Source organism: Anastrepha obliqua, chromosome 3 (genome assembly GCF_027943255.1).
Source record: "Anastrepha obliqua isolate idAnaObli1 chromosome 3, idAnaObli1_1.0, whole genome shotgun sequence".
NCBI classification, from domain to species: Eukaryota; Metazoa; Arthropoda; class Insecta; order Diptera; family Tephritidae; genus Anastrepha; species Anastrepha obliqua.
In genome coordinates, this window is record NC_072894.1 from 19,341,507 (window position 1) to 19,485,068 (window position 143,562).

At 37.1% G+C, this 143,562-nt stretch overlaps 9 protein-coding genes and 2 pseudogenes across 11 annotated transcripts; 8 read left to right on the plus strand and 3 right to left on the minus strand.

The window, feature by feature from the left end:
• Nucleotides 1-752: 752 nt before the first annotated feature.
• Nucleotides 753-8,610, plus strand: LOC129240137 (uncharacterized). The gene is made up of 3 exons (XM_054875679.1): nt 753-1,551; nt 8,001-8,197; nt 8,254-8,610. The coding sequence occupies exons 1-3, from the start codon at nt 1,012-1,014 to the stop codon at nt 8,600-8,602; spliced, it is 1,086 nt and encodes a 361-aa protein (XP_054731654.1). The 5' UTR covers nt 753-1,011; the 3' UTR covers nt 8,603-8,610.
• LOC129240138 (uncharacterized) lies at nt 6,127-6,877 on the minus strand. The gene is made up of 2 exons (XM_054875680.1): nt 6,694-6,877; nt 6,127-6,600 (listed from the first exon to the last, which is right to left on the minus strand). Exons 1-2 carry the CDS (start codon nt 6,705-6,707, stop codon nt 6,282-6,284), a joined length of 333 nt encoding a protein of 110 aa, XP_054731655.1. The 5' UTR covers nt 6,708-6,877; the 3' UTR covers nt 6,127-6,281.
• A 62-nt stretch (nt 8,611-8,672) lies between the features above and the next one.
• Nucleotides 8,673-63,725, minus strand: LOC129240135 (UTP--glucose-1-phosphate uridylyltransferase). 2 transcript variants are annotated; one of them, XM_054875676.1, is made up of 9 exons: nt 63,270-63,725; nt 17,130-17,316; nt 16,951-17,042; nt 13,645-13,785; nt 13,371-13,576; nt 13,076-13,301; nt 12,875-13,013; nt 9,504-9,913; nt 8,673-9,430 (listed from the first exon to the last, which is right to left on the minus strand). In XM_054875676.1, exons 1-9 carry the CDS (start codon nt 63,294-63,296, stop codon nt 9,323-9,325), a joined length of 1,536 nt encoding a protein of 511 aa, XP_054731651.1. In that variant the 5' UTR covers nt 63,297-63,725; the 3' UTR covers nt 8,673-9,322. The 2 variants fall into 2 exon arrangements, with proteins under 2 accessions (XP_054731651.1, XP_054731650.1); XM_054875675.1 differs by lacking the exon at nt 63,270-63,725 and adding an exon at nt 52,680-53,103.
• Nucleotides 21,602-23,064, plus strand: LOC129240136 (uncharacterized). The gene is made up of 3 exons (XM_054875678.1): nt 21,602-21,808; nt 21,869-22,224; nt 22,313-23,064. The coding sequence occupies exons 1-3, from the start codon at nt 21,652-21,654 to the stop codon at nt 22,901-22,903; spliced, it is 1,104 nt and encodes a 367-aa protein (XP_054731653.1). The 5' UTR covers nt 21,602-21,651; the 3' UTR covers nt 22,904-23,064.
• Nucleotides 63,726-65,832: 2,107 nt separating the features above from the next.
• LOC129243226 (U2 spliceosomal RNA) lies at nt 65,833-66,016 on the plus strand (annotated as a pseudogene).
• Nucleotides 66,017-66,603: 587 nt separating this feature from the next.
• On the plus strand, nt 66,604-66,789 carry LOC129243237 (U2 spliceosomal RNA; annotated as a pseudogene).
• A 3,247-nt stretch (nt 66,790-70,036) lies between these two features.
• On the plus strand, nt 70,037-71,172 carry LOC129241193 (small VCP/p97-interacting protein). Its single transcript, XM_054877407.1, has 3 exons — nt 70,037-70,244; nt 70,320-70,490; nt 70,557-71,172. The coding sequence occupies exons 1-3, from the start codon at nt 70,179-70,181 to the stop codon at nt 70,569-70,571; spliced, it is 252 nt and encodes an 83-aa protein (XP_054733382.1). The 5' UTR covers nt 70,037-70,178; the 3' UTR covers nt 70,572-71,172.
• A 614-nt stretch (nt 71,173-71,786) lies between these two features.
• Nucleotides 71,787-73,094, plus strand: LOC129240877 (uncharacterized). The gene is made up of 2 exons (XM_054876928.1): nt 71,787-72,187; nt 72,260-73,094. The coding sequence occupies exons 1-2, from the start codon at nt 71,918-71,920 to the stop codon at nt 72,881-72,883; spliced, it is 894 nt and encodes a 297-aa protein (XP_054732903.1). The 5' UTR covers nt 71,787-71,917; the 3' UTR covers nt 72,884-73,094.
• Nucleotides 73,095-77,081: 3,987 nt separating this feature from the next.
• LOC129242679 (zinc finger protein ZFP2-like) lies at nt 77,082-79,316 on the plus strand. 2 transcript variants are annotated; one of them, XM_054879464.1, is made up of 6 exons: nt 77,082-77,351; nt 77,403-78,471; nt 78,541-78,624; nt 78,703-78,903; nt 78,977-79,123; nt 79,181-79,316. In XM_054879464.1, exons 1-6 carry the CDS (start codon nt 77,127-77,129, stop codon nt 79,246-79,248), a joined length of 1,794 nt encoding a protein of 597 aa, XP_054735439.1. In that variant the 5' UTR covers nt 77,082-77,126; the 3' UTR covers nt 79,249-79,316. The 2 variants fall into 2 exon arrangements, with proteins under 2 accessions (XP_054735439.1, XP_054735440.1); XM_054879465.1 differs by having other exon boundaries at nt 78,703-78,849.
• Nucleotides 79,317-83,468: 4,152 nt separating this feature from the next.
• LOC129241159 (adenosylhomocysteinase-like 1) lies at nt 83,469-90,197 on the plus strand. Its single transcript, XM_054877349.1, has 2 exons — nt 83,469-84,541; nt 88,025-90,197. Exons 1-2 carry the CDS (start codon nt 84,056-84,058, stop codon nt 89,066-89,068), a joined length of 1,530 nt encoding a protein of 509 aa, XP_054733324.1. The 5' UTR covers nt 83,469-84,055; the 3' UTR covers nt 89,069-90,197.
• Nucleotides 90,198-96,101: 5,904 nt separating this feature from the next.
• Nucleotides 96,102-97,547, minus strand: LOC129242121 (uncharacterized). The gene has a single exon (XM_054878679.1). The coding sequence runs from the start codon at nt 97,397-97,399 to the stop codon at nt 96,713-96,715; it is 687 nt and encodes a 228-aa protein (XP_054734654.1). The 5' UTR covers nt 97,400-97,547; the 3' UTR covers nt 96,102-96,712.
• Nucleotides 97,548-143,562: the final 46,015 nt, after the last annotated feature.

The window sequence follows — 143,562 nt, forward strand, 5'->3', positions numbered from 1 at the left end:
TTTTCGTCGTTCACATTTTCTCAGCCTTCTGAAAACATTTTGTACCACCGATAAACGTTGCTTTGGTCCAAAGTAGCTTCTCCGTATGACACAGGCAACATTCGGAATGTATCCGCGCACTTAATTTCGTTTTTCACACAAAATTTGATACAGGTTCTTTGATCCATCTTTTTGAATAGGTAAAATTCGAAGACGAGCCGAAACACATGCAAGCAAAGCAGCTGTCAACAATTAACTGAACATTCAAAATTTCCAAATCGTCGGCATGAGTGAGGGACATGAGTGTATAATTGGCGCGTACACCCTTTTTGGGTGTTTGGCCGAGCTCCTCCTCCTATTTGTGGTTGTTCCACAAATAGAGGGGTCTACAATTTCAAGCCGACTCCGAACGGAAGATATTTTTATGAGGAGCTTTTTCATGACAGAAATACACCCGAAGGTTTGCCATTGCCTGTCGAGGGGCAGCTGCTACTAGAAAAATGTTTTTATTAGTTTTGATTTCACCGAGATTCGAACCAACGTTGTCTCTGTGAATTCCGAATGGTAATCACGCACCAACCCATTCGGCTACGGCGGCCGCCAACATATCGCCAAAAAAAAATTAAAAAATTCGAATATACGTAACCTGCGAAAATTCAAAATTCGCGATACTTTTTGAACTCACCTCGTATGTACTATTATTCTCGTATATTACTTGAAGCACATAAGCATTCCCTACATTTTCGTTTACGTTTCAAAATTGACATCTGAAATATGCATTTATAAATTTTAAAAACGAATTCGCTTCAAAATTGATGAGCCTCCACTTCTTCTATTTTTTAATTAATAACTTTCGAATTGAAATTTTCGTGTGTGTTTGTTTTACTGTTTGTATTTGTATATACGAGTATATGTATTTAAATGCGAGTGTGGCTAAGCATATCGAGAATCCCGTTCTTCGCATGCAACAACAAATCCAAATAAGCACAAAATTATTTCATTAAAACAATTCTTTTCTGTCACCACTTTGGTATGCCAAAATTCAAGTGCACATCCGGCAGCAATAAAGGCGATGAACCGAACGTAAAGATACCTCGTCGTAGTTTAAAAGTGCGGCATCGGGAGGAAAACTGGAATCCGCCGCTCAATCTTTGTGATCTACCAATCGAGCTGCTCGAGAAGATCATTGGTTATATAAACATATGGCATCATAATCGCATTCGCGGCACTTCGAAGCGCTTGCGCGACGTCAACGATGCCTTCGTAATGCACGAATACAAGAAAGCATTGCATAAATCTATGCTTGTCAATCCGAAAAGCTACGAGTGCGCTGCATTACAGACCATCGAGCTGGCGACGGAGGTCTACGTGAAGTCTGGCTATGAATCCACCTTCTGCGGTTGCATATTACCAATGTTACGTAGCTCGTACAAAGATCCGTTCTGTCCGCAGATTTTGCAAATCAATACATTTCTGCTGCATTTCTACGATATGGTCGATGAGTTGATTGGTGATCGACGATCGCAACACGCAAGGTTGCTGTACAATTTGACATTGATGCGATTCTTTAAGGTAAATAAAAGCTGAGCGTTATTTTGAAAGTTTTTTAGTACGTTGAAAAACCGCTTTGGCACAGAAATGTGACTTTTGGGAGTTTAACGCAAATACTCAGTTAGTTAGTTAGTTATTATAGCACTTCTCAAGATAATTGGAGTTCTGAGTTCTGAGGGGCAGTGTGTTATAGAAGATTTTCCATGCACAGATATCATAGCTAGAACCAAGGCATTGTCAGACCCAAGGTTAGACTAGGTTTTTGTGCCAGTCGGCTTAGAGTAGCCAAACTCACTTGTGGTACCACTGCGTAACACTGGAACTTTACTGTTAGTTTTCATGGAACCAGTTAGATTTTCCTATGAAGCGAAGAATATATTTTATCCCAAGACCGAATAGTTCCGTAAGAAAGTCAAAATGGTATTTTCCCAACAAGCTTGCTCTACTCCTAGCTAAGGCTGGACAACTACAAAGAAAGTGTTCTTCCTCTTCCTCGTCTCTACAACTTCTGCAGTATTCATACGAAAATGTTCCTAGCCTAGAACAGTGCCTACCTAACAGCCAATGACCGGTGACACAAGCCACGACCTTCGAGATATTCTCTCTTGAGAGGTTAAGCAATTCTCCTGATCTTCTCTTATCCATAGGGCCCGCCATCTATCGTTACGGATTTGAACTAGGTATTATTTGAAGAATGGTAACACTTAGCTGTCATCTGATTTGACAGAAAATTAGTTTTATTCTTCCGCTGAACAAAAATGGTTGTGTATACGCTCAAAGAACGCTGGGAAATATTGGGGCATTACTTTGAAAATCATGGTAATGTTTCAGAATGCGTACGGCAATGGGAAAAAGAAAAGCACCGAATGAAGCGTATGTGCGTTACTTTGCGAAACAAGTAAGAGAAACTGGGTTGCTTATTGACAAACCAACGCGTGACCGGCCAAAAACCGTGCGTACACCCGAAAATATTGCTGCTGTGGCCGAGAGTGTTCGTGAATTACCAGGAATTACCAACCGCATACAATCGAAAATGTGTTGAAAAATTGGACCGATCGTATGGGATGGTGCATGGCTAGCCGAGGCAGCCACATTAATGAAGTTGTGTTCCATCATTAGCCGAAAGGATTGTACTTCAAAATAAAAAAAAAACAGTTTGGAAAAATATTGAGTAGTTTCTTTTTCAAGAAGTGGCTAGCTCATCGGCCCTGCAATTTCCTTCAATATCTCTATGTCCCCGAACCCATATAAGGCTGACCTTGAAGACCGTGCTAATATCATTTAGAGCTGCCAGGTATTCCTGAGCAACCTTTGATCTTAGTACAAGTATAACTGCCTCCATTGATTTGATGGCCGCTGGCTGTCCGAGAAGATATTTATCGTAGTTCTTGTTACGGCGTGTGAGTTAAGGTACACAGTTACCTCCTTTATGGCTAAGACTTCTGCCTGATATACGCTACAGTCATCCGGAAGTCGGACCGTTAATTCTAATTCTAATTCTTTTGAAAAACTCCATAGCCTACTTTATTTTCTAGCTTAGATCCATCCGTGTAGAAATTTATTTCCTTTCTTCTCAATGGTCTTTGAGTTTGCCACTCTCTTCTTGACGGGATGTTAGTCTTGAAGAGCCTGTCGAAGGTGGGTTTCGAGAAAGAGTAGTCAATTTCTCGCTTATAACTACTCCTAGTATGAATTCAGACCCAAATGAAGGCTAAATGGCGGCGGAATCCGAATCATACATCCAATCATAGGATCAGCTACACAAAATATTCATATAGATCCAGCTAAACTCGAGTATTCGGATAAAATATGTTGGCCGCTGATGTATAGTATGAACAATTTTAAGTCGGTCCCACTCAACTGGTTTACAATATTTCGCAGTCGCCGGCTACCCAAAACAGTATTACTATTCTTCGTTACCAGAATTTGAAGACTGTTATAAAATCCCCATACTAACTATAATGAGAAAATCTGGATAAATTCTTCATAGCCGCAGGGCTAATGGGAGTGTCCATTTTCGCATGCTCAGCGATTTAACCCTGAAGGGCACGAGCTTTCTCTACCATGCGGATCGGAGTTGGGCTAGGTTTGACCTTACATTTTCAGTGAGTGACGGCAGTAAAAGATGGCGATGGTCACAGGAGTCACAGAGTCCTGGGCTCGTGGAAGAAGACTTACAAAAGTTACCTCCTAAGGAGCTGGTTCGATTCCTCGCAATACTAAATAATTAAGCACTTAGGGGCGCATAATAGATCAATCTGGTCGCAGTGCATAAAGGCCTTAGCCTAGTTCGTACAGCCATTACCATTTCGAAGAGATGGGTGGTCTCTAGTGCGGCCATTCTTTACATAATTGACTGGACAGGCTGTATTCCGAATGAGTAAAAATTTAACCTGATACTCGTAAAATATTCAGCTCGAGCTCTTCGTTTGTGATGGGTGGTGTTTGGTCTCCGTTTACGGCGTTCACCCATCGTTCAATTGTTCTACAATGAATATCTTTTAGATCATCGGGTGCCGAGGTTCTCAAATATTTTCCAGAAGTTCGTCATTCTAATAGGTCTAACAGGCAATGTGTGGCTTTCAGTAGATGGTACCTCGCCAACCATGTAGTAGTAGTATCCCAAAAGAAACTGCTTACAGAGCATTCATTATATTACAAACGCTGCTTAACGGCGAGTATAAAGTCCTTGTTACGTAGTTAGCTCGGACGACATCAGAGACCATGGCATGGATGTCCTTCGTGCAAGATTTTAACAGGTCAGTAGCTTCATTCACTGTTTTCTATTAGTACTCGAAGACCAAATTGGAGCCGTTCTCTTGACAGTCGGTTCTATGTTAACAGAGCGGTCCAGATTTACTTTATGCGGCCAAGGGCTCTCACTTTAGAATAATTCCCTGAATTTTATTCTGTTACAACAACAACAAATATGCAGAGCTGAGAAGTAGTAGAGGTAGCTCTTAATTTTTAAAAATACGCCGTCAAGGCGGCCACCGTAGCCGAATGGGTTGGCGCGTGACTACCATCGGGGCCATTCGGGTGTGTGTCGGTTCAAGTCTCCGTGCATGAAACAGCACAGTATAGGAAAAGTTTTTTCGAATAGCAGTTGCCCCTCGGCAGACAATGGAAACACTTCGGAGGGCATTTCTGCAGTGAAAAACTTCCTCATAAAAACCTTTTGGCGTTCGGAGTCAGCTTAAACCTGCAGATCCCCCCATTTTTGAAACAACATCAAAAAAACGCACACCACAAATAGGAGGAGGAGGTCGTCCAAACACCTAACAGAAGTGTACGCGCCAGTTATTCATTTATTTTTAAGTCGTCAATACTTTTTCTGGACTTCATTATCGAACAGTCTTCAACATACGAGATCGGATACTCTCCTTCGCGGCGCAGTCCTGCGATAAGTTCTGTTACAAGTTAGGTCAGCTATAGATATGAAATTGTAGTACTTTCTTAATAAAATTAGTTTTATGTAATCAAGTAAATACTAAGCAAAAAAAAGAGGTTGTCTGTAAAGTCGGTTTACTGACGATAGTTTAACGTGATAACGTCATAAGAAAATACTGATTGAATGGTTGCATTTTTCAAAAGAAAATTTTAATTTTATTTGTTTGATAGATATTTTGTATGGATATAGAGAATGAGTTAGCATTAACATAACATAATATACTTTAACATAACATAACATAACATAACATAACATAACATAACACAACATAACATAACATAACAAATTACCCCGTATTAAAGCACTTATCAACAGCTTTCATTTGATACCCATATTGTACATACACAACCAAAGGTTACCCGTGTCCACGTTTTGACCTATATCTCGAGACCCCAGTCACGGAGCGGCATGAAAAATACTCTGTACTAAAGCATTCACCAACAGCTTCAATTTGATGTCCATATTGTACATACACATCCGAAGGTTACCCGGGTCCACGTTTTGACCTATATCTCGAGCCCTATTTCCAAAATAAAATATAATCCATGTTACTCGTGGATGATGTAGCTTTCGAATGGTGAAAGAATTTTTAAAATCGGTCCAATAGTTTTGAGCCTATTCATTACAAACAAACAAGGTTTTCCTCTTTATTTAGTATAGACAACATATCTTATAAGGTATATGGTAAATATTACCATACATCTTTTCCTTCATATATAATAAAAAAATTAATAATAATAACATTAAAAAAACAGGTATTATTAACAAACTTGGTTTTATTTTAAATTCTTCAAGTGAATCAAATTAATAATAATCAATAAGAAGGCATATGCAAATACAAATACGTGAATTTATATATGTACATATGCGCATATACATACATATATAGGCTGTGTTCGTAAATGCAACATGACTTGCAGCATAAGCATCAGTGGCAACACTGCAAGTATGACATTTGATACTTCTTATACAATTTTTGACATTTGCAAATACGTTTGTTTGCATTTTTGAACGCGTATAATACTAAAATGGAAATTTTGCTGAATCTAACACTAAACGAAATTTGTGAGCAAAGAAAAGATAGATTTTCTTTAAATTTAAGAAAAAGAAGGCTATTGAAGTCAAATGTTTAGTACAAATGTTTGTCTTTAAAAAGAAAAATACCTAAAAACAAATCGTTTATTAAAACAATAAAGTCGTTTCCCGAGGACATTTTCTATTCCCATTTCCGAATGAATTGGGCCACTTTTAAAGTAAGGTTTTATAAGTTTTATGAAAATTAATAATTTATAGTTTCACTTTAATAATTTGCTGTTGGAGGAGTCATTGAGTGCCTTGTACCATAAACTTCGCCGAAGTCCTCAAAATACCTCCAGGATGTAGCTTCTCTACCGGAAGAATTATTTCTTTTCTTAATGCGCTTGTACGTTACCAAGAGATTTAAGCATTTTCTCTGCGCTGTGGTACTGTCCAGTCTTATATTGGGATTTACATTTTTAACTTCGGTCACAACTTTCTTCCACAATACATTTTTTTTCCTTCTACCCGATTTAAACTCGTCCTCCATATTCAACCGTACTCTCAGCAATAACTGTGTCTCCGCATTACTGAGATTTTCACTAAAAATGTAAAAATAGTAATTTATACAATTATTATTAACATAATTTAACTAAATTTCAATACAAAAATTAAAATAAAACAGTTTTGCTTACTTTTCATCAGACATCGTAGTTAAATGCAGTAAATGCAGTAAACAATTTTTTGATAGAAATTATGTGTGACAACTGATAGAATTGTTGTCTTTTTGAACGCTTGATTATTGCAGTGCTGCGATATTGGCATTTCTGAACGTTCTGTTTGTTATGCAATTGTAGTTTGCGCGTCATGTTGCATTTACGAACACAGCCATACGCTCACTTAAGTAGGAGAGAGCAAGATGTCGAACGTTGCCGTTCGTTTGCTTTGTTTGTTTTGTCGTTCGTTCCGCGCTTTCGCTTGCAGTTCATTCAATGCAATGAGCAAGGTAACGACATATTTTTTTGTGCGTGCAGCCTGTTAAATCGAATTATAAGACGTTATCACGTCAAAATTTAATTTTCATTCGAAATGGTCACCATTTGCTTTTACACAAGCCTTCAAACGATTAGTCCATTCAGCTATTGCAGCACGCACGGTTTCCATTGATATTGATGTCGCTGCTGCTCGAACCAAAGATTGTTTAAGACTCTCCAAATTTCTGTGAGGTCTTCGGCAGGCAATATTCTCCAATTCTTACCACTAACTGTAGTCCAATGGATTTAGATCTGAACTTCCAGACGGACAATGTTCTGCGGTCATGAATCCAGGAATATTGTTTTTTTAGCCACTGCTGGGTGGGTCTTGCTTTATGGGCTGGAGCGGACTCTTGCTGGAACATCCAATGCTATCGATTGAAGAGAGTACTGCTCAACTGCTTCACCACGCCTTCTAAGACATCCTCCTGGTACATTTTTACCCGGGTCTTAACTACTTTTTCACAGAAATGAAGAGATTTAACGCCTTTAAAAGGCCGCGCTTAACCCTTGGAATAACAATTTTTGGGTGTTTAGAAGTTTTAGCATAGATTTTGCCGTTTTGCTTATTAAAAACTTTTTCAAATGTCAAAATTTTCTCATCTGTGAAAATAATATTTTCATGCCCGTTAACCGCGTGCCACCGAAGAAGCTGCTTGCATCTGTCGAGTCTAATTTTCTTCAAGCGCGTTGTCGAAAGACGACCAGTTGAGCGACGGAATACTTACATGTGGAGATCATAATTAGTCTTGACATGGATCTGGTCGATATATTCATTTCCCTGGACATGATTTTCTGTTTTCTAAGAGGGAATTGCGGAACTTTGTTCTGCGAATTTGTTCACGCCATATGTATTGTAAAATTTGTCACAGTATTTATGGCAGCACTAGGTGTACTTGTCTTTGTACTTCTGCGCTAGTCTTAATTACCTTAACACTCCCTTATGGTATTATTTTTTTAATTTACAGAAATTCGGCAAGTCTACCCATATCTCTTCGACCGCAATGCCACTTCATTGTCGCATTGTCGTTGAGCTGAAAGGTCCTTGGCTGGGCATGCTGTGGACATCGAAAACGCGTTCGCGCGATCAACCAGAGAAACGTGGCAACTTACTGGTTATACTTTCCGAAATGTTAATGGCCAGCATTACGGGCAAAGCTTTTAAGTGAGTTTAATGAGAAGTCTTGAGTTAAATGAGAAATTACTTATTTTACGCCTTAGACGGGTGTGGGAGTGCCTCAACGAGATTTATGTGTTCGGCAACGATACGAGCAATAGTAAACGCGTACCCAAAACACTTTTCACATTTACCGTGCATGGTTCAAAGAAGATTTGTTCACTATTTCGTACTTGCCTCGAGGAAGAACCCAGTGATTTTGTTTGGCTATCGAAATGGCCACGCGATCAATTCACCGTCAATTTGGATATCACTTGCAAGGAAGCAATGAAATGGGGTTGCTCCAAGTCGCAGCACATGGAGTTCGGCCCGTTCGCAGAACCACTATTCAGCGAAGAGGAAGAGTTTATGGATGACTGTAGTTCGGGTAAAACTTTATTGGATGTGGAATGATTAAATGCTTTTTGGATTTTCAGTAGCCAAAACTATGATTAAAATTACTAAAATTATAAAAGTATGTACATTCAATTTTTGTATATTTATTTTATTTTAAAAATTGCTCAACAATCTTATTTTAGGCATGCATACATAATATACATATAATGTACGTATATTATGTTCCCTCGATTATTTTGGATTTTATCACGCTAAACCTACGCGAGTAAAACAATTTTAATTACAAAAAATTACACTTTGGGTTTACAAAATAAAATTTGGCAAAATAACTCCTATAAATGGCTACAATTGGAAAAACTTAAATCACACAAATCGGGAGTGGCAAAGCCGCCTTTCGAAAACGGCAAGATAGATAATGAAATAAATTCGTATGGTTATTTTGTATACATATAAACCATTTGAAACTCTTAATTGCACTAAAAAATAAAATTTCCACATTTTCTCCTCTAATCACTACATGTAACGATTTAACATTTTCAAACAACTAATGGGCTTCTTGCGCACATAATGGGCATGGCTTGCAAAATTACTTTATAAAATTCTTTCTGCTAGATATTTTAGTTATTTTTCTTTTTGTTTTGTTTTGTTTTATCCCGAATTTTTTGTCTTATAAAAATATGCAACTGACTACTACTCTACGTATTAATTCCTGATATTTTTCATATAGAAGTCTTTGCGTTTTTTGGACAGCATCGGCAATCGTGCAACGCAACGTTTTTAATGATCCAATATACGCATATTGCCGGACACAATTTTATTGTCTAGGATGGCACCAGCTGGTATATCAATACGATCGCCATGGTTAGCAATAATAATAACAGTACCCTGCAAAAGAAAATTGTGTGGAAATGTTAAAATAATGAACTACGAAACGAATGAAAAGAACGTCAAAGCCTACCCTAAGCGAGACGCCACGTCCAAATGTCACATCACCGGATACCGTCAAGTGATCAAGCTCAATGATATCGGGTATGTTGGCGAAACGACCGAGGAACTCTTTCACCTTGGAGAAGTGATTTTCACCCAATTTTACAAGCGGTGTGGTGGGGAACATGCGCTGTGGTGACATCGCCAGACTGCCATTTTTCAAGTGATACAGATTCGACATGACTAACAACAAATCAGAAGTCTTTTTTACAGGTAAGAAACGTGAACGTGGCACATTGATGCCGATCGCCCCATCAAAACATTTCATAGCAGCACCAACGGCTGTTTCCAGTTGCACAACGCGCACACCATTCTCCATTGTTTTGTTGTTTACAATAATTTCCATGTTAAGTGTGCGTTCGCGCAGCACACGATCGATAGCTGTAGCGAAATGAAGGGAGAAAGAGAGAGAGAGTAAGCAAATATTAAATTAACACATTTGTAAAAGTGTTGCAGCATTTTAGGCGCATTTTGATTGTTTTACTAATTTCACCCATTGAAAAAAATTGTGGTTGGGGAAAACTGAAATCCATTATTTTTGCGTAAAAGTTTTGCGCAAACGGTTTAAAGCTATTTTATGGTTGATCTTTAGCTCCTGGGTGATGCTACGACTACTAACATGCCGGTCAACTGCGATTATTTCTGTGATTTTATCGACATTTTCTTTAATATAAAAGATGATTGAACGGAATTGACGAAACCAAAATTGCAATTAATTAAAATCGGCACCATAAACACAAATCACAATTTCAGCGGCGTGGCGCATTTTCGCATTTATCACAAAAAAAAAAAAAAAAAAAAAAAAAAAAAAAAAAAAAAAAAAAAATATTAAAAGTACAGAGTTTCCTCTTTGTTGACTTGCATTGTTAACACTCGGTAACTCACAACTGAATCGAATAAAACGAAAAACAGCAAACAATTTTTTTTAGTGTGAAATAACACTAACAACGAGAATAAACTTTAAATTGATCGATCGATTGATCAATACTTTACGAGATAACGATCACTAAAGCCAATATAATGGATTCCTCTTTCCCCAAACTAATATATATAAATTAGGGCGGGTCGATTAAAAAATCGCTCAGTGCTCTGTGAAAATCGTATTCTAGGGATCAAAATAAGAAACTTTGCCGAAATAACCATACCTCTAAAACGAATTCTGATGTCCCCCAATTTGGGTCGAACGAAAAATCCCACTTTGACCCATTTAGAGTGCTCCAATCGAGTCCAAATGTATGACCGACCCAACTAACTTTGGATGGCCGATCCACCCATGCCAGTGGCACACCCCTGGAACTCCCCCGGGGGGTACCCCATACAATCATTTCAAAATATCACCATTTTTGGCCTTTACATGAGAAAAGAAACTAAAAAGTTTGACCCAAATTGGGGGACATCAGAATTCGTTTTAGAGGTATGGTTCCTTCGGCAAAGTTTCTTATTTTGATCCCTAGAATATGATTTTCACAGAGCAATGGGCGATTTTTTTGCCTCCCCACAAAAGACACTAAAAGTTCGTCCTAATTGGGGGACATCAGAATTCGTTTTAGAAGTATTGTTCCTTCGGCAAAGTTTCTTATTTTGATCTCTAGAATATGTGTTTCACATCCTCGAAGCAGTTCTGGTATGCACTTTTTGGTATGTCCTTCGGTTTTCATCTCCTCATTCGTCACTAAACGCCGTCCTTTCATGGGTTTCTACAATCTTGGGAACAGGAAAAAGTCGCAAGGGGGCCTAATCTGGTGAATTCAGTGGCTGAGGCATGATGACGGTGTTGTTTTTGGCCAAATAATCGCTCACAAGCCAAGATGAGAAAGTAGGTGAATTATCATTATGCAAAAACGATGAATTTTTTGGTAATCGAAGAAAACAGTGAGCAAAACCTTGATATTTGATCCAACTTGACATGATTTTTTTTGGTCCTCATTCTCCTGGTCTCTTCCATTGGGACGATTGGGCTTTGGTTTCGATATCATAACCATGAGCCCATCATTCGTCACCAGTTATGACCCTTTTAAGCAAATCTGGGCCATCGTTGATATGCAGACATCCTCAGCAACTTCTCTAATTGTGATTCGACGATTCTCCATAACGATTTTCGTCACTTTCTCAACATTTTCATCGGTTGTTGATGTGCCTGGGCGTCCAGACTGAGCATCGTCATTCACATCTTCTCGACCTTCTGTGAAAGGCTTGTACCACTTGCAAACATTATTTTGACTCAGAGTACTCTCACCGTATACCACTGTCAACATTTCTAGTGTTTTTGAACACTTAATTCCATTTTTTACACAAAATTTGATGCAACTTCTTTGATCCATTTTTTATATAGGTATAGCAGAAAATAGCCGAACACACAAAACTCTTGTCTTATTTATGCCTCTGACAAACAAACTAAAGACGCTGTATTGCTAAAACCTTGAACATATCTTCGAGACGAGGGTACCAAGTACGTAGCCTGCGAAGGAAAGATGTTCGGTTGATGGTCGGTATCATTACAGGACACAACTCATGGGGTCAGATATGACCACCATTGGAATCATTGAGGACCCAATGTGCCTGTCGTGCTTGGAGGAGGCGGATAGCACTGAGCACTTTCTCTGTGAGTGTCCTGCCTTTGCTAGAGCACGGCTACGAGTTTTGGGTTCCGATGTCATGAGAATGAGTAATATTCGTTCTCTAAAACTGGAAGATATTTACAGATTTGTCAAAGAATCTGGAAAATTCTCACAGGACTAGCTATCTCTATCTCTGTCTATATTCTTTCCTATCTCTTTCTCTGATACTTTTCTCCTTTTCTCCTTGACTATCTACCCCCTTTCCAGAGTTTTAAATACAATGGGCTTTTTAGTCTGAGTGTTTTAGGAGCCACCAAATCTCCTGGTGCTCCTTGGCTCGACCTTTTCAAATTTCAATTTCACGTAGCCTGCGGAATTTGAAAATTCACCTTATTTTTTTAACACACCTCGTATATATAATATATACAATTGGCGCTTACACCCGTTATTGGGTGTTCGGCCGAGTTTCTCCTCTTATTTGTGATGTGCGTATTTATCATAGCCATAACCGTAAACGTAGCAATTAGCTGTTCTGAATAAAGGATAGGCATCACTGTAAACGATTATAGGTGCCGCACCACAATGCCGTAACCAGAACCGTATCCGTAGTTTTTCTATTATAGCATTTGATCTTTCTTGCCCGGAGTTTCGAACCCGGTACAATTCCGAATGGTAATCACGCACGAACCCATTCAAAGCTACGATGGCCTGTCAATACATTACTTTCCATTCAATTAAAAAAAAAAATATTCTAAACTAAAAGCTTTCAATCACTAATTTTTACCATCTAATTTCGCCCAAATGTTGTTGGTGTTGAAAAATTTGAAGGTTTTCACCGATTTGAAGTCATCGACATGCTCTTTCGGTACTTGTGCGATTTCGAGCAAACGTAGTTTGTTTTCAAAGTTAATAAGGGTACCACCCTAAGGATGAGAATACAGAAGAGTTGATAAGCAAATTTTAGGTTTCATATTTACAAGGCTACCTTAACGTCAGCACGTGTTTTATCAGTAACTTCCATCACAAATTCGACAGGTTGAGCGGAACGTTCCTCCCCCACCAATTTATTCAGTATGGCCAAATCCACAGTAGCGCCCAAATTATCAATATTAGATAGGAAACAATATTCACGGCCCTCATCGATGAATTTCTTTAGCAGCCCGGAATTGCGGAAAGTATCATAAAAGTCACCGTGACCAGGTGGATACCAGCTATAACGAAACAAATTAACCATTTGCAAGAATATATACATTTTCGATTTTCTTAAAAAATAAACATACGCATCAATATCTTTATCCACATCGAAGTCTTTGGCAACAGGCAAAAAGGATTCACGGCTTATGCGCGGAAAACAGCTCTGATTGAATGTGTGAATTTGAACACGAAAACCGGTGTATTTGCGTATGATTTTCTGGGTATCTTCATCGGTGTTGAATGAATTCATAAGCACCAGCGGCACATTGGCATCGTAGGTTTTATTCAAATGCTATGCAGAATAAAGATCATCAAATGAGATGGAGTTGAAATGCATTTTGTACAATGTTCGACGTATACCTCAATTTGCTGCACTGTTAAATCAAGAAACGTTAAATCCGAGCGCACGGGAATAACACTTTTGGGACCATGGCAACCCATTGAAGTGCCCAGACCGCCATTCAATTTAACGACAACCAATTTGTCCAACATCGAGCGAATCTGTGTCAAAGATATGGAGAGCACTTGAATACCTTGAATGGGCAAAATATTTTACATACTAATGAACTAAGAAACAGTTACCAAAAATACAGTACGAGAAATAAGCAAATATTAAATTTAAAGGCAGTTCAAAATTAAATGCAAATAACCGGGCATTTCGGCATTCTGCAAAATACCACACTATGGCAACACGGCAACTTTATGGCCATTTTTGACATAAGGAATTGTAAATGCCTGCTGCCAGGTCAATTGCACTTGATTGTAGACTGCGCAAACATACGAAAAGAAAAAGAAAATCAAGGCGAATCTATTAAAGGTGATATTGGTAAATCAGCTGATTTATTTTTTTTCTTTCGCCGTGTCCCTGTGGCTGTCAGCCCAGAGTGAAACAAGGCGAATTCATTATTTGTTTTCTACTTTGCCTGTACATATAATACTTTTCTTTGACAATCAGACGTACAAAATACTGTTGTTGGTCTAGTGCCACCACCTTTAATGAATGTGCCTTGAAGCAAATCACATACACATTGAAAAAATATGTCTAGTGCAATATTTTGAATACAAAAATATGAAATTTTTTAATGTCAAAATTGAATTTTTAAATATATACATAAATAAATATCAAAATTTATGTTATAATAATTTGTTTGCGCTCATTTGGCGACCATTTTTAAGTTTTATTTCTTATTTTCGAATGCCAATTGTTTATCCAGTTTCTAACTAGAATCCTAATAAAAATGAAATTTCATTAAAAATGGGTAATGTCTTTGAAACATAAATAACTGGCGTGTTTATGTTGAGTAAACCAAGAATTTAAAATTAGAATTTAAGAATTTGTACACATATAGCATTTTCAGTTTGACTTAAGCCATTTTGAAAGTAAACGGAACCATAAACCAAACTCATTTCAACTATTCCATTTTTTAAATTAATGAATCATCTATTGTTTCATTAATTACAATAGATAAAATTGTAAGTGACCAAGAGTTACATAAACTCATAAATCCCAAAGGACACAAAATATGGTGAGCAATAGTGGATGCACATTAAAATATTAAAATTTGTACCAGCTTACTCCGCCAGCGGCCGCCGTAATAGAATGGGTTGGTGTGCAACTACCATTACGGAGTGCATAGGTTCGAGTCTTCGGGCTTCAAACAGCAAAATTAACAAGTTTTTTTCTAATAGCGGTCGCTGCTTGACAGGCAATGACAAACCGTCGAGTGTATTTCTGCCATGACAAAGCTTCTCATAAAACCCCATTTGCTGTTTGGAGTCAGCTCAAAAATATATTATAGGTCCCTCCATTTGTGGAACAACATTAAGACGCACACCACTAATAGGAGAAGGAGCTCGGCCAAATACCTAACAGAAATGTACGCGCCAATTATTTATTTGTACAAAAATTTTACTTAAAAAAAAAAATGGATTTCTTTTTCCCCAAACCAACATAATTAAGTGGCGTAAGGGTGTATATGGCTCTTTGGCTGGTGCTTTGTTGGTTTGCTTGCTGGAAATTTTTCTACAAATGGCAGACCTAACAGTTTTAAGACGACTCCGAAATGCTGATGATTTTTTGTGAGCAGCTTTTTCATGACCTGAAATACACTCCGATGTTTGTCTATTAGAAAAAAAAACTTTTTTCTATCAAATGGTGCTTCGTACACGAAAATTGGAATCCCGGTATACCTCCGCTTGGAAAACACTACAGTGGTCCGGGAGCCTAAATTTAAGTTTGATGGGAGGCTCCTTACAGAATACTCCCCCACCAACCCTTCCGTCCAACTTCGAGCCATCCGTGAACATGTTTGCCATGCCTTGCCGCCGAATGTTGCACCCCGCCCACTCATCCCTTGAGGGAATGTGGGTAGAAAAAGGTCCGCTCGGACCTAGCGTGGGTGTACAGTGGTCCAGCACCCTAGGGATGAACTCAAAGTTTTTAAGAATGCTAGAGTGTCCGTAACTTAAGTCTAGCCTATGGCCCGAACACCTTAATCTGATTGCGGCGCGTGCAGCGGTAGTTTTTCCTACAATGTCCACGGGCGCCACATTCAGCATAGCGTTAAGCGCTAGAGTAGGAGTGGTACGGAGAGCCCCACTGATTCCAATGAGGGCAGACCTTTGTACCTTCTCCAGCTTCTTAACTGATACCATCCTTTCTAGCGAGTTCCACCAGACAAGGACTCCGTATAGCAAGATTGGTTTTATAATCGTGTTATAAAGCCAAAAAGTGACTTTAGGCGAGAGGCCCCATCTTTTGCCGATAGCGCCCCTGCAACTATACAAGGCGACTGTTGTCTTTCTGATTCTCTCCTCAATGTTTGGCTTCCATGTAAGACCTCTGTCAAGGATGAGTCCCAGGTACTTCACCTTGTCAGAGAGCACCAACTGTAGCGCCCGCCTTTTTTTTTAATTTCAAGAAAATTTTTGTATATTCAATTAAGCATGAATAATTTATTTTAAGATAATAAATACTCCCACTTTTTCTCAAAAAAAAAAATTAATATTCAAAAACTCGTTGTCTGGAAGAGCTGCCAACCTTAATTTGAACTGAAAATGCTATACTTTTTAACTCCATTGATTCTTAAGTTACATCAATAAAATTATGTTTTATTTTTTAATTTTATGTCTTCCAACATAAAACGCCATATATCTCATAAGTGAGGGTTAGATAAATAGAATAATAAACTTACAACCATAAACCAGCGCTGGCAGAAAGTGTTCGAAAGAAGCAGTTAGTATTTAGAATAGTAAAAGCGGAAAGTTAATTTCTTAAAAAGATATATGTACGAGTATAATAGTAAATCGTAAATTCAGAAGTGCCCAAAATGCATTACCGTTATATCGAGAGAGTAAAGAGTGTGTTTTCATTAGATTACATTGCAGAAGCGATAAGAAATTACAATAAAAGCATTTATAGAAAGTACAATATTTAAATATTTGGCTTGGCAACAATGTATATAACTGTTTATATCTCACACATTATCTTCTTTTCTGTTACCTCGTTCTATTAAACACCAGAATCAAAATGGTTCACCAATTCACATACAAAAAATGAGAGTTGTAATAGAAACAGGCAAATATTATATACGAGTATATGGAAATAATACAAGAATATGAAATTAAAAAGTATACACACAAACAAAAGTACAGTTGGTTTGTTACCTGCTCGTTTTTGGGCGAACTCAGATTTGAATACTCCATGACGGCATTCGCTGGTAGTTTTTGAATTTTATTCCAGTCAAGAGAAGGACCCTCTGTTTTTAGGCAAAATAAAAAGGAAAAGAAATGACGCATTTGTAATTTATTTGTTTAATTACAAACACACACACACACGCACTTACCTTCTTGCAGAAAGCGACCAAACAAATCGATAAATCGCGCCATTTCCTTCTGCGACTCAGAGCGCTTCTCTGCTGATGCAGTACGCAGCAGACGATCCAAATCATTTTCGAGCGATTTCAGCGCGTCACGCTTGGTTACCTCGTGGAATTCTTTCGAGTCTGATGGCGCTCTTTGGTGGCCACGGACCTGAAAAAAAAATTATTATTATTATATTAAAAGATAAAAATAGTAAAAAATTAAAAATATTTAATTAACTCCATTGAATTGATTTCGAATTCGTTATCAAGTAATGTAATGCACAAGAGCAAACTGAATTGCCAAATTTGAATAAAAATAGAATTAATCTGAAGAAATTTATTAATGTAAAAACAATTGGGAGAGTCGACGTTATCAAATAATTGCTCAGCTCAGCGCAGCGTACCCTAATAACCTCGAGTAAAGAAACACAGTTTCATAATTTTCTCGCACATACAGTCATGGACAATGAAATGGTCAGCGATATTTTGCCCAGTTTTAGCTATTTTACTTTCGTTTATTTATTTTTAATTTTGTATATTACGCTTTTTATAAAAGTTGCAGGGATTATACAACAAAACCTATACGAAAAATTTTTTTTCTAACTTTTCGCAAATATTATGAAAATTCTGCAAATTTTCACCAAAAGTCCACAACTTTTTAAACAGAGTTTTTAGCATTATTTGTGGTATGCAGTGTTATAGACCATACAATTTTAGTATCATAAGGTGCATGTTGCATGTTACGAGGGGGGTTCAATAAGTACCCGTACACCATTTTTTTAAACAATTTTTTTTATTTTTCAACATAGTCCCTTTTTGGAAAGATACTTTTCTCCCAATGATCCGGCCATATTTTTAACCCCTCCAAAAATTGGGTTTGACGAACTCTCCAAAATACGCCTCCGTCTCGACGATGACTTCCTCGTCTGAACTAAACTCTTTCCCGCGAGCCATTTCTCCATGCAACAAGAAAAAGTCGCTGGCACCAATTCATAACGCAATTCATGCTGTTTTGGCGGCGACAACTCCGGATGAATGTGCTGGCGCGTTATCGTGGTTAAACAGCACCTTCTTTTTTGTCAAATGCGGCAGTGCCTCCTTCAATTATTTGTGAAGGCGGTCCAATAACTCACTGTAGTATTGTCCAGTGATCGTTCATCATTTTCTAAAAAATCCATGACGATGACGCCGTTCGCATCCCAAAAAATCGTCACCATGACCTTTCCAGCCGATGGGACTGTCTTTGCCTTCTTTGGAGCAGATTAACCGGGAGAAATCCATTGTTTTGATTGTTGTTTAGTTTCTGGTGTGTAATGATGAATCCAGGTTTCATCAACGGTGACAACTCGACGCAAAAATTCCTTCCGATCTCACTTAAATTACTCCAAACACTGCTTCAAAGTTATCAGCCGCATCCGCTTGTTGTCCACCGTGAGCAAGGACAAATTATGTGTTACAGCCGGCATGAAGTTGGAGCAAGCAGCATAGGACGATAGCGCGCACGGAACGGCTTTTCATCATTTCATTTTATGCTGACATTCGGATGTTCACGGCGAAAAAAAAAGAAAAAAAGCAAATCAGCCCTGTTCCTAGTAGAATTTGTTTTTTGCAGCAGACTGAAATAGTTTTTTCTTTTTTTTGAAAGGCTCATGCGTGCCATATGCCGCTATCCATCGAATTCACTCAGAAGGTAGGGCCAACATCAGACACTTAACCGGCTATCAGTGAATTTGAAGGATTCATCAGCTGATTTGTTGACGTAGCTCCACTGCTGTCAGTCAACGGCTTGCTTACGGCAAAACTGAGGTTGGGTTGGTGATATAAGAAAAAATCAACGTCTGTGAAATCAGCGGGCTGCCGAATCCTCGGTGAAGTGGCGGCAATTTTTCTGGGGATGACCAAACCTTTTAATGTATCATCCTTGGTTCGAGCGTACGCCGCAGCTTCACACGGCGACACGAATTCAAGAAGTCCAATTCTCAATTACTCTATAATGAATTTTAATAATGGTCGGGGTTTAGTTTGACTTTGAGGTCATCGGTGCGGGTTATTAGCATAGACGTCCGACTTCAGAAAACCTACAGAAAAATGTTTACCCGAGCCAAACGCACGATCTTTACGAAATCTTAAAAAGGCAACTGTTAAAATTGCATGATATTCTATTCATTAGTTCGTGAGTTGAACAACGGAACAAAAAGAATTTCGTGTTTTAATTTTACGCTACTTCTTGATGTGAAAAAATACCGATAAAGCAAAGCAATGGCTTGCAAAGTGTTAATGGGACTCCGCTCCATTAGAAAAAACAACAACAGATGGTTTGCTGACTTCAACTAGTCGTCCACGTCTACTGTGGACGTCCATATGAGGCGGTAACACCAGAAAATATCAAAAGAATCCACAAAATCGTTTTGAATGATCAAAAAGTAAAGTTGCGTGAGTTAGCTAACATCGTAAAGACATAAAAGAACGTGTTGGCTGTTTATTACATGAGAGAGCTCTGTTTTTAAAGTGGGTAGGTGCCGCCTTTGCTCACTGATTCTGAGCAGTGTTTGGCCCATGTTAAAACGTCACTTCATTCCGGAATCAAAACGATCGTCATCTGAGTGGATAGCGACTGGTGAACCACGTCCAAAGCAGCCCAAAGCACAACAATCGGCTGGAAAGATTATGGCCTCAGTATTTTAGAATGCCCGTGGTATAATATTTATCGACTATCTTGAAGAAATACCATCAACATTGAATACTACGAGTTATATATAGCGTTATTGGTGTTTGAAAGCCGAAATTGCAAAGAAACCCGCAAAAGGGAAAGGAAAAATTTTATTTGACAACACACCGAGTGTCAAGTCAATCAAAACTACATGAGTTGAGCTTCGAATTGCTCCAACATGCTGCGTATTCCCCACATTTGGCTTCCAGCGACGCAGGCTATACCCAGACCTAAAAAAATGCTCGCTGATAAGAAATGTCGCTCGAATGAAGAGGTTATCGCTGAAAGTGAGGCCTATTTTGAGGCAAAAGATAAAACGTTCTAAAAAAGTGGTATTGAGATGTTAGAGCGGCGCTGGAATAATTGGGTTGTTCTTGCTGGAAATTACGTTGCTGAATAAAGCTAATTTTGAACAAAAACAAAAACGTGTTTTCTTTGCAAGGGCCGGGACTTTTCACCCATGTGTGCGATGTTAACACCGTCCCTACTAGAAAACCCTATATCGTAAAGTGTCAAAAAAGAGCGATTTCGAAAAGCTAAAAACTATTCTACAATTAATTTAAAAAGATGATTTTAAAATCAGAAAACGTTCAACAATTAAAACTTAGCTTAGCAGAAAAACTTTGTTGTGGAAAACAGATGGAGAGGCAGATCTACAAGTGTCTGTAGCGACAGCCATGCTGTGCTCATGGCGTTAGACAGTCCGCCAACCACTTCAAGGGTAGTCAAGTCCTGTAAATCCAGGCTGAATTTTGTCGGTAGACATAATAGCCTAATGCTAACATGAGTCCCGGAACACGTGAGTAACGCGGGTAACGAGATCTCTGACTCTTTAGCCAAAATGGGCTCTGACGCCAAGCCCGTTCTACTACTCCCTTCTGCAGCTATCAAAGCCACGGTTAGCAAACGGGTTACTTTAACCCACAAGCGAGCTTGGCAGGCTTAGAGAGGCTGCAGATGGACAAAACTGATGTTAGCTGTCATGTCCGACCGACTGTCGCAGTTCCTCCTAACACTAAGCAGAGAGGAGCACTTTCTATGGGCAAAGCACATGTAAAAGGTAGGCATCTCAGATAGTTCACTCTGCCCAGCATATGGAGAGGAGGGTGAGACAGCTAATCACTTTCATCAGTGCGTCTGCCCCGCCTTCTCTCGAACCAGGCTTAAGAACTTTGGCACTGATGTGTTAAGAAGCAACCACCTTGGCTCCTTGGCACCACAAGATCAGATTTCTTCGAGGGCCGAGTAGATTTAAAGAAAATTAAAAAGATAATCCGAAAAATAAAAAGCAGAAAAACACTCCAAGTGTTATAAAGGCATCGTGCCATTTATGATGACTTTTGTTTGGTGGGTTTCATTATAAAAACATTACATAAATTATGTTCAAACGTATAAAAAATCTGTTGAGCCACCGCGACGTCTCGACGCTATGAAAAAGCAGCAAAGCACTCAAAATTTGTGCCGAAACAACCTTATGAAGACACAATAAAAAAAAAGAAAATACAACGGAACGCACTCATGTGACAAGTCACCTACAACAACAACATAATACACCTTGTAAACTCATGCGTTTAAAAAAGATAAATTAGTAAGGGAACAGCAACAGAATTGCAACAAAAGCAATCATAATTTTAGCATTAGTGAGTGTGCCTTTGCGTGGCGAAAGTAATTTTCTAGACTAACTGCAATTCGCTTACCAAAACGGCAATAAGAAATTTAGTCTTGCATGCAGAGCGAGTACGGCTAGATTGTGAATTTGTGTTTTCTTGTAGAAACTGTAGAAGAAAATTCGCGATGCATTATACAAAAATTGGATGCTTGCAAATTTTGCAAATCCTTGCGTTTTTGCTCCTTGTCAATGCAAATGAGCGAAGCCAACCGAGACAGGTTAAAAAACGCGGTGTTGTGGAAAATGTTGGCCAAAGTTTAAAGTTTGCGGGTCAAATGTTTGGTAAATAAATTCAAAAAACAACATACGAGAGTAATTTTCTTCAAAGTTTATGGTACACAGGTATCAACACAGCTGCTGACGTGGCAAATCTAGTAGCGATGGCATTTGCCACGAAGAAGCCCGACTTTATGTCAATGCTCAAACAACAACAACAAACAAACGATAATGACAGTGAGACAGATGCATCGCAACAGGACACTGAGTCGCAGGAGCAGCAGACGTCGAGTGGGAAAAACGAACAACACCACAAACAGCAGCAAGAAAAAGACGAAAGTGACGAGCAGCCAAAGCAGCCGCCCAATAATTTAGATTTCAGCACCAGTCGGTTCGTAAGAGGAGTTTTGCGCATGATTGGTTTCGATGCCACTAAATTGGGTGCACTGGCCATAAATGCGTTAATTATGATTGCGCAGGCGGTAAGTATCACGCGCTTACACAGGGACTTGCATGAATAGCTTCAGAATGTGTATATGTATGCTCCTCTATGTATCTTAACGAATTTAGATTGGCAATGCTTTTACGCCCGCAACACGTACCAATGATGGCTACTCGCCCCCTTCAACGCCCTATGACAACGCGGACGAAGGCGTACCAGAAGCAATGCGCAATAGTGAGCAGGAGGCCCATCAGCCACGCGCTTTACGTGAAGGTACACCAATCGATTGGTATTTGGAGAATCCGAATGCGGAGATGCGTCGTATGTTGGACAATGCATTGAATTCGCAGCTCACAGACCGCATTGCGGAAATGATTGAACGTGTAGAGGAGCAAGAAGGCGGACAGGCTGGTTGTATTAAGTTGCTGATGTGTAAGAGTTCGCCCATTATTTGGGGCATGCAAAGGTCGGTGAGTGAGCGTGTAACGGGAAATGTGGTAAACACAACGGATGAAAGTGCGACGACAAGAGAGAAGGCGAAACCAAAAAAACCATTTTCTACAGAAGTTCTATTTGCGCATTTTCCCACCATTGAGGAGTTTCGCGAACATGGCGCTATTTGTGACGAACGGTTTGGCAAGCAATGCAACATAGATAAGGATGATGATGATGATGATGACAGCGATACGAAACAGGCAAATGAGTCGAAGAAGCAATAGCATGGGGAGTTGCAATTAAGTTAAGGAAAGTTGGCAGTAAGAGTAGTACATCCGCCGCAAATAACTACTTTTAATAGTATTCAGCTGTACTCAGCAAAACTTGCATACTCGTATTATTATTGTGTTTTACTAATTTTTTAAGTGACTTAATCCCTTAGGTATCAACACATTTTTTGCTCTTTCAGTTTTGGTGTTTTTTTCAAAATGTAAGAAAAATCCAAATTGTTTCCTTTTAGTTACATAAGAATAAATGAAATTTGCAGCTTAATAAAAATAACTAGAGTAGAAAGAATCTTTTCAGTGATATTTTGCTATAATTTTTGGTTGTCGCTGCAGAAGCCAAGCTCACTTGAACCATTCATTAATTTTAATCCGTCCATTTAAGTACCAAACAACGAAAAGACGAAAAGCAAGGGAAGGGTAATCGAGATTTTTAAACAATTAAAAATTAAGGATGATAAAACGGAGTCCTTTACCACTGTGTGTTGCTAATAAGTTATCCGTAGCTGTATGCCCATTAAGGTTGACCGATAATGTATGGATTTTTTTTTTACATTTCTATATATTTTTTGTAATGACGTAGCAATTAAATACTGCCTTTATAAGAATTAATAAAATCGCCATATATTTAATAACTTCTTGCGCAGAGCTAGGCATCAGGCAGACATTTAAACTCTCTAACTACTGAAGTATCTTTCAAGCTATAGAAAAGGCTGCGGAAATAGCATTCGCAAAGACAACAAGCAACTCCAGAATAAATATGTGTATACGTTGACAATCAAGCGGCGATAAAAGCTATAAACTCATACGAAATTTCATGTAAAAATGTACTAAAAATCAGAGAAACCATAGAGAGACTAACCGCAGACAGACGGTTACACATCTATTGCGTATCCGGATATAAGGGCATTGTAGGAAACGAGATTGTATAAGTAGATGTGATTGCCAAAAGCGCTGTTTACATACCATTTCAACAAGAAAACCACATACTGAAACCTCTAAATACGATAAACAATGTCATCGTTGCGGACATAAAAATACGCATAGACAAGAGGTGGAAAAATCTTGGCAGTTACAAAACCCCTAAAATCCTGTACCCCAGAAAGCAGAACTATCGTAGGTTTACTGACAGGTCACAATTTGCTAGCGGCACATGCATACAAGATAGGAATTACAAACAACGTCCATGTTCTTGCCCTGCGTTAGCTAGAACTAAATTGAAATGCTAGGAGTTCTGCAATATGAGAAATTATAATGCCTCTTGGGGTTAGAGCTTCATAGTTTACTTAGAAAGAAACGTAAAGGTCTAGATCCGTCTGGTAACACTAAGGACCAGCAAGGTCTACTTAACCTATTACCTTCTTAGGATAACGGTTTGAAGTGTCCCCTGCCTAATCAATTAAAAAAAAAAAACGAAATTTTACACCGCAGTTAATAAATTTCATAGGCTAAAGATTTAAAATTTTATCTTTTTATTGTAACTTGTTTTTGTTTGTCGTACTAAAGTAAAATTATAATAATTTTCTTAATAACAATAATGCAAATAATAAATAATAAAAAAACGACGTTCATCTGCCGCGAAATATTTGAAGAAGTCGAATGCGTTCACAAATAAGTGGATGCAACGGCATAACGAAGTTAAAAACGTTGACGAATTCCCCGGACGAGGCCCAAGAAAATACATCTCCGAAACAAGATCAGAAAATCATTGGTTTGCTTGTGACGAAGTCGAACTTATCGTTGTGTGGAACTGAAGCAGTTTTAAGGAAACGGGTTAATGTATCCAAAGACACGATTCGAGAACGTTTACCTACAAAAGACCTCAAGTTCTGGAGCAGATTAAAAACCACCACTACTCTCATTATCACACTTTGATAAAATACTTGCATACTCCATGGCTAGGGCAAATAGCTTGGGCGAGTAGTTGCTACGTCGGTCCTGGTTTGCTGTTGATAATCGACAACCTCCACAAACTGATAAGCATAAGGTTAAGTTTCATGTTTGGGGCTGCTTTTCCGAAAGAGGGTTTGCCGTTTATTTGTGTTTACGGCCAACTTGAACGCAGTTTTGATTATAAAAATTTCCCAAAAAACATTATTACCATCAGCTACGAAATGTTTAGAAGAACTAACCAGTCCAGGTTTTTACGAAGAAGGCAACGATTCCAAGCATCGAAGCAGAAGGTGCGTAGAGTGGAAACAGCAAAAAGATACTGAAATTTTGAATTGATCTTCAGTCGCCTGATGACAACCCTATTGAAAATGTTCGGGGAAAAAGTTAAGCAAAAACTCAAAGGAAAACTAATATGAACAGTTATCAAGGCGAATTCAACTGATTTGGAGCCAATTATCTCCAGCCAATTACTAGCGCAGAAATTGACACAAATTATGATTCATCAGATTTTGCTACCGCTACCCTAGACTTTAGAATAGAGTTTAAGGTAAAGTTCCCACGTGAAATGAATGCGATTTGAATTCAGTGGTCAAAGAAATACCTCGAAACTTCCAAGCCTTTTCGCCTGAGGAATTGGAATATCAGAAGTTCTCGGTATAAGGGAAACTTGCAGGATAATTAAAAACCATCCACAACAAATATCACATAGTCAAGCAGCCATCTTAGGTTTAAAGAATGAAGAACTTAATGATTTAGCGCGCATGACAGGCAATACTCTCATCTGGGTACCTGGCCATAGGAACATAGAAGCAAATCAGAAAGCTTATGAACTGGAAAGACAGGGGACATCCTATTATGAATCCGAAGAAATAGGATGTCTCCAAGGCCTGCGCTAAAGGGAGACTTTCTCGCTATTCCAGAAGCAAGCCGTTAATAGATGGACTAACACATACCTGCGAAATAACTAAACAAGGGAGACCAAGTTTCAACAAATCCAGAAGTGACAAATTGTTAAGAAAGTCACGAGCAGACACTTTCAGAATTATGTCAACAATAACCGGTCACTGACATTTGGGAGAGCATGCCCGGAAGCCAGGAAGATGAGGTGGCCGCACAACGATAGATGCGGAAGCTGCAATCAAGAAGAATCAATATCTGTGTGAGTTCCCAAGGTTGGGTGCTCTATGACATATTTAGAATGCTGGGGAAATTCTCGATGATTAACTTGAAAGACACTGCAAAAAAAAGAAAATAGACAACATAGGCAACTTCATAGTTAAATCCAGATGGTTCGATTAATAAAAAGCAGTGGTTCTACAAGTGGTCGACTTAGATGTTATCCTTGATCCCAAACCCAGCTGGAGACCCAATGTACAATACAGGGTGAAGAAAGCTAATATGGCACTTTACACGAGTAAGAGAATGTTGGGTAAGAAATTGGGTCTTCAACCAAAGTTATCCTATTGATCCTACACACCCGAGTCTGGTGGCTCGATATGGAAAAGAAATACAACCAAACCAAGCTAAACAAGATACAAAAATCAGCATGTATCTTAAGCACAGGAGCACTTAGCACCAGTTCTACTGAAGCGCTTAACGTGCTAATACATCCGTTACCATTAAACTAAAAACAATCGCAACATACAACGCGGTGAGACTCAGAGATATAGTAAGCTAGACAACATGATTGTACGGTTACAGCAAGATCCTTCTACATGGACCCTCAACTGCTACAACAACAACAACAACAGGGATCTCACTGCTCAAAAACAAAGCAGACTTCACAATGACCGACCTCAAGAAAGACTTTACGGTACGTTTTCCACCAGGAACCGAATGGAGGAAAGGGAAAGTGATTGGTAGATTCAATGTCGAAATCTACACTGGCGGTTCTAAGATGAACTGTGGTATGGAAGCTGGTCTCTATTCGGAATCGCTCAACTTATCCAAATCAATTTGACTTCCTGACTATGCCATCGTGTTCCAGGCAGAACTATTAGCAATCAGGGATGCTTGCAAATCACTGAAACACTACAAAGAAATTGGTGCAAGAGACAAGCATCCAGACAGTCAAGCAGCTATTAAGGCCTTAGATTCCAATTCCATTTCAACCAAACTAGTTTCACCGTGTAGAGAGGAACTAAAATTGCTTGGCCATTTGCTTTAAATTACTCTGATGTGAGTTCCCGGACACAGAAAATATAGAGGGTAATGGGAAAGCAGACGAGCTAGCAAGAAAAGGTTCGGCACTAGACATAACAGTCCATTCAATAAAATAAAAACATCCATTCCGTCACACTACTAAGCTTTATCCGAAAGAAGGTGGCGGCAATTAACTACAATTACAACAAGAAAAACATGACCGTCGTGCAACATCCAAAAGACGAACTAGCTGTTAGGATACTCTCGCATAAACATTTCACGTTTTACTGCAACCCTTACAAGTAATTGAAAGGTAGGGGATCATGCAGCCAGACTTTCCTTATGAATATGCTCGCGCAAAAAGTTCCACCGGGCAATCCTAATTTGGCACCCAATAATATCTTCCTATTGACGCTGTTGAATAATGAAATACAAGAACAACGTTTTTCGACGCCTGAAGAAATGATTGATGCTTTCATATCAAATGTTTTGGAATTACCTTAATGAGAGTCAAGCGCAAATAGAAGCTTATTTTATTTTATTTTTATTTGTTTAACTTAAGTAGTAACCGTCACATAATTCATATTCAAATAATTACCCAACTCTGACCTCTAACTTCATCTATCCGCTCGTGGAAGTACTTAAACAAAGGGCAAAAGAAAATATTGTAGTAGATATTATAAATACTTGCCACTCACGGGTAAATAGGGTAAATATGCGTAAGTTATTGTTTTAATAGTAATTACATTGCCTAAGGCAAATAATTACATGGATTTGTTTTTTTTTTTTTGCACTTCATAAAGTAGATAAAGTAGTCAAAGCTTTTAAGTACTCGACAAATAAGGATACTTTTTCAAAGCTTTGGAGATTCAAATATTGACTTCGAAGAGAAAAGATGGGGAAAACATAAATTAGTTTCGTTAAACAACATTTTTGTTTTTTACTTCTGGCAGACGCCGTAAATGTGTAAAGTGTGCTGGTGCTTCACCTATAGACCTTTAGTCGACAGATTGTGAGTACGATAACAACTTCTCGGACAGTACAAAAATATAAAACATTTCCGTCAAACGATCTGCCATATTACAAATAAAAATCAATTTACAAGCTGACTTAACATTGGTTTACAAGAACAAAAAACAGTAAAAAAACTATGTATTATGTACTTTTATTGCAACGTATACCACACAAGAAGATAAGAAAAGTCAGCTTAATCTATTTGATTCTGTGTTTACTGATTACTTATTCGTATTTCAGTATTTACTTATTATTTTGTTATTACAGTAGTTTACAGACTAGTACAAAATATAATATTTGACATTGACTTTTCCAAAGCTCAATATAAAGGGTGGTAATATCAATTTTTTTGTTTTTCTTTTGACAGCTGAAATAACATCCGCTATGTCTTAGAAATTTAGTTCGATTTCGAATGGACTAAAGAACCGTTGAAGATTGAAGATTCAGAAAATTGTTGAAAATTCAGAAAAATCATCTGTCCAGAAGGAGCCTACGTTCACTTTGGTGGCCATGTTAACAAAGGGATTTATTGCATTTGGAAATACGGACGCATTCACAAGCAGGGGCTGTTAGGTGCGCATTTTCGTCGGGCGGCAACACTGGACGATTATCACTATTATTTTAATTTTTTTTTTTTTTTTGGAAATATGAAAGGGGTGTCTTTATTACATTTAATAATGAGCGTTAAAGCGCCCTATTAATCGATTTTTTTTACTTTCCCTAATTGAAGAGGAAGCAATATTTGGTTTCAACAGAACACCGTTACGTGCCACAAGCCAACCTTATTTAGAAGCCGCGATTTCACTCATTAGCAGGGTTGGGCATAATGCACTACAAAATAAATGCAATAAGCGTTTCACTACTTCTTCAGTGGTAGTTAAAACACGAATTTCATTATGATTATTCTTTATCACTGAAAATCTTTAGTGGTACTTAAAATTTTTAAGTAAAACAACACTGCTTCTTGAAGAATAAAAGTAGGATTATATGAGCTGAAGCAGTATAAAGAAATTATAATTTTGAGTAGAAGCTTCGAAGTAATTAGACCGCACCAAAGCGGTGCAAACCATCATCTATCAACGTTCAAGTACAAAATTACTTCGGTTGCTATAGGCCCCCCATGGGAGTCTATAAGTATACGAGGTGAAGTCCAAAATAAACAACACTGAGCTAAAATAGAAACGACAGTAGATTTGTTCTGAAAGTTTCGAGTTTATTTATACAAAATAGTCCCCTCTGGTCTCGATACACTGTTTTGCGCCATTTAAAAGCTTTTCGAAAGAATGTTTCAGGTCATTGACTGCAATATCCTTCAGGATGTCGGTACAAGGCTTCTGGGTGGCCTCTACGGATGTGAAACGTTTTCCTTTCATGGTCAAATGCAATTTTTTGAATAAGTAGAAGTCACAGGGAGCCATATCAAGCAAATACGGTGAGTGTTTGATGGTTAAAATGCGATTTCTAGTCAAAAAATCAGTCACAAAAGTGGATCGATGACATGGTGCATTATCATGCAATAAGCGCCAGCTTCCTCCTTCGTGGTATTCAAGGCGAATTCGACGAATGCGATACAACAAACGCTTCAAAACGCCAAGAAAATTGCGTTGAGGGTTTAGCTCATTGGCACGAACTCCTTATGAACAATTCCCTTGGAACGGTAAAAACAAATGAGCATCGACTTAATATTTGACTTCTCCAAACGCGATTTTTTGGGTGCGAACTCGTTGAAACACCACTTTTCATCACCGGTTACAATATTGTGAAGGAAGTTCTCGTCTTTTTTCGCCTCTTTAATAAGGTCTATTGAATGTTGAATTTTGAGCAATTTTTGGTATACAGTTAACTTGAATGGAATGAAACGTGCACAGACCTTTCGTAAGCCCAAATGATCAGTTAAAATGCGATAAATCGGTAAACGATAAACGATTTGGTAAACCGATTTTAAAATAAAATTTGATATTAGCTCTTTGTTTGAATCTCATTTTTGTACCGATGACACCAACATCCCAACCCTTTAGACGCAATAACTTCGCTTCCACTGAACCGAATGTCACCAAGTTTTTAGTAGAGTGAATGTTTTACCTTTCAAGGTTGAGCTTGTAAACTCAAGTAGAAATTAATTTTTTGTTTTATTCAGATACGTAATAAATAAATACATTTAGAAAATACCCTTTTCTATTTTTTTATACTTTCATTAGAAGAAAAGTTATAACACTGAGAACTTTGATTTTGCGAGTGTGCCTATTCTTTTTTGACTCACTGTAACTTGCAACGCACGAGTTAAAAAGATGGCCCCATCAAAAAAATTTTTATGACGTCAGTCTTGTTTTTTTTTAGACTTCATCTTGTATAATAATTTTCATCCAAAAAAAAAGAAGTTATTTATAAAAATTTCGCAGGTGGATTTATTTTAATCTCCTCATCAAACTCGAGAAATGATGTATTAGCACTTACGGAAGGCCGCAACTACTTTCTTTTCCTAGCGGTTGTCTTTTAAACTTTAGGGGGTTTGCTTTAACTTTATCTTGGACATCATCTAGAGTATATGTATGAGTCATCACTTTCCAGCAAGACTTAGCAAAATTTTAATTTGATAACGGGAATGATGCAAGAATTGCATCTCTGGAGTCAGAGTAAAAGCTTTGCAGCAACATATTTTGTGCTCTTCGAAAGAAGTCGAGAGCTTCCGCGATAGATTCACATTTTTTTTTTTCAAATATTCAATTTCTTCATCATTAAAGGTATATGCATAGTTCACTTAGCCTGTTTTTGACTTCTAGAATTTCGAGAGTGCCAAATAAATAGTTCTGCTGTTGACACCAAGACGTCGTGATTTATTTCGCTACATTGACTTAAGGGGTTAGGGTAGTCAGAATTTTCAAAAAATTGAATTAATTTTTCTTGCATTTTGTTAAAGTATATTATCTTAAAAATATTGTGTGAAAATTTGAAATGAATCCGACAAATACTTTTCGAGTTATTCAACGATTACCAAAGGGCGCTCGGACGCTCCGGAGCGTAGCTAGCAGCAGCAAAAATCGAAGGATTTTTTTCCAAAAATTTCGATTTTTTTAACAATTAATTGCCGGTTTTTTTCGAAAATCTGAAAAATATTTCCTGAGGGCGCCATATTATTAATTTTGAAAAAAATCTTCGATCAAGCACAAGATTATCTATTAATAAAAGTCGAAACAGAGCAAAAAAAATTATTGAAAATCAACATTTTTCGGGCCTCTGACTACCCCTAACCCCTTAATGACATCGTTTAATTACAGTGCCTTTACACCAAGAAGCATTTTTTGTCGACAAACTGTCACTTTAATAACAAATATCGGGCATAAAATATAAATTAAAATGTATTTAGTTCAAAATCATGATTCCCTAAAAATGTAGTGGTGTGAAAAAAAAAAATTAACTATCACTAAAGGTTTAGTTATAATGCAATTTTTTTCACTATCACTAAAAGTTTATCGATAGTAAATTTTTTTTCCACTATCACTAAATTTTCAGTGATAATGGATTTTACATTTTAACTACCACTGAATAAACTGTGATAGTGCAATTTAGGGGTAGTACGAAAATGCCCAACCCTGCTCATAAGTCTATTATTTGTGAAACGCAATTAAGAATAAATGTTACGCCAGCCACATGAATTCGAAGTGGCCATTGGAGAGATAAGAGACGAACCTCGTGATAATGTACTGAAAAATCGGATAGGCAGAATGGGCTGTGGGATTTCCGTGCAGTCAAAGACAACGGCGAGTGGCGTATAAGATGGAACCATGAACTGGACCACTTTATAATAGCGAAAAATTTTGTGCGGTTCTTCAAAGCTCGAAGACTACGATGGCTAGGCCATACCATGAGAATGAACGCCACGAGAGCTCAACGAAAAGTAATTGACGCTGAAACATTTGCAACGAAAGCAAGAGGGAGACCAAGATCAAGATGGATTGACGAACTAGAAGACGATATGAGGAAACTCAAGGTCACCGATTGGAAGGGAAACAACCAAGGATCAGGTCAAATGGAGACATTTTGTGCAGCAGGCCAAAACTCACATAGAGCTGTAGCAGCAAATGATGATGATGATGATTGGCAAGGTTTACCCTTTCAATTAGAAGAAAAAAATCATTGAAAAATATTCATGCGTCTTTTATTTACGCCCGAATTAGATTCCGAACAAATGGACCACCCTAAAGGGCCCGCTCTGTAAAGTATGCTTATGCAACTAAGAATTTGTACTAATTACTAAAATGTATTATAAACGCAAAAATGTGCAGTCACCTATCTGGCGGCACAAAGCCTAAACACTGATAAGCGCACCAAATCGAAGAGCGCGAATCGAAATGGGGATAAGGAATGTTTAGTTTCGTTTTATATGTACGAGTATAATTTTTCATGCAACCAGTTTTCATACTCAACGTACAATACGCTCAATTACTGTAGATGCACAGTTTGTCCATTAGTTGTTTGCGAAAAGAAAAAGAATCCTATTAACTCATTTTTAATCTTATATTTTAGCAGCTAAATCTTCTTTCCTGAACTTTTATGATATTTAAGGCCAAAAAATTGTTAAATTCTCAATATACCAGTAAACACATAAACATCCAAAAAGCAGTAAATGCTGTGCAAGTTGTTTTACATTTTTTCAGTTAGGACGCGACACCCATGGTGTTGTTGTTGTTGTAGCAGGGCTGAAGGGTAGTCCGCTAATTATCTGAATGGTCAACACTCGTCAGTGATTTTTCGAAACCAAATATCTAAACAGAAAAGGATAAAGCAGGGTTTTCCGCAGGATGATGTCTTTTCTCTCTTGTTTTTCAAATTCCACATATCGAAGCTACCCCAGCTACCATAGGGAGTCTCTCTGGTCTCCTACGCTCACGATTGCACGATAATGGCGACGGACAATAACATTGATGGCCTGTGCGCCCAAATTAACAATTACCTCACCAAACTTTCTCGCTTTTTCGCTGCAAGGAATCTACAAAGTCCACGGCGATCCTCTTTAAAACCTGGGCAAAGAGGTGAAACTGTAACTCAATGTCAAAGTCGACGCCATACCATTCCGACTGTTAACAACCTTGGGAGTAACCTTCAACAGTTTGCTCTCCTTTTCTGCACACACAACCGCAATTGTCACTAGAGTTCAAAATCGCTACAAGGTCTTCAAATCGCTTGCCGCTAGCACTTGGGTCAAAGACAAAGAAATGTTGCAATCGATGTTCAAGGCAATTGGCCGGCCAGTTCTAAACTACGCTGCGTCTTTCTGGTCGCCTGCAACTAGTGTCACGAAGTGGATAAAGCTTCAGACTTGCCAAAACACTGCTATTCGGACAACGACGTGTTACCTCTTTATGTCTCTTTTACAACACCTACACGACGAGGCACAAATGCTACCTATAAAGGAGTACAACAAACTGCTCAGCAAACAGTTTCTGCTAGGGTGCTACCGTAAGTTTCACTCAGGTAGACACCTGCTTGAGCCTGAGGCGCCTCCCAGGTACGTCAGGAGGCACCTCATTAATTACTCCGACGAGATCCAGGACAAAATTAAGCGACAACAACTCGACCGGACAGCGATTAGACAGACAATAAACGACATTCATCGGGAGACCCTTACCACCATCTTAAGCTCCCGACCCGCGAATGCCTTTAGCGGAGTCCAACCACCACCTATAACAGACGAAGAGCTCCAGTGTCCAGAATTGACCCCGACATATCAAACATATGTCCAGCACGTGAAGGCACCCCGCACGATACTAACCACTTTTTCACATGCTCCATCAAACCCACTCATCTAATACCCGTCTCCCTCTGGACCCAACCAGTCAAAACAGCAAGTTTGCTGGGCCTACCGTTAGATGAGTTAGACGAAGACGACCGGTGATTTACATTGCACTGGCAGAGTTTAGTATTGCTGCTACAACAGCAACAACGCGACACCCTTCAAGCTAATGGCTTTATCATACCCAAACATTCGCAAAAGATTTTATTGAAACATTCCATAGATACTCCTTAATTTCGGTCTTGTAGAACGATCTTTTGCACTTTTTTGATTGCCCTCAGAAGGACGGCCACTGCACTTACTTAGCATCTTCAATACTGCTTCGACCACGTTTGAAGTTCGCAGCCTAGCAATTGACGGTTAAATCGAAAATGCAGACGTAGAATAGCATTTATTCACTACCAATTTTTGGTCCCTACAGGAAAAAATTTTTAATCAATGAAGCGAAACTCGTATATTTTTATATTTCGTAAATATATAGCTCAAACTTCTCTAACAAAATCAAGTGGAATTCGTATACCTTTTTTCCTTATTCACTCCGCTCGGCAGTATATGGGGCCCCACAAGACTATTATATCGTACACGGTTCTAGGCTGTTGTTTTTCTGCCGTTCCATGTAATGCGGGGCCCACCCTAGTGCCATTCTCGTGATGCTATCTGGTGGTTTCCTAAGAAGCGTTTAACCTATACATCGCCACTTTCTGCGTTTGATTCGCCATAGGATGGGTTCCTCATTCGTAGACCCTCACAGCGTGTCGTTGCTGATGGTGTTCGGCCAGAATATTCTACAGATGATGTGTAGGCTTTTGTTAACGAAAGATTGTAGTCTCTGTGTGGTGGTGTTAGAGATCCCAACCATGTTTGACTTCCTTACAACAATACCAGCTGAGGATTTGCGAGCTCGTCCATACTGCATGCATTCACCCGAACGCCGCTTGTTATATTTAGCCTGCAGTTGACATCTTAATCTGTTCCACCGTCTGCCGTCATAGTACAGCCGAGGTAGTAGAAGCTTTCGACAAATTCCATCGAACACCCGTCAACCATTATATGTTTGATTTATTGTGGTTGATTAGATAGCCTCCGGCGTTGTTGACCTTCAGCCCGACAGTGCGTGTCAGCGTGACTATTCTGTCCGCCTTCGCTTGCATGTCACTGAGTTTTTGAGAGACGAAATAAATGTCAGCGACGAAGTCCATGTCCTCAAGATGTCTGGCAAAACTCCATATGATGCCTTTTTTGTGCAGAGTCAATTGGCTGATACGTCGTCTAGGACGATGGCGAAGAGAAGGGGTGATAGGGGACAATTTACGCTGGTCTTACGCCTGCATTGGTGGTGAAAGAGTCGCTGATGTTACCGTTGTGAAGCACTGCCAGTTCGGATTTCTCTGATGAGGCGGATTATCTTAGCGGGACCTCCCTTTCTACTTAACGCCAACCATATACTAATTTAAATATAATAAATTTAAAATGTATGCTAAAATTAAATTTTAGCTTCTCCAGGTGTAGAATTATTAATTTCCTGCGGCATAGAAAAGTATGTATGGTTGGGTATAAGCGTAAGCTGGTAATAAAAATGAATTGGTACAAAATAGTTAGCGATTGTCTGACTTTGGTAAAGGTGGTTCTTCCGGTTAGTAATCTGTAATCTTTTTAATCAGTTAAGCAACTGTACATATTATTTATAGTCATATTGTAGGCGTAATAAATAACTAGAACTAAAATGACTGGCAAACAGTGTTGACATTTCTCTTTAGTAAGGTTTGGCAAGTCATCATGAATCGCTTAACGCCTTAACAACGCTACCAAACTGTGGAAATTTACTTTAAAAAAAAAATTTTGTTCTCATAGAGCGAAATGTCGATTCATCGTTGTTCGCAACTTGTTGATCTTTGTACTTCGACTACATAGAGAATTTTTATATGCCTATAAAATACAGCTCGTGCAAGAATTGAAGCCAAAAGACATGGATTTACCTATCTACCAGATTATATTGGAAGGTTGAATTAGTTTTGAAGGTTTTTTTCGAAGATTTGGGGCTTTATTGTGAAAAAACGGTACAAAATATTTTATTCGAAGTATTGGCCATCGCTAGCTACAACTTTCGCCCATCTTTCGGGCAATTTCCGGATGCCGTTTCTCCAAAATTCTGGCCGCTGCTTGGCTATCCATGACTCAAGCCATATTTTGGCATATATGCCGGAACAAATGATAATCGGAGGGAGCTATGTCTGGACTATACGGCGGGTGGGGTAACACTTCGCAGCCAAGCGTTCCAAGGTATTTTTTGACAGGTTGAGCAACATGCGGCCGAGCGTTGTCATGTTGCGAAATAACCTTGTCGTGCCTTTTTACCGTTTCCGGCCGTTTTTCTTTCAATGCCCGGCTTAAACGCATTAATTGCAGTCGGTAACGATCCCCCGTGATTGTTTCGCCCGGTTGGAGCAGCTCAAAATATACGACGCCGACCTGATCCCACCAAATGCAGAGCATGATTTTCTTGCCGTGAATATTCTGCTTGGCCGTCGACGTTGATGCGTGGCCGGGCAAACCCCATGATTTTTTGCGTTTTGGTTTATCGTAGTGGATCCATTTTTCGTCGCCAGTCACCACCCGATGCAAAAAACCCTTCCGATTTTGTCGCTCGATCAGCAATTCGCACGTAAAAAATCGCCGTTCGACGTCGCGCAGCTTCAACTCGTACGGGACCCAATGTCCTTGCTTTTGGATCATTCCCATCGCTTTTAGACGCTTGCAAACGGTTGATTTATCAACGCCCAATGATTCAGCAAGCTCTTCTTGGATTTGGCACGAGTCCTGGTTTACCAATTCCCCCAATTCCGCGTCCTCGAACTTTTTGGACTGGCCAAGACGCTCCTTGTCTTCGGTGTGAAAATCACCACTTTTGAATCGTCGAAACCAGTACTCACATGTTGAAATCGACGGAGTATGGTCTGGGTAGGCCTCCTGCAGCAATTCACGGGCTTGGGCTGTATTTTTTTTCAAATTGAAGCAGAAAAGCAAAGCTTCCCGCAAATTGCGTTTCGACGGCATGAAAGTTGACATACTCGGAGCACGAAAACACTGCGTTGTTTATACTTCAGCGAAATGAAAGATACTGATAAACAAAGCCTAGGGATGAGGCTTTGTCATGAATATATATTCAGTATTGCCAACGCGATAAAGTGATAAATAGCGCCATCTGTGTGTCACCTTTAAAACTAATTCAACCTCCCAATAATAAAAAAGAAAATGCAGAAACAAAATGCAAAACTACGCACTACAGAAATGCAAATTTTACGATCCGTCGCAAGAAAAATTCGTAAGAAATGAGTCAATAAGGGAGGAAACAAAAGTTACTGACGTTGTTAAACTTATAAGGACTAGAAGACAAGCTTGGAATGAACATATAACAAGGGCACCCAGTGATCGAATAATAAGGATTGCTAGAGATGTGCACCGGGAAGATCTCCAAAACGATGGAAGGAGAGCTGGATATCTACGTCAACTGAGGACACGTAAAATTATTTTTATTTTTATTTTATTATAATATATTATATTAGAACTGTAATTTTAATGAATTTTATGTTTACTCGTGTAATGAAATGTAATTTATGCGTGAAAAGAAAACAGACAGATACCTATAACAAAAGACAAAGAAGAAGAAGAAGAAGTAGTATTTATCTAAATATCAGCTGCTTATTGTTATGACACCATTAATCGATGAGAATAAATATCGCTATAGTTAAGACTGCGGCTATGGTTATTTCGTTATGGTTTAGCACACATCTAATTTAACCTTTAAGTATTTATTTATATTTACCTTCATCTAATTTTTGTTTTTTCTTTGTATTGATCCTTTTCTTCATCTACATATTCGCTCTATCTTAATCATTGTATTAAACTTAATCTAAATTTTATTCATAAAGCGCTGCTTGACACGTCACTTTCGTTGAGTATCTATATTGAAGCATACATTTAGGAGTTATATATACCAGTTTTTGGCATTTGTATCATTTTTTAATTGATTTTTTCGCTTTATATTAAACTACAATTCAGTTTACCTTGAAAATATAATTTAAGCTAGCCACTTATGCACGTCCAACAAATGCGTCTGATTTAGCGGTGCGCGTCGTGCTTTCTCACATTAGCGGCGTGATTCGCGAACATACCCGACGTTAGTGGAGAAATGTCATATCGTAGGTTAGTGGCTAACGTTAGCTGTAAAAGGGATGTAAAGCGAACATGTTCGCCCATTCCGATGTATGTATGTACATATGTATGCAAATTGCATAAAATCTGACCACAGCACATTGTACCTTTACAAACATTCGCTAATAAAAAAAACTTAAATACAAATAAAAATAGAAAACAATAGCAAAATGCGTGCTGAAGCAATATTACGTGAGTTCGTAGTACGTTTGGTTACGTACATATGTATATACATACATAGTACATATGCATACATTGTGCATAAACATATTGTTTATACGACATTTATTCGCAAATGAAAAGAAGCAAAAAAATGTATAAACTTAACTGCTTTGTTATTGTATTTCTAGCGTCTGGATGCGCTTTGGCAATTGCATTATGCAATTCATGTGGGCAGAATTAATTAATTATTATTATATTGAACGAGTGCTGCGCTGCATAAAAACAGTGACGAATTTTCGTAATAAACTGTTGTGCGTGTTATTTGACTAATTAATCGAAGGAAACTCGACGATAATATCGAAAAATATTAAAATATGCGGGTATTAAGAGAAAAGAATAGGGAAAGAAAGTTTAAAAAATATTTTAAAATAATTAGAGTTGTGGTTTTCCGGATTTAATTGCCCACAAGGGCCGTTTACACCATTCCTCTAAATGAAATACGTTAGACGCATCTGCTTTGGTACCCGATTCGACACGTACATGAAACATCTTATAATAAACCGGTGAGTGCATTTTTACCCACACTTATTCGCTTCGCAACTTTTCTAGTTTATAAAAAATAGATCTGAATTGTCCGTTTATTTTCCTAGGTGGAAAAATTTGTCAAATTTGACAGATGTACAATTTTATACGATAGAACAAGTTAAAGTTTACTTGCTTGGCTTCGATAACAATACTAAAATATATGAAATGAGATCAAATGGCAGCTTTGCTTGAAGCTCTTGAAGTACGGCGAAGCTTCAAATAGCGCTTTTGACATTAGCAATTGAACACCCCTGCCGTATTTTATGTATTTTAATTAGCTTTAGCTTCGTTTGTGAATTTTAGGCAGATTAGAAAGTTTATTTATTTACGCTTGTTTTTCAAAAATGTTTGAAGAAAATTTAATAAATGCTATCGGAAAACAAAGATTTATATATCATTCTTGAATTGTTCTTCGTCTCTTACAAGCCTGCGCAAAGCTAACATAAAAGTGCCCATGTTCTTGTCGATCTAAATACTCGTATACATAATTCGCGCATCCAACGCTTTCACCGTTGGCGTGTTTGGTATCTTATCTTGTGGATTTTTACCGTTAACAGAAAAATTTTAATATATTTTTTCGCAGCTTCTAATTAACATCATGATTCAAAAATGTATTATTGAATGTGGTTAACATCTATGTTTCCTTTTTTTCCACCAATCATCTGATTTTTATGACAACGTCCAAAGCGCCCAATTCGTCTTAAAAGTTTTCCAAACCAATCAGAGCAACAACAGCAAGCAAAGCTAGTCTGCATTGGGCCAGCATCTTTAAAATTATTGAAACTTATTTTGATGGATATAATCATCCAATTGAGTCGACAATTCAAAGGTTGATGAAAAAATTTGAAATCGACTGGTTCTGTCTGTTCTGTTTGGCAGATTTTATGTGTAGACGTCATCATGACAGGCATTTTTCACATGTTATTGTTGCTCCTAACAAATTATTGTTGACTCTGAAATAATCTAAATTTGCACATGTTTTTTTATTTTAAAACAACATCTAAAAATAGTTAGATTTAAAAACGAAAAACACAATTATTTGACAAAAAGAAAAAAACAATAAAAACTATGCCTAACTCTTACTGAAGCCATTGTAACGTTGAGAGTGCATGGATTGTTTGTTTACAGTACTAAATATAGTACTAAAACCAATATATAAAATATAAATATGAATTATATGTAAAGTAAGTGGCTTTGGTTACCTCACTTACAAAAACATAAACAGGTTAATGTACACAGATGTTATGGAATAGGCGTGCGTCAAATAATTATGCCACTTTGAGGTAGTCTGCAGGTAGCCTATGTAAACAATATATTTTTGTCAAAAGCTTGCTCTGAAATATTTATTTTAATTTTATTTTTATTTTTTTTTTTATTTATTCGTTAATGTCTAACAAAATTCAGAACAGATATTTAAGATACTAATTCAAAACTGAAGTACAAGTGTTTTAGAACATTTAAGATATATTGTCCTGCTGAAGCCAACGCGAATGATTTTAAAATGACGAAAATTTCTGTAAGGAATATTAAACTGTGTTCTTTCTAGAAAAGCCGGGCAGTCAATTTCGCCATTAACGAGATCAAAGATAAATGACGCTGCCTGAAGAGTACCTATTTTACTTAATTGGAAAAGTGTCATCAATCAACAGCGAGATTCGTAAGACGGTTTCGGATCTGAAAAATTGAGTGAATGTAGTGTGAATGCACAAAAAAATTTTGAACCTTCTCCAATTGATTTATATGGACTGCATAATAAGGTATAGGTAAAATCGGTCGGTATGGCTGTGAGACCCGGCTCATGACAGACTTGCTCGCAAATAAGCTGCAAGTTTTGTCTACAAATATTTAAGAAGTTTATTACGGATTTGTTGACATAGAAGCATCAACAACAGAGAGCTTTGGGCGAATTGTAAGCAGTTATACATCCTGACTGATATAAAGCAAAGAAAGTTGAGGTGGATTGGCCATACTCTTCGAAACGATCCTACAGAAATATGCAGGTAAGAACGCGACTGGAACCAGCAAGGCAGTAGAAAAAAGGACGCCCTAGGAGCACTTGGAAGAGAACTCTTGGAAAAGAACTTAAGACCGCAGGGAAATCTCTCAAAGAAGTCAAAGCCATCGCGAAGGATGGTGGCCGTTGGAAGCATTTTGTAGAGGTCTTATGTTCCATCAGGGAGAACAGAAATTAAGAGGGCGAGAGAAAGAGATGATAAAGTCTCCAAACAAAAGCAACATAATCTATTATAATTTGGACCAAGCAAACGCAGAGTATCTTACACCATGAGAGTGAATAGGTCAGTGAAGTGCGATGAGAAGAGAAAACTCCTAAATCTGTAATGGGAGGTATCAAGAGGGTTTCGAAGCTTAGAAAATGGGATTTCACAAAATCGAAATTTTTTTCTTCACTCATCTTATAGTAAATCATTTCAAGAATGTTGTGTTCAATTTTTAAGTGGATCGGAGCAGAACTCTCAAAGTTATAGCCTTTGTAGGCACTCTACCTCGAATGCGGAGCATCGATAATTTTTCAGAGTCATTTTTTCAAACGCGTTTTTCCCGAAACGACTTCTTAAAATGGTAACTTGTCTGTGGCCATACATTCAAAAAGTTTAGAGACAGCAGATAATTGGGAAATTTGTCCGCAATTTGCAATCTTCGGCTCTTATTGCGGCTTTTGTAAATTGGGGTGACTGAAGTCAGTTTCCAATCATCAATAAATATGCTAAGCTATGGAAAAGCTAAGGATTTATTAAAAATTGGTTTAAAGAGGTTGGACCATAGAGCGACAATTTTTAAGCAATGTTACAGAAAGACCGTCAACATCCGATTGACAAGAATTTTTAGTCTTTAACAATAACTCAAAATGACATCATCACCTGATAGAGCAAGTGAACCCAAGTCAAATGTAGCAGTAGCAGACAATTTCCTTGAGAAATTTTGGTGAATGGCTGCCAAATTTTCTTCCTAAATATATACATCAGACACGAAGTTAGATGTATCACTGACAGAGGCAACAGTAACTTTCTTATAAAAAAACAGTCTTAGAAACACAAGATTTAACTGATTTAACATATCGCCAAAAATTCTTGTGGCCTCAAATTTGTAAATGCATTCTTTATGTAAAAACTTATTTAAATTATGAAACTTATTCCTGTGGAATATTTATATTTTCTTTTGTATTGTTGAAATACTTTTATTATGAAATTGAAAGTGCAAATATCAATGCAAAATATCGAAGTTTAAACGAATATTTTTTAGTTTTCCGACAAACACATCGCGAATATAGGAACTTTTCGTCACTCAGAAAGCAATAAGTTCATAGGCCCATTTTTAAAAACTTTATAAAAATGGACGAACAAACATGACCGAACATATGTATGTATGTACCTACCAAAGAATATTACGCTCGCCGTATAGGCGAGATGAGACCCAACTGAGGCAATTATATGCATCTTAATGGTAGATGTAAATCGTCTTCGAAATTGAAAGAGTAGCTCGTAACTATAATAAAAGAAGCCTCTCAACACTCAATAGCGAATCCTATTGGGCACAAGAATTATAGAGAAACGAACTCAATTCGCCTTGTGTTGAGCACAAAAAACCCTTGCTAATGCGAAAATGCGCTCTAAAAGACTAGAATGGTGTGAAAATATGACAAATTGGTTTGAAGCATGCATTCTTGCACACAAGCGGCAGTGCAATTGGCTTAAATCTGATGTATAATCCTTCAGCTATTTGAAGAAAAAATCATGCAAAGGAGCTAAAACAGATGAAAGAACTAAACAAAACTTGAGAGAAAAAATGGTCTAAGATAAGCCAAGATTCGCCTTTAGCAGCTGAACAATTTTATATGTTTAAAACTTCCTTTTTTCTACAATTTGTAAGTCTTAATGATTAGTTTCAATTAAATATTAAATTTTTAATAAAATATGTGGTTCTTATACATTTTTTTCATATACGAATGAACTTTTTTAATGAACAGAAGGGTAAGGTGGTCAGTGCAAAAATTATCAAAAACCAACGAGAATTTTGAACCAATTGAAACTGTCACTTTCACTGGTTAAAAAGTTCGAAATTTTGTAGATAATTGGCAACATTTTTTAAAAATCTTGTTCCAAGTTGTATATTTTGATTTATATGTATGATATTTTTTTAGAAAATTAATGAAAATTAAGAAAAAAAAGAAAAGTAATCAAAACTCGGGTTAAAATCGGGTTACTAATAAGGCGCAGGCAAATGAATATCTTCCTCTTCTTCTTGATTGGCGCGATAACCGCTTAAGCGATTTTGGCCGAGTTTAACAAAGTCCATCAGTCGGTTTCTTTCTCGTGCTAACCGGCGTGAGTTGGACGCACCAAGCGAAATCAAGTCCTTCTCCACGTAATCTTTCCAATGCAGAGGAGACCTACTTCTGCTTCTCTTCCTCTGCTACCACCAGCTGGTATCGATCTATAACTTTCAGAACCGGCGCGTTTGTGTCCATTCGGAAAACATCACACAGTCAACAAAGAGGATGGATCTTTATGCGCTGCGCAGCTTATTGCTTCATCACCTACGATATTCGCCATCACCAACGTGCAAAGGTTCAAAAATCCTGCACAGAATATTTCTCTTTAAGCTCTCCAAGGCACATCTCATCGGATATTGTCATCGTCCAAGCTTCTGTGTCATACGTTAGGACGGTCATGATGAGAGCCCTGTAGAGTGATAGTTTTGTTCGTCGAGAAAGGAATTAACTACTCAATTGTCAACTTAGTCCAAAATAGCGTTTATTGGCAAGAGAGATTCCGCGTTGCATTTCAAGAATAAACATTGTTATCAGTGTTAATGCTGATTCCTATTGTAGATAAACGAAGTCTCTTACAACCTCGAAATTATAGCCAGTGCGCCGCCTGTTTATTTAATGACAGGAGGTACTTCGTTTTGTCCTCGTTCCCCACCAGACCCATTCGCTTTGCAGTTTGGAAAAGGCGGAAATAACAGCGCGGTTGTTAAGGCCTATGATGTCAATGTCAGCGATTAAGGTTTGCTGGTCGCACGATTTGGTATCAAACGGGTCGGAGAGGTCCTTCTCAATTCTAACGGCGCTGGTGGTATTGAGTCACGTCATTTTGTATAACCGCATTAGTTTTGCGGGGGTACCAAATTCAGACATCGCGGCTTATAGGCAACACCTTTTCGTGCTGTCGAATGCGGCTTTAAAATCGGTAAAATGATAGTGTGTGTGTCGATTCTGCTTTCATGGGTATTTGCCAAGACTAGGCGTATTGGGAATATTTGGTCTTTAGCAACTGCAAATTATTTTATATTTGTCATTACAGTATCAATAAAAATCAAAATCCAGTGCGGTCTCGCATTTATTCTTATTCTATTTTTTTCGTTTTTGTTTTCTCCTCTTATTGCTTGCTAATAATTTGCATAATTTTCAGCAACTAAACCAGAGATGACCAAAAATATGAATGGCTGGCTTATTCATGATCAGCAACTCCGGAATTATGTATAATTTGAAGCTGAGCTGAGCCAAACTTTACACATCGAGAAATTTCAAATTGTTGTATAGTGTTGTTGTTTACAATTTCAAAACATGCCATTTCACCTTTGAAAATGATTAAATCTATAATATTTTATATTTAGCATAATTATAATAATAGATCGCGAAACAACGCGAGCACTTAAGTGACGTTTAAAACGCAAACATTTTGTTACTCTATCGCGTTTCTACGTCCATATGCGCGGAAACACATACACATCCACTTGCTTACTTGCATGCATTGACAAATAGGTACTGTCATAGGAAAATATTTAACAAACCGCAAAATGGCACAGTTTAATTAAAAAAAATCATTAGACACATATGTATGTACAGAAAATTGTATGCATACACATATACATACATTAGGGTGGAGTGAAATTTTTTTAAATCGTTTTTGGTAAAAGTGCAGAAAGTTGGCTTTCAATCCCAGAAATAAGGGTGCAAAATATTATTCGTGCGTGTCCACGATGTTTAATTTATTTTTTAATATTTTTAATTTATTTAATAAATTTATTTTAATTGATTTAATTTAATCTCATCCCAACCTCATTTTCTAGGTACTATGATGGGGAAATTTAAGCAACTAGCAATAGAGGAAGGAAAGGTTATAATAAGAACTCGTAAAAATGGCGATTCCAACAAAAAAATAGCATATATTTAAAAAATCACATATGGCTATTGGGAAAGTCCTTCAGGTGCACAAACTATTCGCGGAAGGTTGAATGAAGAAAGCAAACATGGACGGGTCTCAAGGTCGCGTTAGCAATCTCAATATGAAAGAAAAATTGTTTGATCAAAATCATTTGTTGGATTTAATAACCAAATACTTTGAACAGAGTAATCTATGATCTGAAATATTTGTTTGGCAAGGTCTACGTGTGGAAGAATAAAGAAGTTTAACTGTCTTATAAATGCACTAAATACACATTTAAGGTCGCTGAAATCGGTATTAAAGTTTGGGGATGCATTCGCGCAGGTGGGCCACGGAAATTAGTATTGCTAGAAGGAAAAGTAAGTGCCAATATTTACTTAAGATTTTATATACTATGTGTTGGACTAAAAAATCGAAAAATTTTTTATGGCGTATTCTAAAAGGACATATCTTAAAAATATAAATTCAAAAAATCATAAAGATCGGAGCACTAGAACGAGAGTTACAGACCGCTTCCACGCAAATTATCCACAAATGAAGTGCAGGCAAAACTTTAGACGCGATTATCTCGAAGTCGTGTTTTTTGAAAATTACCGGTGATCCGCGGTGATCATTATTTATCAAAAACTATTTGACCGATTTGCATAAACTTTTTTTTTAATTATTCGAAGTTACAACATCGTGAATCTGAACAGTTCACTTTTTATAAATATAATATTTGCATAGTTCGCTGGAATAAATTTTTTTTTTAACTTTTCAACCCCTCAAAAATCGTTTTTTTGGTGCAAAGTTGTTCCCATATCGAGAAAATTTTTTTTGGGTAAATAAACCGTTCAGATTCACTAAAAAACATTTTTCTACAATAATCATTTAATTTTTTTGATTTCAGTTGAGCTGCTCATGCGCTACCGTGATCACCGCAAGCCTCTTCTAAAAAACGGCCTTTCGGGGGAGGGGCGATAACAACAATAAATAATAATATTTTTTTAAATAAAAACACCAAAATGTATTCTTCGAGAGTTACCCTTCAGTATATGCCTCATTTGAATAAAAGTTCTAAAACATATTTAAAAAAAATTATAACAATCGTTAATTTCTTCGGGCTCACAAGGTATATAACCCCTTAAATATCCTTAAAAAGGTTGGAATACCTGAAGGAAGAAGGCTGATTTGTTTGCAATTTTATACTGCAACAGGAAAATGCTCCAATTTACACCGCAAAAAAAGTTACTAAATACTTAGGAAAACAATATACTAGGTTGTTCATTAAGTTCTACGGTGCAATAAGAGAGAGCGTTGCTATTAGCCTATTTTTTTTTTTTTTTTTTTTGGTATGTTAGCACTCTCTTCATATGAACGTATGTGAAGTTTCATTTCAATCTGTCCATTTAGTATCGACGTGTCACAGTATTTTCTACAACGGAAAAAATCAAGTATCACGCAGCGATTGAATTTTTATTTTTGGATTTTTAGAAGGTTTAAAAGCAAAAGCGATTTATGAACGAATGTTGAAATTGTATAAGGAATTTTCGTTAACAATTAGCGCAGTAGAAAGATAGGTTGCTGAATTTAAACGTGGTCGTACAAGCCTTGAAGGCGATCCGCGCTAAGTAGATCCAAAAAAACAAAACAACAACACCACAAATCGTAGAAAAACAACCGGATATCGTAATGCGAAATCAGCGAGTGACTGAAAGAGATTTAGTACAAGTCCTAGGCAGCTCATTGAGCAGTGTAAGCAATAATTTGACTGAAGCATTGGGTTTCAGAAATCTATGGGCACAATGGGTGCCGCATTCGCTAACAATGGATCAAAAACACAATTGAATGCGACTTTCTCAGCAACACTTAGAATATTTTCGAAAGGCTAAGGTGGATTTTGTGGGTCGATTAATCACTACGAATGACTAAAGAGTGATGTGAACCTGTTTATTCGGCTCCGAAACCAGTTCGTGTCCAGAAATCGGCTACGAAAGAAATTTTGTTTGTGGATTACTTGCAAACTAGTAAAAAAATACATTCTGAATATTATTGTAACTTTTTAGATCAGTTGAAGGAAAAAGTTCGTGAAAAAAAGACCCAGCTCGCAAAAGAAAAAAATTGTGTTTCATTAGGCAATGGCTAAAATCCATGAATTAAAGTTACAATTGTTAGAGTATCTACCGTGTTCACCAGACTTGATCCCTAGCGACTTCCATCTGTTTCCAGCCCTAAACAAATTCATGCGTGGAAAGCGTTTTTCATCGAATGATGAGGTCACAACAGCTTTGGAAGCACATTTTGCCGCCCTTCTAGATTCTCACTTCAAGGATGGAATTCATAAATTGGAATCTCTTTGGAACAATTGTATTAATGCTCAGGGAGACTATACTGAATAATAAAGTGTATTTCAAACCATAAAATTGTGTTTTTTTGAACAACCTAGTAAAGACATTATGAAATGGCCACCAGAAAATTCAGACCTATCTCCTATTGAAAACGCTTGGGCAATATTAAAACTGCGCATCGAAAATAAACACCTCAAAACATAAACGAATTACTTAAAGGTATTCTTGCAACTTGAGATAACGAGGGTCATTGGGCTATTAATGTTAGTAGAAACTTAGGTAGGTAGAACTAGCAGTCGGTCTCTAAACCAAGGTCATCAGTGTCATTTAAGAACGATAGTGGAAACTTACTTATGCAACCCTTTCTTACATGCCCTTCGGTTTTAATTATAAGATCTACCCATTTCTTTGGGAGTATATTTAGTTTTAATGTTTAAGTTAATAATTTATGAAAACAAATTTCAATAATTTCATTTATGAAAAAAAAAAATATAGTACGAGTACTTTGACCACAATTTCGCTGGGTGGAAACTTATTTATGTGATTTACTGTACGTACTTGCGTGCATACATTTATATGTAACTACACTTGTAAAGTCGCCGTGATTCACTTCTGGTTGTTGTTAGTGCTAAGATTGATTTCAAAGCATTTTCACGGCCTTCTAAGATAACTTATAACGCTGTTTAGAGTTATTGATGCCTTTGTTGACATCAAATGACATTCAGTGACGACATTGTAAGTGATAAAAGTGTGCCGGTTTTTATTATATAAATTATTATTATTACTTTTATTAAAATTATTATCTTACTTTAGTGTTGTTTATTTTTCCACATTAGTTTAGGCTGGACACACTTAGAATCGCTACCCTAAGAAGGTAGTATACTGTTGTTATTCTTTAACTGTGATTTTCATTAACTCAAAAAAAGCCTATTTTCATTGTTATGCCATTCAAAAAAAAAACTGATTTCCATATACTGTATCCACCAGCTTCTGAAGAAACAATAGTTGGAACGATCGCGAATGACACTGTCGTACTCACAATTGACCCCCACCCCCATATGGCCTCCCAAAAACTACAGAAAGGACTCGAGAAGCCAAACGAGACAAAATCTTCCCAAGTCTCTTTTACACTACAGAGTCCGGCACTCGAAATGTAACCAACTTCAGACCACTCGCGCGGCTAATGCACGGGTATCAGCTGTCTATTAGTTGGCTAAATGACAGTCCAGAGAATTGTTTACGAGCGCGCGGAAGCAATTTGTTGGGAGTAAACGCGAAAAAAAGAAAATCAGTGATGGATTTCGAACGCAATGGTGTTATTGCTCGTGAGCTCGAGCACAAAAGTAAATAAAGTTCTTGTTTATCACACCATTACTCGTTGCAATGAAACTGGCAGCATCGCAAAACATCATGGAGGTGGTCATCAAAGGACTGCAACGTCACGTGGAATGGTTCAAAAAGTGAAGAAGCGACTTGAGCGAAATACGCGACGATGTGCCAATCAAATGACGAAATAACAACTGAAAATATCTGACCGTAGCATCTGTCGCACACTAAAAAATTATCTCAAAGTCAAGCCTTACAAGATCCAAAAAAGCGCATGATCTCACACCAAAGTAGCAACAAGTCAGACTTGAGAGAGGGAAGGAGTTATTTCGCTTGGCCGAAAGCGGTCAATTTCCGAACATTGTGTTTTCTGACGACAAAATTTTTCAAATCGAGCAATTCCTAAACTCCCAAAACTATAGGATTTATTTGACCGGCCGTTTATACGAGATTTTGAGTCATCGATTGACCACCAGGATGCAGCACACGCCACAGATAATGGTTTGGGCCGTTGTAACCGCAGATGAGTGCTCTCTAATCGTTTTTATCGAGTTTGTCATCAAGTCGGATGCGAAATATTATCGGGAAAGTATTCTGGAGGTTGCTTTGATGCCGTGGGCAGACAAACATTTCAGTGGCAGACCATGGACGTTTTAACAGGACTCGGCGCCGTCTTACAAAGCTCAAGTGAACCAATAATGGCTAAAAAACAACATTCCGAACTTCATAACGTCCACACAATGGCTCTCAAATTCACCAGGGGCGAATCTGACGGATTATTCTCTTTGAGCGCCATTTTGGAGAACAAGGTCCGAACTAAAAAATTCACCAGTCTCGAGGCGCTGAAAAAAGCCATTGCCCGCGAGTGGGTCAAAATACCTGCAAGCCACATTCGGGCAGCTTTCGATTCGTTTCTGGACCGTCTCAAGGCCATAGTCAAGGCAAAATGTGGTCATATTGAGCAAAAGTAAATAGAATCTTTATTTTTGTATTATTTTCACACATGTTTTACTTTGAATTGAATAAAAGTAATTTCCAAACTAAATGTATGGCCATTTTAATTGGTTACATTTCGAGTGCCGGACCGTGTAAATCGAAAAACTTGCCTACCCGTTAAGCATGTCTCCGCATGCATGCTGATAGCAAACTCACATGGAAAACCCATATTTTCACCAAACGGAAGGCTCTAGGAATAAAACTTAGAGACTTATGTAAATTGGTTACTACATCGAAATTCCCAAGTTTCTCTCGAAAGTAATCTCTCACTTTACTCAGCTATTTTGAAATCGATATGGATTTGGGGAACTGCAGCCAACTCCAACATCGAAATGCTTCAAATATTCTAGTCGAAAACCCTAAGAATGATCTCAAACGCCCCTTATTACATCACAAATGCACAAATTCATCGTGATCTGAAAGTACCCACAATAATTGAGGAAATAAGAAAATATTCCACATCACACAACACACGACTACAATCGCACACAAACCCAACCCAATATGCAAATCCCATAACCTGCACCAGACTCAAGATATAAATATATAAATAAAATTAGTAAATGGTTGCACCACTGGATGTATTCTATAAATGTGTTTTTCTTTTAAATGAATTAAATAGCTTTAAGTAAAAATATTGCTTACTGTTTAAAAAACAGATCGCAATAAAAAAATTAAATAGCTTTAAGTAAAAATATTGCTTACTGTTTAAAAAACAGATCGCAATAAAGAAATGGATTAAAAAAAAATTAAATATATATACTACAGCTCCACCTTAATGTGCATATAAAGTCTATACTACAAGCCTATCAATCGAATAAAAAATACATGTCTGGAGTGATTGCTACATGTCTCTTATAATTATACGTGGAAAATGCATTATCATATTGTATAAAAAATACAAATATGTAGTAGGTACGTATATGTAATAAATGTACTATCATTAAAAAATATGCGAATAAATAATGATGAATATGGTTCGCTGTGCAGTCCAAGTCCAAGCCAGTGGAAAATGCTCTCTCTTACTTACATCTAAAAAAACTAACGATTTTCAATTGCGGATAAGTTTTCTCTAAGTAACAAGCAACCATCCATTTGGAGGCGAGATCGTATTAGGAGGCATCCTGGATGGTGCTCATATAACTATAAATCCTAAGTTTCACTCAAATACGCCAATTAATCTTGGAGAAAAGAAGTTGATCGCTCGAAGAAAATATTAACGATGGAGAATATTTGAGTGCCTTACTAACCAAGGGGGAAAATACAGATAAATATAAAAGAGCTGTCATCTAAAACGGGGCTCTTCTTCAAGAGGAACAGTGCACGACCCATATTTATATCATGCCAAGGACTGTCACTACAGCAGCATTCCACGCACATGTTTGGCGAATTTTTATTCCGCTAAAACAACAACAACATTTATAAGTGGCATAACATATTCAAGCAAGATGAGGTAAGCAATTGAAAATTATCAGCGCCGCCGCGATGGCCGCCGGTAAGGGCGACGAACTCATTGGTTGTTTGGAAAAGTCGAAAAACTTGTGCTGGCAGATGCAGATTTGAAAAAGTGACAAATCACAAAAATTTTTGTGGAATCATCGGCAACTTTTTTGCACATTCCTCATGAATTTTCAATCCGATGGACTAGAAATTTTAACGGTATATCTACAATTATTTACATTCTGCACAGAATGGATGGTTTTTCTTTGTTATATTATAGTCTTTTTTTAATTTCGGACTTTTTTTTTAATTTTCAAATTAAATAATATTCGGACGATTTTGTTTTTTTTTTTTTAATTTTCAAGTTAAACAATTTTCGGACGATTTGTGTTTTTAATTTTCAAGTTAAACAATTTTTGGCTGATATTTTTTTCAATTTTCAAGTTAAACAATATTTGGACGATTTTGTTTTTTTTTTAATTTTCAAGTCAAATAATTTTCGGACGATTTTTTTTTTAGTTTTCAAGTTAAACAATTTTCGGACAATTTTTTTTTTAATTTCCAGTTAAACTATTTTCGAACAATTTTTTTTTTTCAAGTTAAACAATTTTCGGCTGCTTTTTTTTTTTAATTTTCCAGTTAAACAATTTTCGGAAAATTTTTTTATTTTAGATTTACACAAATATCAAGATAAACAAATACTAGACACTTCTATAGTAATTTACATATAAAGTAAAATCGAAAAAAAATATCGCTACGTAAATTAAAAATTGCAGGCGCAGTTAGTCCTTTCTCGCCATACAAAAACAAAAATGGCATTTTTTAATATTTCATTTTGAAAAAAAAAGAAATTGTAATTTATACAGTTCATAATATTATATAAGGTAGGCCAAAATTGATCATCCGATTTTGTTTCTGAATAACTTTTTTTACAAAACAAAAAAAAACGATTTTGGGTGATTTTGATGCTTGGAGTGATAGATGATTTATTTTGACCTTCACGTTCTCCATTGCTTGTCTGTTTGTTTACTGCAGCTGTCCAATTCACAATAATCAAATATGATTGACGTTATGTGCAAAAATTATAAATCTGCCGAATAATTTTGTGTCACCTTGTATGCAGGAAAAATAGTTTTATTTTTAATTTAACACGCCTTCCTCTGCATTATCTTAAGTCGGTGCTGCTTGAGCTTATTTTTTTAATATTTTTTGTTTTGTAATTATTCTCCATAAACACACATATTTATATGTACATAGGTATGTATGTACATATGTATGCTTTCATAAGAACATTAATTAAATATTAAATATAGGAATATTAGCCATAGAATTGTATAAGTTGACACACGCATTAATAAAACTAATATTTTTTTGCACACAAGATATTTTTCATCTCAATAAGAGGCCGAATTGCGCCAACTTCTTTGGCATATCGCCGGCAGTTATTTGCGTACATATACATACATATGTACATACTGACATACGCAGACGAGTAAACACAATTGTTTTTCGGTACTTGGATGTATGCTACTCAGCTCGATGATTGACCCTCACTTAAACCGTCATTACCATTAGCGGAGGTGTTCTATTGAAGTAATTTATTTAACACACACATTTAGAGCTAGATAAATATGCAGTGTTAAGATAAAAACAAAAACACTATTGCCACTTTGGGAAGGAGAAAAAAAAACTCAACTTACCCGATCCAAAAGAATATCGATGGCATTCATAATGTTTAATATTTACGTATGTATGTATTTAAATATTTGCGCTTTTTATTAAGGAGCAGAATATGCTTTTATGTATGAGCAAATTTTTAGTAATTTTCTTAAATTTGTTTTTTTTTTAATTCGCATAAAGAATCACTCCTTCTTGCCTTCCTTATACTCTGGCAGCACTTTTCTATTTTTGATAATTCAAAATTTTTAAAAGGAATTCACTGCTTATTCAAAAAGTCTAACAATTAATTACGCTAGTAAATCGCAATGAATATTTAATTGCCACCGCCACTCATTTATTGTTTGCATCAATAAAATATTAATTATTTGTAAGCGTAAAATTTTGGGTGGCAAACGCTTTGATGGACGATCACTACGAAACTGTGCAATTGAAAACACCGACTTTTCAAACTTAAATTTATATTTGTGGCTTGGAGCGCACTGAACGTTGGATGGAGACAAATACACAGTTGCGCTTATACAAATGTATATGTACATGCATATACACGCATCATATACAGATCGCCGTACGTTGTTTTAAAGCAGACTCACTCATTGAAGTACTGAGGGCGACTAGCAGGCAAGTAATCAGAGAATAAACAACCATATAAATGTATATGTGTATGTTCGCGTGTATATATGTATGCATAAGTAGGTGCTGGCATGTGTAGATAAATGAGGGAAGTACGCGTACGTCAGTTTTATCACTGCGATAGTGGTTTAAATTGTGCTCCAACAAATGACAGAGAATTTAATGGCAAATAGTCAACTACGACAACAGCCAAAGCGACCTGTGCTAAATGCTTTAGAAACTCTCACCAACTGTCACGATAAGGTAGAACCAACTGTTGGGCATACGGCAGGCGGCTTAGATGCGTTTTCACGGTTAATGGTTATGGGCGTTAGATGAACTCCTGCACGCGCTGAATGATCAAAGGTTTAGCACACTAGGTTATGCGAATAATTTGGTGAAATGCATCACATGGACGCTTGAGGAAACATAATCGAAGCTCTTGCAACGGCCAATGTGCATCACTTAGAAGTTATGGAACAACAAAAAGAATTGCAATAAATCCAAAAAAAGACAATCCTTGTATTGAGCCCTCGCTTCCGAGGTGTCGCTGCTGATACTATTTTATATTCGCTCTAGTAATATACTGGTGATTTGAAAGTTTATATACATATGTGAGGTCTCGATCGCAGTAGTTGACATTCGTTTGAAACGTAAAGATCCTTTTTATCAGACGTCAGAAATGTCTACGTTCGTCCCGAAAAAACAGCATTTGCGGGAAATCGAGCTTCGTTTTTACCTTTTCAAGAAAAGTGCAGCTGAAACGTGTCGTATATTGATCAAGATTTACGGTAATCTCGCTCCATCAAATACAACTTATAAAGAGTGGTTTTGACGCTTCCAAAGTGGCATTTACGACGTGAGTGATAAAAATCACGAAGCGGCACCGAAAAAACTCGAATATACTCAGCTACAACAATTATTGGATGAAGACGCATGTCGAACCCTTCATGATATGTCTAAAGAGTTAACAGATGTTGACAGGTCAACCGTCGGTAAACGCTTGCATGCGATGGGAATTGTCCACAAAGCAGGTAACTGAGTGCCATATCAATTGAAGGAGAGGTTTGGTGACGTGTGAGAAAAAAAGGTTTTCCACATCGCATCGTCACTTGCAATGAAAAATGGATCTATTATGATAGAGCCTGCCAGATGAACCAGGTCCATCGACAGCGAAAAAAAATATTTATGCTTCAAAGGTTATGTTGTGCATCTGGTGGGATCAGAAGGGTGTCATCTATTATGAACTCCTTAAACCATCTGAAACCATCACTGACGATCGTTACCGACTGCAGCTAATGTGTCTCAAAGAAAAGAAGCTGGAATGAGACGGTAGACATGACAAACTAATATTTCTGCATGACAACGCCAGACCACACGTTGCTACATCGGTCCAGAAATATTTAGAGGGACTGAATTGGGAACTCTTGCCCCACCCGCCGTATTCCCCAGACATTGCACCTTCGGATTACCATCTGTTCCGATCAATGCAGTCAGCCCTTATTGAAGAGCAGTTCACTTCTTACGAGAGCATCGCGTAAAAAAGGACGAAAACTTATTCCCATACCCAATACTATGCACCCGCAGTAGGAAACTATCTAAGAAAGAACCGACACTAGGCAGTGCAAAAATCAGTTTTTCTAAGGAACCAACATGATGTGATGCTTGACATATTCACAACAAGCCAGCATATTTTTAGTAAAACATGGAATCTTATGATTTACCGGTAATTTACTACTGTTTTAAAACCAATTGTCCCCTATACTTCTTTAGTATGGTAGTTTAAATGTAGGCAGAGGACTGCAAGAACTAAATTAGGTAAATTGATGCAATCGGTGTGTATCGGCTTACCTGGTCCTAATGGCCTAGACAGACAGCGCCGTTAATCGGGATTATCAGCGCAGTTGATTCTGATTAAAATTGTAGTGTGATGAACTGTGTGAAGAGCTGATTTGCTTATTGGATAGTTTTGTAAGTCAAAGATGAACCGCAAGCAACAAAAACGGGTATTAGTTGGCCTGATACTTGAAAATACTTAAAAAATATTTATTAAAGAAACTCGCATTGGCGACGGCAGGTATCGCAAGAAATGGAATAATAATAGGACTGTCACAATGGGTCCATTACGGCCAAGAATTTTACTGAGAGCTAAATAGATTGGCGCCTTCGACTCAAATACACATACAGGGTTTGATTGAAAAGTAATGAGCCTTATTTTTTTTAAGCAGTTTTATTAAACCTTTTGGCTTATACAACTAATATTCTTCAAAATAGGCCCCTTGAGCGTCAATATACCGCTGGTAGCGGTCCTTCCACTGCAGGAAACATCTTTTAAACTCATCCGCCGGAATCGCGTTCAATTCGGCTGTCACAGTTTTTTGGATCGCCACGATAGAGTCGAAACGCCTCCCCTTCAGCTATCTTTTCAGACGCGGGGACAAGAGGAAGTCCGGAGGGGACAGGTCTGGGCTGTAGGGATGGTGGGGAAGCACCGGAACCCCCATCTTGGCCAATGCAAAGGTGCAGAGGAAGGCGGTGTGCGCCGGCGCATTGTCGTGATGAAGGGTCCAATTGTTGACGAGGTCGGGGCGAACCAGAGCGACGCGGTTTTTCAGCCGAAGGAGCACTTCTTTGTAAAGTGGTTTCTGGAGGTACAAACTCCTTGTTGACGATGCCTCGAGAGTCGAAAAAGCTGATCAGCACGTTGCTCCAACGATCGCTGCATTTTCGCCAGCGCAAAATCCTAACACACTTTTAAAACACCTTTCACGCGCGGAGCGATGTTGACTGAGACCGGTTTCTAGTGGAAGGGGAAGATCCAACGATCATTTTCCCCCACCAGCCGATTCGGTTGATCGCTTGGCAGACGCTCCGCGCGGGAAGGCTCATTACTTTTCAATCAAACCCTGTAATCTATTTTGCTCTCAGTCAAATTCGTTGCTGCAACGGACCCATTGTGTTGGGCTTATACGTTGTATGAGCTTTACGGCGACATAGTCTTAGGGCAGCGTCCGAATCATGTCATGTCTTCCGAATGGGTACTAACGCTCCAGCTCTGATAGTATTCGATGCGGTACCAACTGGTGGTAGCAGAGGTAGAAGGGCGCCTCCTTTGCGTTGGAAAGATCAGGTGACGAAGGGCTTGGTTTCACTTGGTGTGTCCAACTGGTTACCACGAGAAAGAAACGATTGGCGCGGCCAAAATCGTTTAAACAATTATCGCGTCAATCCAGAAGAATAAAAAGATATTCGATAAAAAATTTAAATTTCGATAAAATCTTTAAGGAGATGGCAAACCACCAGAACTAAAATCGCTGTGAATGTATCGGCTTCCCTAAGATTGACGTGTCGATTCTGCAACACAAACACTCTCGGTTTTTCTTTACGAACTGCACTTGCTGAGACTGCCAATCAAGGCGAATCTATTAAGGGGTCAGTCTACTTTGGAGACTCGAAAAAAAGGCTATATTCGTGATTTTTTTTTTTGAGAAAACTATAAATGATAGTAATATAAAATTTGTTTGATTTATTAAATAAAGTCTTAAAATTCAGAAATAAATTTTTTTTTATTCAATTTTATAGTATTTTTAGTAAAAAAATAGCAGTGAAGCGTAACGTCTCAAACATGGGTTGGTGAGGCAGCTCCATCAGAACTCAAGAACGGCTTGTCTGAAACAAAAAAATCAAAATGTTTCAGATTCAGTAAGATACTGGCTACAAAATGACCCTCGGATATTAGGTTTTAATGAAGACAAAAAAAATGGCTGATAAAAATGGAAAATTTTTGATAGAACGGTTTTTTTTTCGCATATTTAAAAAAAATATATAGTAAAAATTTAAAATTTCAAAACCCCCGAGCGTCAATTTGGTGCAAATTATGTCTAGAATAGGTGATCCAAATTTTATGAAAATCGGTTGATTAGTTTTTGAGATACACTGGAGCTAGATTTTGAAAACGTTGTTTTGAGAAAAACGCGTTTAAAGTTTTTAATGCACGCTATACGCGCAGGTAGACGAAATGATGTTCAGGTAAAAAAAAATAGTTAGAGTGCTCGGATTTTCTTAAAATTTTTACACAATATTTCTGGATATATGTATATACTTTCAAATTATGCAAAAAAAAAAAATTGAAAAATTTTAAAGTGACAAAGTAGACTAACCCCTTAAAGGTGATAACAGTAGGTCGGCTGATTTGTTTTCTTTTTTTTCCTTCCCCGCGTACATTCGGACGCCGGCACAAAATGAAATAACGGAAATCCGTTCCATTTGCACTACCGTCGCATGCTTCTAATTCAATTTCGGCTGTTCAACGCAGTTCGGACTTTTCTTTTTCTTTCCAAATGTATTATTAGTGTAAAACGAGATATTGAGATCGCAACGAAGCTACATGAGCGGAGACTGTGTGGGTTTTTTTCGTATATTACTAACACAATCTGCAGTCGCATTCTGCACAATCACTTCACATGTATTTACACACTTCTGCAAACAGTCGTTGCTCAGACAGCAACGAAGTGTCATTGGTTGATCTCAGTGACCAGTGACCTCAGCCCATCAGCTGATACTGTTAAATTCGCTTAGAGGCGAATAAGAGTATGTTATTGAGTACACCTTCTCAATTCTTTCACCATGTCAAATAATATAAAAAAAAAATTTTGGGACAAAGTCATTGACAAGTAAAACCTAGAAGTGTTGTTGTCCGCCTAAAATTTTTCAAAGACTTAGCCGATACATCAAAGGTGTTGTGAACAAAAATCTGAAAACAACAGCCGTAGAAATCCGCTCCCAACATTAATGTTCAAGTCGAAAAGTTCGAAGTGCCTTGTACCGAGAAACAAACAAAAAAAAAACATTTATAAGCGAAATTAAGAAAACAAATTTAAAAACAAATTTCGCATTGCAGTATGCCCACAAGTCGACTGATTTCTAGATGAATGTGTTGCTTAGTGACGAGAGTCAATTCAATTTATTCGGCTGTGATGGCTAACAAGCTTGTTCTAAACTATGAATCATCCCGGAGGCTCATTGATGGTATAAGGCAATATGTCAACGAATGGGGTCGGTAAATTGCAGTTTGTGGAGACAACTATAGGTTGGTTTCTTTCAGTAGACATTGTAAAAACCAATTGGAAAGAATCAGCAAGCACACCACATGGGTCTTAGTGGCGGAAGATATTTCCAACAAGACAGCGACCGGACGCACACATCTCATTTAATAAAACAATGGTTGGTTTATAACGTGCCGAAACAACTCCATTCATCAGACCTCAACCCAATAGAAGATTTACGTAACAAATTAGAATACTGAATACGCAAAACTATTATAGCGACAAACCGGAACTGAAAGATGGTCTGAAGGCGAATGGAATCAAATAACATCCGAAAGAATTTTTTCCATGCAAAGTCGATTAGGGGCAGTAGCAGAGACAACCATTTGCACATATTATGCAGTGCATACACTTTTCTATGCTGTAAATTCAGTTTTTTGTTTGTTTATATAATTTCAAAATACTTATTTTTAAATTTTATTATCGTTATTATTATTATTTTATTATTAATATGTGTATTCCTTAGTATTTCGTTTGTGTACTCAGGTTTTTTTTTTAAATAAAACCATTATTTGTAAGGAATACGTAAAATTTTCTGTATGCCTGTACATATTTGCAGTGTTTTGTGCTCTTTTCTGAGTAGGCAAAAAACTTGCCCTTTTACAGAGTTAAGTGCAACATTGAATAATTTATATACCGTCAAGGGCAACATTTTTTCGTAGAAACAAAAACACCATACATTTCTGTTACATCACAAATATTACTTTAGCTCCCAAAGTCAACCAAATCGATAGTTCAAACTCTGAACGCTGTTAGATCACCCTGTGAATATTTTGTAATATGCAGCAAGATAAGATAAGGCACTCAAACCAACAAAAGCAAAAATGTTGGAGCACACCGATAATGTGATGCCAGCTCCACAAAAGTAGGAGAGAACAAACCTCCAAAATAAAATGTAATATGTATGTATGTATGTATGTGCATATAATCCTTCTATGTGTACAAATTTAAGGCAATCTACACCACAAAAACACTAAAAAAATTCAGACAATTAAATGCTTTACAAAAATTGCTCCGTCAGTGCCCTTTGTTACCTTATCACTCTGAAATGCTCAACTTAATCTCTTATCACAGGCAATTTGAGTAAACATTTTTGATACTATTTATTATTCACGTTTTCACACACTTGATTACTTTAACTCTCGTTATCACTGCGCACTTTATTTACATTTATTTTTGCGCCTACATATAACGCTATGGAAACTTTACGGATTCAGTTGATGCTCGCATCGATTGGTATTGATGCCTTTGCCTGCTACTGTGATGATCTTTTGATGCCGAATGACGTTTTGTGTAGATAAAAGAGGTTGAACAGAAGTTTAAAAATAGAAAATGAAAATATTTTTTAAAATCATTATTTCAAAATTACAGTTACATATATAAGTATATATGAACACATGTGGTCATGAAAATAGGTATCCCTCACGTTCACGTTCCTACAAATTGATAATCCCAGTAGGTTTCTGTGGGAGGGAGTACCATATTTCTTTGACGTTTTGCCATAAATCCTTCTTACATTTTAAATGTTTCCTAACCGCTTCGCTTCTTTAAATCTCCCCAAAAGGTATCCAATGGGGTTTAGGTCGTATGACTGGCTCTGCCAATTCATAGGCCTGGTTGGCAATAAGCCACGCATAGGCCTTTTGGTCCCTAGCGATACTAGATGGAGACCGACCTGAATACCGAAAGTAGACGTCATGTAAGAAGTCAGCGCTTTTGGCGAATCTAAGCAGAGCTGGGAGATCCGTTTTTGAGGCGTCCTCCAGACCCTCACACAATGGGGCTCCCAGGCATTTTAAACACGTTTTTAATAATGCCGGACAAACGCACAGAAGGTGTTCTAAAATTTCCTCAACATCCTCTCTGCATTTCCTGCATTTGTCCGTGTTAGCAATCCCTATCTTGTACGCATGTGCAGCCAATGGATTATGACCTGTTAGCATACCTATAATAGTTCTGCAGTCCTTTCGCGAGAGCGTAAGTACGAATTGAGTCAGTTTTTTGTCGTTAGTTCTACACATGACTTTTGCTGTTTTGCATGTGGTCAGATTAGTCCACTTAGCTTCCACTCGCCTTTTCATGTAGTCGTCCATTTCATTGTATATTGTACTTAGCGGTTTTGGTATGTCGTTCTCTTGCTCAAATGGTAGTCTAACTATCTCGTTCCCAATAATGCCTTTGTGACCAGGTACCCAATAGATATGCAGCCTACTGTTTGCGGCTAGCCTTTCTATAGCCCCCCTGCTCCGTCGAACATTTTTGGACTTAATACAATATGAGCTTATTTCTTTTATTGCTGCTTGACCACGAATATATTCATTGCTGAGTTCTTTCTTGTTCTAGTGTAGGCTAGCTCCGCGGCTTCCCCCACAGCAAAAACTTACGCTTGGAAAATACTGCTGTGGTCTGGCAGCTTGATAGGCTGCCTTATCCCTAGTTTTAAGCAGTGCCTTATCCCTAGTTTTGAGCCAATCCATAACTTTAAAATTATTTTGTAAAAACCGTTCACGCATTAACATTGAGGAGAGTTTTGAGTTATTATTTTGCTTAAAAGGCCGCGGAAATGGCAAATTCTCCCCAGCAAATGGTACCATCGCGCCCTGAAGTACGTCCTTGTAAATAAATTTGCTGTTGTTGCAGCAGTTTATTAAACCCTGCCAATGCATCGTAGTCACCGATCACCATCGTCTAACTCATTTAACGGTAGGTCCAAGAAATGTGCTGTTTCAGCAGGATGAGTCCAGAGGGAGAGAGGTGTTAGGTGACCAGTTTTGAGAGGGCACATGAATAGGTAGTTAGTATCATGCGGTGTGTTGCCTTTACATGCTGGACATGTATAGAGTATGTCGGGGTCGATTCTGGATAAGTAGGAGTTTAACCCACTACAATATACAGAACGTAATTGAGTCAAAGTTGCACGGGTCTCGCGTAACAGTTGAAGCTATTCGTCTGCAATAAGTGATAGTTGGTCTCCGATAACGGCATTCGTGGGTCGGGAGTTTAGGAAGGTGGTAAGAGGAAAGTAGGATATATTTAGCTTAGATTAATTTCCTGTATTGATATTTATATAAATTTGGAGCCTAATATTGCGGACAACCGGTAGCGTTAATCGGGATTATCGACTTAATTCATCAGCATTTAAAGAATTCACGGATTGAAAAATAGACTTAATTCTTTAATTTCTTCTTCTTAATTTAACCGGATTAAGGAAATGTTCAATGGCAACATTGGCGAAAAATTATCTATTGTAAACAAAAAGAAATGAAACTTTTAAAGAGAAGAACAAGAAAGACTGGATGCGATGCTAGTTTCCACCAACACATTCGAAATAACATTAATTATTTCGAAATTTCGCAGGAGTTTGAGAAATTGAAATTTAAGATTTTTTTAATACATAATTATTTTTGAGTATCAGGCCAATTAATACCCGTATTTGTTGCCTGCGGTCTATCTTTTACTGAGAAACCTATCCAATAAGCGAATCAGCTGTTCACTAATCCGCGTAAGAACCATCTGTCAAACTACAATTTAATCCCGCCGTCTGTCTAGGCTGTTACATACAAAATTTACATCTTATTCCAATAAAAAAGCAATACCAAATACTTATTGCCAAGGTTTATTTTCATCAATGGTAATAGTAATTATCTACTTTGTTGGGCACTTGGAAAAATTGGTGGATACTAATCGATGCGTATTAGTCCCAGTATTAATAATCTTAAAGAGCGAAATGGTCTTTTTTAGCATTCAAAAGTTATAATAATGTTCCTTTCTATTACTAAATCCACGAAAGCAAATAATTTTATTGGCCAAACTTCACTTTTTCTTTAACATAGTAATATATTTTAACTACATTTTCTACAACAACTGGGTAGATATTGGCAATAACATAAATATATTTTTAATAAAAATGTATACATATTTATTTTGTATGGCTAACCAAAAATTAACAAAATGATGCTTAGTTTGCACCTAATGCTGGGATTATTATTACGCATCGATTGGTACCCCATGGAATTTTTTAATCTATTTTTCCATGTGCCGCACAAAGTAGATAGATAATTACCATAGTGATAGCTGTACCAAGTTTCATTGAAAAATATTAATTACCATATTGCACGAGCTATCGCGCGCACTGACAAACGGTCAGAGTGAGGAAGAGGGGGACGGACAGACATGACTAAAACGAGCCCACTTATTCTGAGCATTTCAGTATATGCTATGGTATATATTTATTATATATATATATATATATATATACACATATTTTTGACTATATCTCGAATCCTACATACAACCGTTATTTGAACAATATTTTAATACCCTTATGCAAAGGTGCGCGCGTATAAAGCAAAAGTGTGCGGGTATAAAGCAAAACACAACACGCGCATAACATCATCTGCTAAAAAAAGTGGACGAAGAATGGGAGGGAGTACAGCAAAACAGTGAGAAGTATAGTATATATGTTTAAAAGTTTTACCGAATTGGGAAGCATAGTATACTGTGCTGGGAAGCCAGCGCGCGTTCTCTAGGTCACTTGAAGGTCGCTGTGGCGACGCCAGGCAAATTGTGAATTGTGTGTATTATGCACAGGAAAGAAGATTGCGTTTCGTTTCCAAAAATTTGTTCTGTCATTGTATAGATTTGCGGTTGAAATAATTATTCATATCACTTCATCACGGATTAAAACTTAAACAAATTGTTTCTGTTTCGCCAGGGTAAATAACCAAGATTTCCTTCATTTAAAGTACGGCTATCAAAACTTGCATTAGGTTGATAACACTGCATATATATTACATACATACGTATGTTTGTTGGGTTATTATCACTGCACATAGCTTAGCACTTGATAGATGATAATGTTTGAGCTTACATTTGGAATGCGATTTGACTACTCACCTTATTTTCATTAGGAATATTCAGCATTTCAATAATTTGTGCACGAACTCAAATGAAGATTTTTGTTGAAAACACTTGTAGCACCTTTCTGTAATTTTCTAATAAAAGTATAGTTGAACTTCGCTTATTGTTTTCTATGGTAATTTTTGTGCGGAATTTACACTGGCAACCGCGTAAAACACGACCGTCGGGTACTTTGAGCAACCAAATCCAAGCAAATCGGCGGCCAAAATTTGTTCGTCTTCTACGTTAATTCGCTTTTGTTTGTCGCTTTTTTCTCTGGTCTTCTTCTACAAATTAGTCCAACAACAATGTTATTATTTTGTTTATCAGCGAAGAAAGAAGCGTGTTAAACACATGATCGTGTGAGGAAGAGAAACGTCAAAATATTTTACTGTAAACGACGACTTCAAAATGCGTGTAAATAATTTTTAAAATAGGCACGTACTGTTGGTAGATTGCATTAAATTATTCAAACAACGGGCAATATTTTCGCAGCACGATTAAAGTCCTATTGGGCTGGAATTTAGAACAATGCCGATCTTGGAATTTCTGGCAAACTATAATGTTTTTTTTAATGAAACTTGGTGGAGATGTTAGTGAGGTGTTAAGGAACACTCTTTATAACTTTAAATTAATCGGGAAATAATAATTTTTTAATTATTTACATTCAAAATGCCCTTGGGAACATCACTATAATTTGCCACATTACACTCTATATTTTTTAACATTTCACTATAAATCACCAAATATACACTCACACGCGTGTTTGTACCGATTTTTATGCTAATATTCTAATTATATCTATTAAAATTAAATGCAAATTCATTTGCCTATGCAATCACATTCCAATTTTAAGCGCGAACAAGAAGAAGTTGGAATTACAACAGTATGGTGTTGCCGGATGCCTGCAAATGAAAACAAAAATTAAGTACTTGAGTTTAGTGTTAATGATGGGAATGGGGGTTATTGTGCCTGCTTACTACATACACGCATATGACGTTTTAATTTTGGGTTCAATGGTTTTAACACGGAAAGGAGTTTTACGCAAAAATACTGTGCATTGCGTAGCCGGAGTTGGACTGATGAGGGTTATTTTTTTGAAGCGCGGCCGAAGGCCGCCCACGCGAAAAGGAGTTCTACGCAAAAATACTGTGGATTGCGTAGCCGGAGTTGGACTGATGAGGGTTATTTTTTTGAAGCGCGGCCGAAGGCCGCCCACGCGAAAAGGAGTTTTACGCAAAAATACTGTGGATTGCGTAGCCGGAGTTGGACTGATGAGGGTTATTTTTTTGAAGCGCGGCCGAAGGCCGCCCACGCGAAAAGAAGTTCTACGCAAAAATACTGTGGATTGCGTAGCCGGAGTTGGACTGATGAGGGTTATTTTTTTGAAGCGCGGCCGAAGGCCGCCCACGCGAAAAGGAGTTCTACGCAAAAATACTGTGTTAATTAATTTAATTTAATTTTAATTACTTTATTATTTTTTGTGATACGCTTAATATCATTGTTTTTAAGTTTAAATGAGTTGTATGTTTTTATTTTCAAATTCATTTCTCAACTTTAAATTACAGCAAAAAATACTGCAGTTTTACAATGAACCTTCCACTGAACATCCCTGCGTGCGAACTTCGTTTTCATTTCAGGTGTATGGCAACACCAACTTTTCGCTAAATTATAGAACTTTAACATTAAATTACTTAAAAACTATAAGCCTCCGCAGGTTCTGTTTTCAGTTTTAAGATGGGGATACACCCCTCTATCACCCCCTTTTTACCGTTTTTTCCAAAGCGATCGGCATTATACTAAATTCTAGCCTCCTATTGCAATGAAAACGTATGAAAAAGTATGCCCATACAATCGAGGTACATATGTATGTGTAGAAAAATATCTAAAATGGTAACTGCATATCTACTTCGTAGTGCAAATGTGTAGATGAATGTGAATTGCATTCAGTATAGGAGATGGCTTTCCATTACTACCACGAAAGTTTTGCGTAAAATGTCTAAGCGCGTGGACTAAATGTAAAAATTATTACACACAAATGTAGTCAATATATCAGTCTTTTGATTTATAACACCTTTTTTAAATTACCATTAAGAATTAACATAAACATTTAACGTTTACAATGCTTGTTTTTAACATAAGTTTCAAAATATTCCCTATTACACACACTTATTTCACTTAAATATAAACACCGAAAAGGAACAATATTCACATATAGACACTTAACAATTCGTATTTTATTAAATTCCAAAAAACAAATGTTCTTCTAAACGTTTGCAATACCGTGCAAAATAAATGTGTGTAACGAACTGTCAAAGAAAGTATAATGAGAAAAGAATAAAACGAAACAAGAAAAACCCAGCCAACCAAAAGGGACAAGTGGGCTTCGCACCACCATACATAAAATGTTTTTTGAAGTGAAAACTTCTTTAGAATCGTTGGGAGTGATTTGAGGAAAAGTGAAACGAAAAAGCGACCAACTTGGCTACGAAGCGTTATATTATATGTTGATATAAATAATTTTTGTGAGCGTGTAATTCTCAAAAGTTTTATTAGGTTTATTATTTAAAATGTATTGACTAGGTAGTGTGGTTATCAGCTTAACATCTGATAGATCCTCCATCGGAGGACCACAAATGTTAAACTGATTTTTGGAAATGGGCGGAGTGTGTTAGGGGCTTGCTCCTTCTCTGCCACGGGTTGACCCGGTATTGCAGTACCGCCGGGATTTCGGCTTTGAATAAATACAAGAAAAAATATACTAATACATTTAGTTTTGGTGGGAAGAGCCATAAATTTTTATATGAATACATGTAGACGAAAATGGAATTTTTTTTTTTGAAATTTGCATTGTAAGACATTTCTGATTATTTATTGAAAACAGTTTTTTGGCTTTTCTATTTTTGGTTTAGATACTGAAAGTCAGTTTAAGTGAATCGGTATAAATATTTCGTACATTAATTTTTGAAGTGAAAACTTCTTTAGAATCGTTGGGAGTGATTTGGGAAAAAGTGAAACGAATTACAACATATAAACGTAGCGACGAACTAAATAACTTTTAGGCCAGCACCGATAGTATGGCGCGATAGCCGAGCGGCTAGCAATGTGATCTTCCGATCCAAAATTCTTGGTTCGAATCACAAGAAATAAAATTTTTTTTTTTTTGAAATTTGCATTGTAGGACATTTCTGATTATTTATTGAAAACAGTTTTTTGGCTTTTCTATTTTTGGTTTAGATACTGAAACTCAGTTTAAGTGAATCGGTATAAATATTTCGTACATTAATTTTTTTTTTGTGAGCGTGTAATTCTCAAAAGGTTTATTAGGTTTATTATTTAAAATGTATTGACTAGGTAGTGTGGTTATCAGCTTAACATCTGATAGATCCTCCATCGGAGGACAACAAATGTTAAACTAATTTTTGGAAATGCGCGGAGTGTTTTAGGGGCTTGCTCTCCACCTCTGCCACGGGTTGGCCCGGTATTGCAGTACCGCCGGGATTTCAGCCTTGAATAAATACAAGAAAAAAAATACTAATACATTTAGCTTTGGTGGGAAGAGACATAAATTTTTATATGAATACAAGTAGACGAAAATGGAAGAAATTTGTAAGTCTGTTTCTTCGGTCCGTTTGGGTATTTTTTTTTTGACAACATCGAAACCAAAGCATTTGTATCATATTTTATCTATCATAAGCCACTCGTATCATTTGTTGAAATTGAAAACATTGAGGATGAATAATGATAAAATGAAGAAAATAAAATATGAACTTTATAGCAATATTATAATGAACCTATAATTATCCCGCTCCTAATGCTGCTTTCGTCTTATTCTCTCTCAGTTTGTTTTACGGAAGGTTTCACTTCTATCAAGTCTAACCGTTAGACTGGTATTTTTTTTTTTATATCGGAAGAATTTTTCATATTAAGTTTTCTTTATAGAACTCGTAAAATTTGTAAACAGTTGAATTAGTTGATTTTTTTCATTCAACATACTTTCTAAAGATGTCAGAATAGCCTCTTCTGTACTTTTTTAAAATTTGATTGTGGTGGTCACCTATATACAGGTAAGGTGAAAGAGCCGATAAAAACTTGTAATTAAACTTTGATTCTTTAATTTCTATTTGAATTTTTTACGCTAAATAAATTATGCTAAAATAACTTAAGTTAAAAATATTTTTCTAGTTCCTCCTGGAGCATTCAATTTTTTATTATATTTTCGTCCAAAATGACTTGCAATTCGATAAAAAATTGCAATGCATCATAACAGCGATGGAGTTCTGAAATACGTTGTAATTGCTCATTTCTACGATACAAAACAATATCTCGTGGCCGAAACTGTTCACCAACCACAACAATGGCTACTTCATCAATCGTTGATACATTGAATCGTCTGGCGTGCTCCCCAATTGGTGTTTTATCGGCTTTTATTATAATTTTGTGGCCATCGGTGGGCATCAGATCGAGTGCCACTTTGAACAATTTCACCAATTCATTGTGTTGATGGAACATTGTTTGCAATTTATTCACGATTGATCTTCTCGTATTCGTCGAAATTGCACAGCGCTGATCTAATTCACGATTCTCATTACCAATGAAATATATTTGCAAAAATTGATGGTCACCATCTGGGAATGGTAGCAAAGACCCAGCTCTATGGTATATTTGACCTTGAATCTGTAAAGTTCGAGAAATACATGTAAATAATGGATCTGAATTTTTAAAAGCATCGAACCCAGGGACGGCACATAAATTAGCACCGGCAATTTGACTTTCCCACCAGCACAGCACATACCAGGCTTTCGTTTCTGAATTTAATTGCTTTCCAATGCATACATTCTATATTCATTTGGCCAATGTAGGCATGCATGGTAATCAATGGTGGCATCGTAATTGAAAGCCGCGCGTTCCATTTGACGTATATCATAAACGGACGTACGCCCACGACGGTTTCTTGGTGCTTCACTATTAACCGACTGATTTCTCCGTCTGTGTCATTGTGTTTCCACTTCATTTCGTCGAACACGATCTTCTTTACTTTGTGATCTGCGCTTTAACGCTGTAGCATTTGATTGACGTGAACGTCTGTCAATGTTTGCTCGTCTTGCACGTGGCATTCTTTCAGCACAGTATATTACTAATTGAATGGACGAAAATATATAAAAATAAATTTAATTCAAAGTTCAATGTGTGTACGTGGTTAAAACAAACACATGGTTAACACTCACCAAAAGTATGTCTATTCGCAATGAGAGCACGATATAAAAGAACTCAAAGCACATAAGAGAACTGTCAACTGAATTCCAACGGCAGCAAATTAATATTAACATAATACACTTACAACCACAACAGTACAACGGAAACGCTCATAAGCGGCTGTGTATTTGTTGTTGTTTTTCCCATAGAGGCATTTCGTATGAGAGGAAACCATTACTCACATAAAATATCATAACTCAGGAACGGCTGCACCGATTTCAATCAAACCTCACACAAACCACCTCCTCAAAGATAGAAAAGAACTCTAAAATTTTTGTGTCAATCGGTTTGGCGGTTCTTGAGTTATAAGATTACCAAGGAAATGTAACTTCTTTTTATATATATAGATTTATTTTAGAAAATATTATATAAAAACGCTTTATGAAATGGGAAAGGAATATTAATCCATAAAACTGCGGTATGAGAAAGAATTGAGTTCCATGAATAGTCACTTTTTTGAAAAAGTTCAAAATGTACTTCTTTTGAAATATTCCTTTTATGAACTGCGAAACCTATACCTATAAATAAATACACCTATTTTGAAAAATAAAACCTTTCCTAAATGCTAACCTTAATACCTTAAAATATAAGTAAACAACAGACTAGAAAAAAACAAAAATTGAGGCTCGATAGAACTTTTGTTATTCTTAAAATGAGAGAAATATATTGGCCGTTGGTATTCGATAAAGCAATATTTTCGTAAATAGTGAAAATGTGGGCTAAAAACCTCATTAATAAAAAATTTCGACGTCGCTATTGTTTTTTTTTTAATTCATATATACTTGTTACGATAAAAAAATATTTTTATTAATAGTGACAATTTAAAAAAAATCGGAAAGATGCTAAAAAATGCATCCAGAGAATATCTCTTTGGGTATAGTGTATTCGGAAAATATTGTTTAATTGCTGAGTAAGATCATTCGCCTATTTATGTTGAACACATTTCAGAAAACGTTGAATCAACGGGTGGCAGATATGCCACACCAACGCGAATTAAATCTTGTACCATAGGTGGCGTTTTCCCATTTACTTTATTTTGCGCGATTTTGAAAAGAATGATGTCAGGTCTCTTATCAATACAAAATAAACTAAAGGAGAAGAAATTACATGCTTGTGAAAATTTGTGAATGGCTTGGTAATTTTGTGATTTGTGAGATTTAAACCAAACAAACTATTTAGTGCCTCGAAGTGCCGCGTGTTAAATTGTGGAAACACAAATTAATTTAAAGCCTCCAAATGTAGTTTTTTTGCATTTTTATGCGGAAGATGTCGTGCCAAGAAAGTGGGCTTGAATATAATTTCTTGTGCTTGCATGTAATTTCTTGTGCCTGGTTGTTTCCATTGCTTTTGCCTACTCTTAGTCTTCACAAAGAAGTAATTCGCATTCCTTTGTTTTTGTTTATGGGCTCTGACAACTCAGAGAAATCAGAAGGCATAACCTGGTATTCTATCAACCTTGCTGCCACACACTTGTTTGTCTGTTTTCTGCCCATCCACACATTCGTACTAACAGCTGTTTTTTGCATATGACAGTATAAAATAAAAGATTACGAATTGAAAGTAAAACAGAAAGTATATAAAAATTGAATACAATCAATAAGAAATTAAGAAGTACCATATATAAATAATTTAATAAATTACTGCATTGAAATGGGGTCACTGTGCTCGTCATGTTTTGGAAGCAATGGTGAATCATCTAATTTGATGCCTTCACCGGTAAGTTAATTACATTTGGAATTTGTTAGCCTTGTCCATATATATTAGCAAGCAAAAACCAATTGCGTTCTAAAGGAAACACGTCGTCAGCAGCAGCTTGAAGCAGCGGAACGGCGCCGGGAAGAAAATGAACGGAGAGGTATTAAGAATCCAGATGGTGTTAGGCGACAACAACAGCGTGCTGAAGAAAAAGAAAAAAGAGAAGAGGAGGCGGCACGTGTGGGTGGTGGTGCACCAGTCCTAAAGGTATGCCATTTGTGTTCAAAAAATTTATGAAAAAGTGAATATGTGTGAATTAATTGTATTTTACAGTGGCAAGCGAATTAAGAGGAAAGAAACCACGTAGTTTCACATAGTTATAGCTTTATGAGCGTGTCATTCTAAGTATTCAAAAAACATAGTTCTTTCGACACCAAAAGTGTTTATATTAAAAAAAAAAAAACATATTTACAAATCATTGTTACACATATGTATGTTTATACAAAAATATTATTATATGTATTCCTTAGGATAATAATACATAAGTAACTCTATTATGTCTCTTAATCTTTTTTGTTATCTTATCCGTTTACTTCAAAATTTACTTAATTGTTTAAAAACAATCGTTTATCTAAGCATCATTTAAAATTGGCGATTTGTTTCCTCCTACCTTCTAATGTATTATTATACATAGTGTATGGAAAAATCGTAAACTGATAATCAAACATTCTTTAACGATCTACAAGTAAATATTAAATTGTGTCTTGTTGCGTTATCTTTACGTAAGAATCACAAATCTAAAAATATTTATAAAACAGTACCAAAAATTAATCAAAGCTATTTATTAACATTTGCATTGTGTTTTTGTAATTTTTATACGTATACATAAACGAGCAATTTACTGCGCGTATAAATTATGGACTAATAAAGGTGGTTTTCAGTAAATTAATTTCATGTCTTTTTTGTTTAATGTTTGTGGACTTAGGCTACTCGATTTTTCACTCCTTATTTGTAGGCCAGGAAATAACACCAGAATCTAAGGTAATAAAATATATATCCGGTTTTTAGGAAGCAATGCTTATCAGAGTGTTGTTGGGACGTGCAGATATCAATACACTTGTCATTGTTGACCTGTTAAATGATTATGTCGTATATGTATATCGACAATTTCAAAAGTTCATTTTTTAGTTGATGTCGAATATGTGCGTCATGCCGAAAAAGGAAATTGCATTTGCTATGAAATTTAAAGTTAAGCAAAAAACGATAATTTCCCTGTTATTTTGACATTATAAAGTATGCATCAACACTGAATTTCCTGATAATCGTTATAATAATCGTTCAGCCAACGCGCACGGTGAATCCAATATTTGACTGAAAACCGGTTTTGCATCGACAGTCTTGGCTTGAAATTAATTCAGCACAGTAAATCGAGCTGTCTAAGAAAAACTAATCGCTTAACAGGTTAAAACTTATTGGTAAAGCTTGTGGTGGGGTTCGCGCAATGCACTACTCAAGCACTACTTTAGTTGATTCCGTTTTGTTATTTATTTAAGCTGAGAACAGCGCTTGTCAAACCACAATTAAATGTCATCACATTCTTCGCTTCACAAATTCTTAAACGTCGTCAATGTTTCCAGTTCTGCTTTCACATAACTTTTGTTGTTATACGTTGTAAATATAATTTTGTTGTAATTATGATAAAGATTGTTAAATTGCTTTGTTATTTGTTATTTTTAACTACTGAAATTCATTGCAAACGCTTTATTGTGAAACGTAAGACTACTACCGCCATTCCCAAAAATGCTACAGAGTCGTGGACAGGCAACTGGTTTCCCCATCCACCACTACCAAATGATTCGTGGAAGGGTAAATGGTTTCCTTACGCTCCTTATACGAATATACAAACTTTAGATGTGACTCACAAAAAACAACTCAGTGCATCCGAAATATGTGATGACGGCAAGGTACACTAAGCAAATTTAGCATATCCGAAATTATAATTATACTAATTTTAATTTTTTTCAACATAATTGCAGCAATACATTGGACTCGACTATGATCCAAATGATGTGCGAAAATCTTTCGAACACCTCTGTTTAGCCAATCGCTCTTTATTTGAACCAAATATGAACCGTGAAGCATTGAGAAAAGAGTATTTTATTCCACCCGCATACGTAGCGCATAGCAAGTGCCTTAATGAAACAATTAGTTATGATACTCCGCTACCCACTTATGGCGCATTCCGACCTATCCCTCCAAAATATGGCTCGTATATATTTCTACCAGCACAACGATGGCTCACATCACTTTCCCAGGGAGCAGTAGTAATGCTTTACCATCCATGTGCTAATAATGGCCAAGTGAAAGTGCTGCAAAATACACTTCGGTCTTGTTTATATCGCCACATCATAACACCTTCGCTAGCTTTAAGTCCAAAACGTCCCATTGCTTTAGTGGCATGGGGAAAGAGCTTGGAAATGTCTGTAGTGGACGATAAGTTAGTTGTGGATTTCATTAAACAAAGTGCAAAACAGGGCCCAAATTTTTCATCGAAGCAACAAAATAATACGAAAATATATGAAGCAGGCTTATTGCAGGAGGCACATTTAATCACCGATGAGAATGATATAGAGGTCTGTGGATATAAAGAAGGGATGTAAAACTTTTACTTAGGTGCAAAAATTACCCTGTGAATTACTTAGATTAAGAACGGAATATGCTCTGTGAATAGTGTGCATGCCTTATTGGGTTACAGAAGTTATTGTTAAAGATGTTTTATCATAGAAAAATTTGTAAATAAACAAGTAAGGGGGTGTTAAATTCGGTCAGGACCGAACTTTATATACCCGCGCGCATTTTACCAAAACTTAATTCGAGTTTGCTATTAATCTTTGGAATCAAACAAATTTACAGAGAATGGCAGTTATTCCTTGTAACATCACAGCGATAGATGGGAATTTAGTCTTAAAATATACGAAATGGGTTATGCGATTTATGTCGGATCTAAATGAGTTGGGACCCTACTCTTGGACTTTATACGATCAGTTGTTTATGTTCAGTAACAAGTAATAAGCAGTTGGCTCATTGTGTACGCTGATTGCAATAACACATTTATGTTCGCTTTATTCATCAAAGTGGCATTCGCGTGAACAAGTATACAAATGTTATAGCACGGAGACTAGCCGTCACCATAGCCAGGGCTCGGAACGTTTTGTGGCGCGAACCACTCGAGATGTTACCGCTCAAGTTCCCCGAATATTCTGTCTTTGTATGAACTAGTTTAACAACAATATAATAGCAATCATATCTGAGCAAATTGCAAGTGGTATCATTCCGTCGAAAGGTGTTTGGAATGTGATTGTGAAATCTGAAAGTTGGATGATAATGTAATGACAGGTTTTTTTACTGGCGCACGCTGCAAAGCCCTGAAGTATACCAGAAGCCAAGCATCTAATTTGAATCGCCACAAGTGCTGCAAAAGCATTAAGGGACTACATGGGTTTCGTCGTGTAAAAAAAGGTATATTTTCAATATATTTTTTTTTTTCTATGTAAAAAATTATTTATTTAATTCAAACTTTTTTCTGTCTTATATGTAGATACATATTTAAAGAATAATTTCTGAAATTTTCAAAAAAAAAAAATTAAAACTCCTCCATTGTGACGTCATTTCCGGTGACCCCTCAAAAAAATCGAAAATGAAAAAAACAAAAATAAGTGTTTTAGTTAAGACCATAAACTCGTGCTTGAACGAAGGAAAAAAAAGTAAAAATTGGAATTTTGGCAGACATTTTTCCAAAAAATGAAAATTTCGGTCAAATTTGCTTGACATTTTTTTTTTTAAATAGTTGTAATTGAAAAACAAAATCTTTCGTCAAAGCACAAGTAAACGGTATCTCGAACACCTGTGTAAAATTTCATCAAGATCGGTTGAGTAGTTTTCGAGAACATTTGACAACTTTGAAAACACGGTTCCGAGAAATACGTGTTTAAAATTTTGAGTAACAATAAAAGTGGCTTGGAGCGCACACCTTCCAAAGGCTGTATCTTCGAAATTCGATTATTCGGATCGACTTGAAAATTTAGGATAATATTCTTGAGATGTTGTGTAAATTAATAAGCCAAAAAAATCGATTTTTTGAACCCATGTAACCCCTTAAAGAATCGTAAATTTTGAAAACTTTTAAAGTATTAGACAAAAATGAAGCCGTTGAGAAGTGCATGCTTTGGGTCATTGAAGATAGTCAGCTCTTGTCGGCGGCCCCTGCAATAGTTGAGCAACTGTCGAGACATTATTTGCAAGAGAACTACTTGATGTCGGTCTCTGGTGTTTGCTACTTTTTTTAGGTTGTTATCGAGATACACCCACCGTGGGACTTCTCATTTTTAAAACTTCTATTTGTGTCTACTTTTTTTTTGGATTGTCATTTATACCTTGGGCGTTAGTCTGACTAGCATCAATAAAATTTCGTATGATTACCTTGAACGTTGGGTCCGACACAATTTAAAAACTGCCTCGAAATGCGAATAGACAAAGGCTTCAAAAATTGGAAACGAAAGCAAAATGAATGATGAAGAAAAAAAAATAAAACCTTTTTCAATCACCAATATTCATTTTTCTATTTGTCAGGCCGAAAATATAAATATTAGTAAATTATACACACGGAATAAACAAGGGTGATAGAATACAAGGCTCGCCTTTCGAATACGCTATGTACAGTACAAAGCTGCGCCTTCCGTATATCCGGTGCCGTCAGACTCAATGAATTAATAAATGAAATGAAGGTAAATTACTTGTTTGTGAAGAGAAAGAGTGGTTGGAAGCAATAGAAACTACCAAATACAAGAAATTATAACGCGCAGAAACACGCGTCATCGTGTCACTCACATAAAAACGCAAAAAATATATATTAATTTGTGCTCTCACAATTTAACATGTACTTCGTTTACATTAGTTGGTTTAGTTTAAATCTCACAATTATTTGTCTTCTTTTCGTTTGTTTGTTTTGTATTGGAAAGTGGCCTGACAACAGACTTGCACCACCCCATTTACACACGGAGACATCTGGAAGGGAGACACTGGAAATTCTCTTTTCATGTCTCATTCGCGGACACACGGGCAAAATTGTTTTCGGCAACATTTTGACATATAATGCTTTAGCATCGTCTGGTTCGGATGTATTCTCGCACGCGCTTACATGTAAAGCGGAAAACGTTCGTCAACAATTTCTTAAATATATGAATGAAAAATGCAAACCGGCTAAATAATAAATAATTTGTTGTTTTTTTATTTAAATATATTTATAAATTATTGTACTTGAATAAAAAAACTTAAATTAAAAATACTTCATACATAAATAATTAACTTAAAATTAACTTGAGTATCTAGAAATGCGGGTAAAATTAGAATTCAACATAAAAATGCCCCATTATATATTTTAAATTATACCTACTTTACTAGCAAAAATAATCGTGCATTTCCCAAGCAGCGTTCGGATGTTTGTCATCGTTGTTATCTTCCGTTTGATTGAAAACCAACACGTAACTTAGAACATTCTTCCACAAAAGGAGAAAACGAATGAAGCAACTGTCAAAAATTGCTTTAAGATTGGAAATACGAATAAGAAGCACAAAGCGTGTCGCCAGTACAGGAGACAAATTCCCTTCCCTCTTCCGCGGCCGTCCTTCACCCCCGAACAAAATGTTTCCCTTCCAGTGGAGACATCGTGTAAATGGGCACCACCCCATTTACACACGGAGACGTCTGGAATGGAGACACTGGAAATTCTCTTTTCATGTCTCATTCGCGGGCACACGGGCAAAATTGTTTTCGGCGACATTTTGACATTTAATACTTTAGCATCGTATGGTTCGGAAGTATTTTCGCACGCGCTTACATGTAAAGCGGAAAACGTTCGTCAAAAATTTCTTAAATATATGAATGAAAAATGCAAACTGGTTAAATAATAAATAATTTGTTGTTTTTTTTATTGAAATATATTTATAAATTCTTATACTTGAATAAAAAAAATTAAATTAAAAATACTTCATATGTAAATAATTAACTTAAAATTAACTTGAGTATCTAGAAATGCAGGGAAAAATTAGAAATCAACATAAACATGTCCCATAACTATTTTAAATTATACCTAATTTACTACCAAAAATAATCGTGCATTTCCCAAGCAGCGTTCGGATGTTTGTCATCGTTGTTTTCTTCCGTTTGTATGAAAACCAACACATAACTTAGAACTTTCTTCCACAAAAGCAGAAAACGAATGAAGCAACTGTCAAAAATTGCTTTAAGATTGGAAATACGAATAAGAAGAGCAAAGCGTGTCGCCAGTACAGGAGACAAATTCCCTTCCCTCTTCCCCGGCCGTCCTTCACCCCCGAACAAAATGTTTCCCTTCCAGTGGAGACATCGTGTAAATGGGCACTTGTCAACATCGCGAAAAATAAAGTAACTGTTCTGGAAAGATGCCACCTTCAGTATTCAATTCGCCTTGAGTTGTGTCAAGAAAAGTTGCCTAGTATGAACGCAGTAAAAGTAATCCGAGGAATGAAATGACAACAAAAAACATATGATCATACAGCTGACTAAGTTGTGAGAGATTTGCAAGAAAACCGAATGCTTGTTAAAAGTATTTAGTCATAAACCATTTCTACACCAGTTTAAAAAACCTTTTCCTTGCTAAATGGAAGTTTAATAGTTATATTTACATAGAATATGCAATTGGTATCTTTGTCATTCGCTTAAACAAGTATTAATAAAGAATATACAAATCTATAAAATTGCATGATACCGGGTACATATATTTCGAAAACAACTACATCACTATCAAGTGTTCACGTAGAATTATTTGTTTTAGTGGTGTATTAAAATTTTCTTACAATTCGCAAAATGTCTCTGACATTCTGGGATATTTGCAATGATCTCAAAACATTTTTGGAAAGCATTTGTCGCACCTGTAGCCGGATTGAAAATGGTGATGGGCAGTTGCAATTTAAACGTATATTCGCCCCTGTTGAAGAGTCGCAGTCTACATTTGCCGAAGAAGTCCATGAATACCGTGCAAGCGATGATATCAAAGATGTATACGATGAAATACTACTTTGGAAACTTAATGTGGGTTATTTCAAGTGTAAGCAAAGCAAAATCTAACTTTCATTCTTACAGATCAAACCAAATGACGGATTGCCACAGCAGATTTGTCATGAATGCTTGGATCGTTTGAATGGCGTAAAAAATTTTCGCAACCTTTGCCTAGATACGCAAACACTTTTACAATCTTATATTAATCATGTGGATACGCTTTTGGAGTCTGGCAGTTTAGGACATTTGTCCCCTAGAGGAGAATCGATAAAAAGCGAATCGCGCACTTCACCAGCGCCTTTGTTATTTAACCCAGAGGACTTGGTAGAAGAGTCCCCCGAAACTCCTGAACGCATGCAGCAAAATTCTCCCGTGTTAAGTCCTAGAATGCAGCAAGTGCATCAAAGCCCTCGCTACAGTAAAGAGCTTGTCTACGCGGAAAGTTCTATGGGCACACCTCCACCACTATTTGACGAAATGAAAACTGAGCCAATTGACATGGAGACAATGGAGTATTTAAAAGCAGAGTCTGACCCTGAAACTAAACAAAATTCAGTTCAAAATTCTGCTCAATCTTTAGATATTTTGCATCCATTGAATTTTATCAGTAGCAGTGAGGACGAAGCCACCGATGATGGAAATGTGACGGATACTGAGACAGATGTAATGTCTCACGATGCAAATTACGTCCCCCGACAGTCGTTGCAGTGTAAAATTTGTTTTGCGATATTTCCCAAGCGCTTTCTGCTAAAAGAACATCGCTTACTGTTGCATCCACAAGAAAAACCATTTATTTGTAATATTTGTTCGAAAGGATTCAAGACTAATTTTCTTTTGTCTCAACACAAGCACAAACATAGTCGTCTTGACTCAATAAAATGTGAACAATGTGGCAAGCATTTCCGCAGTCAACTGCATCTGCAACGGCACAATAAGAATTTTCATCTTACATCCACTTACACATGCCACATTTGTAATGAGCAATTCGAGAACTACACACAAATGCGATTTCAATATCACGTGCGGCAGCATGGCGAAAAACGTTTTCAATGCCAATTCTGTGAAAAGTCATTTCATCAGAAAATCCATCAAATCAACCATGAACGTACACACACAAAGGAGCAGCCGTTCCGATGTGATGTCTGCGGAAAGTGTAAGTTCTAAATTTTATAATTAAATTATGTCTATAAACTTATTTTAAGCATGTCTACACAACACTCAGGTTACCGTCAGCAAACAGCTTGCCGCGAACACATGTTGACGCACAAGGACCCTACTCCATTTAAATGTTCGATTTGTCAAAAAGGTTAATAAGACGCTTTCCATACACGCGACCCAAAGAGGTATATCAAGTCGTTAATCGGCATTTTATTTGTTTCTGCAGGTTTTACTCAACGATCAAGTTTGCGTATGCATTTACGTGGCCACAGCAATCATAGTATGAAACCGCTTTTTAATTGCGATTTATGTGGGCAGACTTTCACTAAGGAAACACAATTTGAGTGGCACAAATTGAATCATAAATCATATTGTAAGGAACCGGCAAATATATTTGGATTAGAAACCCAAACTTCACTTGGGCTATGTAAATAGCTTTCAAATTTTTCAAATTTGTTATAAAAAATTCAAATTTCATTTATTTAATCCTTACTTCATAGCTCATAAAGTATTTGACTGCAAGTTGTGTGATAAATCGTTTCAAAAAAAGCAGTTGCTTTTACTGCATGAACGCCAGTGTCATGGAAATATTATTGAAGAGGAAGGAGATTCAGAGAGCGGGTTTCTCTATGATTCTCACTTTAATAGTAAGTATACAAGGAATGCCTTATATAAATTTTTAGTAATAATCAGTTGTTTCGTAGATCTGCTACCGCACCGGACTGATGCAGACAATATTGACAAGGACTTATTATCATTATTTACTAAGTAAACTTATTAATGTTCATATGTAAGTTGTGAAATCATATTGTGGAAACTGGAATAAATATAATTTAACATCTCTGGTAAAAATAAGTGTCACATTTATTACGCGAATAACGCACTCCACTCCTCTCAATACTTCATCCAGACCATGTTTTATAAAATAAAAATAAAAAAGTAATCGGAATGTAGAGAATGTTTGTTATTAACTTTTGGCAATACTAAGCCGCCGAAATGCATTTCTCTTCTTCACGAATTGGCAATGCATTCGAGGAGCAGGCAATGTATTCCCATTAAAGCCGGTTCTACGTTACCAGAATGACTCGGGTTTTTCCCGATCAAAGGCTGCCGCCACAGTAAACTAGCCCTGGGGAACCGTTTAGGCCGTTCAGGCTTTAAGTCACATAGGGTCCACACGGTTTGGTGCCACGTGTTGCTCCCGCCACCAGGCGACCGATGCCTCAACGGCTACTACACCCCCGGATAGACCGACACTACTAACCGCCACTACAACCCATAACTCCACGGTAAGGAGCTTATCGGCGCAACAAAACTCCCCCAACAAAAACTCCCCCCTCACCAACACAGCCCATCCCCCTCCCCTTCTCTTCGTCCTCCGCACAGTCTTTTCCGTGGATCAGACCGGAATACCTTGGAACCTGGCATCAGTCAAATACAATTTGGGTAATGGCTGGTGCCATTTTCGGAGATGCTCTGGCCTGCGCACCACCCATGAGTGGACAACGGACTACGTTACCTCCTGTTGCAGAGCGCTGCACCCGCAACCGCCCCTGTGGCTCGGCCGCCAACCACCATCAGCCGCAAAAACAACTGCGGAACGCACAGCAGAACCAACGTAGGCAACCACACGCGTCCCTCACACTCCGAGTTACAACAGCCTTGTTGCGAAACTTTAGGCTTCTATAATTTAACTATAACGGACTAACGAGCAAGGTAGATGAGATAGTCGACTTTATGAGCCGATACGGAATCCCAATAGCTGCGGTCCAAGAAACCAAGCTGCCCCTATCTGTTCTCTGATAACCAGGGATGGCTATAACGTGCACAGACAAGATCGCGAGCGAGACAACGGAGGTCACCTAGCGTTCATAGTCCACCATACTGTGCAGTATCGTCTGATCGGCGAAGGCATCGACCGCAGCGACTTTTACCTTGAGAGGCAGTTTAACCTCCTTTGCCCAGGTGGAGATTCCTCGCAGTGAAAAAGCGAGAAAGGTCGGTGAGGTATTTGTTCACTTTGGAGCACAGGTCGTCGATGTCATTGCACGACGCCTTTATCGTGCAGTCTTCAGCGTATGTGACCAGGGAGACTCCCTCTGGTGGCTGGGGAAGTATCGAGATGTAGAAGTTCATCAGCAAGGGTGAAAGGACACCATCCTGCGGAACACCTTGCTCGATCTTTCTGTGTTTGGATGTTTGGTCTCGAAATATCACTGATGAATGACGACCGCTTAGATAGTTGGCGGATCACCTCTTTAGCGCTGGCGGGAGTGTCAACTGGAAAACATCATCTAGTAGCTTGGAATGGCTGGCAGTGTCGAAAGCCTTCTTCAAGACCAACGCTACTGCGATAGTCCTCTCACAGGGGCGGTTTTGGTTGAGCCCGCGGCTTATCTGGGTGCTTATAGCGGTGACTGCTGTGGTGGTACAGTACACTTGTCGGAAGCCATGCTAATGTGGGGCTGGGGCCAGGTGTTTCGTGAAGAGGGGGAGTAGGAGGGATTCAAGTGTCTTCGCTACTGGGGAAAGGAGAGTTATCAGCCGATAAGATTCCCCTTGGCTCACGGGCTTCCCAGGTTTCAGTAGCGGGACCACTCTCCCTGATTTCCACTTGTCAAGAATAATAAGAGTGGCCATAGACAGACTGAAAACCCTTGAGAGATGACCTACGATCAATCAATCCAGGCTTTTCAGCATCAGCCTGTTAAGTCCGCCAGGGCCAATGGCTTTTGATGCTTTAGTTTTGTTGATGGGCCCCCGAACTTCATTACAAAATTACTTACTTTGTGGTGCATTCTTTTTCGGTAGTTTGTGCAGCCGTCTGGTGATGCGACGTTTGGATCTGTCGCCCGGAGGATGTAGTCCATTTGGTCCGCTCGTGTTGGGTGTCCAGTTACAGAATCTCCGAATTAAGATCCCTTATGCGGGGATTCGCGGGATCAACCTGGCGTAGGTGGTCATGCTCGTTTGCTAAACCTGTTGCTTCAGCTGATCTTTCCCGGATCCTTCAACAGGGATGAAGCGAGCCGCCTCAGCTTTGAGCACCTTAAGGAATGCGCGTTCGCCTACGCGCACATCGGTGGGGATGGGAAGAGCGACGAAGGTGGCCTGAATGAATTCCGCGAAGCCGGCCCAATTAGCTTTGTTGAAGTTAATATATGACCAGTAATTCGAGGAAATAAAGTGGACAGGTCTCTCAATCGAGACGATAAGGGGCAAGTGATCTGATGCAAACGATAGCATAGGTCGCCAGATTGTGTGGCATTTATCAGACCAGCGCTAGCAATTGTTATGTCAGGCGAGCTGCTGCAATTGCCCTCTACCCTGGTGGGGGCGTCGTTGTTGTTGTTGTTGTTATAGCAGTAACTTTGTTCTGTCAGTGTAGTGTAATCACCGGTCGTCTTCGTTTATCTTATCTAACGGTAGGCCCAGGAAACTAGCAGTTTCTACAGGTTGGGCCCAGGGAGACGGGTGTTAGATGAGTGGGTTTGATGGGGCATGTGAAAAGGTGGTTAGTGTCGTGCGGGGTGCCTTCACATGCTGGAAATATGTTTGGTATGTCGGGATCGGTTCTGAATAAGTAGGGGTCTAACCTGCTACAGTATCCAAAACGTAGTTGTGCCAAGGTTACGCGGGACTCTTGGGGAAGTTGGAGGTTTTCGTCTGCGATGGGTGGTGGTTGGACTCCGATGACGGCGTTCGGGTGTCGGGAGCTTAAGAAGGTGGTAAGGGTCTCCCGATGAATGTCGTCAATTGTCTTTCTGTACACTGCCCGATCCAGTAGCTGTCGGTCTGTTTTTTCCTGGATCTCGTCCGCGTAATTGAGGAAGTGGCTCCTGACAAGCCTGGATGTTGTACCTATTGAGGACATCAGTAGGATTCCTGTCGCGGTCCTTATGGCAGTGAGTTGGCGTTTGTAGCTTCGTCCATTGCGAATCCCAACATTTCTTTGCCTTTGCCCCAAGTGCTGCCGGCAAGCGATTTGATGACCTTGTCGCGATTCTGTACTTTAGTGGCAATAGCAGTTGTGTGCGCTGAGAAAGAGCGCAAGCTATCGAAAGTAACTCCCAATATTCTGGGGTTGTTCACAGTCGGAATTGGTGTATCATCGATTTTCACGTTAAGTTGCAGCTTGACCTCCTTTGTCCAGGTGCTGAAGAGGGTCGTCGTGATTTAGTGGGGGGAAGTTGTAAGTTCCTGGCAGTGAAGAAGCGAGAAAGGCAGGCGAGGTAGTCGTTTATCTTGGAGCACAGGCCATCAATGTCATTGCGCCGTCGTTCACAGTGCTGAATGTCGAATCGTCTATTTTCTCTGCCAAATAGCGCCCCCTACGATCGATTGATAGGCTAGAATGCCAAAGATCGTGATGCGCATTAAATGATCTGTAAAATATACCAGCTAATTTACAAGGTAAGCAACAGAAGAAAATAACCTGCTAGGTTTTTATAACATTTTTGAATTAAATGCGCTTCATTATATACGACTGGATTAATAGAGTGGCAAAGTCGAAAAAACCGACTATTGTGAATGAGGAAATTTGAAAAATTCTAGCTAATTGCTCAACTGCTGGGAATACTAGTCAAACGATGTAAAATGGAGCATTTGAGTAAAATTACATTGCATAGAATTTTCTATAAAAATATGATATATATTTTATTTCGATTTAAAAAAATTACGTTTACCAAAAATTCTTTGCTATAATAACGTTCACAAATTATACAAGCAGGCCAAAACTTTGATAGCTAACACCAGTGTAAATTATAGGAAGTTTTAAGAGCTCTTTGCATGCCTGGGTCAAAAGGAGACAACTAAACTTTCAAGGAGTTAAAACTGTGCTTTTCTATTAGTCATTATTGCTCTACCGCACCAAAAGCATTTATTTGTTTGACCAAATTTTTTGCGAACAGACCTATACAAATTTGAATTCCATAATTTGAAGGGCCTGGCATCTCTCTCAAGGGTCTTCTTCTTGCTCTTGCTTTTCAGTGTTCGACAAAGTGATATCTATAGAGGTTTTCTAAAACTATCACTTATTCAGTTTTTATTTAACAAGCGACGTGTTAAAGTTTTATTTCAATAGTTTTACAAATATAAAATCCGTGTGTCGTGATTTAGCCCATTGTGTTACTCTTCATTTTGGTGTTTTTGAACAGTTTTCTTGCATTTTAGTTCCGATTTATTTCAACTACACTCATACGTGAACTGTCTGCCGCATAAATGCGCTGACGTACCACGACGAAACGGCAACCAATCAACAGAGCAGCTGTGCTGGGAATAAATTGCATCGAAAACGGAAGGGAGGCAAAGCCCAATAGAAATAGAAAAAAAAACTATTCTCAAATAAAATTGCATCACGTGAGCATTACGTGAACATCAAATAGCACAAGCAAGAGTGCATCGAAGCAAACAACTCCAAGTTTTATAAGAGGACATACAATCGAAGCGGCTCCAACCAAAAATACCATCATCAGGGAGATAATTTAAACCTAATATTTTGTTTGTTTTTTGTGGTTATTCTCCACAAATTCCCGAAAGTCACTTAATAAATTACAAACACGTCTCAACACGAACACGAAATGAACAACCTGCCTGACACTCCAGTTCCCGATCCGGGTTCTAGCGGTGACAAACAAGAGGTGGTCACCGTTGCGCCTAGCAAGTCAAGTGCACTCAAAAAGACCAGTCGTTATCGTAGTCGCTCTCTATCTGCTTCATCTACAGATTCTTTTAGCTCAGCCTCATATACTGGCAGCAGCTCTGACGATGGTGACGATGTACCGCCACGCGAAAAAATCCAAAAGAACACCAAAGGCAATTCGGACTTTTGTGTACGTAACATTGCCGGTCAGCATGCTTTTGGCCGGCGTGAAATCGAAATAGCCGAACAGGAGATGCCGGGTATTATGGCACTTAGGAAGCGGGCAGCCGATGATAAGCCGCTAAAAGATGCGAAAATAGTCGGCTGTACGCACATTAATGCGCAAACAGCGGTACTCATTGAAACGTTGGTGGAGTTGGGTGCATCAGTGCGGTGGGCTGCATGCAACATATACTCGACGCAGGTGAGTACCTAAATTGTTTGAACGTAGTAACAGCTGTTGGCATAAGAAGTGAAAAACTTGCATATGTGTGTAAGTATCTATGTGCATACATGCTGCACACATTCTTTCACAAAAATATATGTATGAAAAAGGAGTTTATGCAAATATCAGTAGGCCTTAAAGAATTAGCGGTAAAGTAGTTTAATTTAGTTTTGGCAGATTAGAAAAGTGATAGTGTACATAACTGTAAAGACCTTTCACAGGAAAGTGCTACCATCTTCTGTGAAACCATCGACCGAAAAAACTCTTGTAGCCTTAAAACTAATTTTTATATAAATAGCATTAAATTTATATATGTGTTTTAAGTTAGAGCATTATAGGTGTGTATACATATGTACGAGTATATATACTTATTCGCAATCAATAATAACGCATGACCACATATTAGACATCGCTTTGTGCAATATTTACACTTGATTTAGGCCAAGCATATTGATAAAGCGACCTCGAAATTGAATGTACACTAACTACATTTGTGTCATACAATATTAATTGGAATTTTTCTTCACTTTTAACGGTAATATCGCTTTAAAGTTGGTATGTATATCAAAAGTGAAAAGTAAGCTCATGTGACTTGCCCAAAAATGTATGCGAAATAAACATTCATATCGCCATGCCTGTTCTCGATTGTACCCTTATAATAATATATCCATGCACATTTCCACAACGCCCTACCCACAATGACTGTAGCAACAATAGAAGATATGTATGTCTGTTTGCTTTTATGAAGATTGTAAACGATTTTTAATTGAGTAAATTCCACTACATGCACGTTCAGAAAACAATGTCAGCAGCTTTTGCCGCTCAGCAGCGCATTCAATTTGATATAATTGAGCACCAAAGCAATTATCAGATATTCTGAAATGAAATGCACATAGAGAGTTGTGGATTTGTGCTTATTGTCAAATCTTCAGTCTTCATCTTAAACTGGCATGAGCAGTGATGAAATGATGCCAGTCAAATTAAAAAAAAAAAATATAGTATAAAATCTTCAAATTTTGTGCTATCTTAAAAATGACAACCCACATTTTTAGTTAAACAAATATATTTGTATGTACTCCTATCTTCCTGCTCTATATTGAGTCAAGCACCCAAAAATTACTAATTATCAGATAACAAATCAGTTAACGCCTAAAACTGGTTTATATCTGTAAGTACAAGTGTTTATATACAAATTTTTTGCTGTTACTTTTACTAAGGCTACCAATATTTTCGTTATCTCGCTTTGTATTTCAAGGTGCCATATTGATCTCATAGTTTCAAAATCATACGCTGTGCTGATTGGTTTCGAAAGATGGACTGCGTAGTTTTTTTTTAACCTTACACCTTAAATGGTGTACATTGCGTGCACTCGTGCGCTCTCATATGGAGTGTGGTGCCTTTATTTTACGTCCGTTCCATATAAATATGAGATAGCTAGGATTGAATGCGTTTAAAAGGTTTTCCTTAAATGCCCTTTGCGTACCATATGCCCCTCCGGCCCGATTCCTTGCTATTAGGCTCGCTCATTGCTGATTATTCTTAAATCTTTAAAAAAGAGAAGATCAGCTCTATAGATATAATTGGCGCTTATGTACATCCTTATTAGGTGCTTGGCCGAGGTCCTCCTCCAATTTGTGGTGTGCGTCTTGAAGTTTTTCCACATATGCACAAATGAATGGATCTACAACTTTACGCCGCCCCCGCACGGCAGATGGTTTTTATGAGAAGCTTTTTCATGACAGAAATGTACACAGAGGCCTTGCCATTGCCTGGCGAGGGGCGAGCACTATTAGAAAAAATCTTAAATAAAAATATTAAACAAATGAGTCTCGAAACTGGACTCAAAAGACCCAGAAATCCAATCGGTTACGGCTACGGCGGCTTGGAGTTATTAGTCATTTTCGTATTGCATTAGAGATCAACACTTGCTTGAGAGGTAGAAAGTGCTAAGCAAAAGCGTGTCAAGGCTGGCCACCACAAATTCTTTAGACAGAAATATACCGACCCGTTTCCACGACAGTCGGTTCTACGTTACCGAAACGACCCGGATTTATATCTGGCCAAGGGCTGTCACTCCAGCAGCATTCCCCGTAAGCAAGTATGGGGAATGTTTATGCTGTTACAACAGCAACAACGGAAATATACCAAAATAATCCCGTAATATAGAAAAATAAAATCCATAAAGGCCTAAAAGTTTTTTAAAACCTTTACATTGAAACTTTTGTTTAAACTCCTGTATCTCCTATTGAGCCATTCCCCTTTTCTAGCACCACCGCATATAGATAACCAAATGCAGGTTTTCATTTTTATTGTACTGCGGGTTTAATTTATAGAAAATATGCGAAATATTCTACCGGCACTAGTTTTTGAAAGACTTTATACACTCTCCAATGAAAAACCAGACTACATGGTTGGGAATAAATTTTGGCTTGTGTTCCAAAGTGAACGATTATCTCGCCATCGCCTGGAAGAAGGAGGTCAAGCTGCAGTTAACTGTAAAATTAGACGATACACCAATATCGATCGTAAATAACCCCAAAATGTTGGGTGTGACCTCCGAAAGTTTGCTCTCTTTTTCAGCACACACAACGGCAATTACCACTAAGGTCCACAGCAAGGTTCTCAAATCGCTAGCCAGCAGCACTTGAGGCAATGACAAAGAAATATTGCTGGCAGCTTTTAAAGCAATTGGCCGGCGGTAGTAAATCACGCCACTCTCCCAACACCGCTCAAAATAGCATGTTTCATGGGCCTACCATTAGAAGAGATAGAAGATGACCACAAGTGACTACACCGTATTGGCAGAGCTTGATGAACTGTTACAACAACAACAAGAATCAATTTTGTTCTTAAATACAAATGGGGTCCTGCAATCGCCTTATTGAGAACCCAAATGTCTCATGGCGCGCAAATACTATCTCAGTTGGAGAGTTCCAAATTTTAAGCTGTTTTTTTTTTCTTTATTTTTGGAGCTGCATAAAAATTTCCCTTACATTTTTGGGAACGTAGAACCGACTATCATGGAAACGAACGATTCTTAGTACATGGCCCCGGTCAATACGCGATTAAATGTAAAATTTCTGAATTCAAAATCAAAAAAATATACTCTAAAATCTAATAAAATGACTTCCCTCCTTCTGGACCCAACCTGTTGAAACAGCAAGCTTCGTGGGCCTTCCGTTAGATGAGCTGCACGAAGACGACCGGTGATTTACATTGCACTGACAGGTTTTAGTATTGCTGCTACAACAACAACAAAAGTTATATACAAACATACATAGTAATCGGATAAATTGTCCAAAACCGCCTTTTAGCACCTCGACATTCTACAATAAAAACTCACACCAGTGTTAATTGACTTTATTAGGGTTTAATAGCATAAAATTCAACAATTTCAACAATCAATTCATACATAAAAACTAGTGCTAATTGATTTTTCACTCTTTCCCACTCTTTTTGTAGAATGAAGTTGCTGCCGCCTTGGCTGAAGCGGATATACCCATTTTTGCATGGCGTGGCGAGACGGAGGAGGATTTCTGGTGGTGTATCGACCGTTGTGTAAATGCGGAGAGTTGGCAGCCGAATATGATATTGGACGATGGCGGCGACGCAACGCATTTGATGCTGAAAAAATACCCTACAATGTTCAAGTTGGTAAAGGGCATAGTAGAGGAGAGTGTCACCGGAGTGCATCGTCTGTATCAATTGTCGAAAGCTGGCAAACTAACTGTGCCCGCAATGAATGTCAACGATTCGGTAACAAAGACGAAATTCGACAATCTATACAGCTGCAAGGAGTCCATACTCGATAGCTTAAAACGTTCAACGGACGTAATGTTCGGTGGCAAACAGGTGGTCGTTTGCGGCTACGGTGATGTCGGCAAGGGCTGTGCACAGGCATTGAAGGGACAAGGTTGCATTGTATATATAACGGAAATAGATCCGATTTGCGCACTACAAGCCAGTATGGATGGGTTCCGTGTGGTTAAGCTTAACGAAGTGATACGCAATGTGGATATTGTGGTCACAGCAACTGGCAATAAGAATGTTGTGGTGCGTGAGCACATGGATAAAATGAAGAGTGGTTGCATTATATGCAACATGGGCCATTCAAATACCGAAATCGATGTGAATGGTCTGCGTACACCCGACTTGACGTGGGAGAAAGTACGCTCGCAGGTCGATCACATTATATGGCCCGAAGGCAAATATATTATATTGCTAGCTGAAGGTCGTCTCGTCAATTTGTCCTGCTCCAGCATACCATCGTTCGCTGTGTCAATTACTTCGGCCACACAGGCGCTCGCTCTAATCGAACTATTCAATGCACCACCTGGTCGGTATAAATCCGATGTATATTTGCTGCCGAAGAAAATGGACGAGTACGTGGCAAGTTTACACTTGCCCACGTTTGATGCACATTTGACCGAATTGACCGACGAACAAGCTAAGTATATGGGCCTTAATAAAGCCGGTCCTTTCAAGCCCAACTACTATAGATACTAAACAGCTACGACAAGAAAGGGAAAGCGCTGTGCAATTTTCGGTCTGTATGTGATTAAGAATGGAAAGTGGTGATAGGGAGACTTGTGGGATCAACATGAAATGAAGTAAGGGGCGCGCGCAAACTGCCAACGAAAGTATTCTAATTTGAAAGCATTTCAGCTAAGTTTAAAGTTATTGCTGAAACTGAGCTTACACATACTATAAATGGTTAAAAGATAGGAAAACAAAATACATATGCAATAAGGCACTTATTACCAGCAAACACAAATATTCGTGCACCAACACAGCAAAACCATAATTATACGAATAAGAGCAATAAATATTTAGAGTTGCAAGAATTTAATTGCATACAAACAGTATATAAGGCTTAGTAGGAAATTTCAATCAATCACATTGTAAAAAACGCTGAATTAAATTTTAGTTACTAGTGAAACAGTTCCCCCAGATGGGGGAAAGAACTTGCCTATACGAAAACAAAGAAGCAGTGGAGAATTTATTGATAATAGCATTAACACGCCAACTCTAATGACAATGAGCTCATGACAAACTAATTAAAACTTTAGAACAAACCAACACTAACAAATAGGAGAGAAATAAACTAATACGAGTATTAAACAAGAATATAAGGACGTATTTATGCGGGCTAAAGTTAATTTTTTATTCTATTAAAAACTCACTAAAGTATTCTCTGAATTGTGCATATTACATTTAGCATATTTTTTATTTTAATGTAGTACATTCTATTTCTGAATCACTTGTTAGCTTTGGCTATGACCATCAATCGCTTGATTTAACATTAACTCGCAATTTTTTAACTTAGCAGCAAAATAAAATTTTAAAATTTTTAGCTTACTTTTTTACTAGTTAAATATTGTATATGCTTTGCATTTAGTACCATCGATCCAATCTTGCTATAATTTTATGCAGCGAATAGAAAATATATTCCATTTTGTTCTTCAACACTTAAATGCTTACTTATATATTTATTGCATATAATATTGTATATATGCTAGTTATATCGTCGACAAAACGAAGTTTACTTATGTGCAGCAAAAAATGTATAATGTACGAGTACAAGTAAAGTAAAAAATGTTTGTAAAAATAAAGCAACGTTTAATAAGAAAAAATCTATTCTTCTTATAGCTTTGAAATAATTAAGTGGAGCAAAGCTAATGAAAATGCTGCTGAAGTGACAGGCACCCACATAAATGCCTATTCAATGTTGGCAGATAAAAGGTCCAGTTTGTTCCTGTAAAACGGACTGTAGTGGCAATGAGCTATGTGAAGTTCGCTGAAACCGAGTGTGAAGATTGTCTCGTTAGTGAGGTACGGTGCACTAGACAGGGCTGTTGTTGTTGTAGCAGCATAAACATTATCCATACTTACATACGGCGAATGCTGCTGGAGTGACAGTCCTTGGCCGGATATAAAACCGGGTCGTTTCGGTAACGTAGAACCGACTGTCGTAGCTAGTTTTTTAGGGGCGCCAGCCATTGAATGAAAAAACACAAATCATTCCACGAAAAGTAGAACCGGCTGCCATTCGAATGTATACATGCTACAACAACAACAATATCGTCTCGTAGTGAAGAGCTTCAGCTATCCCGAGAGTCCCACGTAATTTTTGCACAATTACGTTCTGGATACTGAAGCAGACTAAACTCCTACCTATCCAGAATCGACCGCGACATACCCAATATGTGAAAGCACCCTACACGACACTAATCACCTTTTCATATGCCCCACTAAACCCTGTCCCTCTGGACCCAATCTGTCGAAACCGCAAGCTTCCTGGGCTTACCGTTAAATGAGCTAGACGAAGACGACCGGTTGTTGTTTGTGGCTTTAACAGTAAGTCAGTGTAGGGCATATCACCGGTCGTCTTCGTCTAGCTCATTTAACGGTAGGCCCAGGAACATGCTGTTTCGACAGGTTGGGTCCAGAGGGAGAGGTGTGTTAGATGAGTCGGTTTTAGGGGGCATGTGAAGAGGTGGTTAGTGTCGTGCGGGGTACCTTCACATGCCGGACATGTGTTTGGAATAACGGGGTCAATTCTGGATATGTAGGAGTTTAACCTGCTACAGTTTCCAGAACGTAGTTGTGCCAGTGTTACACGAGTCTCACAGGGAAGCTGGAGCTCTTCATCTGCAATAGGTGGTGGTTGGCCTCCGATTACGGCATTCACAGGACGGGAGTTCATGAAGGTGTTGACGGTCTCCCGGTGGATGTCGTTTATTGACTGTCTAAATACTGTCCGGTTCAGTAGGTTGCGGTCAGTTTTGTCCTGGATTTCGTCAGCGTAGTCTAAAAGGTGTCTCCTGACGTGCCTGGGAGGCGGCTGAGGCTCAAGCAGGTGTCTGCAGGGGTGAAACCTGCGGCAACATCCAAGCAGGAACTGCCTGCTGAGCAGTTTGTTATGCTCCACTACTGGGAGCATTTGTGCCTCGTTATGCAGGTGTTGAATAGGGGACATCAGGAGGCAACCGGTCGCTGTCCGAATGGCGGTATTTTGACATGTCTGTAGCTTTATCCACTGCGTGTCACTAGTTCCAGGCGACCAGACAGGCGCAGCATAGTTCAGAACCGGCCGACCAATTGCCTTAAATGTCGAAAATTGGAGATTCCTCGCAGTGAAAAAGCGAGAAAGGTCGGTGAGGTAGTTGTTCACTTTGGAACACAGGCCATCAATGTCATTGCCCGACGCCATTATCGTGCAGTCGTCAGCGTATGAGATCAGGGAAACTCCCGCTGGTGGTTGGGGGAACTTCGAGATGTAGATGTTGAATAGCAAGGGAGAAAGGACACCACCCTGCGGTACACCTTGCTTAATATTCCTCTGCTTTGATGTTTGATCTCGAAAAATCACTGACGAGTGCCGACCGCTCAGGTAGTTTGCGGACCACATCTTCAGCCCTGGCGGGAGTGTCGACTGATAAATATCATCTAGTAGCGTGGAATGGCTGACTGTGTCGAAAGCCTTCTTCAGGTCCAACGCTACTAGCACAGTCCTCTCGCAGGGGCGGTTTTGGTTGAGCCCACAGTTTATCTGGGCGTTTATGGCGGTGAGTGCAGTGGTGGTACTATGCACTCGTCGGAAGCCGTGCTGATGTGGGACTGGGGTCAGGTGTTTCGTGAAGAGGGGGAGTAGGAGGGCTTCAAGTGTCTTCACTACTGGGGAAAGGAGAGTTATCGGCCGATAAGATTCCCCTTAGTTGGCGGGTTTCCCAGGTTTCAGTAGTAGGACCACTCTCTTTGCTTTCCACTTGTCAGGGATGATGAGAGTGGCCAGGGACAGATCGAAGACCCGTGTGAGAAATCCTACTCCCAGAGGTCCCAGATGCTTCAGCATCAGCGCGTTTAGTCCGTCAGGGCCAATGGCTTTTGATGTTTTAGATTTGTTGATGGCCCCCCGAACCTCATCACCGGAGAAAGTAGGTGGCGCACTGTCGTTCGTCAGTTTGTGCAGCCTTCTGGTAGCATGACATTTGGTTCTGTCGACCGGAGGATGCAGTATAAAAAGTCGGCTAAAATAGCTCGCGCATCTCTTCGGGTCCGACGAAGTGCAACCGTTGAAGGTGATAGCCACCTTGCCGTTGTGCTTCGTCGGGTTCGACAGGGACCTAACGGTGGACCAGAGCTTACTCTCCCATTTAGTCCGCTTGTGTTGATTTACCAGTTGCCGGATCTCCAAATTGAGATCCCTTATGCGGGGATACCCGGGATCGGCCTGGCGTAGGTGGTCACGCATGTTTGCTAAGCTGGCTGCTTCGGCTGGGAAACTTATTGCACTTAGAAGGTTTAGGAAGCTGCTCCATCAACAATATTCTCTCGTTATTCGTTCCAACGACAGTTGGTTCTACGTAACCGGTATGACCCGGGTTTATAACCGGCCAAGGACTATCACTTCATCAGCATTCCCCGTATATGTATGGGAAATCTTTATGTTGATACAACAACAACATCGTATCGTTGTTTTTTTATTTCTTTTTATCATCAATGCTCACGAGCAATCTCAGGCCACTGCAGACTGCGTTGTCGGGATTTGGTCTACTGACTCTTGTCGTTTGTGCAACCAATCCCAGGAGAACCAATACACCTTCTGTAATTCAGTGCTATGCGCGGAGAAAGTTGAGACATCTTTGCCAACTGCAGCCAGAAGAAAGACGCATACGCTCGTTTCCACGACAGTCGGTTCTACGTTACCGAAACGACCCGGATTTATATCCGGCCAAGGACTGTCACTCCAGCAGCATTGACCGTATATAAGTATGTGGAATGTTTATACTGCTACAACAACAACAACACATACGCTCAATCCCATTTCTATCCCAAGTTTAATAAGGGAGCTGGGTTTAGATGAGGTACTATGATAAGTAGAGGGCACAAAGACCATGAGCTCGAAGTGCAAACCTCTGCAAGTATCTATATTTCATTAAAATAATGAAAGGTTTTTCAAAATAACAGCGGGCAAAGGAAAACCTTTTGAAATAAAAAATTTAGAAAATCGTCTGCAGTTCATAAGCGGGTCCTCAATTTCTAAAATATTGAAAGTATAATTTGCTGTGGCTTAGGCTGACGCCAATGTAAAAGTGAATGGCGAATGATATCGCGCTATGATAAACACATTTTTCATGTCGGAAAGTGAAGCCCGTTATCTCCGCAACATCCAATCCATGGTTCCAACAAGACGGCTCTACTTGGCATTCAGCCCGTGAAACAATGGATTTATTGCGCCGTCGTTCCGACGAGGAATTTATCTCTCGGTTCGGACCAGTGGATTGGCCACCAAGATCGTGTGATATTATACATTTGGAATTTTATTTGTAGGTTTGTATGTAAAGTCTAAATACTTTGTAGATGTACCAGCTTCGATTGAGGCATTAGTAGCCAACACTACTAAAGTTATTCACGAGATACCGGCCGAAGTCCTCCAACGAGTCGCGAGTCATTCAAAACTGGTCTTTACATTTGAAAGGAACTATCTTAAAAAAAAAATGCCATGAATGGCTCTACACAAAAATAATAATCGATTTGAATTTTCGTCGTTTTATTTCAATTTAAAATCCTATGCCTCTAAATTGATCACCTTTACTTGGTATGAACACCATTTTTTAAGGATATAACGGCCATGCTTCTATTGGCAGCGAAAATATAAGATTTTATCGAGCACAAAGCGGCCGTCAAATGCCATCCAAACTAAATTCCTAGGCAAACAAAGTCGACCTCTACTTTAAAATGCTGGTAAAAAAAAGTAAAATAATTTTTTCCTGGTTAAGTAAATTGATTTTTTTTTTTAAATAAAAGAATTAATCATATTTATTTCTATCAGTCTGCCAATATTTAAATCCTAGGTAGGTGAAATGGTTGAAGTGCCAGTCTGGCACTCCTCAAGTAGCACTGAAGCGCCGTTTTGATAGTCTTACAGACTAGATAATTTAACCTTTTACCGCATTTCCAAATTAAGTATTATAAAATAATTCAAGCTATTTTAATACATCAAATATAAATTTGGTAAAAATAAAAAACAAAACAATTTCCTGTGATTTTGTGACATTTCGAAATAACCTCACTTTTATGCAAGTGGGTGAAAAAGCGGAATAGAGTGCGTGTGATTCATTTTTAAAATATGATAACGGAGTAAAACGTAAGTAGCTTTTGGCAAAAAATAAAATATTTTCATGGAGTCGATATACTCATCTTTCTCGACGGATAATAATTTTTCCGCCTTTCAACTGTTTTCTATACTTTACAACTAGTTTTTATATATGGTTCCGTAAAGAATACCAAAATATAAAACTTTTTAATTATTTTTCTTTTAATATATCTTATTGATAATTAAATAAAACTATTTCCACCGTGAAACCATATTTCCAACGCTTTATTAATTCATGTAGAAAAGGGTTAATTAAATAATTGGCGCGTACATCCTTTAAGCGCTTGGCCGAGCTGCTCTAATTTCCGCTCATTTTTGGTGTGCATCTTGATGATGTGTTTTTAAATTAATTACTTTTGAAAATTATGTCGCACAAACTAATGAACTTGTTTATGAAAACTAAAAAAAAAAAAAAAAACCATTTAAATATCGCAATTACTCTTAAGGCTTATGATATAACATTTTATAATTGAGTAGCGTACATCGACTTATTTAAAGCAAAATTCCTATTATTTTGTATAGGTGATTTAGATTAGCAAATCTGAAAAGTTCTTAATCTGTTTTTGAGGGGCAGCCATTGTGGTAGCCTTAATCAGTTCTCGCTTGATAAGGGCTCCTCTAAGTGTTGATAACTAAAGTTAAGCCTAGAAAACCTGTTGTTTCGAAAGTCAAACCAAAGGTGGGAGTCAGTTGCTAGCAATAAGAAGAATGCAGTTCGAGTCCGAATATTTGCCAAGACATGCCATCCACTGGGTAATATTTTGTTAGTTTAGAGTGAAAAGTTGCTAAGTCCAGTTTTTCGAATTTTACAGAAAAGATTTAGTCTTTCAATTCATTTTCTTCAAGCACTTATTTTGAAACTTCTCTTATATACAATTTCGCGTATTCTAATCTACAACAACTCCAAGCGAATCAATTACCACAACGTTGATGAAAAGTGGTTGCATTTTTAGAAATAAAACAAGTAGTTTGCTTTTTTATAAAACGTTGCATTTCTTATTGTTATCGCTTTTGCATTAAAATAAAGGTTTTTAGAAAAGTTGCACTTAGTTACTTTTCACGCTCAGCTAGAGATTTAGTTAATTTGATGCCTAGACGATTGTACATTTAAGTTATTGTCCAAATTAAAGAAAAATGTCATTTGCCCAGCTTTATCCAGTAGCTCAATAGGCTTTACCCATCATTCTTAGCAATTTGATACATACATAACTATGCATACCGACTTCTTTATGCTGTTATATATGTACAACCATTATATGAATAGAATTAGAATACCCTTGTGCCCAAGTGCACATATGTATATGCACAAAAGTTAAGTGCCGCTCGTAGTCTTTACAATAATCTTAAAGTAAAAAGTAAAACATAAAAAACTCTTAAGTGTTACGTTTCAAAATGTTAAACCTATGCTTTATTTCAAATTCATTCATCAATAAATCCAAAGTTTATTTGTTTCTTGTTTTTCTATTGCAATATTACAACGCATTCATATATTCAAGATGGATACATATATGTATTGGGAGATTTTTTACCTCTGTCTGAGGTATATATAGCTTCAACGTGGACGTTTCCATGAACCTTTCTTATATTTCTAAACAAAGTTAATGATATTTCTCTATCAAATCCCAAATTACTCCATAGTCATAGTGGCGTACAAATGTAACAAATTTTTTTTTTTTTGCATTTTGTCAATCCTCATTTAAATTTAATAGCATACGTTAGCGATGTACATATTTTGCCATCAAGACGTAGAAACATAAACTTAAAAAATAGTGAAAAATGCATTCGACTTAGTGTCCAGTCAAAATGTGTATTAATATCAAAAAAATTAAAACTTAAAAATTATAATGCCGCGCATACATAAGACAGGGAAGCGAATTTTTGCTTTAGGAAAAATATAATCTATACTCTTCCAATCTTTTGAATATTTCCAAGTAATCCGCTTGTTGACTTTATCTCCGCCTCTGCTGATTCAATCGTAGCTACCGTGTTCCTTAATCAAGGAAATGTGGCTTCAAGTGTTTCAACATGCCAAATGTACGGAAGCGTTTAACTTTCATCACTTTCATTAATTCGTCATCGCAAATCGCAAATTGTTTATTCTTCGGATCGTATAAATTGCGTTCTTTTATTATGGCCCACACTTTTTTGACCACTACGTGACGCGGTAGTGATTCAGCGCCCATTAGTGCTGACAATTCTGGGGATAGTGTGTAAGGTCGCGTAAACCCAGTTGATTTGCGACCAGAACCGCCACCGCCGCCGCTAGCACCACCAGCCTTCTTCTTCGGGCCCTTCTTTTTTGGTACTTCATAATCCGAGTCTGAACCACTATCTGATTCCGACCCTGAATCAGAATCGTTTACGGCCTTTCGCTTCTTCTGTTTAGTTGCTGCCTTGCGCTGGGTAGGCTGAGGCCGCTTTTTTGCAGTCTTTTTTTCAACTTCTTCCACTTCAGAAACTTCCTCTTCTTCCTCTTGCGAAGATTCGCTTTCCCCTTGTGGCTGGTTAATAAAATCCATAACAATACTATCGAATTCCTTCTTACGACTCAGTAGGGAACAATTAAGTTTCTTCTCCACTTGCTCACGCACTTTCTTCACCGACACAACCGAGAGATCCGCAGTATCCAGTATGGCATGGATTTCTGCCTTTAATTCATCAGTTGAAATTTCAGCCATTTTGTTCACTCTTTATTTTGATTTGAAAGTACTAAAATAATTATTCGTATAATAATTAATAATTTACTTCTATTAGTAGCGGCAATTTCGACAAAACGTGAAGCAGATAACGTGAAATGTGGAAAGTAACGAGAAAACACGGCGTCTTTATGTTTAGAGACGGCACCAATCGATCGACTTTAATCGATACTCTGCGGTGCTCGCAAAACTAACCAGAAGCAGGGATGGAATTTAAAATGTGCAGCGAGTAATTTGTATACCCTATTTAAAACAACATAGATATTTTAAAAATAGAAAATAGAAAGAAAAATGTAAAAAAGTACACATAGAGACGCTTTTCGAAAACCGCCAATTAATTTTTGCGATTTTGACGTCAGTGCCATCAGAAGGAAAAGATTTTAGTTATTTGTAAATATGTGAATGGGTGGGTGGTGGATATGTGATTTTTTAGCTCAAGTAAAGTAATAAAAATGAAGGGCGGCGTGTAAAATTGTGAAAGCAGGAATTATTATAAATGCCCCCGTTTCCACGACAGTCGGTTCTACGTTACCGAAACGACCCGGATTTATATCCGGCCAAGGACTGTCACTCCAGCAGGATTCCCCGTATGTAGGTAGGGGGAATGTTTATGCTGCTACAACAAGAAATGGCCCCAGTTTTGATTTTTCTGTCGATTACGCAGTGCCAAGAAAGTGTGGGTCTGTGTATATAATTGCTTGTGTTTGGGGATTTCCACTGATTCCGCTTACTTTTCCTCGTCTTTTAGATTTTTATTTGCAACACTGACGTCACGGCGAACTATCGGGGGGAAATCTCAAGAATGATGTAGAAATAGATTCCGCGTTCCGTATTCGCTGTGTCGTAAGAGTCCATAAATAAACAAACCAGGGACTTGTTCCTGAATTTTCACGAACATGTAATTTCTGCTCCCTCAAAAACATCGATGTCTCCTTAGTATCGGGTGTTTTTTAAAAGCTTGAGAGCTTACAATTAAATATTGTTGTAGTGAATTGCATTAATTTTTTAATATGATATTCGCATATGTCCGCCGTGGCTACGAGCTAGATGGTCTATTCGATCAGTCCATTTTCCAATAAAACTGGCCGGATGACGACAATGGTGGATTGAATATTGCAATAAATAGAATGTTAAGCGCGTCATATGGCACCGAGTGCCATCGCTGTTTATCTGAGCAATTTTTATTTTTTAATAATGATTCTTATTCATTTTTTTGAAGCGTTATTCACCGTAACGGCAGTTCCATCCTCCATTTGCAAGAAATAAGGACTGATGATGCCGTCTGTGCTCTATGAACTTCGCGAACAGATTTAGTTTTCCCAAAGTAAGTCTTCACAATTTGGAAGCATTATTCTGGCGTTAAACGATTCATAATGACTTGCTAAACTTGACCGAACAGAAGTGTCAACACAGTTTGTCATTCTCAGCTGTCAAACCCTAGTTCTCAGGATATCGATAGTTCTCGTGCAGCTAAAAAATAACCTGATATTTCCACCAGGGATACTTTAGTTTGGGAATATTCGCTTTCTTCGCTAGCTGATTGCAAAGATGTAGAGAAGGCGGTTCTATGTAACCGGAACAACCCTACCAAGGCCTTTACGGTACACTAGACAGGGCAGCCCTTGGTCGGGGAAAACCCATGTCATTCCGGTAACGTGGAACCGGCTGCAATGGAAATGTACCAAGGACTTTCACTCCAGCTGCATTCTTCGGACATGTATGGGGAATCTTTACCCTACTACAACAACAACAATCAAAAAAGATATTTAAAATTTATTTCAAAAATGAGTCTGAGTTGAAAACGCTTTTAATATTCCTTGCCTTCTGAATATCTATGTAGTATCGATACTACGATTCACCGTAGCCGAATGGATTGATGCCTGATTACCATTCGGAATTCAGAGGGAACGTAGGTTCAAATCTCGGTCAAAGATCAAAATGAAGCAAAAGTTTCTTCTAATAGCGGTCGCCCCTCGGCAGGCAATGGCAAACCTCCGATTGTATTTCTGCCATGAAAATCTCCTCATAAAAAAATATCTGTCGTTCGGAGTCGGCTTGAAACTGTAGGTCCCTCCATGTGTAGAACAACATCAAGACGCACACCACAAATAGGAGGAGGAGCTTGGCCATACACCCAAAAAGGGTGTACGCGCCAATTATTTATTTTATTTTTAACTAATAGTCCGCCTCCCTATTCCTACAGTTATTTGCAAGAAGGTACATATCTATAAGCAAACATATATTAGAAAAAAATTACTAAAACCCCTTTAGAAAACTGGCATTACAAAATTAGTTGTACACTTATACATATGTATGTACACATGTGTTCAAAATAATAGCAGCGCCAACTTTTTTTCATTTAATTTTTTATTTATTTTTTTTTTCTTGTAAATAGAGAAGATTTTGCCAGTTAAAAGTGGCTCAAAATTCACGTTGATGTTTGATATTTTTTATTTTTTGTTGACGCTGCTTTCTTCTTCTTCTTTTTTATCTTTTTTCTTTTTTTCTTCCATATAACGCATATTACGTGACATTTTGGATACTGTTATTTTTTGGTTATTTAATCTAATTTACAAAGATAAGTAAAAACCCAATGTACGTGTAAAAATGGTGTATGAAAATGGATTGATACAAATGTCTATTGCTATTTGGGGCTCTCATACAAACATATAGTTTGGTTAATTTACGCAACTGAGGTGAATTTAATAAGTTGAAATTTAGAAATTGAGCCTTTAGCTTGTATTAATGATTTTTTGTGAAAATTATGTCGAGAAATATTAACAAAAAATAAATTTCGAGCGCTTATTTTATTATTTAGTACCATTCTCTAATTTTCACTTTCTCTAATTGTGTACACCTAACACATGGTAAATTTTTGTATATACGAGTTTTCATACATATTTGGGCAGTTGTTATATATAGGTACAATGAGTGAAGCGGCGTTGCTAAATTTAGATTAAGACCCTTTATTTAAAAAATTTTCTTCAGGAAACAAACGTAACTCCAAAATCTCTCTGCCACTCACAATCCAGCATATAAATATTTCTTCGCTTTGTTTTTATTTCATCTTTTCTTTTCTGACAGCAAGAACTGTCAAGAGGCAAAAGCAGCGAATCGCTGAATAAAGCAAAATCGCATGAATGTACAAAATGAAATAGGCAATTAATATAAATTTTTGCGACGTCTGTGCTTAATTTTGTAAAAATCTCATCAAAACTCTTAACAAAAAATGTACAGCCAATTGGAAATCATTAAACAAGTGATTAATTTTCGTGAGGTGCTTGAATTGAAGCCTATCAAAGTGTGAAAGTGGTATAAACACCGCCGGGTTCTGTTTGGGCTGCAGCCCCAGATTACTAAGAAGTCAGTGCATACTGAATTTGGACGTTGGTGAAGGCGGAGTACTTTTCCGTTTTATTCACAGTCCACTCATCCTTTTTCTACATTAAGGCCCCTTGCAGTAAACTCTATAAGGTAAGTGAAAAATGTCTGAGAATAGCAGCGAAACTGTGGAAAAGTTAAGGTTTCTATGCTACAGAAAAAGTGGCTTGTAAACTGTTAATAATATACCCTCACATATTTATACGAGTATATATGTAGCTCCCTTGCTATTAAAAGACCCCCAGAGTGGACTAGTCAGCTGGTGCGAGCATTTGCACAAATGCACAATGCTAAAGCGTGTTGCACTTACTATCGCTTATTTATTTTTAACTTTTAGTTTATCTGGTTGAAATCTTGTAGTTTTCTTGCTCTAATTTGCATACATGTACATATGGTACATAAATACTGCACGGCCAATAGTTGCAACAAGATCAGCCGAAGTTGTTGCCGGCTCATATCCTATGCTTACATTCCTTTGTTTGCCGGCAGTGTTACGCCCTAAATATTAATTTCCCTTTTCATTATTTGTTTTATACATTTGAATGTGCTATTTTGTAGTCATTTCCCTTTTAACGCGTCATTCTTCATTATCGCCTTATGTCGATTGGTATGTACATATGTATATACGCATACATATGCACATATGCATTTTGATATATTTTTGTTTGTTGCTGCGACAACCGGTCTGCTGCCTGTCCGGTTGCTGGGCAGAGTTCCCTAGCTTGGATGTGTTATCAGCATAAAGCCGGTAACTTTTGAAATGTTGGCCGTTGATCAATATTACTGCATATGTTTCAGATTGTGTATGTAATAGAATGACTACTGATGATAAACTGTAACTTTATGATACATTCCTGATCCATCCATAATTTACAAAATATTGTCGTTTGCACGACAGTCGGTTCTACGTTACTGAAACGACCCGGATTTATATCCGGCCAAGGACTGTCACTCCAGCAGCATTCCCCGTATGTAAGTATGGGGACTGTTTATGCTGCTACAACAACAACAACAACAAAATATTGTTGTCAACAACTAACAGCATTAACATTCCCTATGAAACTGTAACGTAAAACCGACTGCCATGGGAGCATTTCACTTCTCTTCAGTTGCCGAATAAATATTTCGCTCTTTACAAAACGTACTATCTGCATATGATTCAATAATAAAAGGCTTGCCGACTCATTTTCTTCTTCATCTCCATCTCCACTCGCTGAAGGTCGAGCTCAGAGCCTTTCCTTGCACATTTATCCGCTCTTTCATTTCCCTCCACTGCAGAGTCGCCAGATAGGGGAAGTGGGGGATAGTTGATCATAGTTTTGGTTTAGGTCAATATTTATGAATTTCTGAATAAATTAGATAACAATAATGACAACTCACGAAAGTGACAACATTACCGCACATTATTTTTATCACGTTAGTTTTTAAATAGGTGGGCATATTATTTTATTATTATTATTTAAAAAATAGTGCAAAATGATCAAGTGTCCCCAGTAGTGGGATACTTGAGCATAAACAAGGGATACTTGATCACAGATTAAATAAAAAGAAATTTAACCCAAAAACAAAAACAAAACATACAGTCGGTTATCTTAAATACTTTCAAATATATCCAGAGCCTTTATGAAGGAATAATACATTCTTTCACCTAATAAAATAATCCAATAATTCCTTCAAATTCAACATCGCTGACATCAGATTCTACTAACGAGAACAATTTTTTAGTTTCATCCGCACATTTCAAAGAAATAACGCGACAACCAAGATCGTCATAATCTGCCTGGTCAATTATGCATAAGTACCGGTATATTGACGGCATTCTCTTGCTTCCTTTAAAGCGCACAACAATGAATTTCCCCTTTTTTAAATTGTCTGAATTCACTGCCTTTAACTCCTCAAAATCTTCAGATTCTCTAAACGAAAGTTCCCCTTCACTATAAGAAGATGAAAACACTCTTTTCTTTACCCTCTCCTTAGGTTTCTTGTCTTTAAGAGTTTTTTTGTTAGTCTTGTCTGCATTTTTTTTCTTCTTTTCCTCTCTTAATTTTAGCTCTGTTTCTAAGTCTTGTTTGACTGGTGTGTCAGTTAAAATTGCAGATTTTAGCTTTTTCTTCCCTTTTCTATTAACTGCGTTTGTTTTGTTTATTATTGTCTTTTTTTGTGCAATTTTCTATGGTTGTGACTTGAGAAAGCTCATGCTCAGGGCGGTCTGTAACATATGCACAGAGAAAGTCATCATCAGTGAATATTAATCGATCAACAGGTTGTATACCTGTTTTTTTAAAACTAATTATTTAAAATATTTGTTGCAGTAAATGCAAGAGGATATGCTTTTCCAATAATATATGAGACATCATATTACACATATTGTTATAACTCTTCTCGGGTTTATTGGCATCCATTCATTAACAGCCCGGTCATATGCATTTTTGAAAGGCCCAAAGACTCCAACATCAAGGCTGTAGCTTATGGCTATAGTGGGGTGGCAGTGTTAATAATATAATCCCATTCTCTTTGCAGAACTTTAGAGATATTTAGTATTAAGAATATCATATGATCAAGTATCCCTTTAAAGCAATGATCAAGTATCCCTCAAAACAGGTGGTATCTTAACCTAAAAAAGAATCACTTACCTTGAAATATAAAACATCTACAACATGTTCAAGAGATGCACAATAACCAACAAACTTAAAAGGAAATCAGAGAAAATCAAAGAATACAATACTATTCAAATCAGGAAAAAAAATCGTAGAACCTAATTTTTATCGCGGCAAAGCCGAAAACTGCTGATCGTCGTATCGAGTTGACACATGAACTGATTTTAGGCGCGAAAATTTTGCAGGTTTGCAATATCTTATTGAACTATTCTAAATGTAAGAATTGGCTTTAAATAATATAGGTTAGTGAAAATTGTAATTTGATCAAGTATCCCGCGTGATCAAGTATCCCCCACTTCCCCTACCCACTGGGTTGCTAACTCTAGAAGTTTTGAGTAAAAGTGGAGGAAAAGTAAAATTTGTAGAAAAAACATATCGTTTCCAAAGTGGTGTGCTGATGAGCAACTACTCGCTCAGAGGTTTTTTATCGGTACCATAAAGGAATTTGGGATTTTCCTTTAGCATTTAACAAAGAGCATAAATCGATAGAAGAGTTGATCGTGATGTAATAGATTGCAGGCTCCATTATAAGTAAGCTGTGATTGACGGAACATGTTTAAAATGAGCCTATCTTAGATAGTTGGCACAAGTTGGCGAGCTGCCTCTGGGTAGCGCAGTTACCATTTCACATCCGCGCCACTCAACACCGTCCTGTTGGGGATCGTCCAACGCACCGGGTTGTCCAGGTGGCGGGTGATTCGGGTGTCTGTCCCTCCTTCGCTTAATTTTCCCCCTGCTTGAGTCGGACGGTTTCCCGCACACTGAGTGCCTGAAAGGTTTGTGGCTCCTGCTCGCTGGAGATGGCTCCCGATCTCGCAGCTGGGACACCTTCGATCGGTTACTTGCCCGACAGGTATCCGGCCTACAGCTAAGCAACAAAGGCGACGTTGTTCGTTGGCGAGAACCGCTAATAGCAGTTGTTTCTCTTCGAGGAGCTTCTCGCTTTACAGTCTTTGATTGTTGTAATGACAGTTCAATATATTGTTTATAAGCCATCAAGAGCATTTGCGTCTCAGTTTTGTTGTTTTTTTTCTGTGATGGAATTCAAACGTAATAGTGTGACTGCATTATATTTGGCTGGAAAATCACAACCAGCCATTGTTCGTGAGCTCAGTCACCTCAAAGTGAATAAAATGTTTGTGTATCGCACTATAAAACTTTACAATGATACTGGTAGCATTGCAAAACGCTATGGAGGCGGACCAAAAAAACCGCAACAACGCCAGAAATGGTTCGGAAAGTAAAGGCTCGACTTGAACGAAATCCATGTCGAAGTGGAAGAAAAATGGCCAATGAACTGAAAATATCGCAAGACAGCATTCGACGCATATTGAAAAATGAGCTCAAGGTCAAGGCTTACAAGTTCCTCAAAGTACACGATCTTTCACCCTAGCAAAAAAAGTTCGGTGCGAAAGAGCAAAGGAGTTGTTGCGCTTGAACGAACGTGGCTAATTTCTTAACATTGTGTTTTCTGATTTCCCAATTGAACAGTTCATAAACACTCAAAACGATCGTGTTTACTTGACCGAACGCTCATACGAGAATTTGAGCCTACGTATGGCTACTCGAAGCAATTTCCCACCGCAAGTAATGGCTTGGGCCGCAGTGACCGCTGATGGACGCTCTCCAATCGTTTTTATCTAGCCTGGTGTCAAAGTGAATGTGACTTATTATCGGGAAAATGTTTTAGAAGCTGCTTTAGAGCCGTGGACTCGCAAACATTTCGGTCGTAGACCATGGACGTTCCAACAGGACTCGGCACCGTCTCATAAAGCTCGTCATATTCCACACTTCATTTTGCCCACAAAATGGCTTTCGAATTCGCCAGACGCAAATCCGATGGACTATCCCATTTTGGAGAGCGAGGTGAGGATTAAAAAATATGCCAGTATGGATGCGCGATTATACGAGAATGGGCCAAAATACCTCAAGATCACATTCGTGCAGCATGCAACTCATTTTTTGACCGTTTGAAGGCTATAGTCAAGGCAAAAGGTGGTCATATCGAGCTAAAGTGAATATATGTTAAAATTGCAATCATTTTTGAACAATTTTGTCTTTGAAATCAATAAAAATTAATTTCACACAAAAAAGTTATGGTGTTTTGAATAGGTAACACTTCATATCGTTCACCCTGTAAATTGCAAATAAAGTTAGTTAAAAAAAAATATATATAATATATCACGAATGGGCCCAGCTTTATCGGTTCTTCGGCGAAATTCACGTGTTCGACCGTTGTCAAAACGAATATATCGTGTCAAAATTTAGAATCGACCAAGGGCCATTGCTCCTCCATAAATGGACAGAGCATCCGAACGCCTTAAAACTTGCGTTTTCTGCATATTATTGTGTGTCACACCTATGGCCAAAAGAATACCAGAATATGGCCAAATGTATCAAGCTCAGTGCAAGTCAGACAAATCCAAACTCTTTGTTTTGCATCTGGATGTGCTTCATTTCAATTTAGAATGGCTTTACTTGAAATGATAATGATCACTTCCAAGAATTTGCTCTCTTTGATATACGAAAACTTCCTTCATTGTCAAAGCCAACTTTATCTTTCGACTAGGCTCTGTTTCCTTATAAAGGCATGGGTATGCTCTGCTCGGAGATACGACCAGAGAACATAAATTTGATGTAAACCACAATTCGTTCAAAAAACAAAACAAGGAACTAATGGGAAAGCACGAGAACTCAATCCATTACCCCAGAGAAAATGCTTGTACAATAAGCGTTAAATACAATTTGTTTAATTGCTCAATACCTGTACGTAAACAAATATTTTCAAATACAAAGGTAATAATCCAAAGGTAATAAAAAATAAATTAAATAAATAAAAAATAAAACATCCACATATGCATGTACATACTCACATATGTACAAGGTGAAGTCCAAAATAAACAAGACTGAGCTAAAATAGAAACGATAGGAAGTTTGTTCTGATAACTTCGAGTTTATTTATTCAAAATAGCCTCAATTCTGGTCTCACTACACTGTTTTGCGTGTTGTAAAAGCTTTTTGAAAGAGTGTTTAAGGTTGATCGGAATGTCCCATTGATCGGAATGTCCTTCAGGATGTCGGTACAAGCCTTTTGGATGACCTCTACGCACGCAAAACGTTTTCCTTTCATAGCCAAATGCAATTTTCCGAATAAGTCGAAGTCACAGGGAGCCATATCAGGCGAATACGATGAGTGTTTGATGGTTAAAATGCGATTTCTAGTCACAAAAACCAGTCACAAGAGTGGATCGATAAGATGCTGCATTATCATGCAATAAGCGCAGATTTCCTCCTTTGCGGTATTCAGGGCGAATTCGACGAATGCGATGCAACAAATGGCTTCAAAACGCCAAGATAGAAAATTGCATTGATGGTTTGGCCCGTTGACACAAACTCCTTGTGGACAATTCTCTTGGAATCGTAAAAACAAATGAGCATCGACTTGATTTTTGATTTTTCCAAACGCGATTTTTTTGGTGTATCGTGTGGGGCCTTCCATTCGGCACTTTGACGCTTAGTTTCAGGTTCATGTTGGAAAAACCATGTTTCATCACCAGTTACAATGTTGTAAAGGAAGTTCTCGTCTGTTCTAGCCTCTTTATTGAGGTCTTTCGAATGTTGAATTCTGGGAAATTTTTGGTCCTCAGTTAACTTGTGCGAAATGAAACGTGCACAGACCTTTGGTAAGCCCAAATGATCAGTTAAAATGCGATAAATCGATGTTTTGGAGATATTCAACTCCGATTCCTTGAATTTCAATGAGCCTTTCGGTTATTTTTTGATAAATTTACGAACAATTTCGATGGAGTTTTCAGTGATTACTGATTTTGGGTGTTCATTATCATTTATGTCCTCACAACCATCTCTGAAACGTGTAAACCGCTCGTGAACTATGGCACGAGATAGACAATCATCGCCATCAACTTTTTTCATCAATTCAAATGTTTCGGTAAACGTATTTCCGATTTTAAAACCAAATTTGATTATTAGCTCTTTGTTCGAAACTCATTTTTGCACCGATGATACAAACATACTGACACTTTAGACGCAATAACTTCGCTTCCACTGAACCGAATGTCATCAAGCTTTCACTGGAAGTCAGCTAGGGATGTAACTTCCAACGCCCTTCAACCCATCAAAAAGATGGCGCCATCAGACACATTTTTATGACGCCAGTCTTGTTTATTTTGGACTTCACCTTGTATAAATTTGTACATCCATAATGGTACTTACATATGCACAATATTGTTTGTCTGAGAACAAGTGGGCCGGGTCGGATTTTTTTGGGCAAATGGTCAAAGCAACACTAAACGGGATCGCTTTAGTGGTCGTTATACTATCCCAAGCGTGGGCGTTTAAATGTATTTATATGTGCTTATAGAACAGATAGGCCATAGGCAAATATTCATACCATTGGCTATTTATATATATACATAAATGTATATCATTTGAATAAAGAATATTTAAACCCATTGTGTCGCTGAAGCTCTAGTGTTGTAGCGTCGATGCTGGCTTTTGACTGCCTCGAAACTATACTATAGATTTGAGAAAAGTCAAAGTTTATATTGAATGACAGAATACAGTACCTGGCCATTGAATTATGACCGATGAGTGTTTGGCCCTTGGAAGTACACAATCTTCAGAATATCGTTCTCCGGTTCTTCTGCGAACAAAATCTGCGGTTTTTGTGACCGTTTCCAATCGGCATTCATCGCCGAAGATGTTCTGTAAGAAGAAAAACACAACCACAAAAAAGTGTGCATATTCACATCTTCCTACTACTGCTATTTGACAAAGGAAAAACAAGACCACAAGAAAAGAAGAAAAACACAACCACAAAAAAGTGTGAATATTCACATCTTCTTACTACTGCTATTTGACAAAGGAAAAACATGTTCTTTTAAACTTACTTTTTTCCAATATTCCGCGTCTAAGTCTCTGTGAAGTGGTGCCCAAAGTTTCCTCTGATTTCGCATAAAGGGTGTCAGTTTTGGCTTTTTTGCTGGTCGTCTGCAAAAAATTCCATTTTCGTATAAGCGTCGTTCTTTCCGAAATATTTACTCCAGATTACTGAACCTCTCTTAAAATCATCCGACTTGAAGTATTTCTGTTCCAGAGAACTGTTTGGACGATTCCGCGATCCTGCCTGGTTGAGGTGATGCGTTCTCGTCGACAATTTTGGTTACCGCTAAAACGTTGTTGGTATTTTTCCACTTTTTGGCAACATTTACCAAAGACGCCTTGGATATTCCAACGGTTCTTGCTATGTCTGCATAGCTCAGGCTCTTGGCTTTCAAAAGAACTGCTATTTGTTGCATTTGCTCGCTGTCCAATCCGAATTTCGGCCCATTTTAAAAAAAAAAACTGGTTAAATTGAAAAAAAAGGATAATCCACGTGACAAATTCAAAATAAATGTATGTAAATTGTACTTACTGTTGTTTTATTTTAGATACATGAATATTCCTATTCAATTCTTTCACTTTTCAGAGAATGTCAATTAGTTTTTTTATGCTCCTCACATAAGATCGAATTAATTCGCACTGGCACTTGCACACTTAACTTTTCACTTATAAGAAAAAAAACTGATCCTTTTCTAATCGTCGCAGGCCAATTGACCGGAAATTCTTAAAAACATCTAAGAACAGGTTAAAAACCCCTTAATACCCTTTTTTATTTGGAAAAGCCCAAGTTAGATTGAAAATTTTACCTGATATTTGAAATTTTCAGAAAAAATGCCATCGGTCATAATTCAATGGCCAGGTACTGCACTTACCTAGCTCGTAAGAAACTGACTTACATTGGTGCTTCCAAGTATATATGGGGATAATTCATTTATTTTGCTTATTGTGAGCAGCTTAGTTGCAAATAAAAATTTAATTACTTAGCAAATTTAATTGTTCCTTGTGCATTGTTATATTTCCCGTATACATTTCTTCTTTTTGCCTACTTTCAATGAGATATTTCAGTGCTGCCAAATACATATAAAGCAAGCGACTTGTTATTATTCGCAAGTCACTAAATGCTTGGTCAATCGCAATTTAAGATTAGGCAGCCAGAAGTGAAATTCTGGGAGTAACATCGACGTGACATAATTTTATGTTTCATATGTTTAGAACTTTTCCGCTTTCCTGGTGAACACAATTTACGATCCCCATTGATGTATGTTGCGCACCGCCGAAAATGTGGGTGATGTAATCGAGAGTGGTGCAACTCAATCCAGAAACAGCTTCAACAGTTCTACATTTTATGAGCCAGATCAACGAGAATTTTGTGGCTTACAAGATCCACTAAACTCAGCTGTCTAATAAACCGATCACTCAATTCGTTCTCGTTTCTCACTTCGGGCTTTATAGGAATTCCAATTGACATTGAATTTTGTTAGGCAATAATATTTTCTGCCAAGGCGCATTTTTATCTCAGTGGCTATGTTAACTACAATAACTGTCGGATCTGGGGTTCAGAAAACATCCACGCGATCGTCGAGATGCCAATCCTTGCGCAAAGACTGACAGTTTGAAAGGGTAGGCTTTGAGTATCGCCACCCTTAATTTTTTTTTTGCGAAAAAGCTGTAGCTTTTCCATATTTTGGTCAATAGTGGGCGCTATAGAGCCTAAACTTAATTTGCTAAGTAAAATCGAAAATATGTAGCAGGTCCTTTGTAATAGTTTGAGTATTTACAATGAGAATACAAAACGGAAATATTGTTGGAATGACATTTTTTTTATTATAATCTGGTAGTTAATTAAATCGAATTTTTGAATATAATATTCAACATATGTCCGACGTGTCTATGAGTTACTCCATTCCATTCGTCCATTCGATCAGCCCAATTTTGGTCGTATGGTGTCAATGGCGCCTTAGATATTGCAATAAATCGATTGTTAACCGCGCTGTCTGGCCGGTTGTGCCGTCTTGTCCTCTATTTTTTGCTGATTAGTTTTTGGAAACCAAAAAATTTCAAAATTATTATGCGCTATTGCGATAATCGAGATGTTTAGCTATTCCAATAAAGGCATAATAACTAAAATAAATTGGCTATTAATTATTTTATTCAATTAACAAAATATTTACTTCAAACTGAATCACCCTTTATGAATGTATGCACAATTCGTTTATTTATTATAAATAGTAAATCATCATCTCACCAGGCACCTTCAATTGATTCACAACTTTGTGTTGGTTTCATCGCTTGACTTTCCTTTCGTTTTTCACAAGTTTCGTCATTGTACATACATACATGTAAGTATATATTTATGCCGCAATTGAGCAACTAAAAATACATAGTTAGCAAAGATGCCATTTATTTCAATGGACACTCACCCCTTAAATTAGAGTGTCTCACAATGGGAATATATAGGGTTGTTCAATAGGTGCGCTTCAACTTTTTTCCGATAGGGAGGGCGAACGACGCAATATTTTTTTATTTTTCGCTTGTCATTTGTAAACCTCATTAGTATATATTTCATCATGGAACGCTACACACTTGAGCAACGATTGCAAATCATGCAAATTTTTTATGAAAATAATCGTTCTGTTGCTGCTACTTTAAGAGCATTACGGCCATTTTACGGTCCATTTAACAAGCCGTCCCGTTTTGGGGTTATGTGAAGTCATTGGTCTACAGTAACAAGCCGGCGACGATTTGTGAGCTCAGAGCCAATATTGAACGCGAAATTGCTGGAATTTCGGCCGATTTAAGCAAAAGAGTGGTCGAAAATTGGGTTCAACGATTGGACTTCGTAAAACGTGCACGCGGTGGTCATGCAAAAGAAATCGAATTTCATACTTAAATGTATATGTTCAAACTCGATAATAAAAAAAAATTAGTTAAAAAAGTCAAACCGTTTGTGTTTTATTCAAAAAAGTTCAAAAGTTGAAGCGCTCTTACTGAAAAACCCTATATTTTGATAAAAGCCTAGCTATAGGGAGGAGTTTCTACCAATAATTCCACTTATTCCAAAATTTTTATTTTTACAATGAATTTATTGATTTGTTATTAAACTAAAATATAAATACATTTAAGATAGGCAGAATCCAAAATCAGTTAACAAAATTATATGTAATTTAGTAACCTTACTTTTACCTTTGACTTTCGTCTTTGATTTTTTTTCACCTCTGAAAGCTAAGTCTCTCTTAAGAGTGTCCAAAATTGAGTGTACAATTTCGTGCCACTTTTACGCTTCGCCGATGATTTGTTCATTTAGAAATGCATCAATTGAAGTGCCTTTCTGTACCCGCATTTGCGATCACCTTTTAACCTACCACTGAACGTCATGTTGATTATTTTCATGGGCTTCAAGTTTTTCTCCACCTTTAATGCTGCGAATACCTTTCTGGACGGCAATGCTTGAGAGGACTCAAAGGGTTGAATCAATCGGCAAGGTAAGCAATAAAATGCTCAGATACTGTCAGTCGCACTTCACAGTCTCAATGTTGGACAAGTTCTTGAACAAGAGAGGAAGAAGAAATTACTCATTAAATCAATCACAAAAAAAAAAAAATAGCGGGCAATATCGAATGGCCGCGACAAATTATTCCATGGACTACATTGCCCTGCGGAAGCTCAAATTTAATGATGACAATATTATGATCATTTGCTTGAAATTCTTGCTGAATTCTGTTGCCATTAATTATAGAATTAAGTGTATTTTATTGTATTGAAATGGTTGTCCACTATTAAACACTTTCAGGCTCATAACTCATAGTGATGCCGCGTGGGGAACTTTTTCTTATCTCTCCTAAAATCAGTGTATAATCTTTAAAAATTTTAGAAAATCCCTGATTTCCACAGTACTTAGATCTTCCAATTTATATTATTAAAAAATTGTCTACCTAAAATGGTACAGTCTGTGTCAGAAAAAAGGAACCGCGATTGTTCATGTAGTAAAGAAGATATATATTTAAAATTTTTTTACATGCAAGTATGTACAATTACTCAAGAACCTGTGTAGTCTTCATCGTTTTCCAGTATAGCCTGGCATCTTCTTGATGCTTTGAACCAGCTTTTCTGCGTAGCTCATTGACAAGCAGGACTAGATTTTGCGAACTTGAGGCACGAGTTGCTTTAAATCATGGACTGGCCTTCCGGCAAGATGCGTTTTCATAATTCCGCAAACATTTTCAATGGGGTTGGTGTCTGTGATACTGTGACGCCATTTTCTTGTTGTCTTATTCCTCAATGTGTTTTTCTGCGAGCAGTGGTTTTGTTGATTTGGGACAGTCGACGTTCGATGGTGTTGATACTCACATCTATTCCCTTTTAGCAAGAGCTGATCGTGCTTGGCGTAGTCGCTTAAAAAATCGAAAGATCACTTTATCCTGCTTTGTTCTCGTTACTCGCTACGAGCCGCACTCGGAAAAGTCATCAACATTTTTGTACACCTTATACCGCTGATTCAACATCACAACAAACTTTTTTTTAATTTTTTAATAACTTTTGCAACCGCGGCGTAAGATAATTTCGGTCCTTTCGAATGCGTGCATAAAAATACCGCCTCAAAACACTTCACATACTTCTCACTCATTTTTGTTTGGTTGCGTTTACGGGAAAGTTTCGAACGACACTAACCTGAGTTAGCACTGGCGTCCCTTGAGTAGGACTATTATGCAGCAAAAAGCAAAATGAAGTATATCTTGATTTTACAAAAAAAAAACGGTTATTTTCTTCTAGCACCGACTGCAAATCTATGACTGGATAAAGCAAAACAATGGCACAGGAGGTGCGAGATTGTCCCTTTCTCATCTGGACAACTTCGGCAGAAGTCATGTGTTTGCACGCCCATCCTTTGAGCGTGTCTGCCCTTTAAGAATGTGCCCTGCTGTAACGGTAATCAGTTTCCTAAGATTATGCTTACTTTGGCTTACCAGAGATTCTTGGTGTTTAGCATTGCGAGTCGGCCACAATTGTGCGTTTCTGCATTTGGTTTCGACATTACGCCATCTTTCATTTGTTGCTCTTACAATTGTTTCAGAAATAAGTAGCTTACAAGGCTGTGAGGGCACATCTATGCCATTGTATAGGGTTTTTCAGTAAGAGCGCTTCAACTTTTGAACTTTTTTGAATAAAACACAAACGGTTTGACTTTTTTAACTAATTTTTTTTTTATTATCGAGTTTGAACATATACATTTAAGTATGAAATTCGATTTCTTTTGCATGACCACCGCGTGCACGTTTTACGAAGTCCAATCGTTGAACCCAATTTTCGACCACTCTTTTGCATAAATCGGCCGAAATTCCTGGAAATTTCGCGTTCAATATTGACTCTGAGCTCACAAATCGTCGCCGGCTTGTTACTGTAGACCAATGACTTCACATAACCCCAAAACGGGACGGCTTGTTAAATGGACCGTAAAATGGCCGTAATGCTCTTAAAGTAGCAGCAACAGAACGATTATTTTCATAAAAAATTTGCACGATTTGCAATCGTTGCTCAAGTGTGTAGCGTTCCATGATGAAATGTATACTAATGAAGTTTACAAATGACAAGCGAAAAATAAAAAATATTGCGTCGTTCGCTCTCCCTATCGGAAAAAAGTGGAAGCGCACCTATTGAAAGACCCTTTATTTATGTGTACTCGTCAGCCAACTTAGTGCCAAGTCTCGCTAGTTCATCAGACCTGCAGTTACCCTCAATGTCACAATGGTTTTATGCTACGTTTAGGTGAAATGGCTCGGCCATCTCGCTAAGAGATGTGCGGAATATCATGGTTACCTTGGAGGTTGCCGACTGCTTTGTGAGGGATTTTATCGCCGGCTGAAAATGTAGATATCATCTCCAGGTATCGCATCACATAGTACTAGTGTCACGGCTTTTATTATTGTCTTCAATGCAGCATGAAATATTGCAGTAGTCGTATAGTATTTTATGTACATTTATTTTAAATTATTACAGTTTGCTATTTAAATGCCTTAACACTAAACCTACCATGACGGGTCAAATGACTCATTTTAAACTTTTTGTCCGAAGTTCTTAGAAATGACATTATTAAATCGCCGTTTGCCTTTACGACTTTTATTAAAAAATACATCGAATGTATTTTTCAAGATTTACTCCTCTCTTGCTTACTGTTTTACCGGGAAATATATATATGTGATCTTAGTAATATACAGGGAGGGCCATGTAAAATTTTTGAATCGGCTATAAAAAAAAACTAATCAAGATTGAACATTGTCATTTATGAATAAAAAATAATATCGTTCAAATGACTGCCGCGACTAGCTTTACAGTAGGCCATTCGATCAACCCAATTTTTAAGCACATTTTCGAATGTTTGGGCTCCAATTTCATGAATGGCAACTTCGATTTCGTGTTTTAAAGCATCAATCGTCTCTGGATGATTCGCATAGCATTTGTCCTTAACGGCTCCCCACAAAAAATAGTCCAACGGGCTTAAATCACAGCTCTGAGGCGGCCAATTGATATCGGAATTTCGGCTGATTATTCGGTTTTCAAAAACGGTAGCCAAAAGTTCGAGTGTAACTTTGTCAGTGTGATAAGTTGCACCGTCCTGTTGAAACCAAATGTCGTCCATGTCATCCTCTTCAATTTTTGGAAACAACTCGTTGAGCATGCCATTTACTGTAACCGCGGCTCCTCGCTCATTTTCGAAAAAATATGGTCCGATGATGCCGCCAGACCAAAAACCGCACCAAACAGTGACTCGTTGTGGATGCATTTGGGTAAGGGATAAACGCTACAAAAAACACTTTTTTCATGAATTTATTGTAGCGAAACGGTTCAAGTCAGTTTATTAAAAGTTGTTGCATATTATAAAGTAACATTTCAAGAATATTTGATAAAATTTTCATGTAAAAATATTGCAAAATGAGCGAATGAGAGCACATTTACGTAGACGTCTTTTCAAAAATACATTTTGCAGTAGTTAGCATATCTCAGCGTAGAATCATCTGAAATCAAAAAAATCGAATAATTTAATATAGTTAAAGTATGAGTTAAACTTCCCCCCAACGTTTATTTTGACGATTTATTTTCATTTGCAGTCATTTGGTAGTCGTTTGAAGTAAAAAGTGATTTTTGACGAAAAAATGCCGCCATTTTGTAGGTGTAAAACCACCTTAATATAAAAAAAAATGGCGAAAAAAAAACGCTGGCGGGAGGTTTTTTATATGTAAAATATGTGTGCAAAATTTCAAAAGGATCGGTTGAGTAGTTTTCAAATGCCAATGACTACGCACTTTAAAAAAAAAGGTTCGAGAAAACCGCGTTTAAAGTTTGTAACGGACTACGCGCGCAACTGCTGCGTCTCGGCAGATGTTTGAGGCGGCTCGGCTTTATGCTCTATAACTTAAAAAGTTTTGCTCGGATTGACTTGAAATTTTAACACGGTATTTTTGAAATGTTTTACTACAATAACATGCAAAAAAAATCGATTTTTATCCCTTAACCCCCCCTTAAACAAATACAATTTTTAATTATTCAAATAATTCAAGTGCACGGCTCGTGCAGATTATCTCCCTAGCGTTCTCCAAAATAAAAGCGTTCGGCGGTGGACAAAATATCTCCGGTTTGGATTATCTGAAATCGAAAAACCAATGAGATTCTTTTTGTGGATAGATAAAGCTAGGTATTAATCGACGGAATAGTCAAAATTTTAATTTTTGATAAAATGCTGGCTATAGGAAAAAAAACCGAATTTTCTACAAAAATTTTCGCGAAAAATTGCCTAAAAAAGTAGAAAAAATCATCAAAATTCTTACACCTTCGATTAATACCTGGAGAATATATCTGAGAAGGTTATATTAAAATTTCAAGACGATCGGTTCAGCCGGTTTTGAAAACACGGCTTGCGTCTAACTTTGAAAATATTCACCGGAACGATATTAAATTTTCTGTGTGCATTCTTAAATATATGTACATTAAGAAAATAAAATAAAAACAAAATCGATTTTTAGAAAATTCTAACTGTATATAACCCCTTATGTCTGCAACTCAAGCGTTGCTTTATTTTTTCTTTTCAATATTAAAGAAAACGCCAACCCAACTGAACATAATCATTTCTCAATTAGCTGATTTACAAGATTAGCTTTAATTTTATAGAGAAATTCGAGCAAAGGGGCACTCACTCTTAGAAATCTTTACCTAGTTACCTAATAACGAATACAACTTTAACAGATTCACCATGAAACCGCAAAATTTTATTTTATACCTCGGCCATATGAAGTTCTTCTTTATTTTGTTTGATTTTGTAAACGAAAAATATTATCTGTTTAGATTTTATACAATAAATTTTATAAGCCATTGCTGAGCCAAGTGTTTCTGGTTGCTTCAGTTTTCACCACCAGTGTTTAATACCTACGTATGTATGTGTAATATATAGTTAATGCATATGTTCACATGTATGTATATCCTTTGTACAAATCCACTTGGCTACAATATTGTGAAACCTGCTGTTGATAAGTGACGAGAGTGAAATTTCACCTACGCAAAGTCAGCAGGCAATAATAAAAATAATAATACTTATATACGAGTATAAACAATAACAAGAAAAATATAAAAATAAAGCGGCTCGCTATACACTGAAATCTTATGTGTGTATATCTGTAGCCAGATAAGTGCTTGTGATCTTGATTTTATCCATTTCTTTGTACGAATTCACAATTTTTTTTATTTTTATTTATTTATTTTTTTTGATTTTTATGAAACTAGCGCAATTATTCACCCTTTTGTTAGTTTTGAGAGAAATTTAGAAAAAGCGTACATTGTTTTTACCAAATGAGTTCCGCGTGTGAAAAACGATTTGAAACAGTGTTCTCATGTACACACCCTAAAGGTCTAAAAATGTCACTTGCATCTGCCACAAAATATTTGAAGAAGTCGAAGATGTTCATAAATAAGTGGATGCAACGGTATACCGATGTTAAAAATGTTGACGACTACCCAACGAAGCAAAAAATAAAATCAACGATGATTAATTTGTTTTTGACAAAGCCGAACTTATAGTTGCGTGAAGCTGATGTAGTTTTAAAGAAAAGTGGCGTTAATTTATCCAAAGACACGTTCAAGGACGTTTACCTGCAGAAGACCTCAAATTCTCGAGTAAATTGAATAAACCGCTGCACTCATTATCACACATTGAAAAAGAACTTGCCAGCGCTACGGCAAATTCAGAACCAAATATTCTCCTTTTGAGAGAATAGTTGCATACTTCGGTCCCGGTGTATAGCTGATAAACGACAACTCCAACGAACTGTTAAGCATCCAATTAATGTTCATGTTTGGTGCTGCTTCTCCAAAAAAGGATTTGGCCGTTTGTGTTTACGGCTAATGTGAATGCAGTTTTGATGAAAAGTTGAATAAGTTGTTTAAAATTTTTGACGTCAAAGTGGAGTCCTTAAAAAAAAGATGAGTTGGTTCGGGGAAACACACACCCTTCCAAATTCATTTGAAATAAAAAATTCAAAGAGATTATTATTCTGTAGACTTTATTTTAGGTCCCGAACCTAAAATATACATAAAAAAAAAAAAAAAACAAAATGGCTGACTTGTGAAAAAAATTTTCAAAATCTAATTTTTTTCTTCATAAATTGTTTAAATTAAGGGGGTCCTCTAGTTTCTCGTCTGTTTTTTTTCGGGTTTTTCAATAATTTTTAACGGGCAAACGATCAAAATAATAAATCTCATTGTGTTCACATAATCTTTAGTAACATTTAAATGAGCTTTACAAATTTTTTTAAGACAAAATATATAATAGAATAAAAGTTATAGTGGCCGACAAGAAGACATAAAGTAAAAGAGGTGCTTGACGGTGACCAAGATTGCGGCTGTTTGGCTTATCTGAAATCGAAAAACCAAACGACATTTTAATCTTCATATTTAAGACTAGCGATTGAACTAGAATGAATTCTTAATTACAAAAATTAATTTTTGTATACACTTTTGAAAATTAAATTCTATTTTTTACTTATTTTTTCTTAATTTTTTCGCTCATAGGAAAAAAACTATCGAAGCAATCATGATAATCCTAGTTCAATCGCTGGCTTATAATATATTAAAGATGAGGTATATATTTGAACAAGATCGGTTCAGTAGTTTTTGAAATATCGTGGTCACTATTTTGAAAAATAGTGTTTCGAGAAAAACGCGTTTCAAAGTTCGCGCAGCGTTGAGCGCGCTAAGTATACCTGCTCCGTTCAAGGCCGTAACTTGTGAGCCACTTCGAATATCGAAAAATCCTTCAGCACATACTTTTAACACATGTTGTAAATGTGATTTATGAAAAAAAAAATCGATATTTTCGACCCAAGAAACTAGAGGACCCCCTTAAATAGTTTATTATTAAAAAATTAGATGTTTTAAAGGTCCGGGATCTAGATATGTGTGTCTAGAATAACGGGTTAAATTTTTAGCTAAATGAGAAACCTTCTGCCACGTTCTTTTCGTTTTCTTCCTTTATTGCTTTTTTAAGCACAACATCAGTAACAGATTTGACAGCGACACTTATTTGCTGTATCACTTGATAATAGAGAGACTTATGAAAAATATTTAAATCCATCATCGAGCAAAAAAGATTAATTCCAGCGTGACCGATGCCAAGTAATCTCATTACATAAGTAAATCGTCGGTTAATTTCATACGCATTTTTTATCATTGGACACGAATCAATCAGATATTCTCGGCACGAACACTTCACACATAATTTAAATTCTAATCCTCTAGGTGAATTTTTCAAAAATTGTATATCACTGTTGCAAAGCACCAAACACCAAAGCGAAACTGATTAAAATGTCCTTTAAACTAGAGTCATGGTTTACTTCAAAATCACTGTTTTCTTTCAGTTTTTTTGAGCTTGTACTCACAAAATCAGTATCAGCTTCTGCAGTAAATTGATTCCCCTTAAAAGATCTCTTTCTTTCACCTTTATTCTTGTGCCAACCTTCACTAAAGCGCTTGTTTCCCATTTCAGAGCAGTGTGTATTCGTCGAGTGCAAAACTTTTACTGATGAACTGCTCGATGGTATAGATCAGTATATTGTATCAAATTCTTATATTTTGTCAATGTAAGTCGAATTCGCTTTCATACACACTACGGCGCGCTCTCTTATTTTAGCTATAACTTTAAAAATAATTAAAATTTCTGTCTTAAAAATATACTATTAAGATGTTTTTCTTCCGAAAAATGTAAAAAAAAAAATCGATTTTTTGAACCCGTCACACCGGGCTACTCCCTTCAAAAAGAATCCCTTTTAAATGTTGGCCATCCGTAAACACCATTTTTGAATAACTAGCTGGAGGGTTTTTCGGTCCGTATCTTGTGAATAACTTTAGTAATGTTGGCTTCCAATGCCTCAATCGAAGCTGGTTTATCCCCAAAGCATTTAAAGTTGGCATAAAAAATAAATAAATAATTAATTGGTGCAACAATTTTCAGCCGACTCCGACCGGCAACTGGTTTTTATGCTTTTTCATCTTAGAAATACAGTCGGAGGTTTGATATTGTCTGCCCAGAGGCGACCGCTATTAGAACATTTTTTTCTATTATGTGACATTCATGCATGGAGATTCGAACCTATGGACTTCCGTATGATAGTCACGCTCCAAACCATTCAGGCCCGGTGGTGCCCCCACAAATAAAAGTCCACAGGTGTAATATCACACACTCTTGGTGGCCAATTCACTGCTCTCCGAAGCGTCGACGCAGTTAATCCATTGTTTCACGGACTGTATGGCAAGTAGCGCCGCCTTGTTGGAACTAAATGTTGTGGAGATCACGGGCTTCAATTTGCGGCATCAACAAGGCGTTTATCATGGCGGGATAGCGTTCGTCATTCACTGTTACATTGGCGCCAGCCTCGTCTTTGATGAAATACGGGCCCATGATTCCTTCAGCCCATAGGCCGCACCAAACGGCTGTTTTCAATGGCTTTTCTTGAATGACTTCGGGCTATGGCAATGCGGCAATTTTGCTTATTGACGTAACCAATAAGCCTCAACGAGATTTTCACAGAGCGTCGATTTTAATAATATTTACCTACGATATGTAAACGTTGTTGAGCCGTAAGTCTTTCCATGATGAAATACCAAGGAATGCTGAAAGAATTATGTATTTTGTTTGACAGTAGTCACGTCAAAAATCAGTCAAAAAAAAAAAAACATTATTGGAAAAAGTACCTCCATTCTGATCATCCTTTAGAAATCGCGGGTGCGAACTGTATCTTTACGGCCGGTTTCACGACAGCAAATTAATTGAAACATAATTTTTTTAATTTTGAAGCTTCGATTTAATTTTTTTTAAATAGCCACTGCAACCCACTTAAGTTGGAATTAAAAATGACCAATGGCAACTCTGCCTATATTCTTATATCAGCTGTTTTGGTAGTAACAAAAATATTTTTTTATAATTTAAAATGGTTTCTAGTGATGAAAGTGATGAGGAATATGAAGTTTTGATAAATGTTATGAGGCTTTAAGGCTTTCCCAAGCTTTTTCTTGTTTGCTCCGCTCTAATTTTGCCCTTAGCCTTGCACTCCGTATTCCAGCATTGTCCCGCACCAAGCGCAAAAAATTACTCATTTCACTTGAAGACAAATGTTTTGTCTTTCCATTTTACTAGTTTCGATGTTTATTTACCCCAAAGAGCTGTTATTGCTTACAAATATTCCTGACTTTAAACTTTTCCTCTTCCAAATTCAAATCTTGGCGAAACTCAGAAAAATTAAGTGGAAAAGCGACATTGGCTGTTAATTCAATGAGTCCAATTGAACTCGAATCTCTATTTATTCTAGTTTTAGTTCGTCAAACATTTTTTTAAATAATATTTCAAACATTGGATTAAATTTTAAATTCAAAATAATAAGCAAAAATTTTTAATTTATCCGCAAAAATACCAAAAAATCACTTTAAAATCTGCTACTTCGATTCCCATTGGGTTCAGTGTACTCGACTTAGGTTTCACTGCTGGTTGCTCTGCTTGGCGGGCTTTGAAACTACATAGCTTAATGCAATTTTTGCTTCATAAAAAGTAGTTAGGCTACGACATAAACCAAGGCAAACACACGCCGTTACCTATTGCGCTTGAAATGCCAATGGCCGCAAATTCCCAGGCCAAATAAATTTAAGTTATTTACTAATCTGAAATATTACTCAATAAAATTTTTCAACTTTCGAGCGCCATTATACTTAGTAAAAGTTTTGAAAAATATTGTCTTCTCCGTACATTACATACATAAAATGCTTTTCAAAAATTTACTTTCAACCATGTGTGCCAAGCACATTCTCATTAATTTCATTTTTGCTCTTGCATTTTACATTTTTGCTCTTGCATTTAGTACATACCGGTCTATTATTGCATTTCGCTTGTATGCATCCATATGCACATATGTACATGTATATATGTATGTACACACCGCCATACACATTTTTATAATTCTACCTACTCACTCATCTCGGCCGCATAACAAAATAATTTTCGGCAACACTTTTAATGGCCACAAAAATGCTAAATAGTCACTCGAAATTTGTAGGTGCATATTTCGTCAGAATTTTGTTAATTTTGCCAGAATTTATTATAACAGTTATATTAGCGCATTCAAAATGTATTAGAATTTTATCCTCATAACGGTTGCATAGAGGAATTGACATGTAGATATATTCATATATACCAAAAGTTTCAGAATGATGACGGGAATCGATTTTGTCATGTCTGTCTTACGCACGATAACTCGAGCAAAAATGATTATATGCTGACCCCATGGGTTGTCTCCTGTAATCGAATGACTTTTCTACTCAGTTTTAGAAGAAAGTCTACATACATACTTACTTAAACTTCTGTAAACTTCAGTATCACACATGACAGTTGTTACGTAAAAATATTGCACTATTGAGTCAAAAAAAAAAAAAAAAAATGCAGATTAATTTAAAATATGCGCTCTTAATGGGGCACCTAGTATTTTAATTAACATGAAATGAAATTTGAAATCACTCATGTAAATGTGTGCGGCTAAGCCTGTGTCAGAGGCTGACTACTATCGTAGATCTTCAGATGTGCAGGATTTGCCGAAAATAGAAAATATTTTTGTACCAAGAATTGCTAGCTTGGCTACTAAAAATAGTCAAGTACATAGGTATACATATGTATGTACTTTTGTATGTGTTTGTGTGCGAGAGTGAATTAGGAATTGAGACAAATTAAAAATTCGTTAGTACTGTAAGTCGGTAAACAAGTTGAGAGAACAAAAGGAACTGTACTTGCAAAGCAACACAGCCGCAAGCAACAATTCGGTTGGAAGTAAAGTCACAAAGATAGTCTCGGTTGGCCCGGAATACAAACAAGTTATGACGTTCACAAAACGTATGTAGTTGCATCATCAGATTTGCTATTACTTACTCGTACTACTTTAGATTTGTGCTCGTACTTGTGTGTGCATGTGTGTATGACCCACATACGATATATTCGATGCCAAGAACTTGTGCTGATTTTCAGCTTATTTCTACTTCTTCACCCTCTCCCTTTGATTCTTGCCACTTTACAATTTTCACTTTGGCAGACGATGAACTTGTTATTTTCTAATTGACACAATATATGGCGTCATATGGCCAACAACAAACAACGTCAGTTGTGTTAGTGGGTTGTTGGGCGTTGTGTGGATGGTTATGCGCCTAATTTGGCCATAAACAAAAAATTCTGTTTCAATATTTTATATTTTTACCATATTTTCCGATTTCAGTTGGGCTGCAGTCCAATTGCTAGTTACAAAGTTGATGTCTCTGAATTCATTTGCGCCAGTGGTCGTCGTCGTCGTCAGGATTTTTTCTTTGCTCTCACATAAATATACTCTGAGTCAATGTAATTATTTTTAGTGTATAGAAAATTTTTAGCTTTTCATTTTGTTTGTTGTTGTTGATGTTGAAATAAAAAATAAACTATTTGCTAGTTTTGTTGTTGAAAGTGGCATTTGCAATAGTTTCTGTGACAATTTGTGTGACATTTTTATTTTTGCAACTGTTTCGCATATATTTTTAACTCATTTAAATAACCCATTTCTTTTTTCTGTACATTTAAAAATATTTCACGCTAAATTTAAATTAACAATTTTCATTTATCTGCAAGCGAAATTCGTTGGAATAAAAGTGGTGCGGCATTGCTTGCTTCAAAATAGCAAATAAACCAATCAAGCAATTAAGTCACCTGAATAGAAGTATTTTTTACCGAACGATAGGCGCATTCGTGTGAATGTTGAAATTTACGTATCCCGTAAATTTACCTGCTGTTATACTAACGCACCGGCAAAAAATTTGTGTCGACTTCGTTTATCAGCTAATTCACTTGAGCCTAACTTATGAGCCAAGAGTGCTAACTTACGCGGATCACGGAAAAAAAGATTTCTTACAAATTTTGACAGTTTGTTTACGAGATGATAAACTTGCGAAGTTCGATTAAATGTCAAGGTTTTGTTCACTATTTCCTTTGATTATCATGGCGTAGTGCATCAGGAGTTCTTATCACAAGGTCGTACGGTAAATATGGTGTATTACCTTGAAGTTATGCGTCGTTTGCGTGAAGCAATACGAAAAAAAAATCGCCCGGAATTGTGGAAAAAAATGCATGGCTTTTGCATCATGCTAATGCGCCTGCTTACTCATCTTTGCTTGTGAGAGATTATTTGGCTCAAAAAACACCACTGTTATCATGCCTCAGCTACCGTATTCACCAGAAGATTTGGCTCCCTGCGACTTTTTTCTGTACTCGAGATTGAAGAAACCCATGAGCGGACGGCATTTAGCGACGTTTGAGGAGATAAAAACCGAATCGCTGAGAGAGTTCAAGGACATACCAAAAAGTGCATATCAGAACTGCTTCGAGAACACTGAAAAAACTCCGAAAAAACGCTGGCACAAGTGTATTATATTATATCTGAGGGAGGACTACTTTGAAGGAGATAAAATAGAAATTGATGATTAAATAAATATTTTTTGAGAAAAACAAAAATTCACCTTCCTTTTTGAACACATCTTGTATACTCGTACACGATATGCGAGGCATTTAAGCTTATAAGAGTTATATGGTCCATTCGATCAGCCCAATTTTTGACTACTTTTTCCAATAATTCTGCCTGCATGATAGCTTGAATATTTTAATTAACCGATTGTTAAGCGCGCTATGTGGCAAGTTGCGCCAGCTTGTTGGAACAGAAAGTCGTCGATGTTTAACTGATTAATTTTTGGAAGCAAACAGACAGTATGGCTCGCCGTTTACCGTAACAGCAGCTCTTTCCCCATTTCGATACAAATAAGAACTGATGATGCCGTCGGTGATCTATGAAATTTCTTTGTTAACATATTTTTTTTAAGTAAATTTCCATTATTCGGAAGTATTTTTCTTGGGTTAAGCGAATCATGATGACTTTCCAAACCTTACTGAACAGAAATGTCAACGCAGTTATCCATTAGCTGCCAAACCATAGTTATTGATATCAATAGTTCTCATGCAGTTAAAAAAAACACCGGATAGTTTCGAAATCACGTAGACTTTTACAATTCCTTTGTGCCAATTCCTTTGTGCACTGTCAGCGATAAAAAAGTCAAAATTAACTTATTTAAGGGGGTATTCTAGTGTAGAGGCATGAGTTTCGCTCGGTTTTTGAAGCGCTGTACAAAGGAAACAAAAAAATGGACTATCCATTTTTATGCCATTTGTTATTATTTATTATTTAAAAAAAAAAAAACCACAAAAAAAAAATTCAATTGACAAAATTATGCGCAGTCAAAGTAGGGGGTCCTAAAAAAAGAGGGTATTCTGGCGTGCATGATTCCAACACTCCTGTAGATCTGAAGATTAAATGAAACGGACTTTTAATTATTATAGATGCCGCTATCGAATAAGCCTTGGACAAGTTAAAAAAAAATTTCCACAATCTGGCGGCTGTTTGAAAAAAACATTTTTTTCCATATTTTTTCCACAATTCCGATTTTTTTTTTAATACTAAATAAAAAGTTATAATTTCGAGCTAGGTTCATCCGATGAATAAATGTATAAAGAACATCCTCCTCAAATTTGAAATAAATCGGTCGATTAGAACTCGAGGCATCCTTACCGTCATCTCGAAAAAAGTAGTTGGTCAAAGTTTTAAGACAAGACGGATCAGAACGGATGCCATATCACCAAAAAAGCTATGACTCATTAAATAATAGGAATTTTAAAAAATCCTTTTAATGACATATTTTGAAAATATGCAAAAAAAAAAATTGATTTTTTCAAAATTCTACACTAGAATACTTCCTTAGGAAAAAGGGGGTAAAGATTGAAGAACGACAACCTTAAGGAATGTGAATTAAAATAAAACTTCATTTGAGAAAAACTGATGTGTGTAATTGAAAAAATAGTACTGATTAAAAATAACGAGTATCGGCTCCCAATATCGAAGCTAAACATCTATGCCCAAACTAAAAAAGAAAATATCGGACACCAATAATTGACGTTTTAAATACTCGTTGTAATCGCAAAATATCGACACACTAATCTAACTCCGCCAACTTCTCTCTGCAATCGGCCGTTCAATCAGCCAAGTCGAATTACATCAGCTTAGTTCACATTGTATCGCTCTTTCGTTTTTGATAAAAAAAAAAACATAAAAGGGTATGCTGAAAAAAAATTCGTTTAGGAAAGGCCGCCGCAACTAAAAAGAAAAAAGTTCCATTTGCTCTCATTGAAATTGTCTTTTAGCTCAATACACTTAATTAATCGATGTTTCGAATCTGCTAATGTCTTCCGAAAAATATTACCTACCTTTCGAGGTGTTCAAATAGTATTTCATTTGAAACGTTACCTCTTCATTTCACTCTAATTTATGTTTCTTGTAAGCCATTTCTTCACTCCGTCATCGTACGAAGCGTACGATGTTCAAAGTTTCAATTATTCGCTTGTTGAGTTTTTATTGCTCTAATTACTCCAAAGCTGGAAAAGCAGTTGTCATCAATTTACTTCCGAACAGTCTTTCAAAATATTTTCTACGATTCAGCAATTTTTCGCTGCCTACTCTTCCATTGCCATTTCGTGAATTTTGGTACCTGTTTGCTCTTTTCGATGCACTGATTTGATCGCTCGTCGTCAAAAGATTTGAGTCATATTGCCTAGGCCAAATAATATACTTTCAGCCCACCCTCGTAATGCAATTTATTTTTTTTTTCAAATATGAAATAGTGGAACAATAATTCAATTGAAAACGTTAAATAACCAAGAAAAAACTTTGTAATTTTTCGAAATAATGGAAAACTGACATTTATTTTTTTATTCAATGATAAAAATTAGCTCAAATTTGTTATGCATTGACAGAATAGAACCTGCTATGAACTACAATACAAATTTATATTTTTCATTCTCCTTTTTCCCTGCAGGGTGGTCGGTTAGCTCATCACCGACGTCACCATGACAATTCACTGGGTAACTTCGCAAAGTTCTTCGCCTTGCTCGTATCTGTTTGTCGTTGGGCTGCTTGTTTGCTTGCCTATTCATGCAGGTGGTTGAGGCTGCAGTGTTCCCAAACGCTTCGAACGGATGACACGTGTCTGCCTGTTGCTTGTTTGTTCGTTGCTCGATCACAGGCGGAAAGTTGTTTTACTATACATTTTATATGCTTTCTTCCTCGTTTATTAATAGGATAAACAAATGTTGCAACATTTTCTTTCATTTAATTTGATTTCATACCGGTTGTGGGTTCGCACGAATTATTTATTACCTGTGTGGGTGTAAAATAGTGGCATTAATTTTGCTATTTTCAATAGGTTTCCACACAGATTTTTCCAAATATTTTGAATTTTCTCAACAGAATTTTTTTAATAGCTACTATGAGGTCTGACTAATTTTGTTTCATAATTAAAATGGTATTTTGTAATGGTACAAAAACAATGCTGAATAAAATTAATTAACAACATCATTGTACATTCATATTTATTGTCGCTATTTTTGAGGCTGTTGAATTTGATTAAAGTCTAATATTTTCCACTTCGGCGCTAAAAAATTATTTTTAATTTTTGCTCTTTATTATTCATCAACATCATCCATCAGCATTACGGCTCGGGGTGAGCTTTAGCGATCTCAACGATCTTCCTCCCTTTAACTCGGTTAAGAGCTTCCATCCTGCAGTTTTTTACTTTTAATTTCTTCAGGTCTTCGGTTATGTTTTGTGGCTGTGTCAGCCTAGGTCTGCCTCTCGCAATGAGTGGGTTATAGTTAATTATTATTTAACTGCGGTCGCGATCCCTTCATACGCGCTACGTGACCGCCCGAGCGTAGTCGTTGCGCCTTAATAAACTTTACAACGTGTTCGCCGTTGCATAGATCTACCAATCGTACTAATGCTATTTTTCTACTCTTGCTTCATCCAGATGTACGAAAAGTCTCATAATGAAAGTGGTAAGTTCACATGGTCCTTCTTTCACATAGCACTCGATAACCACGACTATCGTTCATTTTCTTGGGTTTAAAGCAAACTGAAGTTTTTCTCTTTTCTTTTACTGGTATCCACAGGTAAATTTCCAATTGGCATATTTGCAATAAGATTTGGAGTGAATGCACAATACTGCTTCTGTCGTATGTGTAGGAGATCGCTTGTCTCTTCAGCCATTTCAACCTAAACTAATCTTAATCTATAATGCCAGCTATCAGATCTTAAACTATCTGTACATGTAAACTGAATGAGTATTAAACTGTGCCAGTATTTCCCGATCAATAGCGTGAATTTCGATATATCGTTTGAGTCCGGTATTTGTTTATTGGAAATGGTTATTGGCTAAGAATTTTCACAGATCATGACCGCTCTATCGATAGATACTTTACCCGAACTCTCCATCAAAATGCTGGATTTACAATACTCCACCCAGCATCTCGGTACTAAATTATTAGCCACTTGTTCCTTATAAGAGTGTGTAGTCTGTGGACACTCTATAGAAATTCTGCATTGACACGTAACCGAGCCCTAGACGAAAAATCGTCATATTGAAAATACTCGAATTACAAAGTAATTCATCTCTAAAAGCCTTTTCGACATTTCTTCCCCTGTTAGTATATTGTATAGATTCGTAAAAAGCTCAACTATAAAGAGAGTTTTTGTTGTAGCAGTAATAGAGGCCCCGTCAGTGTAGGGTATATCAAAAGTAGTTCGAGAGTCCTCTAGTCATGTAATGGATCCTGTAGGAGTGCGCAGCTGTGCAGAATTGAACATTCCACAAGCATTTTAATAGTATCATGGGTGTCCATAAAGAAAATCTTTAAACGAGTGCTACATAGTAAGAAAGAATTCGACATAAAATTACTTTCATTTACGAGAAAACCCAAGAACAATACAATTTAATTCCTGTGTAAAATCGATAGCTGAGTGCGAAAATTCACTATAAACCAGTGCGAATTCCTACTTATTTGCCTACTAATGCAAGGGACGCTTCGATCGACTTGCAGACGGGCGGACGCCAGCGCTCCGCTAGACAGTACTTTGCACTGATTTTTAATTAACTGATGGTTTAATTGGTTATTATAACTGCACCAGGAAACTTTCTCAGCATGTCTCAACAATTAATGAAAAAAAGAAGAAAAAATCTCAGATAACGTGTTTTTTACAAATGAAAAAAAAAATTTAATTCCCAAAAATTTCAAACAAAAAAATTAAATTTTTTCCAAAAAAAATCTACCTCAGATTTCACAAACGAATGAAAAAAATTCCCGGCAATTTCCAACTAAAAAAAAAAATCCCAAAAATATCGATCAAAAAATGTTTATTTTTTCCTAAAAGTTTGTTACAAAATTATCATCGTCAAAAGTGTATGCTCATCATTTACGGATGCGCTTTTTGTGTTGTTAGGACGATTTTTGGAGAGGAAAATTATTGTTTTTATTTAATAAGCTTTTAGTTTATCGATTTTCAATATAAGTCTGTGGGGAATCTTATAATGGATGTATCATACAAAAAAAAAAAAAAAGAAATAAAAAAGAAATGGATATTGACGAAATGTACATCATAATGAAATTTTGGAAAGAAGTCCAAAATTATCGACAAATAAGAAAAACAACAGGAAGTTCATGGACATCAGTTCGCATAGTAATTCAAAACAACGAATACACAGGAATTATGACTTCAAGAGCAACAGAAAGGAAAAAAGAGCAGTATTGTGAAAGGTGAAGAAGGTGTAAGGATAACTGTTTCAAAAGTAAAAAATGAAATAAGGATGTTAATGAAATACTTAAAAAAAAAACAGTTCTTTCACAGACTTGCCATTCAATTCTTTGATCACCTTGGAGACGCGTTCGGAGTCAACTTCAATACAGACAGAGCTAAGAATCTTCTCGATATCAGCATTTTTGGCGTTTGTCTATCATGGAAGAGTCTCTAAGAAGAAGCCATTCACTTCTCTATTGCTTTCGCAACTGATTTTAGGAAAAAGATTCGTATCAAAGGAAGAAAAATTGTGTTGATGAAATTTGGTACGGCGCTGAAATTATGATATCAACAGTTATTGTTGTTGTTGTTGCAATTCATTAGGTACTGCCAGTGCAGTGTAGCTACCGATCGTCAGCGTCTAACTCAGCTAACGGTAGGCCCAGGAAACACTTGTTTCGACAAGTTAGGTCCAAAGGTAGAAAGGTTTAAGGAGAGTGCGTACCGTGCGATGTACTTTTACGTGCCGGACATATATTGAGTATGTCCGGGTCGATTTTGGATAGGTATGAGATTAATCTACTGCGAAATACAGACCGTAGTTGAGCGGCCAGCAAACTTACGCGGGTTAGTTGAAGCTCTTCGTCTGCGATGGGTGGTGGTTGGGCCCCAATGATGGCACTGAAGACCCGGGAGCTTAGGAAGCTGGTGAGAGTCTCCCGGTGAATTCCAGATTCTGTCTATATACTGTGCGGCCCACTAGTTCCAGTGAAACAAGGATCCCAGCTGGTGGCGTGCGAAAATTGTAGTTTATAGATACAACTATGGATAAGTTTGGTTATTTAAATATTTTAAAACAAAAATTAAAGCAAGACAATGAGATGCTGAGCTTTCAAATGAATAATGCTTTCAACAAGACAACGAACCCAAGCGGCTCATATGGCAAAGAAATAGCTTCTCTATAATGTCTTCAAGCTACTGCCCACACCACCATAATCGCCAGATTTAAAGCGTGTTGAACACTTATAGGCGGCTTCTGGAAAGAAATATAAGGAAACACTAAATTGCAAGCAAAGCATGTTAGAAAGATGTTATGTGGAAGGCGTGGGAGCAGATTACTGTCTAAGAGACAACTAAATTGGTAAACTTTACACACAGTAGACTTAAGAACGTGTTGAAACACGTTACTTTTTCAACTACCTACAAAGGAGCGTAGACTTATGACTCTAAGTGTATGTAGTGATTTTTAGCTTGCAGAAACAACAGCAATCAGTCATCGTCATCATCATAGCAATTACAGCTCCGAGTGAGCCAGTGCTTCCTTCATGATAGTGCTTTATATGACTCGGTTCATTGCGTCGCTTTTCTTAGCATTTATAAGGCGTAAATTTGAGCTGAGCTTTAGCGAAACGCTCAATGTTTTTTCTGCTGTTAGATCTCGTCATTGCATATTATTCTGTAAGGTCCATTAGCTTTCCTTACTGCTCCAAATACGAAGGATATTTAGGATTTTACGCTCAAAGCGCAGAAGGTAGGTCTTTATGCTAGATATCAATACCCATGCTTGGCAACCATATGTTGCTACTGGTCCTATAGATTTTGTAGCGCTTACACGACCTCGTTGGTAATTTGTTTTTGAAAAGTTTCAGGTGAGCAAAATAAGTTCTATTAGTAGGTAGTAGTCTACTATTCGCGCCGATTAGGGGCTCTGCAGCTGTGCAAAAGTTTACACTTAGGCATTTCAAATTCTCCACTTTGTGAAAAATATATGGGTCGACCTCCAGATTACAATAGTATGTGCCGTTGAAAGACCTAAAGGTTATCGACCTAAAGGCACTTCTTGCCGACGAAGTATTAAAGGCAGTTTGTTTCTATCGATGATATCAACAGTTTTTTTAAAATCCGCAAATAGGCAGTGAATGTGAAAACGGAATTCATAGTAGTCGTCAGTAATTCACCAGTAATCAGTAGCCATTTAAAAATCGAAGCATTATCTTGGTCGATGTTTTGATTTTCTTTTTATGGGGAAGCTGGCAACTGTTTGTTTCCAGCACCAACTGAAGTATTAAAGAAGAGTAAAAAATTATCAAATACTTTCTTTTCACGCTTGAATCTAAATTTATAGGTTTGTAAGAGCAAAGAAAAGTGTTACAAAATCGCATACATATTTACTTATCTCACTACTTTGCAGTTATCTCATATTTAAGCACCTCGAAACGATTATATAAAATAGAATTCTTTATCAATGCAACAACAAAACAAAAGCGGCACAGAACGCGGGTGGAGACTTTTTCGAAAACTCACTGCGCGAAAGCTTTTTTTCTATTCAAAACAAAAAATAAACGAAATTAAGAAAGCATACGAATATTTCGAAGACGTATCCATGTTCGAATTTTCAAAACCACAGAAAAAAATAGGAACACAAAAGGCATAAGCGAGCAAATGTTCTTATCCAGGAAAGCTACGTCGTGTTGCCATAGGCGTTCCTCAGTAAACTTACAGCCATACATATATACATATGCACGCACACACACATACACATAAATTTGAGATAAACATGCGAGCGAAAGTGGTTTCGAAAATACATATTCTGTTGCGTACAGACATACTTACTCAGTTTTGAAAATACATACTTACATATTAGCTAATGCATTACGCGAGTGGAAGCGCCAATGGCGCGGGCTCTCAATCTGTACTCTGTTCCGTTGTGTGAGAGATTTTCTAATATTTTTGTAAAAATTGTTTAAAATACATACAGTCTAGGGGCGAGTGCACTCAATCCTGTATGCGTGTATGGGTAGGTGTGTGTTTTCGCGCACGCAAAGTGGCCAGATTGTAGCTACTTTCAAAAAACTGTTTTTCAAAAAAAAAAATAAAATAAAATAGAAATATATATAAAAAATTTACGAATGCTAAACACCATTTCAATTCATTGACAATTCATTTCAAAAACTTTATAATAACGCTTGTGCGCTTAGAAATGAATGAAGCTTAACGCGCCACTAAAGAATTTTCATTCAGGATTTTCTGTATGTGCTTTGCGCTTGCTTTCGTTACTTTTTCACGTTCATTTTACATTCATCATTTTATGTAGCACAGATTTTCGAAAATACGTACGCATTTTCTCATTCAAAATCGAGCGATTTGTCGATTTTTGCGCTCTGGATTTGTGCGGCCGATCGCAAGTTTTGCTCCTTGCTCTCACATAAGCGCTCACTTTCTGCTTCTCTCTTTTATCTGTTTTGGACTTATTAGCATGCGTTTCTATATGTACATATGTATGTATGCATGTAGTATATTCGAGAATTTCCTCACCTTAAAACACTTCTGCAGCATCGTAAGGTGTGTTGTTTTGTTTTTGGCTTTCTTTTCGAAAAAGAAAAGCGTTTTTCGATCATTCAGCTGTGATATGCGAAAAGCATTTTTGATTTGGAAAATCACGTCAGTGGTCTCTGCGGAGGTTTCACGTTAGAACGTACATTTCGAACAGGAAAGCAACGCGCGAAGAAAATAATTTTTTTTTGTGTGGCTCAAATGAAAATTTGAAGATAAAATGTGTTTGCTTTAAGGTTGAAGCTCATGAATGCAAAAGGAAAGAATGTGCACGAAATTTCAGTTACATTTTCGTAATTTATTGTATGATTTTGTTGATTTTTGTATACCATTGCCGAGTGTCTTATAAGAAAAATAATACAAATTGAAACTAAATTGTAAAATTATTGGGCAGGAAACGAGCGAGCGTTGAAACTGAAAACAAAAAAATATTAGATTTCGTGTGAATTTGAAGTGGTTAAAAAAAATTTATATATATTTGAACGAGTGCTGGTTGGTTGGTTCTAAGAAAGTTGGAGACTTTCTTAAATATTCACAAAAATACATATAACTAGCAACGGGGAAAGACACAAATTAAACAAAACGAATTTAATGGTATAACTTGAAACTAAAAAAGCTTTTTCCATTATTTGTCAAAGCATTTTGCTTGAAACGATCAATCAATTTACGAACCAATCAATCGAATCAATAATTAGAACTGCTGACTTTGGAAACTCAAAGTTTCAAGTGAATTTCAGCTAAAAAATAACGAGTTGCTGGCAAATAAGCAAGCTTTCGAGTTACGGTGTTTTAAATTCAACACTTACAAGTACGCTCCGCTCGGAAAACTTGTTTTTGAAGATTTTCAAGTTGAAAAAATGCCAACATGTAACAATAAACCATATTTTTCAATCAGTAAGCAACGGCTTTATAGATTCGAAACCTTCACAGGTGTGCACAAGCCTGAAAGAAAATGCTAAATTTTGAAAATTCGAACTCAACAATCATTCCATTAAGAACGAAAAGTTACTACTACAATTATCACTTTGCTAAAGTTGGCAACCATAACAACTACTATGGTTATTCGGATCGTTAAAGTGCGTGGAAAAAAGTGGGAAATGAAAGCGAGCAAGTAGACAATAGTAGCAAATATTGTTGTCATAGCAAAAGCGGGGGAAAATATGCAGGAAGTGTGAAACTAACGAAGTAAGCGAGAGAATTAATGTAAATAATGTACTAAATATAGATTTAATAAACAACTTCCTAAGGTATAACGTTCAATAAAAAATAATAAAAATGCAAATGTCAGTAATTTTGAAACCATTTTGAAGCGAGAAAAAGATTAAAAGGTAAAATTAAAAAAAAAAAACAAAAAAAAAAAAAAATAAAAAAATAAAAAATTAAAAAAAAGAATTAAGTAAAATACTAAAATAAAAAGTTAATTAAATTAATAGAAAGCAAGTAATAAAATTAAATTTACACCAAGAATAAAATAAAAAATTAAAAACAAAATATTAAATTAAAAATTAAATTTTAAGTCCAAAAAAATTAAGTACAATAAATCTAAGCCTTCAAAAAACAACACCCAGTAGAGAAAAGTACTATCGTCAAATATTCAAATAATAGTTAAATAACAGCACCAGCGCAAGTTAATATTTTGAAAAAAACTACAAAACCCACTTTCGGCTGTTCATCAGCGTATTGAGCTGAGTTAATTTTCCCTAAAACTACTTTTCGACAGTTGTCATCAAATGCAGGCAGTGCGGCATTTGGGCCGGCTGTGATCCGTCAACGGTTCGACTGTGGCTGCGTTTTTGAGAGTGCCTTCGTGGCGATCATGCGGGTCATTGCTGATGCGGATGAACCACCAACAAAATGTTGCAGATATTGTGAAGGTGAGGGCGGATTGCTTAGGTTTTAAGTGAATGAAATGAACTCTAACAATGTAATTAAAATAATTCGTTTAAGTTAAATGCTGCTGCAGAATTCTGTATTGACATCTATTCGCTTAACGATCGTCAATTTAAGTGTTTTTGTTGCTGTTACAACAAAAATAACAAAGATTAGTGCAATTTTTAAGTGAAGGAAGTGCTTAGAAAGGGTTTTTCAAAAAGTGACGCCTACATGTGAGTAGTGAATAATTCCTAAAGCATACGTTTTTATGTCGTCCTTGACATATGATGTCAAGTAGACACGATAGAACAATTATTGAAAACTTATGAATTACTGAAAACTTATGAATTACTGTTAAAAGCAAACTTATCGCAAAATTCGTAATTTTTTTTTGGTGGAAATAATCGTCCGAATGAGTCGACAATTCAAAGGTTGGTGAGATAATTTAAAGAAATTGGTCCTGCTGAGGATAGAAAAAGAACTGCCAGATTAAAAACTGCACGTTCTGTTGAGAGTATTGCAGCTATAGTGTAAAGAGCTGCTAAACAATCTTCAACATCGATAACTCGACATTTAGGTGTTCATAAATCGACTGTTTAACCGTTTTTACTTGTAGATGTGCTCATGGTGGACATTTAAATGGTGTAGTTTTTTAGTAGAACCGTATTTTCAAAAAAAAAAAATTAAAAAAAAAAAAATTTTGAAGCCAGAAAGAATCTAAATTTTTACAGGTTTTGTTTTTAAACAACCTCTAGGCGCCTCGTTTGAAATACCCTATATTTATAAAGACTAGTACAAATACTAGTTTTTCTACTTCTAAAAACTCTTATTAGAAAGTGTACAAATTGTATCAGACCAAATTTCTCAAATTTTGTTAACACTTTCTGACTCTTATCTCACGACCGACTCGGATCATATTCGCTTTATCGCTTGTGGGGGGCTCAATGCTCCAAAAAACTCGAACCCACTTAAAGCGCAATTCGGGAGAGACCAATTGGCATCGTCAAAACATCTCATGACAAGATATTTGAATTACACAGTCAAGAGGTCGATGTGATTAGTGCGCTATCCAGCTGGAGGCTAAGTTCGTACTGCTTTCAGGCTCCAACGCGCTAGCGAAGCAGATGATCATTTGACTCAGGTTCAAGAGAATTGATGAGAGTTACGCATTGGTATGTGCCATATGACGACGGGACCCTAAGTGTCGTTTATTGATAAATCTCTTTGTGTCTAAACTTTTTTATATAACAGATTCCTTATAAACTTCTATATCCCTTTATTGGGGGTTTGGCCTAGCTCCTCCTCCTATTTATGGTGTGCCTCTTGATGTTGTTCTATAAATAGAGGGTCGTACAGTTTTATGCCGCCTCCGATCGGCAATTAATTTTTTTATGAAAAACTTTCTTACGGTCGAAATACACTCGGATTTTTGCTATTGTCTGCCGAGGTTCGACCGCTATGAGAAACAACTTTTTCTATCAGTCCAGCTGCCATATTTTCTTGCAAATTCCAAAGATTTTGCCTTGGATTTTGGTGTCAGGAGGTGCTTTTTGCGCGGACTGCGATTGGCTATTCCAACTTCTCGTAGTCCTGTTGTACAATCATGTCAGAAACACCTCTAAGCTCACCTCTCTTTTAATTGGTATGGCTGACTTCATCGGATTCCCTTTGGAGCACCGTACATTTCTGCGATGGACTTGCGGGGAAGTATTTTGTTTTTTTTTCTCTTTTTTCCGGGTTTGGCACAAATTTGATTGCATTTGAAATCATTTTTGCTGAAAATGAAAGAATATTTTGTATTTCTGTGGAAGATCTTCCATTTACTCCCAATTTCAGAATCTGCTTGCATTGTTCAGTGATGCAGTGCTTCGGTTAACCCCAAAACATAAGAAATATCTGCATGACACTCACCAAAATTTAAAAAACGTATAAACAAAAAATAAAAAACCTACTTTCTTCTAAATCTGTCCATTTATAAATATTTCTTCCATAATCTTAAAAAACTGAGGGCACTGCTATTTCAATGTTGCACTTAAAAACGTTTAGATTTTTCAGATAAACCCTAGTTTTATTCAGATAAACTCTACACATTTGTAATTCCTTAACGCTTCGTTGATATTTGGTATTGAAAAAAAACAAAAAATCTCATTCTTCAACCCCAAAACTGTATCCTTTCCATCCTTACTCGTCACAATAGTCAGCGCATTATTTGCATTGTGGTTGCTAAAACAAGCAAAAAACAAAGAAAAGCACACAGTTACGCATTGCATCAGTGGCGCCAGTATGAGGAAGTGGGTAACCACGGTAATAGCGCAGACACACCAAATTTAGCGTAGTCCTCAACCATTGTGCGATCCCTCTGGCAGAAAAATGTGACACACAGATGGCACTCCAAGCAGTAAGAAGGCGTTGTTCCTAAGCAACGACAGGTAGGCATTCCCACTATTTAGGACTAGTAGCGGTAGGATAATCACGTACCCTGTCAGAAATCAAAATAGATTAACGAAACCAACGGAAGACTGAGTCTTGTCGAGGCCCTATGCTCCCGAGTGGAGTAAGCAAGGAAAAAAAACTGCCGGCCAGAAGCCTTACAAAATGCCCGAGTGTTTTTGTTAAAGTTGTCGAGTTGTAAAGTTCAAAGTCCTATGAAGTTCCGTTAAAGTACTTGTGGTGAAAGCAATTTTGGCTTAACTGCTCAGTTATACACTTTTTCCACTTTTTAAAGCAATTCTACTGGAAAATGTATTTTTGTCCATTATTAGGGCGCAAAGGCGTTAAGGGTACGATATATGGTATATGGATTGTAATACAATATTTTGTCAATTAAAAAAAAAAATTATAATAAAAACAATAAAATAAACAAATATCAAATAAATAAACAAATATCAAATAAATAATAGAAACAAAAAAAAAATAAAAAAAAAAATAAAAATAAAATAAAAATAAAATAAAAATAAAATATAAAATAAAATAAAACAAATTAAAAAAAAAATTAAATGAAATTAAACAAAAAATTAAATTAAATTACAAAAAAAATTAAATTAAATAAAAAAAAAAATTAAATTAAATAAAAAAAAAAAATTAAAAAAATACAAAAAAAAAATACAAAAAAAAAAAAATAAAAAAACCAAAAATAAAATAGTTTTATTAAGGTTCTGTAATCACTGTTCCATTTGTGGAACAACATCAAGACGTACACCACAAATATGATAAGGAACTCGGCCAAACACCTCACAGAAGTGTCGTCGCCAATGATTTATTTCTTTATTTTAGTCTCTTAAAACTCGCACTCACTTATAAAAATTTAGTTTAAGTAAATTTACATACTCTGAGTCGCAACATGCACTTTTTGTTAAAAAGAATGAAACAAACAAAATACCACAAACTTTATTTACTCGTTCATTTGCATTAATGATTTTGAACTAGAAAACATCTCAAGTTCATTAACCTGAAAATGTTGCAAGCTTTGGATTTTCAAAAAGTTGCACTGTTTTCAAAATGTCTATTTGTGCATGTGTGTGTATGTATGTGTATATATAAGTGCATGTGTTTGTGTGTGCATGTTGCGTGCACTATTCCTTTTTACTTGTACGTAGTACATATTCACCTTTGCTTAATGCGCTGCCACTTCACTTCACTTTCGCATTCTCCCCTCACACTGCGGCTGCTAAACTCAATGTAAACTAAACAGAAATTGTGTTCGACGCATAATAAGATCAATTTAATGAGTTAATTGAAAGATTTATGTGCTTTCTCATCTACAAAGTGCAGGTATATACATACATACATAGTTCACAGTGATACTCATTTATGCGTACTCACACGTAGTAAGTGGTGCACACCCCCTTCTATACCACATAGATTGGCTGGTTGATGCAGAAGTTCGAACAAAAAAAAAGAAAGTGTGTGGTAGTTCACGGAACCCGCACGATTGAAGTGAAACTTCTTTTATCAACAAATCAATAATTTAACTATTATTTCAATATAATGCATGCAGAAGTCATGGAAAGCATGGAATGGAATTTTATTAAACAGAATTATTTATTTATTTTAATATAAAAAGAAATGAATTTATTGTACTCAATTACATTTGGTTCTCGGCATTGTCATTATCATTATTGGATTCGTTTTCCAAAAATGAAACAAGGGCTTTATGGTAACTGAAATACGTAAAAAATGATCTACATTCTAATCTATCAAGGTATCGATGAAATACTGCATCAATGGTAGTTCCGCATCTTGTTGTTGGTACTACAAATTATCACTTATCGTACAACCGGAGGATTCACTGTCACGGTGTTCAACAGTAGCTCTTAATTTTTTACGCTCCAAATACTCACGTTGCCGTTCAGCACCTGTTTTCGGTTTCCGTCTTTGTTGATTTGATGCCATATTTAACAGAAATCAATCAACAAAACAAAATATGTTTGTAAGATTTGCTCAAAACTACACACACACTCTATGACGCGTCTCGCGTTACTAATAATATTGTGTTTGGGATAACTGTCAACTGTTTCCACCGAAATGCGTTCGCAAAGTGTATGGTCTTTGGTATGGTAAACAGATTTATGATACATTATTTTGCGGCGACAGCACAGCGCGATAGCCCAGCGGCTAGCAATGTGGGCTTCCGATCCGAAATCCTTGGTTCGAATCACAAGAAATTTTTTTTTTTTTTTTTTTTTATGCATTTATTTCATTTTGTTTTATGATATGTTTATGAGCAGATTTTTTTCATGGCAGAAATACACTCGGAGGTTTGCCATTGCCTGCCGAGGGGCGACCGCTATTAGAAAAATGTTTTTATTAATTTTGCTTTCACCGAGATTCGAACCAACGACCTCTCTGTGAATTCCGAATGGTGATCACGCACCAACCCACTCGGCTACGGCGGCCGTCAATCAAATGTCATATTTACAAATTACATTCGATAAGAATGCAATAATAAACGACCGCATTACATTCACGACGACACGCCACGCCAGTCTTTTAACAGATGGCGCTGGCATAGCGTGAGTTTTACGTAGTTTAGCGTAGTTTTACTCCTCACAGCGTTTCATCCACGCCACGCTTTTAACAGATGGCGCTGGCGTGCGTCACATATCGATGAAACGCTATGGTTTTACTCCTCACAGCGTTTCATCCTTCGAGACAAAAGAAGTTTCACTTCAAAAAATCTCATTACACATATTTAAGATTATTGATTAAAAAGTGGCTGCGAAAGTGTGTAGGCGTGGAAACATTTTAGAGGCATACATTTGTGCATATGAGAGTGCGTAGAAGCTTAGATGTGGAACTCGTTGGTATATACATATATAAGTATGTGTAAACAAACTTCTTAGTATGAATTTTTAAGTGTATGTGTTGTAGCTTCACTGCAGGCCAGATCACTTATACCAAACTAGTTCGCCTCTAGTGAATTTATAAATAGCACCATTCGCATTATAAACGCATGGATTTCACTTTTTAGAATTTTGAAATTAATGGATGGACCGGATATCTAAACAAGGTATCCCCGCAAAACAAATGTAGCTATGCAAAATGACGTTGCTCAATACTAGTAGTGCCGTTTGAAGTGGGAATGATCTCTCCGAGCCGTTTGATAACAAATGAGGTTTCAGACAGGGTGACTCGCTGTCGTGTGACTTCTTTAACCTGATGTTGAATTGTTCGAGCTGCAAAACTTAATCGCTCAGTCACAATTTTCTATAAAAACGTAAAATCCCTGGCGTATGCCGATGATATTAACATCATCGGCTTTAACAGTCGCGCTGTTAGTGCTGCGGGATAAATAAGCAAAGCGAATGGGTCTGGTGGTGAACGAGGACAAAACGAAGTACCTCCTGCCATCAAACAAACAGTTGGCCCACTTGCGTATCAGCACCCAAGTCACTGTTGACAGTTATGATTTCGAGGACTTCGTTTATCTAGGAACCAGCATTAATACCGATAACAATATCAGCTATGAAATCCAACGAGAATCTCTCTTGTCAATAAGTGCTACTTTGGACTAAGTAGGCAATTGAGTAGTAAAGTCCTCTCTCGACGAATAAAACTAACACTCTTTAAAGCTCTCATCATGCCCTTTCTAAAGTATTGTGCAGAAGCTTGGACGATGACAATATCGGATGAGGCATCCCTTGCAGTGTTTTAGAGAAAGATTCTATGGAGGATTTTTGGCCCTTTGCAAGTTGGTAATGGTTGGCGATGCGACAATGTGCTGTATGAGCTTCACGACATAGCGCAGCGTATAAAGATCCAGTATTTTTGCCTCTCCCACAAAAGAGACAAAAAAGGCCCATCTATTGAGAAGTTAGAGGGTTAAAATATTCCACAAAAATTTTCACCGTTATTTTTTACATACAACTGCTGAACACTTCGTATATCTAAAATGTAAAGATCACTTAGTTTTCCTATGCCGATTCTCTTATGGTAAGAATGTGTCAACGGGTGAAAACTTTGTCTATTTTTTAGTCACGCGTGATCTGTCAAAAAAACCTATTCGAAAAAATACCACCAATCTGATCACCCTTTAGTAGGACACAAAACATGCTTTAGGTCCAAGTGTCTGCCGTTGGGCACACTACAGATATAAAAATTATTATTAGTAGTAGTAGTAATTCTTTATTTATTTATAAATATAGCATCTTACATTTCAACAATTCATTTAAATATACAAACACATAAAGAAAGAAATAATAAATTTGTGGCAAATGTTTCTGTCACAGCTCAAAAATTAATCAAAAATGAAACTCTGCAATACGAAATTCTCTATAACGTATGGCTGGGTATATAAAGTAAGTTAGTCTTTTCCAATTATGGCCATTAAGTAAGTATATCCATTAGTTCTGCTTCATTTATCTTCGCTGCGTTTAGGTATCTTGTTCTGATCTCCTTCAGTACCGCACATCTTCCTAAGAAGTGCTGCATATCTTCTCCCCGGTTTAAATTGCAGAGGGTGATTATTTTCTGGATATTTCTACACATAGTTGCATTTTGCTTTAGTAAACTACATCTTGCTTTGAAAATTGCTGTAATGTCAGCTAGTCGCATATCTTCTTTAATATATGATTCCTTTTTGAGTAGTCTAAATATTTACAAATTCGCGTCGCGCTTGACTGTGCTTTTTGCCTTGCCATGTGGAGATCTTTTATTTTCATTTTGGTAAGAAGTTTCACACAGCGATCTTGCCAGTCTATAGCTGTGATGTTTTCTTCAAACTTCAGACCAAACTCCATTCCCATGTCGTTCAGATGCTTAGGCCGAAACAAATTTTTACTTAAGATGCCTTGTGTTAGTTTGTGTGGGAGTCTGTAGCAATTGCATTTATAACTGGTTTTCCAGATATACTTCATGTGTAGTTCTAAGGAAGTAACGTTGAAGTTTATTTCCTTCATCGCTGCAAACTTGTGCTTCCTTTTTGAAGCCATTCGGTTTCGCTAAAAAATCGTTCCATGTGCAATTAATAATAGCTTTTTCTGAAGTATTCCTGGCTTCTAAGTGCTTACCGAATGCCATTTTGGGTGTGAGAATGGCACCAAGATATCTATATTCGGTCACCAATTTAATTTCTTCACCTTGGTACCACCATTTTTCTGCCTGGGAAAGTCTTCCACCTTTTCTATAGACAGTCATCTCCGATTTATTTGGGTTTACTTCCATATTCCATGGTTATTAATCATGGATTGCATGACTTTAGGATTATCCGCCTGGAGAACAATATCATCGACATAAAGGAGAAGATAGTCGTGTAAATCATATAGGTATAAAGTGAACAATAATGGCGATAACAGACATCCTTGTTTCCCACCAGTGTAGGTTTCAAAATAGCCGGATACTACCTTTCCCGTTATTATTATTACTATTAACGATCAAAATATCACATTAGATATTTATTTAACGATGAGAGCAAATATCTGTGAAATGTATGTATGTATGTAACAACATAAAAATTAAAATTTTATTCATTGACACACTTACACTTCACATAGATAGACGGCCATTATGTGACAAAAATGTTTGACATGTTTTTAGAAATTGAGGGCAAAGCACAAAACTGTAGTAGTTTATTTTAAAAATCAATTAATTACAAAAGGATGTTTAAAAATAAACATTTTAAATATCACGATGTTATGAAAAAAAATGAAAACTATCTGCATACATACATACATATGTAGGCGCACTTTCATAAAAATCAATTTTGTAAACAAATGTTTATGATTTCAATAAAAACTTTGCTTCGTTTTTGCTGACGCCGCGACTTCGGTGGAATTTAGTTGATGGCTGAACAGCTGTGGAGTGACCAATAAAAAATGTCTATCAAAATAAATAAATTTAATCTTAAAGAAGAACTAATATTCTCGAAATTTGTTAATAAGATTAATAAGAATAGCGACAAAAAGCTGAAAATTCATGAACTCTCAGCATTGATGGCGATTTCGGTCAAAACAACTTGTTTACTCGTCTACTTCGGAAACGTTGTAATAATTTGCTTTGTTGCATTGCGTCATATCAGGCAGGCAACAACAACAGTTGGTAGTGACAGTGATGCATAGTGTTTTGAGTCAGTGTTGGCATATTACATTGAAATACTTACTAATAGACCAAAAGGAAAAATGTTGTAGGCGTTCAATCACTGCAGTTGGCTGTGTAAATCAAAATTTAAATGACAATAAAGTTTATTTTCGAATTTTTTGTGGTTACGAATAGGGATTGGAATGATCAACATATCACACTGTGCATATTAAGGGGTTGGATGCCATACATGCACTTGGAGACAATGCGCGCTTAGCAG

What these genes read in the sequence shown, in the direction of transcription:
- LOC129242121 (XM_054878679.1), bottom strand. Translation starts at nt 97,399, where the DNA reads ATGGCTGAAATTTCAACTGATGAATTAAAGGCAGAAATCCATGCCATA.
- LOC129240877 (XM_054876928.1), top strand. Translation starts at nt 71,918, where the DNA reads ATGATAAAGATTGTTAAATTGCTTTGTTATTTGTTATTTTTAACTACT. An exon ending in AAATATGTGATGACGGCAAG is followed by an intron (nt 72,188 to 72,259) that starts GTACACTAAGCA and finishes ACATAATTGCAG; the next exon opens with CAATACATTGGACTCGACTA.
- LOC129240137 (XM_054875679.1), top strand. Translation starts at nt 1,012, where the DNA reads ATGCCAAAATTCAAGTGCACATCCGGCAGCAATAAAGGCGATGAACCG. An exon ending in CATTGATGCGATTCTTTAAG is followed by an intron (nt 1,552 to 8,000) that starts GTAAATAAAAGC and finishes TTTAATTTACAG; the next exon opens with AAATTCGGCAAGTCTACCCA. An exon ending in ATTACGGGCAAAGCTTTTAA is followed by an intron (nt 8,198 to 8,253) that starts GTGAGTTTAATG and finishes TTTACGCCTTAG; the next exon opens with ACGGGTGTGGGAGTGCCTCA.
- LOC129240135 (XM_054875675.1), bottom strand. Translation starts at nt 52,709, where the DNA reads ATGAATGCCATCGATATTCTTTTGGATCGG. An exon ending in TGGTCGCTTTCTGCAAGAAG is followed by an intron (nt 17,043 to 17,129) that starts GTAAGTGCGTGT and finishes GCCTAAAAACAG; the next exon opens with AGGGTCCTTCTCTTGACTGG. An exon ending in TAACAGTGCAGCAAATTGAG is followed by an intron (nt 13,577 to 13,644) that starts GTATACGTCGAA and finishes TATTCTGCATAG; the next exon opens with CATTTGAATAAAACCTACGA.
- LOC129241159 (XM_054877349.1), top strand. Translation starts at nt 84,056, where the DNA reads ATGAACAACCTGCCTGACACTCCAGTTCCCGATCCGGGTTCTAGCGGT. An exon ending in GCAACATATACTCGACGCAG is followed by an intron (nt 84,542 to 88,024) that starts GTGAGTACCTAA and finishes CTCTTTTTGTAG; the next exon opens with AATGAAGTTGCTGCCGCCTT.
- LOC129240136 (XM_054875678.1), top strand. Translation starts at nt 21,652, where the DNA reads ATGCATTATACAAAAATTGGATGCTTGCAAATTTTGCAAATCCTTGCG. An exon ending in GTTTGCGGGTCAAATGTTTG is followed by an intron (nt 21,809 to 21,868) that starts GTAAATAAATTC and finishes TATGGTACACAG; the next exon opens with GTATCAACACAGCTGCTGAC. An exon ending in TAATTATGATTGCGCAGGCG is followed by an intron (nt 22,225 to 22,312) that starts GTAAGTATCACG and finishes TAACGAATTTAG; the next exon opens with ATTGGCAATGCTTTTACGCC.
- LOC129242679 (XM_054879464.1), top strand. Translation starts at nt 77,127, where the DNA reads ATGTCTCTGACATTCTGGGATATTTGCAATGATCTCAAAACATTTTTG. An exon ending in TACTACTTTGGAAACTTAAT is followed by an intron (nt 77,352 to 77,402) that starts GTGGGTTATTTC and finishes TCATTCTTACAG; the next exon opens with ATCAAACCAAATGACGGATT. An exon ending in CTATGATTCTCACTTTAATA is followed by an intron (nt 79,124 to 79,180) that starts GTAAGTATACAA and finishes GTTGTTTCGTAG; the next exon opens with ATCTGCTACCGCACCGGACT.
- LOC129241193 (XM_054877407.1), top strand. Translation starts at nt 70,179, where the DNA reads ATGGGGTCACTGTGCTCGTCATGTTTTGGAAGCAATGGTGAATCATCT. An exon ending in CTAATTTGATGCCTTCACCG is followed by an intron (nt 70,245 to 70,319) that starts GTAAGTTAATTA and finishes TGCGTTCTAAAG; the next exon opens with GAAACACGTCGTCAGCAGCA.